Source organism: Gobio gobio (genome assembly GCF_949357685.1).
Source record: "Gobio gobio genome assembly, chromosome: 22".
Classification (NCBI taxonomy): Eukaryota; Metazoa; Chordata; class Actinopteri; order Cypriniformes; family Gobionidae; genus Gobio; species Gobio gobio.
In genome coordinates this window covers 40817453-40961631 of record NC_137118.1, presented here as the reverse complement: position 1 = coordinate 40961631, position 144179 = coordinate 40817453, and the positions used below count along the sequence as shown (strand labels likewise).

At 39.2% G+C, this 144179-nt stretch overlaps 4 protein-coding genes across 7 annotated transcripts; 3 read left to right on the top strand and 1 right to left on the bottom strand.

The window, feature by feature from the left end:
- Positions 1-628: 628 nt before the first annotated feature.
- cldn5b (claudin 5b) lies at positions 629-2070 on the bottom strand. The gene has a single exon (XM_079804236.1). It carries the CDS (start codon positions 1945-1947, stop codon positions 1294-1296), a length of 654 nt encoding a protein of 217 aa, XP_079660362.1. The 5' UTR covers positions 1948-2070; the 3' UTR covers positions 629-1293.
- Positions 2071-27187: 25117 nt separating this feature from the next.
- On the top strand, positions 27188-52806 carry septin5b (septin 5b). 2 transcript variants are annotated; one of them, XM_079805449.1, is made up of 13 exons: positions 27217-27265; positions 27425-27435; positions 29142-29232; positions 35839-35925; positions 36002-36125; positions 36212-36346; positions 39718-39835; positions 39960-40061; positions 42956-43052; positions 43200-43335; positions 43432-43528; positions 45602-46256; positions 52398-52798. In XM_079805449.1, the coding sequence occupies exons 1-12, from the start codon at positions 27223-27225 to the stop codon at positions 45662-45664; spliced, it is 1104 nt and encodes a 367-aa protein (XP_079661575.1). In that variant the 5' UTR covers positions 27217-27222; the 3' UTR covers positions 45665-46256; positions 52398-52798. The 2 variants fall into 2 exon arrangements, with proteins under 2 accessions (XP_079661574.1, XP_079661575.1); XM_079805448.1 differs by lacking the exon at positions 27425-27435 and having other exon boundaries at positions 27188-27272; positions 52398-52806.
- A 2235-nt stretch (positions 52807-55041) lies between these two features.
- Positions 55042-123167, top strand: mctp1b (multiple C2 domains, transmembrane 1b). Of its 3 annotated transcripts, XM_079804805.1 has the most exons (21): positions 55077-55712; positions 69172-69286; positions 69446-69588; positions 71314-71393; positions 71638-71761; positions 78497-78535; positions 79569-79748; positions 82954-83084; positions 83232-83418; positions 84096-84189; positions 92111-92213; positions 97037-97139; positions 97496-97597; positions 97747-97821; positions 102882-103001; positions 104648-104767; positions 111225-111281; positions 116213-116322; positions 116438-116547; positions 122153-122250; positions 122331-123167. In XM_079804805.1, exons 1-21 carry the CDS (start codon positions 55251-55253, stop codon positions 122400-122402), a joined length of 2625 nt encoding a protein of 874 aa, XP_079660931.1. In that variant the 5' UTR covers positions 55077-55250; the 3' UTR covers positions 122403-123167. The 3 variants fall into 3 exon arrangements, with proteins under 3 accessions (XP_079660933.1, XP_079660932.1, XP_079660931.1); XM_079804807.1 differs by lacking the exon at positions 78497-78535 and having other exon boundaries at positions 55042-55712; positions 71638-71758; XM_079804806.1 differs by lacking the exon at positions 78497-78535 and having other exon boundaries at positions 55056-55712.
- A 6588-nt stretch (positions 123168-129755) lies between these two features.
- Positions 129756-138868, top strand: tlr8b (toll-like receptor 8b). The gene is made up of 2 exons (XM_079803899.1): positions 129756-129777; positions 132929-138868. Exon 2 carries the CDS (start codon positions 132951-132953, stop codon positions 135993-135995), a length of 3045 nt encoding a protein of 1014 aa, XP_079660025.1. The 5' UTR covers positions 129756-129777; positions 132929-132950; the 3' UTR covers positions 135996-138868.
- The last annotated feature ends 5311 nt before the right edge of the window (positions 138869-144179 follow it).

Below are 144179 nucleotides of genomic sequence, written 5' to 3'. Positions count from 1 at the left end.
TGCGCTCACTCACAAAATGTTTGCGTTTTGCCGAGAAACTTTGCGCTCACTCACAAAATGTTTGCGTTCCCCCGAGAAACTTTGCTTTCGCTCACAAAATGTTTGCGTTCCGCCGAGAAACTTTGCGTTTACTCGCAAAATGTTTGCGTTCCCCCGAGAAACTTTGCTTTCGCTCACAAAATGTTTGCGTTCCGCCGAGAAACTTTGCGTTTACTCGCAAAATGTTTGCGTTCCGCCGAGAAACTTTGTGTTCACTCACAAAATGTTTGCGTTGGACATGGTGAAGGAAAAAAATATGAGACGGGAGGAAAAAATTATTTGTCAATGTTTTGCAAAAGCATTGAAATAGATTTGATCCTCCCATCTCATATTTTTTCCATCACCATGTCCCTTTAGGCTCTCCAATCTCCATACCTTTTAGTATACTTGATCAATTTAACTGTATATAAACAAAAGCTGGGAATGTTTTTTTTTGTGTTGTTAAACCAATATCAGAAACGAAAAAATCCCAAAACAAATCACATTGCTTTTTCTGCAGTTCTTTTATTAAAGTGTACACTTCAAGAATATGAAGCGTGGATCATTCATGTACCAGCAAAATGATGCAACAAGACACATTATTAACAAAAACTTTTTTATTTATTACTTTGAATATGCACAGATTTACTGAAAAACGGTTTCATACAATTATGTACAATCAAGAGGTTTAGATGATCTAAACATTCTTGTGTAAAAGCTGCAGCCTGGAGTCTATAAGCAGAACAATAGGCATTATTCAGCGTCTTATTGAAGCACAGACCGTGTCTAATTAGTGCAGTATCGTAAAGCAGAACAAAAACAAGAATTACAGACCCCACCCCTCCTCCCTTCTTTAACCCACAGTGATTACAATCAAATGCAAACAAGTGGGCCATTGACCCTAACATCATTAACAAAGACAAAATATACCCGTGTATATCTAATTCATTATTACCATGATACTGTTCACAGAGCAAACGACAGAAAAATATACTCAAACATGTTTATACATTCTGTCATTGTCCTTCTTCAGTGTTTGAAGACCTGTTGCATGTAATGGGACGTTGACGGTGTCCTGCAGTGTGACATGCTTTGTTTCATCTGACTCGGTTTTAAACAACATTTCTTTGTATCATGACATGCAGGAATATTTGTCAAAAAATCATTTCTCGCACTGCATGTTCATTTAAAAGAATGGTTATTGGTGAACTAACCAAAAACAGTTTTACAGCCTTGAAAGTCCCGCAGAGCCACTAGTCCATGGTTAATGGTTGATCACACGTAGTTTCGTTTATCATAGTCCCCATTGACCGATGCGCTTTTCATAGGTGGAGGGACATATTTGAGGGGATACGAGGATTTTTCATCTTGTGGACGGGAGAAACACAGAATTACTCCTCCGACCAGAAGCATGGCAGATGCTGCCCATCCGATGTAGAGCGCAGCTCCGATTTCTCTCTTCTGCGGATGAGGAACTTGAGGGTTGTAGAAGTCTGAGATGATGTTATTGGCCATCCAGCACAGAGGCACCAACACAAACAAGCCTGCGATGATGTATATCACCCCTCCAACGTTGACTACTTTGGCTTTGATGGATTCTTTACTGATGCAGTTGGTGCACTGAGCACCGGCGATGGTTATCATCAGAGCCTGGACACCCAAGACGGCTGAGATGACCGTCAGAGCCCGAGCAGTCTGGAGGTCAGTGGTCAGCGCCAGGACGGAGTCATGCGTTTTGCACTGCATCTGACCCGTGCTCTGAACCACACAGGACATCCACAGCCCGTCCCAGATGGTTTGCGCCACCACAATGTTGCCCTCGATGAAGGCGGACACTTTCCACATGGGCAAGCCGCAAGCCACCATCACCAGAAGTGTCCCGATGACGCTCAAGCCAAGTCCAACAATCTCCAGACATGCAGAAAACATCTTTGCAGAGTTCTTTTGATGCTCCTTCTCTTAGTTTAGAAAGTCTGGTGAAGTCTAGATCCCTCGTGTAAATCTCAAGCAGGTGTTTTGAGCAGAATAATCTCTACATCGCTTGGCAGCGTCGCAGGATGAGAGGCAGTAGGAGTATTCTGCTCTGGTATGCAGGGAGGATGCTGTTATAGTGCACTCACAACAAAGAGGAGCAGCTCCAGCCAATCGGAGCGCAGCGCGTCTCTCAACAGCCAATCAAAAGTGAGAGGCACTGGATAAATCCAGATCTGTTGAAAAACTGGATAAGGTTAAAGTGCAACACAATTCTGACTGAGTTTTCAAAAATCACGGGAGCAGCGATATAGTGGAAGTGTGATTTCCTTGTCTTCCTGGTATTCTTTAGGAAGAAATTACCCTTTACACAAGGGGGACAAGTGCCAAAACAAGTTTTTAGAAGAGTGGTCGAACAGCAGGCTACATCCAAAATATTTAATCATCTCTTAAAGCTCTTAAGACAATAAACGTGTTAATTTATTTCATTTAAGTTTTCTGTTCTGTTTTTCTTTCCTATAAGCTATGTGAAACGTGTCTATATGAATGAATAAATGATGCTTTGCTTTCATTGTCATTTCATTGTATGTAGCCTAACTTTATATTTACTGTTTACTATATACTTGTATTTTTGATAACTTTTTAAAAATAAAAACAACCCCCCACCCCATCCCCCAGAGAATTTCGTCTTCATATCAGGTACGTAAGGAATAATTGTGCTGAATAAGGAGCACCAGGGGTGGTAAAGCAGCCACGACGCCGACGCGAAATAAGTATTTTGTTCAGAAAGAGTCTATAACTCGTTACTATCTCACTCTTAATACGCTATACGCTTTCTATTATTCCATATAGAGCAATAATGTGTGTGAGGGAGAGCGAGCGCGAGCGCTTACCTAAATGCCCTAATTCGCGGTCGCTTCAGCACTAATTTCGATTTTACAGTCATTTTTAAACACCTTTTAAATTATCATTTTCTCTGAGTTCACTGACCAAGATGTTTAGATGTTGTTCATTGAAGCTCTGTTCATTTGAAAACCTCCTGGGACCCAGGAATAGACTTTTGTCCAGTGTAGTGGACGTTATATTTTAGTTAATGTCTCTGACAAAATGTCTGAATTCCCTGTAAAGAACACAATCAAGGCTTTTTAGCGATGCCAAATGTTTGGAAATTTCACAATAAAAACGGCCTCTTCTTGGGCTTAAAAAAAGACTGACATTCATTTAGTAATCACACTAAATTGGAAATAATGATATTTTGTAATTATCATTTAAATCTGACATATTTTTTTATTGTTTGTCATAAATCAACATCTCAGGAAAATGGGTTTCAATATAATTGGGTTTCAAATCAAAATATGACTTTCAGACATCAATTTCATACATGTTCACTGTAGAGGACACCAGGACTTAAAGCATGTTTGTCAGGTATTTCAGGAGACACAACAAGTGAATAGGGAAAGAAAATTATATTTCAATAGCCTATTCCCATGAAATATTAGATATTATTATGAAGATCTAAGCCTACTCCCATTATTACACTTCTTTTTTTCATTACATGTTGCCCCAAGAACACATTAATATGCAAATGACATACAATGTATAGATACATTGTATATAATTGGAAACCCTGCTTATGGCCATTTTACACACATATTGCATAAAGCAAAATGGTATATCAAATCATTCTGTTATATCTTTCATAACAGTTGAGAATCATCATTATACAAAGTTTGGTATAAAACATAAACCTAAAAATGATTGGTGATTTAAAAAAAAAAAAAAAAAAAAAACATTGTTTGTGTCTATTCATGTCATGTCTTTTTCTTATAAAAAAAGTCCTGGCGTCCTAATTTTTTTCAAAAATGTTATTTTTCCATTTTTTTGTTATGCTCTAAATGTAATGACATGAAAAATATTAAATTCACAAAACCTTTTTTTTCTGGAAGTAGTCTGGAACTTATTTATAAGCGTCTGCTTAGAAAACCCCCTAAAACGCAGAGAAACCAGCCAAAACTGCCTAGAAACAGCCGAGTAACCATTCAGAACACTTAGAAAGAAGCTAGAACTTCCTAGCAACCAATTGGACCAACTTAGCTGTTTTTCTCACTCACTTTTAAAATGATTTAAAACATGCAGGCTATTTCAAGGTAAAAGTCTAAGTCAAAGAGTTAAGTAATATGTTTTTTTTAATTATAATTAAGAGGGGGGGGGGTCTAATGCTATTTCATGCATTCTCACTTATTTACACTGTTGAAGAGTTGGATTCTCATGCTAAACATGCACTGTAAAAAAAAATTCAGGTCTCCAATTAAAACATTTTCTAGTGACCGATCACATCTAAATTTTTCAGTTGGCCAAATTGAATTTCTGTGAATTGATGCAATTTAATTCACAGAAATTCAATTTGGCCAACTAAAAAATGTAGATGTGTTCACTGATCAGTCACTAGAACATTTTCAATTGGAGACCTTTTTTTTTTTTTTTTACAGGGTGGCCAAAATAAAAAAAAAATGCGCTGGACGTATGACGGAGTATTTCTGTGCTAAATTCACTCGAATACGTTTTGGAACGTTTTTTTAGAGTATGGCCCTGTATGACGTCATAAAGGGTGGAATTCCTTGTATGGGCACTTCTCCCGGATTAGCGCGTGCGCACATCGACCCGAGCGAGAGCAAGAGTGCATCCATCAACAAGCTTTGTTTGGGTTACAGAAGCTGTCAGCACCACTGTTAGACCACAAAATTAACAATGTCACAGAAGTGTGTTTTTGGTTGAGAAGGAAAGATAACCTTACCAAATAACCCAGCGTTAAGGAAACAGTGCATGCAGTTCTGCAAGGAGTTCTGCAAGTGTGTTTGTGCATATAATGAACGTATAAAGTGAATCAAAAGTTATTCAGGGATAATACCATGATGTATTTTGTGTGTATGTGTGAGTGTGTGTGCTCGTGTCTCATTAGCTCCGCCCACTGCACGCCTTCACGCGTTCGGCTGTTTTCGGAAAGAATCAGTACAGCGTATCTGTCTTTTATAAATATGATAAAACTCTTTGGAGATATGAAGGATGCAATACTACTCTATAGGTCCTCAAGATTAACATGAGACCGGCAGAAACTGTGTGTTATGTTTAAATTTAAATGTGTGTCAACCAATAATAATCGATGTTTCAACAATGCCTGTAGGAATTATGTTGGCTGAAAATAAAAACGCATGAGTGAATCAAAAGCATAAGGAGTCATGTGCTCTTGCTGGACTCGTTATCATACGGCGATCTGTCTCTGCACTGCACCGCTGCAAACAAGCCTTCATCAACAATGCAAACGTTGCGTTACTATTGATTCACATGGCTTTACGATCCTACATCGGCATCAAAACACAACAAAAACACAGCGAATCCAACGCATTCATGCAGTTCGCCGTAATTTGTATAGACAGAGATTACAAACGAGCAGCAGCTGTTAGCTCCATTAGCTGCTATTTCAACAATGGCGGATCTTAAGTTTGTGTTGGTCTTGTTGACCCAGCCCCCAGCGCCTGACGTAATCGGTTCTTACTTCTAGCCCTGTTCTAGCCCAGCAATGTTTTGGTGCTTTTCCTGTCTCGGAGCTGGGGCTTTGAGTGTGGAAACACAAAGAACCGATTTGAAACTAGGCTCTGGCTCCGATCTAGCTCTAGCACTGCCTTGGTGGAAAAGGGGTATCAGTGGTTCTTCAGCAGTTCCTTGGGGTGGTTGAGGTGTTATATAGCACTGCTACCGTATAAAGAACCTGTTAAGCCCAGTGAGGTTCTTCAGTGGTTCTTCAGCAGTTGCTTGGGGTGGTTGAGGTGCTATATAGCACTGCTACCGTATAAAGAACCTGTTAAGCCCAGTGAGGTTCAGTGGTTCTTCAGCGGTTCCTTGGGGTGGTTGAGGTGCTATATAGCACTGCTACCGTATAAAGAGCCAGTTAAGCCCAGTGAAGTTCTTCAGTGGTTCTTCAGCGGTTCCTTGGAGTGGGTGAGGTGTTATATAGCACTGCTAGCATATAAAGAACCTGTTAAGCCCATTGAGGCTCTTCAGTGGTTCTTCAGCAGTTGCTTGGGGTGGTTGAGGTGCTATATAGCACCGCTACCGTATAAAGAGCCAGTTAAGCCCAGTGAAGTTCTTCAGTGGTTCTTCAGCGGTTCCTTGGGGTGGTTGAGGTGCTATATAGCACTGCTACCGTATAAAGAACCTGTTAAGCCCAGTGAGGTTCTTCGAGGTTCTTCAGTGGTTCTTCAGCGGTTCCTTGGTATGGTTGAGGTGTTATATAGCACTGCTACCCTATAAAGAACCTGTTAAGCCCAGTGAGGTTCTTTAGTGGTTCTTCAGCGGTTCCTTGGGGGGGTTGAGGTGCTATATAGCACTGCTACTGTATAAAGAACCTGTTAAGTCCAGTGAGGTTCTTCAGTGGTTCTTCAGCGGTTCCTTGGGGTGGTTGAGGTGTTATATAGCACTGCTACCGTATAAAGAACCTGTTAAGCCCAGTGAGGTTCTTCAGTCGTTCTTTAGCGGTTCCTTGGGGGGGTTGAGGTGCTATATAGCACTGCTACTGTATAAAGAACCTGTTAAGTCCAGTGAGGTTCTTCAGTGGTTCTTCAGCGGTTCCTTGGGGTGGTTGAGGTGTTATATAGCACTGCTACCGTATAAAGAACCTGTTAAGCCCAGTGAGGTTCTTCAGTGGTTCTTCAGCGGTTCCTTGGGGTGGTTGAGGTGTTATATAGCACTGCTACCGTATAAAGAACCTGTTAAGCCCAGTGAGGTTCTTCAGTGGTTCTTCAGCGGTTCCTTGGGGTGGTTGAGGTGCTATATAGCACTGCTACCGTATAAAGAACCTGTTAAGCCCAGTGAGGTTCTTCAGTGGTTCTTCAGCGGTTCCTTGGGGTGGTTGAGGTGTTATATAGCACTGCTACCGTATAAAGAACCTGTTAAGTCCAGTGAGGTTCTTCAGTGGTTCTTCAGCGGTTCCTTGGGGTGGTTGAGGTGTTATATAGCACTGCTACCGTATAAAGAACCTGTTAAGCCCAGTGAGGTTCTTCAGTGGTTCTTCAGCGGTTCCTTGGGGTGGTTGAGGTGTTATATAGCACTGCTACCGTATAAAGAACCTGTTAAGCCCAGTGAGGTTCTTCAGTGGTTCTTCAGCGGTTCCTTGGGGTGGTTGAGGTGCTATATGCACTGCCTTTAAAGGTTCTCTAACTCTCTCTTAGTCTAGTTGGGGAAATGATTAAAACAACATTAAAACACAGTGTATTTCTTAGATAACAAGATAACATGGTTCTCAAACTTTTTGCCCCCAAAGCCACCCTAAGGAATATTGACTTTTTTCCACAAGACTTTTTGACCTCAGAAAAGCATAAAAGTGTTTCAAAACACTTTTTTTATATCTAAAATCTAAGGAGGTCAATGGGGTGGTGGTGGGATGCAACAACACAGTTTGGATACTGAGAGCTGTAGGTTTGCAGTTTAAATTATGTGGAAGGAGGAATACAATTGGAGGATGAGAGAAAGATGGTGATTGGCTGTATTCTTTGAATAACTGTACCTCTTATGGTTCTACATAGCACCATTTGAAAAAGGTTCTGTCCCCTTTAAAGATACGTGCTATTAAAGTGGTTCCCCTATGATTACAAGCCAATGAACCACTTTTAGTGCTATTTAGCACAATTTTTATTTAGAGTGTACACAGTTAACACACTACTCAATTAATTTAAACAGTCCAATTTGTTTATATTTAAATCCATATGGCATGGCAAAAACATTCTATTTTTATCACATCTTTATAGCAATCTGAACAACATGGGGGAAAAACTATACATCCTTTAATGTCTTTCAACTCGCGTGATAAGGTTTCATCTACGTGCAGCCCAGTGTGTCATGTGTACAGTCATAATGTATGCTTAGATTTGTTACTTCCTCTCCTAAAGCATGCTGAGGAGTGGCGCTGGCTGGAAAAACAGGAAGAGGGGTGAACTGTCTCATATTTGTGATTGTGAACATGCAGCTGCAGAGAAAATGACGGAAGACGGCTAACGTACCCCCTTAGATACCAAAAGACTCAAGAGCCAAACAGTTCGTTGATGTTCTGAATCATCAGTGTTGAACTCACAGAACCAGTGACTTCAGAATGAAGAAAGGAAAGCGTAGTGTGAAAGGAAAGACAATTCATACTTTTTATTTTTTTCCATGTATACAAACAAATTATTATCAGCATTAGTATTATTCACACTTTTTCAAATTAAGATTTTTTTTCATTATCATTTATTATTAGATTTCCGTTAAATAGACAGTGCTATCTCACACAAAGCTGCTTTCCAACAAGTGACAATTTCCTATGTCCCCAAGTTTCAATTTACTGGAGTGAACGCCCGCCATAGACGCTTCCATGTAAAGCTATTGCTACCATTTACTGTAATCAGGTTGCTGGGGTCACAAAAGAAAGCACAAAAGAAAAAAAGTGTACTAGCGTACCGGTAAAGCAGCTGCTTTTCCAATGTGCAGTAACATTTCCGAGCAACACAGTCAGTGCCATCTTGACATGAGTGAGACTTAGATGATTTACTTGTAAATATTTCTAAATGTACATTTGTTCAATCATGTAAACTGATATGCAAACGCAGTATTGGTTATTTTGTTTTATCAGTTTTTGTCTTAAACATCCTTGTTGTTTTGGTGTTTATGTCAGATGGTGTAACTGCATTTTGCATAGTTTGATGTTAACAGGATGCCAGTAATTGCCCGATGACAGCGACAGATGCTCTCATTGGTTGATTCAAGTTTTTTGTACTTAATGGGCTTACTTTAAAATAAATGTAGCATGATGATCACAAGATAGACCACACCAAAACGCTAACGTTCACTATTTAAAACTATTTATACTACTCATAACAGTGGGACCCTGCAACCACTGAAGTCTCCCTACTTAGTGTGGCATCTGTGTAAGAACAGCTACTCTCGTGACCTAATTTGATAGGGAGGCGTCTGATAAGAAAATTAACTTACGGAAGGAAAAGTGGGGGTTTTATGATAACACAGAGATGGAAATGTACAATCAGACCAGAATGCATTTAGCAACAAGTGCAAAACCCAGTTTCCATAGGCAAACATCACCATTGCTATTGCTAATACTTAAACTATGTTTTTTTTTTTAAACTTTCAAAACATTGATGGATGGATGGATGGATGGATGGATGGATGGATGGATGGATAGATAGATGGATAGATGGATAGATGGATAGATGGCTAGATGGATAGATAGATAGATAGATAGATAGATAGATAGATAGATAGATAGATAGATAGATAGATAGATAGATAGATAGATAGATAGATAGATAGATAGATAGATAGATAGATAGATAGATAGATAGATAGATAGATAGATAGATGGATGGATAGAACAATAGATGGATGGATAGAACAATAGATAGATGGATGGATGGATGGATGGATGGATGGATGGATGGACAGAATATATAGATAGACAGAATATATAGACAGACAGACAGATAGACAGATAGATAGATGGATGGATGGATGGATAGATAGAACAATAAATGGATAGATGGATGGATAGATAGAACAATAGATGGATGGATGGATAGATAGAACAATAGATAGATAGAACAATAGATAGAACAATAGATAGATAGATGGATAGATAGACAGACAGACAGACAGACAGACAGACAGACAGACAGACAGACAGACAGACAGACAGACAGACAGACAGACAGACAGACAGACAGATAGATAGATAGATAGATAGATAGATAGATAGATAGATAGATAGATAGATAGATAGATAGATAATACTTAAGGTATGTGTTTTTTAAAACTTTTAAAACATTAGATGATAGATGGATGGATGTATAGATAGAACAATAGATGGATGGATGGATAGACAGAATATATAGACAGACAGACGGACGGACGGACGGACGGACGGATAGATGGATGGATAGATAGATAGATAGATAGATAGATAGATAGATAGATAGATAGATAGATAGATAGATAGATAGATAGATAGATAGATAGATAGATAGATAGATAGATAGATAGATAGATAGATAGATAGATAGATGGATGGATAGAACAATAGATGGATGGATAGAACAATAGATAGATGGATGGATGGATGGATGGATGGATGGATGGATGGATGGACAGAATATATAGATAGACAGAATATATAGACAGACAGACAGATAGACAGATAAGATGGATGGATGGATGGATAGATAGAACAATAAATGGATAGATGGATGGATAGATAGAACAATAGATGGATGGATGGATAGATAGAACAATAGATAGATAGAACAATAGATAGAACAATAGATAGATAGATGGATAGATAGACAGACAGACAGACAGACAGACAGACAGACAGACAGATAGATAGATAGATAGATAGACAGACAGACAGACAGACAGACAGACAGACAGACAGACAGACAGACAGACAGACAGATAGATAGATAGATAGATAGATAGATAGATAGATAGATAGATAGATAGATAGATAGATAGATAATACTTAAGGTATGTGTTTTTTAAAACTTTTAAAACATTAGATGATAGATGGATGGATGTATAGATAGAACAATAGATGGATGGATGGATAGACAGAATATATAGACGGACGGACGGACGGACGGACGGACGGACGGACGGACGGACGGACGGACGGACGGACGGACGGACGGACGGACGGACGGACGGACAGACAGACAGACAGACAGACAGACAGACAGACAGACAGACAGACAGACAGACAGACAGACAGACAGACAGACAGACAGACAGATAGATAGATAGATAGATAGATAGATAGATAGATAGATAGATAGATAGATAGATAGATAGATAGATAGATAGATAGGTTTCTATTAAGTTCCTCTTCCTGTCATTCCAGTTCAACTTCCTGTTGATGTTTACATTCTTTTAAATAAGCAGCATGGATGTGCACGTTTAATCAGAACACACATTATAACAGGGTCAGCTAATAACTGCCGGCATTTCCTGAGAACATTCAGCCCCTCATCCACAATGGAAGTATAGTTAAAAAGAACACAAACAACGCTGCGCTAATCAAAGGCTGAGCTCATGCACTAGCCACGGGATGTCCCAGAATTCCAAGGAGGCGATATGTTTTATCACTTTTAGCAAGAATGGTGAGGACTGTCCGGACAGACACCTAGCACCAGAAGTGCACAAAAAAACGCTGATGTGCATGTTTTCTCCAGATGTTTCCTCTAGTCTGAGCTCTGGGCAGAGGCCACGCCAGGTGTTTGGGATTAAACACGCATCAAATTGGCCGTAACATCAGTCAGGACGTGAGCACAGAAACAAAGCATCAAGACCTCCTTTGGCACCGGCCACAGCAGCTGAGAACCTCGACCTGTGGATGACGAACAGTGAGGCTGAGGTGAGCCATGATGTCACGTGGACTGCGGAAGGATGGAGTTGTATAGTGTGGAAATCCTGTCCTGTCTTATTATTTCCCTCAATACTATTGTTCTAGTGTGACAGTGAATCCAACAATCCAACCAACCATTCATTTTTACATTATTAACTTTTCACAAGCTTTCTAAACTGTTGTCAGTGATTGCTTGTGATGGATATTGCTCATACTTAATTACTACAGGCTCTAAGAACTCGACCTTAAAGGAACACGCCACCTTTTTGGTCGGCGTGTTCCTTTAAACTGGAAATTTTATTGAAGGTGTTTTTAAAAGAGGTAAATTATCTTTACAATTTCACATAGGTTTGATTCAGATTCAATTAGATGGTCCGTACACCCAGATATAGCAACTTACCCACTGACTCGGCTCAAATTACCCCTAACCTGGGGTAAATTGAGCCGCAGGAACACTTTTTTTGTAATAAGCCATTTTTTTTAGAACCCCTTTGTCATAGATGTGTTCTCATCATTTCCAACGAAAGGAAACATCCTGAAATTACTTTAGACACTTTCATTGTGCGTCTGCCTTATTTTCTCTATAATCTTGAGGACCACATAAGTAAAAAATGGATCATCTTACCCCACTCTCCCCTAGGCTATTGAATTTTGCGAGTATTAAGCAAATTGTAGGCTATATTGTTAATGAGTAAATGGTTAAAATGCTTGTGAAATATGCAGGCTGGCACTTCAAGGTGATTTATGCCACTGGAAGGTTTGTTTATATTCAAAATTGCACATTGGAATAAACAAATGCCAAACTTCAAGAGTCATGGAGTACTTAAAAAAATCCACCCATCCTTCATGAGTCATTTTAAAGATTTTCTAGTTTATAAACTGGCTATTTTACTAAATGAATTTTCCAATGTGTTCCTCAAGTGCAGTAATGAAGTTTAAATCCAGGTCCAGTTATCACCAGGAAGCAGGTCTGATTGTATCTTGTACAGTAATGTTGTCATTTCTGAAGGAAATTGTGAGTCAAGTACTTTATATAAAGCAATGTTTGCAGTCATTGTACAAGTATGACCATCGTTTTATCTGAAATGTTGCTGGGAATTACTCATTTATGCCCCCGGGGCAAACTGGTTCTTACTGGTCCCCTCACAGTGGTGAAAAGTCACTCATCTGACTCACTGTTTCCTTCAAACTTCCGGAGCCATTTTCCCTATCAATCTTGAGATCAGTCGGCATCTTTTAAGACCAAGGCCTCTTCCTGTACAATCATAAAGGAACTGTATAGCCTCTCACATAACCTTGTTGAGACATTTTCTTTCTTGCAAGAAATGGGGGTTAGATTTCCTGGAAATTGGATAAGCTGACTATTCAATTCCTCAGAGGTGGACAGTAGTGAAATATTTTTTACTTTCTACTCAAGTACATTTGTCAAGTATATGAACTTTTTGCAGTGTTTTTCTTTGGAAAATTTTACTTCACTACATTCCAAAGCATAATGTCGTACTTTTTACTGCACTAAATTTCATAAATAAAAGTTTTAATTACATACAAAAATGTTGTACTTTCTTACTACTACTCAAGTAAAACTTTGAATTACTTTTACTTGAGTAAAAGTAAAAAAAATACTAAATTTTTAATGTAATTAAGTATTCAATTATATTCAATATGAAACGTAGTGCAGTAAAAAGTACAATATTATGCTTTGGAATGTTGTGAAGTAAAATACTAAGTACTACACTGATAAAGTACAGACACTTGAAAAATGTACTTAAGCAGAGTAAAAATACTTTACCACTGTCTGCTTCTGCAATTCGTTTTCTTACACATTTGAAAATTAAATAAAATGTCAAAGCAATTCTTGATTATAAAGACCTACTTTTGATGTTCATTTTGTTATAGAAAATCACAATTGTATTAAATGTATGTATTAACACAATAGTATTAGTTATATTTTCTATACAATTAAACTGAAAATGTATAATAAAAAAAACTTAAAAAATTAATACAAATTAATAAAAATAATTAGATCTGAAAAAAAATTTGATTTAAAAAAAATATTTTTTTGGTAACACTTTAGGGTTTCACTGTAAAATCCAACAGTTATTCTAACTAACACTTTTGAGTTAACAATGTCTTGTCTTAAATGTAAAAATCAAGTAATCGGTACTATTCACATACTAAGCTTTGTTTACTCAGAAAACCCAAGTTAAGATTAATTGATTGGTTTGAGTACCATTTTGTCAAGCCAAAAAAAAAACTCACCATTATGGTGATCAGTGTTCCCTTTGGTTGGGCACTTGCATGGACCAGGCACGTGCAGAGGGGGGGGGGGGGGGCTTTGGGTGCTCGAGCCCCTGCCCTTTTTCAAAATGAATCAAAAGTGCCCCTCTCAGACAAATATCAATGATAATATCGTGGTCAATAAAACGAAATAAATGTAATTATTATAACATGACAATGTATACAATGGTAACGAACGGCTCAAAAGTCGGACAATTTCTGTTGAGGCGTTGCCTTAACGCGTTGCTATGGGTCGCAAGCGTTTTGATTGACAGCTGATTTTCCTCTGTTCGGAAGCGGCTCTCGAGCCAAATATGGTCCTTTCAGAGAGTGTGTGGCCTTACGGGAAAAAAGTAAACCAATATTTTTTTTTCATCCATAATCAGAGCTAATGTGTTGATTTAATTACAAATCTATATATTATATATTTTAAAGTATTACACAATTCACCAATGCCCGTTTGTCATGTATATACACCAACCAATCGTGATCTGGCAAAGCAAGTTCAAATTCCATTGGGCGATGTGAAACGGTAATTTTCTGTTCTTATTCATAAATCGGTTGAAAATTACATGAACAGACGAACTAACATTTGTGGAACAATTTCCTGCGGTTTGTCTCATTTTATAAATTGCATCACTGACAAAATGGATTTTAACAAACAACAAACAAATCCCTGCACAAAACCATTCAGCAGCAAAAGTGGCATTAATGGTAAGTGTTAAATTCACTTGTATTTATGTATATTGATACACCGTTTACTATTTCATTAAACTATCAAAGTTAACAAAACCCAAGTGCCGCCGGCACCTACAGGCCTATTATGTGAAGTGTAGGCAGGCGAAATGGTTACGTGAAAGGACTTTATTATATTACCATTTTTGAATATTATGCAGCATTATGAAAGTCTCTTATGTTCATCAAGCCTGCATTTATTTGATAAAAAACAGCAATATTGTGAAATATTATTAAAATAATGGTTTTCTATTTTAAAATAATTTAAAATATTATTTATTCCTGTGATCACAGCTGTATTTTCAGCATCATTACTCCACTCTTCAGTGTCACATGATCATTCAGAAATCATTCTAATATGAGGATTTAATGTCAATGATGGAAACTGTGATACTATTTTCAAGATTCTTTTATTAATACAAAGTTAAAAAGAACATAATGTAATAAATTTTCACAATATTAGGCTACTGTTTTTTTTCTGTATTTTTGATTAAATAAATGCAGGCTTGATGAGCATAAGTATATATATATATATATATATATATATATATATATATATATATATATATATATATATATATATATATATATATATATATATATATATATATATATATATATATATATATATATATATATATATATATATATATATATATATATATATATATATATATTTACATATTGCCCCTTTTTTACATTTGAGCCCCTGCCCCTGAAGAACTCTCTGCACGGCCCTGGCATGGACGATAAGTAATAAATAGGTTGCTTTTAAAAGTTGACCCACTGTAAAAAAAAAAAAAAAAAGTTGAGAAAACTTAAAAGTTTAAGGCAACCAGCTGCAGGACATTTTTGAGTTTTCTCAACTTAGGGTCAATTAGTTGTACAAACTTTTTTCATATTAAATAGCTGAATAAACTTTAAAAGCTGAATTTGTCATAACACAAGTTGGATTTTTTACAGTGTAGCTTCTGACTGAATAATTAACTTAATGATTTAGTCAGAAATTAAGTCACCTTTTAAAAGCAACCTATGTAAACCTTCCCTTCATGTCATATAATGATCTTTTAAAATTTTATTGCTAATGCTTATGTCATAAAACCCTTGTGAAACTTTTAATTGGGTTGATCTAATCCATCTATATTTGTGACAATATCTTGCAGTTGATCCTGCTTGAGTCACACACAGACTTCAACATTCAGCATCAAAACACAACAATGGTAACAACAATCGTCGCTATACTAAGTCAAGAGTAAATCTAAAGTAAATTATCAAGTACTCTCTACTGTTCTTTTTTAATTACTACAACTCTTGTGTAAGTGAACTATACTAACTAAGCCTTTGTTAGCACAACTTACTATTCCTATTTCACTTTACTTGGTTTTTTTAAGGCAATCGGTTTGCATGCTTTTTTTAAGTACGTCTAACTAATTCGATTTTACAGTTGAAGTTAACATTAGTTAACATGAACTAAGAATGAACAATACTTCTACAGCATTTATTAATCTTAGTTTATGTAAATTTCAGCATTTATTAATACATCATTAAAATCAAAAGTTGTATTTGTTAACATTAGTTAAAGCACTGTGAACTAACATGAACAAACAATGAACAGCTGTAATTTTATTCACTAACATTAACAAAGATTCATAAATACTGTAACAAATGTATTACTCATGTTATTTCATGTTAGGTAATGCATTGAGTGTTAACAAATGAGACCTTATTGTAAAGTGTTACCATTTTTTTTTAAATGATAAAAATATGTATATTATTCTCCGCTTTCCTGCACTTACATTTCTTAGCTAATGTTACTATTTTTCATTCTGTAAAAAAATGTATTGCCAGCTTTCAGTTTGAATTGGGTTTTACGTGAACAGAAAGACACGTTTGCTTTAACCCCCACCCGTCTTGCTTCAATTGTTCGTTGTGAGAAGAGAAACAAAGAAACAGCTTGTACAGAACAATAAACGTTTCCTGCAATGTGCCAGGCATCTTTACCAAGGTGGTGCGAAGCCGCTCGAGCCACCTTTAATGAGCTATTGTATGGATGCGTAACACAAACCCTATGTGTTCCTGAGATGCCAGTTTCCCAAGCAAAGTTATTGTGAGCCTCGGTTGTTGCTGTCCATTGGAGGAAGCGTTCAGAAAGCTTCCATGCCCATCCTGTGGTACGTTTTGTTTCTTGGAGCACTTTGAGACTTTCAAAAACAAATAAGGTGCCTCAGCGTCGCTGCAACTGGCACAAATCCATATGTTTTGTGTGGCGCTTACGTAATCTTCACTGCTACCAGGTTACATAATGTCCTATTCAAGTTGCCAGATCGCAGGTTTTTTTCCTGTAAACTGTTTACACAAATAAATAAGCGTGATCAGTCTTTCACTTGTTAAAGGATTAGTTCACTTCAAATTAAAATGTAATGATATTTTACCCACCCCCATCTCATCCAAGATGTTCATGTCTTTCTTTCTTCAGTCGAAAAGAAATTAAGTTTTTTGAGGAAAACATTCCAGGATTTTTCTCCTCTCCATAGACTTCCATGGCAACCAAAATGTTGAAGGTAAAAAATCAATGGATCTTATCAGGGGTCTTATCTAGCAAAAACATCTGTCATTTTCAAAAAAAAAAAAAAAATGAATATACTTTTAACCTAAATTGCTGCTCTGCGACGTGCCAAGGTTTGCACAATCACGTCGAAAAGGTCACGTAGATGTAGGCGGAAGTACCGCCCCAAGCGAACGTGCAAGGACTAATACAAACGCCCTTTACCAAAAAACACTCCATCTTCAACTTCAAAATCGTCCGACATCGTTGTTTTACCTTTTTTTTTGCATGTGCGCTTTGTAAACATGGGGGCGGTACTTCTGCCTACATCTACGTAACTTTTCCTACGTGATTAGGCAATCACTGTTACGTTGCAGAGCAGCACAAGATGAGTCATTTAGGTTAAAAAGTATATTCTTTTTTTTTTTTTAAATGACCGATCGTTTCGCTAGATAAGACCCTATTCCTCTTCTGGGATCATGCAGAGCCTCTGAAGCCCTTCGAAGCTCTTTGAAACTGCATTGATTTGGACCTTCAACATTTTGGTTGCTATGGAATTCCATTGTGTGGAGAAAAATCCTGGAATGTTTTCCTCAAAAAACTTAATTTCTCTTCTACTGAAGAAAGAAAGGCACGAACATCTTGGATGAGATGAGGATGAGTAAAATATCAGGAAATATTAAATTTGAAGTGAACTAATCCTTAGGTGTGACAAAAAAGAGTCACGCGTTCACTACTGCGCAGACTCGGGTCCCGTGTTCACTACTGCGCAGACTCGGGTCCCGCGTTCACTACTGCGCAGATTCGGGTTCCCCGTTCACTACTGTGCAGTCTCGGGTCCCGCGTTCACTACTGCGCAGATTCGGGTTCCGCGTTCACTACTGTGCAGTCTCGGGTCCCGCATTCACTACTGCGCAGACTCGGGTCCCGCGTTCACTACTGTGCAGTCTCGGGTCCCGCGTTCACTGCTGCGCAGATTCGGGTTCCGCGTTCACTACTGCGCAGATTTGGGTTCCGTGTTCACTACTGCGCAGACTCGGGTCCCGCATTCACTGCTGCACAGATTTGGGTTCCGCGTTCACTACTGCGCAGATTCGGGTTCCGCGTTCACTGCTGTGCAGTCTCGGGTCCCGCGTTCACTGCTGCGCAGACTCGGGTCCCGCATTCACTGCTGCGCAGACTCAGGTCCCGCGTTCACTGCTGCGCAGACTCAGGTCCCGCGTTCACTGCTGCGCAGACTCGGGTCCCGCGTTCACTACTGTGCAGTCTCAGGTCCCGCGTTCACTGCTGCGCAGACTCGGGTCCCGCGTTCACTACTGTGCAGTCTCGGGTCCCGCGTTCACTACTGTGCAGTCTCGGGTCCCGCGTTCACTGCTGCGCAGACTCGGGTCCCGCGTTCACTACTGTGCAGTCTCGGGTCCCGCGTTCACTGCTGCGCAGATTCGGGTTCCGCGTTCACTACTGCGCAGATTTGGGTTCCGTGTTCACTACTGCGCAGACTCGGGTCCCGCATTCACTGCTGCACAGATTTGGGTCCCACGTTCACTACTGCGCAGATTCGGGTTCCGCGTTCACTGCTGCGCAGACTCGGGTCCCGCGTTCACTGCTGCGCAGACTCAGGTCCCGCGTTCACTACTGCGCAGATTCGGGTTCCGCATTCACTACTGCGCAGATTCGGGTTCCGCGTTCACTACTGCGCAGACTCGGACTCCAGGTTCACTACTGCGCAGACTCGGGTCCCGCGTTCACTACTGCACAGACTCAGGTCCCACGTTCACTACTGCGCAGATTCTGACTCCAAGTTCACTACTGTGCAGACTCGAGTCCCGCGTTTACTACTGTGCAGACTTGGCCTCTGAGTTCACTACTGCACAAACTCGGACTCCGCGTTCACTACTGCACAGACTCCGAGTTCACTACTGTGCAGACTCGGACTCCGAGTTCACTACTGCGCAGACTCGGACTCCAAGTTCACCACTGCGCAGACTCGGACTCCAAGTTCACTACTGCGCAGACTCGGACTCCGAGTTCACTACTGCGCAGAATCGGACTCCGAGTTCACTACTGCGCAGACTCGGACTCAGAGTTCACTACTGTGCAGACTTGGGTCCCACGTTCACTACTGTGCAGACACGGACTCCAAGTTCACTATTACTCAGACTAAGAGTCCGAGTTCACTACTGCGCAGACTCGGACTCCGAGTTCACTACGCTAAAGTTATTGTTAGAATTATCTTTATGATAACGTTCTTCGTGTGAACGGTCCTTTACACTGAACTGAAGGACGCACTCAAGCTATATCTAGAGATATATATGTGTGTGTGTATATATATATACAGTGAGGAAAATAAGTATTTGAACCCTGCTATTTTGCAAGTTCTCCCACTTAGAAATCATGGAGGGGTCTGAAATTGTCATCGTAGGTGCATGTCCACTGTGAGAGACAAAATCTTAAAAAAAAATCCAGAAATCACAATGTATGATTTTTTACCTATTTATTTGTATGATACAGCTGCAAATAAGTATTTGAACACCTGAGAAAATCAATGTTAATATTTGGTACAGTAGCCTTTGTTTGCAATTACAGAGGTCAAACGTTTCCTGTAGTTTTTCACCAGGTTTGCACACACTGCAGGAGGATTTTGGCCCACTCCTCCACACAGATCTTCTCTAGATCAGTCAGGTTTCTGGCCTGTCGCTGAGAAACACGGAGTTTGAGCTCCCTCCAAAGATTCTCTATTGGGTTTAGGTCTGGAGACTGGCTAGGCCACGCCAGAACCTTGATATGCTTCTTACAGAGCCACTCCTTGGTTATCCTGGCTGTGTGCTTCGGGTCATTGTCATGTTGGAAGACCCAGCCTCGACCCATCTTCAATGCTCTAACTGAGGGAAGGAGGTTGTTCCCCAAATTCTCGCAATACATGGCCCCGGTCATCCTTTCCTTAATACAGTGCAGTCGCTCTGTCCCATGTGCAGAAAAACACACCTAAAGCATGATGCTACCACCCCCATGCTTCACAGTAGGGATCGCGTTCTTGGGTTCTTGGTACTCATCATTCTTCTTCCTCCAAACACGTTTAGTGGAATTATGACTAAAAAGTTATATTTTGGTCTCATCTGACCACATGACTTTCTCCCATGGCTCCTCTGGATCATCCAAATGGTCATTGGCAAACTTAAGACGGGCCTGGACATGTGCTGGTTTAAGCAGGGGAACCTTCCGTGCCATGCATGATTTCAAACCATGACGTCTTAGTGTATTACCAACAGTAACCTTGGAAACGGTGGTCCCAGCTGTTTTCAGGTCATTGACCAGCTCCTCCCGTGTAGTTCTGGGCTGATTTCTCACCTTTCTTAGGATCATTGAGACCCCACGAGGTGAGATCTTGCATGGAGCCCCAGTCCGAGGGAGATTGACAGTCATGTTTAGCTTCTTCCATTTTCTAATGATTGCTCCAACAGTGGACCTTTTTTCACCAAGCTGCTTGGCAATTTCCCCGTAGCCCTTTCCAGCCTTGTGGAGGTGTACAATTTTGTCTCTAGTGTCTTTGGACAGCTCTTTGGTCTTGGCCATGTTAGTAGTTGGATTCTTACTGATTGTATGGGGTGGACAGGTGTCTTTATGCAGCTAACGACCTCAAACAGGTGCATCTAATTTAGGATAATAAATGGAGTGGAGGTGGACATTTTAAAGGCAGACTAACAGGTCTTTGAGGGTCAGAATTCTAGCTGATAGACAGGTGTTCACATACTTATTTGCAGCTGTATCATACAAATAAATAGTAAAAAAATCATACATTGCGATTTCTGGATTTTTTTTTTTTAGATTATGTCTCTCACAGTGGACATGCACCTACGATGACAATTTCAGACCCCTCCAAGTGGGAGAACTTGCAAAATAGCAGGTTGTTTAAATACTTATTTTCCTCACTGTGTGCATATATATATATATATATATATATATATATATATATATATGGATGTACAAAGCTTGGCAATAATGGACTTTCCAGGGAAAGAGAAACTGTTTGTAAATACTCAGATGAAATAGCGGGAAGGCATGATGACATCAGAGCTATGATTTCAATTAAGAAACCGAATTGCAAATTAGCGAGGCTATTGAAGAATGAAAATACAACAACAATGCTTGTGTGATTGCCAAATAGCTGGGCTGGGATTGTTCAGATCTGGAGTGAACAGAAGCCTATTATAATTGCAGCGTGCAACATTAATTGTTTGGCTGCTGTCTAACCAGCACTGAAGCACAGGAAGGTGAGCAGCTGGATTATTTCACTGTTTACAGGATTTTCCCATCATTGTTTTCCTCCGGTTTGCCAGTGCACTAGTGTGGCCGCATGAGTGATCGTAAGCAGTCCTGCTTCTCTGTTTATGATGTTTTTGTTTTGTTGCACCATTGTTCATAACTATCAGCTTTCGTCAGACTAATAACAACAGAAACTCAGAGGCTGATGAGCTGATTACCGACTGCAGATCGTTTAGATGTGCTTCTCATTGTTCAATGTGCTTTATGGGGCTAACTCTGGCACCACTGAAAATTATATCAGATAAACATGTTTGACTCTTAACTTCAGGTCAAATAAAGCTATATGTAAATGTCTTTCATTGCAACAACACATACAATCCACAATTTGATGGATGTTTTATAATGTAAACCGTTCAAGGTTTTTGTTGGCAATAAATTCATACAGTAAATTAATTTATTCAGCAAGGATGCCTAAAGTTGATAAAAAGTGACAGTAAAGACATTTATACAAAATATTTTTATATGGCAAATGCTGTTCTCTTAACTTCCTATGTTGTACTTAAAAATGTATCACGGTTTCCAGAAAAATATTAAAGAGGTGGTAAAACATTGTTTTGAAGGCTTGATAGTGTTTGTGGGGTGCACTAACATGTGTTCATGCTTCGTTTAATTCATTTAAAAATTCATTATTTTTCATATATTTGACCTTTATTCTACACTGCTCTGTCCCTCCTTGTAAAACGGTCTGATGCTTTCCGGGTTGTATGAAGCCAGTCCCTCAAAAATACGCAGTAGGCTCAGATTGGTTAGCTGGCCCAGTGAGTTGTGATTCGCTAACCGCAGTGCACGTTTGTCGGAAACATCACGCCCCTTACCTTTACCGGTAGACTGTGCTTTGGTCAGTATTAGAAACGATGGCGTCAATAAAACCACACCAATCTGAGCCCGAATCAAACCCAGAACATTTTAGTGAAGATGATCGAGCAGAACCTGTTCAGTCCTCAAGAGTAAAGAATGCGGATCTATAGTGATCGCTACTGAATGGCACTGTTACTTTTGTATTTTTAGAACGATTATAGCCAAATATCTGTCGCAAGAACTATTAACCCAAAACAAACACTAAACATTGGCTTTACTAGTAAGTTAGCCAAATCACACACAGAACCATGTTTAGCAAGCCTGTAGATAAATAATACACAAAAGCTCTAATCAAAGAATCATTTACACTAATGCCAAGTTCGCTGTTGAGATTTTAACGTTAGTGTTTGTAACGATAGGTGTTCGTCGGATAACGCTAAGTATGAATGAGCATTTAACAGACTGGTTTGCAGAACAGCGTTGTCATCTGTTTACTTCCTTGCTACAACCTATTACAGGAAAACACATCGATGAAAAATAAAGCAGACTTACAGGTTGTGGCCCGTAAACAGCTTCTGTTTGTAAATCCAGCTTTCAGGACAAGCCGTTGTGCATATTCTGCATTGAACTCGCGAACATTTTGGAAGTTTTCCTCCGTGAAATGTGCTGCGGGAGGGAGCCCCGCACGCGTCGTGCATTCACACACTGGCCGCGTTTGTCTCACGCAGCTGACGTTGTGCAAATCCGGCATTGAACTCGCGAAGATGGTGGAAGTTTTCCTCCGTGAGATGTGCTGCGGGAGCCCCGCACGCGCCTGTTCCCTTCTGTCTCATACACACGTGCATATAACATGCTGTATGTTAAACGCTCTGCAACGCACCCCTGTCCCTATGAAGGCTGAACAAAGCAAGTACCCCAGACCAATCCGGATGAAAATAACAGCGTTTCCTCTGCATCGTGGCAACAACACTCCAGCCTAACTATACCACAACAGCGCCGCGATACAAAATGGCGCCCCCGACCCCCCCGTATTTAATATTCTCGGAGGAGGGGTTTATGTAAATATTGAGCCTGGTGATGTCACCAACCCTGGAGGAATGTGTGTAGTCGCCTACTGGCCGTTTGCTGTAGTTCTTAGAAATGGATTTCTTTAAAAGCAAATATCTCCCTTTGCTTTAAACTTTGAACGTTGTAACTTTGCAGATGTTGTTTATGCTCAAGCAGCAACATTACACGTTAGCTAAAGTTAGAATAGTGAAATCGTGGTTAACCACCCCTTTAAGCAGCACAACGGTTTCCAACATTGATAATAAATCAGCATATTAGAATGCTGTGACACTGAAGACTGGAGTAATGATGCTGAAAATTCGGCTTTGCCATGTGAAATAATTGCAATAATATTTCCACAATATTACAGTTATTACTGTATTTTTCATCAAATAAACGCAGCCTTGCCAACCGCAAACCTTTCAAGCACAAGATCTCTTTAATATATCAATATATTATTAACGGCTGTATGCATGTCCACGTGAGAGTCGAGTTCCGGCGGAAGGGTGACCTCTGACCCGACTTATGCAGTAGGATGTAGCGCCGGCCATTGCCGGAAGCCAGTGATTATAGTTTATAAAGTTTTAAATATGGACTTACAAAAATACATCACTTCACTTAAGAAGGCCTTTATTAAAGGGTTAGTTCACCCAAAAATGAAAATTCTGTCATTAATTACTCACCCTCATGTCGTTCGACACCCGTAAGACCTCCGTTCATCTTCTTCGGAACACAAATTAAGATATTTTTGTTGAAAGCTGATGGCTGAGAAAGGCTTCAGATAGGCCTCCATTGGCATTCAGTACATTTACACTCCCAAGACCCATAAAAGGCTCTTAAAACGTCGTTACAAAGTCCATCTCACCACAGTGACTCTACAATAATTATACGATGCGACGACAATAGTTTTTGTGCGCAAAAAAAAATCAAAATTGAGAATATGACGTAGCGCCGGGGTTCGGGAATCCATGAAATGCACATTTTAACCCCATTTTGAGAACTACGCCGAGACCTAAAGCACGATCAATGTAGAATTCAACAGCTTAGATACGCGCGTCTCCCTCTGCTTGTAAACAAATCGCTTCTGGGTCATGTGTCCGAACGCCGGATCTGCGTCATATTCTCGCGCATGCGTCGAGGAGGCATACACGGAAGACAAGAACAAGTTGGATAAAGGCGTTATTTAGATTTTTTTTTGCGCACAAAAACTATTGTCGTCGCATCGTAAAATTATTGTAGAGTCACTGTGGTAAGATGGACTTTGTAACAACGTTTTAAGTGCCTTTTATAGGTCTTGGGAGTGTAAATGTACTGAATGCCAATGGAGGCCTATCTGAAGCATTTCAAAGCCATCAGCTTTCAACTAAAATATCTTAATTTGTGTTCCGAAGATGAACGGAGGTCTTACGGGTGTCGAACGACATGAGGGTAAGTAATTAATGACAGAATTTTCATTTTTGGGTGAACTAACCCTTTAACCCATTGGAATCGTTACTTTTAATTACTTTTATGATGGATGGATGCACTTTTTGGAGTTTCAAAAACTCATTTCCATTACAAAGATGGGAAGAGCCAGGATATTATTTAATAGAGGGCCATAACCACCATAGGCAATGAGTTAGACCACCAATAACAATAGTTTACACTTTAGTTTTAGCAGTGAAAGGGTGTGTGGTAAGACGTAAGAAGCAAAACATTTAATATTTGACAATGTTTTACGATAGTAATAGCAGTAATATCCAGTGATGCAAACTACTCAACATTTTTATGAAATTTCACCATTTTGAATCGAAAATATGCTATTATTTACATGATTCATATAATTCATAACCGACTGTGATGAGTCATGAAACATTTTGCATGTTTTCATTTTTATTTTTACATATTAGACATTAGGATTTTTTTTTTAGATTATGTCTCTCACAGTGGACATGCACCTACGATGACCCCTCCATGATTTCTAAGTGGGAGAACTTGCAAAATAGCAGGGTGTTCAAATACTTATTTTCCTCACTTATCTTATCTTCTTCACCGTTATTTTTCCATAAGTAACCGCACCAAATTAACACGTTAAATCAAAAGCCTAATACTAATTTTAACAGTAACAGATGCTATCAAATAGGCTATAGGTAGATTAACATATCCGCAAATGTTTTCAATTCACTGGCCAGCAGTTTCTGAAGATATATCAACATTATTTCCTCAACAAACTTCAAATGTTCAGAGGAAATTCCTCTCAATACAGGCCACATTCATTCATTGGCCTACTTAGTTTTTTTCCCAACAAAGTTACAATGTCAGCATGTTCCTAATTTAAGCGGCCTTTGCTGTGTTTTTAGAATAAATAAACAGCTCTGTTTCTGACACAGAGAGGAACAATTCCCTTTAGTCAGGCCTGGTAACCTGTCACAGGGTTTCCTGGGCAGTATTTACAGAGCAGGGTCTCACTATTGTGTTGCTCTCCGGACATCTTCCTTTCCACGCTGTCCTCTGTGAGGAAATTCACAATGCATGAGAATACATACATGACCTATAATGGAGAATTTGAGCACTCAAATGCTGCCTCACATACACAGATCAGGCATAACATTATGACATATATATCCTAATATTGTGTTGGTCCCCCTTTTGCTGCCAAAACAGCCCTGATCCGTCGAGGCATGGACTCCACTAGACCCCTGAAGGTGTACTGTGGTATCTGACACTAAGATGTTAGCAGCAGATCCTGTAAGTCCTGTAATTTGCGAGGTGGGGCCTCCATGGATCAATCCAATCGAGCACATCCCACAGATGCTCGATTGGATTGAGATCTGGGGAATTTGGAGGCCAAGTCAACACCTCAAACTCGTTGTTGTGCTCTTCAAACCATTCCTGAACCATTTTTGACTGGTCTGCTGCTATGCAGCCCCATACGCAACAAACTGTGATGCACTGTGTATTCTGACACCTTTCTATCAGAACCAGCATTAACTTCTTGAGCAATTTGAGCTACAGAAGCTCGTCTTTTTTATCAGACCACACGGGCCAGCCTTCGCTCCCCACGTGCATCCGTAAGCCTGGCTGCCCATGACGCTGGCGCCGGTTCACCACTGTTCCTGTCTTGGACCACTTTTGATAGATACTGACCACTGCAGACCGGGAAGAGCTGCAGTTTTGAAAATTCTCTGACCCAGTCACAATTTGGCCCTTGTCAAACTCGCTCAAATCCTTACGATTGCCGATTATGATACGATTTTCTAACACATCAACTTTGAGGACAAAATGTTCCCTTGCTGTCTAATATATCCCACCCCTTAACAGGGGCCGTGATGAAGAGATAATCAGTGTTATTCACTTCACCGGTCATAATGTTATGCCTGATCGGTGTACATGCATTCATTCAAACTGCTCAATACGAGACTATGGCGTTATACTGCCATCATGCGTCTCTGTGTTGAAACAACATCATAACTGTATTGTATGGGACAACCACTTTTACTGTATATAAGCTTTACATTTACAGTGTATCAATTGCCTAAATTGAAAGAAAAAGAAATATACAAAATTATTTAAGTATTAAAATAATTGGTAAATCCTAAAAAGTAGGATTAATTGTATTTTTTTTTAAATGTATTACTATTTTATATCTAACTAAAGCATTAAATACAGTATCATGTTGGGTATGTCGAATTATTGGTCGGTTTGAAAGTGCCCTTTTTTATTTGTACATATGGTCTTTATTTTATGTAAATATCGCTTTTTTAATCAGTTTTATATGATCAATAAAAGGAATTCGTAATTGGTTGGCCCTATATGATCAGATGTAGCTACTGTTAGATTGTTCCCCTCCAAATCCGACATAATCATATTTATTCCAGCTGTTCTCAAAACGAAAATATGAATCCTACTATGGCCGAAACCTCTCCTAATGAATATTAATTACGTAAAGCTGCCGTCGCGCGGTTGCCATCCAATAGCAGTGGACTTTGAATAATAATTCGTCCAATAGAGACGGTTGGGCTAATTAATATTAATAAGCAAGCCTTCTCCATAGTACGATTCGAGATTTCGCCTTCCGAAAGCGGTCGGGATGACGAGCAGCGCCAGGTACAAGAGCCGGACGGTGAAATTAGGTAAGAGGTGAAGTATTAACGGTATGTGGCTGAAAAAGCAGCGAGATATAATAACGGAAATGTAATTTGTCTGTTTGCATCAATCGTCGTGGATTTCTCAACGCTTGAATGGGCGTCTGCATCCTTCACCTGCTGCGGGCATCTCACATCACACAGCAGAGGATGGAGAGGTAAGCGCACTTTATTGTCTCAAATCATCAATATAAATAGTGTGATGCATTTCTATGAGTTTAACATCTCGATCCACATCTGTGAGCATGCCTCATATATTTCTGGGACATTGCTATGAATAGAGCCATGTGACGGTCCTGCATCAGCATCACTTGCAGCTTCTATCTACATCTGTTTGGTTAGGAGAGTAACAATGAACACCAAAAATAGCTATCGTATGTATATCATGCATTTAAGGGTTGCAAATATCTCTTCGGTCAAATTCATGGATGCTGTCCGTTTTCAGAGATGCATGAAACTAATCCTCGCTGCCTGCTTTCAGTGTCCCACTTTTCATCTCGGTTAACCTCACTGTAAAGCAGCAGGAGAATTGCATCCGTTGCATCATTTGAGAACAAGGATGCTGATACCATCAGTCACCGTCTTAAAGTTTTCGTTAAATGTCACAGAATCTAATTACGTAATTAATGTGTGAATCTCGAAGAAAGGCCACCTCCAACACTAAAATAGAAAAGTAATAAACTGCATTTTTGCGTCATGGTTTATTGCAAATTAGATTACTTGCATTGTGACACACATTACTAATACACATTACTATCATGAGAATGCGTGTTTGCATGTTAGAGAAATAATATCACAATGCAAACAATCTTAATAGATTTTTGATAATAATCTTTTAAAGTTCGGGGTGAAATTGACCCATGTAGGGATTTTAATTTTAGAGGTGTTGCACTGTTTTGTGGTATTTTTCTGATTTCATATTTTCTATAAATAATGTGAGTTAAGCTGATGTTCATGTGGTCCGCTGTGCACCGGCTTAGCAAATGTCTAAATGTGCACTTGGCTCTCCGTATGTCCACCCGAGGGCGAACTGTCAGTCAATCTGGACGACTGATGAAAATACAGCTAATGCCTCTTTCTGCTCGGATTCATTTCTTGTGTTGTGTCTCTGTGAACGCCCACGAATGCATGCACACGGTTTCCAGTGACTGAGACTGTTGTCAGCTGTGAATGAAAGCCAAATCCAATATCCATGGCCCTAGGTGAGGATAAACCCCTCTCCAGACAGGCCAAACAATCCTGGAGATGAAGCCATGCAGGAGAGTCTATTGCACAAAGACAGATTGCTGACCTCCACTTTCTGATCCAAAATGGCTCATTTATTAAATGCTTTCTCAAAAGCAAATACTAATTAGTCTGATTGTGTTTGGGTTTAAATACAAACACAGATTCAAACTGAGCCATTAGGTCATGCACAGCCATTCCTTTCCGACAGATTTGCATATACTCTGCTGCCATCTAAGTTGAATTGGATCAATAAACAGGGCCAATTTTGCATATTCATGATGCAAGCCAAGCATAATGAATGTATATGACAGCAGAGAGGTTTTATATAATAGGATAAATTATGTCATATTTTAAATACGGACTGCGAGGCCTTCAGGCATGACCGCTCCCGCACAGACTCTCTAAGCACAATGAAACATGGCAGGAATTCTGGGATTGCCCTAGTAATGTAGCGAGTGTGTTATACATCAGGTTGGGGGTGGGGCGCTTGGATTCATTTTGATCCCTTTAGCTATCACATGCTTTGGCTTGCCGATGTCCGTTTTTGGCATACTGTACAGTTGTTTTGATATGGAAATTAATGTGGTAGCATAAGCCCTGTATTCTTAAATTATGACATTATAATTCAATGTTTCAGGAAAAAGAGTATGTTGGCTTCGCCACCCTCCCAAACCAGGTTCACAGGAAGTCGGTCAAAAAAGGCTTTGATTTCACACTCATGGTGGCAGGTGAGTTTCCTTATCACCAGTGTTGTTGTTAATGGTAACTAAAGATACAATTAGAACTAGTAAATATTGCTTTCCTTCATTAAACTAATGCAGAAATAAAACATCAAATATTAGATGAAAAACTTGAAAACCCTCATATACAACACTATGAAATCAAAATGGACAATATTTATATTTTAGGAATATTGCAGTATTTATTATAAATTATTTATCACATCATTATCTTTTTAAAATTCACGTGCCCTTGTAGTCTTTAATCAAAATACTGTAACTTCCCCTCCCTCTTGAAGCGACATCTCTATGGAAGCTTGTTTCCACCACCGAATGAAAAAAAAGTTAATTGCGACTTTTTATCTCACAATTCTGACTTTTCCTTTGCAACCGCATGATATAAAGTCAGAATTGCGAGATATAAAGTCGCAATTGCGAGAAAATTTTTCCGAATTGTGTGATAAAAAGTCATCATCTCTTCGCTCTCTGATGACGTGTTTGATGGCGCGAGGGCGGGACAACCTGTCACTCACATGAGATCCACCAATAGCAAACCACAACCATCCAATCAATTCTTGATAGAAAAAAGTCCCACCCTACATTTTTTCACTTAGAGATACGCCACAGTGGAGAAGAAAATATTATTGCAACTTCCGAAAAAGCAAAAAGCTTGAAAAATGTATTAAATAAGTTTGTTCAATAACTAAAACTGAAATAAATATAAAATAAAGCTAAATAGAAATATAAAAAGTAACAAAATGTCTTAACTGAAAATATAAAAATACTAAATACAAAAATAAATAAATAAATATACCAAAATTTTTATATATATATATATATATATATATATATATATATATATATATATATATATATATATATATATATATATATATATATATATATATATATATATATATATATATATATATACAGGGTTTTTCCTGGGTCAAAAATGGTCTTCGGTGGTGACAGACAGACATGGTCATCCATACACACACACACGCACAGTAAAAAATTACCCTACCCACGTGATCTGGATACATTTTAAATAAATTCAAAGAAAGTTTGTCATTTTTGCTTATCTTATTTTGTTTTTGTTCCTCATTTTTACACTATTTACAGATAATTGTTTTGGTATATAATCATATCAATATTAAAAAGTAGTATTAAAAAATGAACCAATAGCCTAATTTTCTGCCATATAAAATTTCATAAAATTATCAGCTAGCTAATAACAACTTTGTTCTGGTTTCACCTCACTCCAGTCTAAACTAAATGATTTATAGGCTATTTATTTTACTACACATTGTGAACATAAATAAGCTGAAAGACTGTGGATAATTAAAACTAAAAACACCCACTCTTGCTAAATTGGGTAAGCACACTTGTGTTCTCATTTCAGATGTGTTCAGAGTAAATGATTCAACTGATTCGTGAGTTCAGTGTTGGACAGATCAGTTGTTCTAACCAGTCGTTAAAATGACTCGGTTCAAAGGAGTCATATAGGTCGCGAATCGGACATTAGCAGATGTGTTCGTTGTGTGCGAATCCCGTCTGTTAGAACTTTGCAAAAGATTTGTCAACACACAGAAAACACTTCATAACCGGATAGGATTTGTTTCCGGTTTATTGAAAGTATGGTTTATGTCAGCTGGTCAGAGAAGAGTCAACGTTTTTTGAGCGCAACTCACACCCAGCGGTAATTAAAGGAAAACATTGTCTGATAGCACCACGTGCAACATGGATTCGGTCTTCCGACTTTTTGATTTTGATTAACGTAATATGTGAAATATTAGAAAGCTAAGAATGCTTATTTTGAAGACAGAGAGCGTGTGAGCGGGGGAGGAGCTCTCTGATCGTTCTATCTGTCACTCAGTTAACGCAAACGCAGCAGTCATCTACTACATCAATCATAAATCACAATAAATGATCAAATAAGGCTTTGGCGGGACACAAATTTGTTTTGGCGGCCACCAAAAAAATTTAAATGTAGGAAAAACCCTGATATATATATATATATATACAGAACAAAATTATAAACGCAACACTTTTGTTTTTGCCCCATTTGTCATGAGCCGAACTCAAAGATCTAAGACTTTTTCTATGTACACAAAAAAGGCCTATTTCTCTCAAATATTGTTCACAAATCTGTCTAAATCGGTGTTAGTGAGCACTTCTCCTTTGCCGAGATAATCCATCCACCTCACAGGTGTGGCATATCAAGATGCTGATTAGACAGCATGATTATTGCACAGGTGTGCCTTAGGCTGGCCACAATAAAAGGCCACTCTATGTCAACACGGAAACGAGTTTAGCAGTATACGTACAAATTTTGTACCGTATCAGCGTTTCGTCCACATGGATCCGGCATTTTAGGAGCATGAAACCAATATTTTTTATAACCGGGTCCCGGAGTGGATAAATCTGAAAACGACACCCTTGCGTTTTGGTGTGTACAGGCAATCCGTATATTTTGTGAAACGGTGCTGTCATCATCACACCACATCCTGCACAGGAAAGACTAGAAGGGATACAGCTACGGCCACCGGGAATGCACACATCAATATTGCGTCATTCAATTACTGTATTTTTAGAGACGGGGAGCGATAAATAAGTGGGGTGGATAAACCATAGGTGGATGACTGATTCTGTGGTAAATGCAACGTGATTGAAATTTTGGGAATTTTGAAATATCACGTGGGCGAGGAGGCCGTGCTGTGAGCCGGTTAAAAACCACAGAAGCAGACAGCCAATATGGGGAAGTCCCAAAGTTGAGTATTCCCTCCGGTGCGAGGAAGACCCGTTTAGATCTGCTCTGACGGGTAAAACATCTAGAGAACGCCCTCAAGTTTGGCCAAGAAGATTTGTCTGTAAGTGTACTGTCTAAACGCACAGTTACCTGACAAATATTTTTAAAGTAAACCTGACTCTCCATTTTCTTCCACCACTGATATTGGTTTTCATCTTAATTTTTTATTTCTTTTCATTAGGGGCCAAGCACCGAAGGGTTAGTGCCGACAAAGTGCCCACAAAAATGAATGTCAGGCTCTATCTCCGCAACGCTTTAGCATATTCTAACCAAACTTGGTATGTGTTATGCCAACCATGACCTGAGGCTGCCTGCAGCGTTTCGGCGCAGTGCCACCTAGTGGTCCAGAGATACAAAAATTTGATATTTTTGATTATAACTTAAGAACGCTTTAGCCAAATATCACAAAACTGGTCTCTTTAGAGTCAGGGCATCACGCCGAGCCATACCATACCCAATTTTCCCATATCAACCATTTTGGGCATCGGCCATTTTGAATTTTGTCAGAAAGTGCTATGTTTTACAAACGCATTGGCGTATCATTACGAAACTCAGTGTGTGTCTTCGTCCCCAAGCCCTGAAAGTACTCAAAAAGTTTCAAGGCAGCACCACCTTGTGGACAAAAGTTATAATGAATTTTCCAATAATGCTAATAACTTTTGATTAAATTTGACTATTGGCATAAAACTGGTTTTAATAGATTCCTTTGGTCATGCCAAGAACATAGATCCAAATTTTACCATATTTGGCCAAACAATCTGTTCGCCATTTTGATTTCCTTTAGAAACCTTCTTTTTCAAACTCCTCCTTGACCATTTGTCTGATTTTCACAAAAATCAAATCGTAACATCTTCAGACTATTACAGCAAAAAGTTATTAATTTCGTGTCAACAGACAAAACCGTTTTCATATACTGCAGCGACAAAGTTAAGGAATGATGCCAAAATGACTCTTGAGGCTGTATCTCTGCAATGCTTTGACATACTGACACCAAACTTTGCCTTTGTCATTGTCATCTCACTCTGACCACACCACATCAATTTCGTAACTGCGCCACCTATTAGTCAAAAGTGACAAACCATTAAATCATATTATTAGTGACTGTATATATGATTTTTCAGCCATTTTGCCTAAAATTCTCTTAAAATGCCTTTAATTGCTCATTGTTGCAGTTGGTCTAACTCTCCCAGCCATGTTGGCATGTCTTGTCTTCTTCTTTGAGCTTGGCCCCGTTAATGGCTGCTCGCAGCTATATTTCCTATTATAACTGTTTTAATTCACTTACGAATATTTTTTTAAAATTTCTGTGTTAAGCACTTTGAATTGCCACTGTGTATGAAATGTGCTATACAAATAAACTTGCCTTGCCTATTTGCATTATTGTAAGGGTAGGTTTAGGGTTGGGGTAGGTGTATGCGTTAATAAAAAAAATCTGGTAAGTAGCAAATTTATTTATTGTTATTTTATTGTGAGATTTTGCCTCCCTTCCTACCATTGCTGTACCCCTTCTAGCCACAACTCTTCTTCTCCATTTATAGTGTATTTCTGTGGCAGAATTACAGCGCCACATACTGGTCTGGCATGTATACTACATCGTTTTGAGTTGGTTTCAGTGGTTTTGTGTGTTCACAGATATTTCTTGAAACGAGGGGAAAAAAACATTGGATAGGGAAAGCTCTGGCTTCGTGTGGACGAGGCTTAAAATGTGCAGTTTTATCTCACAGCACAATGCCACAGATGTCGCAGGTTTCGAGGGAGAGTACAATTGGCATGCTGACTGCAGGAATGTCCACCGGTGAATTGAATGTGCATTTCTCTACCATAAGCCGTCCCCAAAGGTGTTTCAGAGAATTTGGCAGTACATCCAACCGGCCTCACAACCACAGACCACGTGTTACCACACCAGCCCAGGACCTCCACATCCAGCATCTTAACCTCCAAGAACGTCTGAGACCAGCCATCGGGACAGCTGCTGCAACAATCGGTTTGCATAACCAGAGAATTTCTGCACAAACTGTCAGAAACCGTCTCAGGGAAGCTCATCTGCATGCTCGTCGTCCTCATCGTGGTCTCGACCTGACTGCAGTTCGTCGTCGTAACCGACTTGAGTGGGCAAATGCTCACATTCGATGGTGTCTGGCACTTTGGAGAGGTGTTCTCTTCACGGATGAATCCCGGTTTTCACTGTACAGGGCAGATGGCAGACAGCGTGTATGGCGTTGTGTGGGTGACCGGTTTGCTGATGTCAACGTTGTGGATCGAGTGGACCATGGTGGGGGTGGGGTTATGGTATGGACAGGCGTATATTATGGACAATGAACACAGGTGCATTTTATTGATGGCATTTTGAATGTCCGGAGATACCGTGACGAGATCCTGAGGCCCATTGTTGTGCCATTCATCCAAGAACATCACCTCATGTTGCAGCATGACAGCGTGTTCCTGTTCCGGCCAATATCCAGCAACTTCGCACAGCCATTGAAGAGGAGTGGACCAACATTCCACAGGCCACAATCAACAACCTGATCAACTCTATGCGAAGGAGATGTGTTGCACTGCATGAGGCAAATGGTGGTCACACTAGATACTGACTGGTTTTCGGATGCTGTCTAATCAGCATCTTGATATTGGATATGCCACACCTGTGAGGTGGATGGATTGTCTCGGCAAAGGAGAAGTGCCCACTAACACAGATTTAGACAGATGTGAACAATATTTGAGAGAAATAGGCCATTTGTGTACATAGAAAAAGTCTTTAAAGGGTTAGTTCAGCCAAAAATGAAAATTCTGTCATTAATTACTTACCCTCATGTCGTTCGACACCCGTAAGACCTCCGTTCATCTTCAGAACACAAATGAAGATATTTTAGTTGAAATCTTACAAAAGTCCATCTCACTACAGTGCTTCTACAATAACTTTATGAATCGGCGAGAATAGTTTTTGTGCGCAAAAAAACCCCTAAATAACGACTTATATAGTGATGACGATTTCAAAACACGGCATCATCAAACTTCGAAGCGTTATGAATCAGTGAGTCGAATCATGATTCGGATCGCGTGTCAAACCGCCAAACTGCTGAAATTTGGCGATCCAAACTGCTGATTCGACTCACTGATTCATAACGCTTCGAAGCTTGATGATGCCGTGTTTTGAAATCGTCATCACTATATAAGTCGTTATTTAGGGTTTTCTCTTTACTATTCTCGCTGATTCATAAAGTTATTTTAGAACCACTGTAGTGAGATGGACTTTGTAACGACGTCTTTAGTACCTTTTAAGGGTCTTGAGAGTGAACCGTGCATTGTGCCAATGGAGGCCTTTCAGAGCCTATCAGATTTCAACTAAAATATCTTCATTTGTGTTCCGAAGATCAACGGAGGTCTTACGGGTGTCGAACGACATGAGGGTAAGTAATTAATGACAGAATTTTCATTTTTGGGTGAACTAACCCTTTAAGTTCAGCTCATGAAAAATGGGGCAAAAACAAAAGTGTTGCATTTATAATTTTGTTCAGTGTATATATACATATGTATGTACTTAATATAAATACTTTAGGTATACTAAATTGATATACTTAAAGTCTGCTAAATTAGAGCTAATTTTGTGCTTAATGTACTTTTGTTATCCGGAAATAGTGCTGAGGTCCAAATAAAGATATACTTAAATATATTTGATTGTGGAACTATTGCAGTTTAATTATAATATTTCTATCAGTACGTCTCACTCGACCACATGAGCATGATAGCTCAATGTATCTGGGTCATAAGTGCATTACTGAATGTTTAAACTCCTTGTTTTTCAGGGGAATCTGGTCTTGGAAAGTCCACCCTGATCAACAGTTTGTTCCTCACAGATCTGTACAAGGACAGGAAACTACTGAATGCTGAAGGTATATTTCTGCTTCCGAGCTTGCAGATTTCACTGCAATTTAAGTAATGTCATCAATTGCGTATTTTGTTGATTAGAGCGTATTAATCAGACTGTGGAGATCATGAAACACACCGTCGACATTGAGGAGAAGGGCGTTAAGCTGAAACTGACCATTGTAGACACACCAGGTTTTGGAGACGCTGTCAATAATACGGAGAGGTACATACTTTGAGTTTACCACAGATTTGTTAATTACATTATTGGTAGTTTTTCTGCTAATCAGAATCTTTCGTTTCGATCTTCAGCTGGAAGGCCATTACTGATTATATTGACCAGCAGTTTGAACAGTATTTTCGGGATGAAAGTGGCTTGAACAGGAAGAACATCCAGGATAATCGTGTCCACTGCTGCTTGTACTTCATCCCTCCATTTGGCCATGGGTAATACATCCTAGACTCTCTGCTATTATATATATATATATATATATATACACACACACACACCGATCAGGCATAACATTATGACCAAATTTTTGCTGCCAAAATAGCTCTGACCCGTCGAGGCATGGACTTCACTAGACCCCTGAAGGGGTGCTGTGGTATTTTGCACCAAGATGTTGCGAGGTGGGGCCTCCATGTATCGGACTTGTTTGTTCAGCACATCCCACAGATGCTCGATTGGATTGAGATCTAGGGAATTTGGAGGCCAAGTCAACACCTCAAAGTCGTTGTTGTGCTCCTCAAACCATTCCTGAACCATTTTTGCTTTGTGGTGGGGCGCATTATCTGCTGAAAGAGCCACAGCCACCAGGGGATACCGTTTCCATGAAAGGGTGTACATGGTCTGCAAAAATGCTTAGGTAGGTGGTACATGTCAAAGTAACATCCACATGAATGGCAGGACTCAATATTTCCCAGCAGAACATTGCCCAGAGCATCACACTGCCTCCGCCGGCTTGCATTCTTCCCATAGTGCATCCTGGTGCCATCCACGTGATGTAAAAGAAAACGTGATTCATCAGACCAGGCTTCCTTCTTTCATTGCTCAGTTCTGATGCTCACATGCCCACTGTTGGCACTTTTGGTGGTGGCCAGGGGTCATCATGGGCACCCTGACTGGTCTGCTGCTATGCAGCCCCATACGCAACAAACAGTGATGCACTGTGTATTCTGACACCTTTCTATCAGAACCAGCATTAACTTCTTGAGCAATTTGAGCTACAGTAGCTCATCTGTTTGATCGGACCACACGGGCCAGCCTTTGCTCCCCACGTGCATCAGTAAGCCATGACCCTGTCGCCGGTTCACCACTGTTCCTTCTTTGGATCACTCTTGATAGATACTGACCACTGCAGACCGGGAACACCCCATATGAGCTGCAGTTTTGGAGATGCTCTGACCCAGTCGTCTAGCCATTACAATTTGGCCCTTGTCAAACTCGCTCAAATCCTTATGCTTGCCCATTTTTCCTGCTTCTAACACATCAACTTTGAGGACAAAATGTTCCCTTGCTGCCTAATATATCTCTACCACTACCAGGTGCCACGATGAAGAGATAATCAGTGTTATTCACTTCACCTGTCATAATGTTATGCCTGATCGGTGTACAGTGAATCAGGAAAGTATTCACAGCGCTTCACTTTTTCCACATTTTGTTATGTTACAGCCTTATTCCAAAATGGATTAAATTCATGATTTTTTCCCCTCAATTCTATAAACAATACCCCATAATGACAATGTGAAAGAATTTTGTTTGAAATCTTTTCTAATTTATTGAAAATAAAAAAACAAAAAAAATCACATGTACGTAAGTATTCACAGCCTTTGCCATGACACTCAAAATTGAGCTCAGGTGCATCCTGATTCCACTGATCATCCTTGAGATGTTTCTACAACTTGACTGGAGTCCACCTGTGGTAAATTCAGTTGATTGGACATGATTTGGAAAGGCACACACTTGTCTATATAAGGTCCCACAGTTAACGGTGCATGTCAGAGCACAAACCAAGCCATGCGGTCCAAGGAATTGTCTGTAGACCTCTGAGACAGGATTGTATCGAGGCACAGATCTGGGGAAGGCTACGGAAAAATGTCTGCAGCATTGAAGGTCCCAATGAGCACAGTGGCCTCCATCATCCGTAAATGGACGAAGTTTGGAACCACCAGGACTCTTCCTAGAGCGGGCCGCCCGGGCAAACTGAGCGATCAGGGGAGAAGGGCCTTAGTCAGGGAGGTGACCAAGAATCCGATGGTCACTCTGACAGAGCTCCAGCATTTCTCTGTGGAGAGAGGAGAACCTTCCAGAAGAACAACCATCTCTGCAGCGCTTCACCAATAAGGCCTGTATGGTAGAGTGGCCAGACGGCACATGACAGCCCACCTGGAGTTTGCCAAAAGGCACCTGAAGGACTCTCAGACCTTGAGAAACAAAATTCACTGGTCTGATTAAAACAAAGATTGAACTCTTTGGCCTGAATGGCAAGCGTCATGTCTGGAGGAAACCAGGCACCACTCATCACCTGGCCATCCCTACATAGAAGCATGGAGGTGGCAGCATCATGCTGTGGGGATGTTTTTCAGCGGCAGGAACTGGGAGACTAGTTTGAGAGGTCGTGCAAAGAAGAATTGGAGAAACTGCCCAAATAATAGGTGTACCAAGCTTGTAGCATCAAACTCAAAAAGACTTTAATTGCATCAGACTCAAAAAGGCTGTAATTGGTGGCAAATGTGCTTCAACTAAATATTTAGCAAAGGCTGGGAATTCTTATGTACATGTGATTTTTTTTGTTTTTAATTTTTTAATAAAGTAGCAAAGATTTAAAACAAACTTCTTTCACGTTGTCATTATGGGGTATTGTTTGTAGAATTTAAGAAAAAATAATGAATTTAATCAATTTTGGAATAAGGCTGTAACATAAAATGTGGAAAAAGTGAAGCGCTGTGTACTTTCTGGATTCACTGTATATATATATATATATATATATATATATATATATATATATATATATATATATATATATATATATATATATATATATATATATATATATATATATATATATATATATAAAAATGCAAGTAAAAAAACAACTGTTGAAAAACAACTGAAAAACAACTGTTTCTGGGCAAGTTGTCTTTACAGTTTATTTTTTAATAAATGGTCTGTATAGAATGTGCAGAAACCTTTGCGTTGTGAACATTACAGTAAATCAATCTCTATTATGAAAGAGCAAAAAATCGAAATCTGCTTCTTTTATTGAATTTAAAATATACCATTCAAAAGTTTGTGGTCAGTAAGATAAAAAAAAAGAATACTTTTATTCAGCAAGGATGCATTAAATGGATCAAAATATTAAGCAGCACAACTTTTTTCAACATTGATGATAATCAGAAATGCTTCTTGAGCAGCAAATCATCATATATTAGAATGATTTCTGAAGGGTCATGTGACACTGAAGGCTGGAGTAATGATGCTGAAAATTCAGCTTTGCATCAATAAATTACATTTTAAAATATTGTAATATATATATATATATATATATATATATATATATATATATATATATATATATATATATATATTTTTTTTTTACATTGTAATACATCTCACAATATTACTGTTTTTAATCAAATAAATAAAGTGAGAATAAGAGACTTCTTTCTAAAACATAAATCTTACCGACCCCAAAATTTTGAACAGTAGTGTAAATGTCAAATTTTTGACAGAAAGTAAATAAAGTAAGTAGCCTACTTTAAGTAAATAAAGTATCTCAGACCGGATACGCCCATCACTCTCTCTGCTCTCCTCCTAGGCTGCGGCCTGTGGACGTGGAGTTTATGAAGGCACTGCAGGACAAGGTGAACGTGGTTCCGCTCATTTCCAAGGCTGACTGTCTGACGCCAGCGGAGATGAGGAAGATGAAGGACAGGGTAAATCCACCTCCGCCTGTTTATACATGCACACGCTCTGTTCATGTTCATACGCACACTGTGTCCTTGCTCGATAGTGTCAGGGCTTCTGACGTAACAAATGTTTTTGATCCTTCTATTCAAGGTCAGGGAGGAGATCGAGAAGTTTGGAATCAAAGTGTACCAGTTCCCAGACTGTGATTCCGATGAGGACGAGGAGCTCAAGCAACAGGACAGAGAGCTGAAGGTCCGTATTATAACACATACATTAATGCTTGAGTACTTAATGACTCAACACATGAAAAATTATGTTATCTGTTCCATCCAAGGCTGATGTCTGGTTCAGCCTCACTTCGAAACCAAATGAGGTATCTCCGTCAAGGTGTTTAAAAATGTATCAGGGTTTCCACAAAAATATTACGCAACATTGATAATAATCATGTTTCTTGAGCAGCAAATCATCATATTAGAATGATTTCTGAAGGATCATGTGACATTGAAGACCGGAGTAATACTGCTGAAAATTCCGCTTTGTTCACAGGAATAAATGATCATTTTAAAATATATTCAAATAGAAAACAGTTATTTTAAATTGTAATAATTAGTGAAACCAAGTGAGCTTGCCTCTGTCAAGGTGTTCAAGGTTTGGCTGGTTGGTTAGTTTGATCCAGTTAGACCCTGCTGGTAGAAGCTGTAACTACACCTCTAGCACATGTTGCAGAAAATAATCAGAAAAAAAAAATCTATTTAAAATGTATGGAAGCTTGTTCTATCTCAGAACAATTTAAATAATTTAAAAGATAATTGCGACTTTTTATCTCACAATTCAGATTTTTTTTTCTTGCAATGGTGAGTTTATAAATTGCAATTACAACTTTATATCTCACAATTCTGACTTTATATCTCACAATTCTGACTTTATATCTCGCAATTACAACTTTATATATCGCAATTCTGACTATATCTTGCAATTCTGACCTTATATCTCACAATTACAACTTTATATAACGCAATTCTGACTTTATATCTCGCAATTACAACTTTATATATCACAATTCTGACTTTATAACTCGCAATTACAATTTTATATAACGCAATTCTGACTTTATATCTCACAATTCTGACTTTATAACTCACAATTCTGACTTTATATATCCCAATTACAACTTTATATATCGCAATTCTGACTTTATATCTCGCAATTCTGACTTTATAACTCGCAATCACAACTTTATATCTCGCAATTCTGACTTTATATCTCGCAATTACCACTTTATATCACGTAATTCTTACTTTATATCTCGCAATTACAACTTTATATAACGCAATTCTGACTTTATATCTCGCAATTACAACTTTATATATCGCAATTCTAACTTTATAACTCGCAATTACAACTTTATATATCGCAATTCTAACTTTATAACTCGCAATTACAATTTTATATAACGCAATTCTGACTTTATATCTCGCAATTACAACTATATATAATGCAATTCTGACTTTATATCTCGCAATTACAACTTATATAACGCAATTCTGACTTTATAACTCGCAATTACAATTTTATATCTCACAATTCTGACTTTATATCTCGCAATTCTGACTTTATAACTCGCAATTACAACTTTATATCTCACAATTCTGACTTTATAACTCACAATTCTGACTTTATAACTCGCAATTCTGACTTTATAACTCGCAATCACAACTTTATATCTCGCAATTCTGACTTTATATCTCGCAATTACCACGTTATATCACGCAATTCTTACTTTATATCTCGCAATTACAACTTTATATAACGCAATTCTGACTTTATATCTCGCAATTACAACTTTATATATCGCAATTCTGACTTTATTACTCGCAATTACAATTTTATATAACGCAATTCTGACTTTATATCTCGCAATTACAACTATATATAACGCAATTCTGACTTTATATCTTGCAATTACAACTTATATAACGCAATTCTGACTTTATAACTCGCAATTACAATTTTATATCTCGCAATTCTGACTTTATAACTCGCAATTACAACTTTATGTCTCGCAATTCTGACTTTATAACTCACAATTCTGACTTTATAACTCGCAATTACAACTTTATATCTCACAATTCTGACTTTATAACTCGCAATTCTGACTTTATAACTCGCAATAACAAGTTTATATCACGCAATTCTGACTTTATATCTCGCAATTCTGACTTTATAACTCGCAATTACAAGTTTATATCACGCAATTCTGACTTTATATCTCGCAATTACAACTTAATATATCGCAATTCAGACTTTATATCTCGCAATTCTGACTTTATAACTCGCAATTAGAAGTTTATATCACGCAATTCTGACTTTATATCTCGCAATTACAACTTAATATATCGCAATTCAGACTTTATATCTCGCAATTCTGACTTTATAACTCGCAATTACAACTTTATATTTCACAATTCTGACTTTATAACTCACAATTCTGACTTTATAACTCGCAATTACAACTTTATATATCGCAATTCAGACTTTATATCTCACAATTCTGACTTTATAACTAACAAATCTGACTTTATATCTCGCAATTCTGACTTTATAACTCGCAATTACAACTTTATATCTCACAATTCTGACTTTATAACTCACAATTCTGACTTTATATCTCGCAATTACAAGTTTATATCTCGCAATTCTGACTTTATAACTCGCAATTACAACTTTATATTTCGCAATTCTGACTTTATAACTCACAATTCTGACTTTATATCTCGCAATTACAACTTTATATCACGCAATTCTGACTTTATAACTCACAATTACAAGTTTATATCACTATATATATATATATATATATATATATATATATATATATATATATATATATATATATATATATATATATATATATATATATATATTATTTCATTACAGATAACATTTATTTTATTTCAAGCAACAGAAGTTTGATTTTTTTAAGATTTAATTTTAGTTAACTATAATAACCAATGCCAAAATCTTGAAAAATTACTACAAATTCAACTCTTCCTGGAAAACTGAACTAACTAGCTAACTAATGTAGACTTTAAAAGTATTAAAACTTTAAAGCAATAAATATAAATCTCTATGTTTTGTTCTTTAAGGAGAGCACTCCATTTGCTGTGATTGGAAGCAACACGATAGTGGAGGTCAAAGGTCAGCGGGTGAGAGGGAGACTTTACCCATGGGGCATTGTGGAAGGTCAGTACGAATCTGTGCTTGAATATCTACATTTTGCTCGAGACAAACTCTGTACCGTTAAGCATCCAAAGTAGGACATTTCAGATAATCAACCAACTAGACCAAAAAAAAAAAAAAGATTTGTGTGCATACTTTTTTTTGTAACAGTGGACAATCAGTCCCATTGTGATTTCGTCAAGCTGAGGACTATGTTGATTCGCTCACACATGCATGACCTGAAAGACATCACGTGTGACGCGCACTATGAAAACTACAGGGCGCAGTGCATACAGCAAATGACAAGGTAAGTCACAATAGTTTTCCCAGATATCTTGCTAAACATAATAGCACAAGATACTTTGCCATTGAGTTCACTTATGATATGTTCTGTATTCGCCAGCAAACTGACCCAGGATAATCGCGTGGAGAGTCCCATCCCCATACTGTCCACCCCAGACGTAGAAACAGAAAAGCTGATAAAGATGAAGGATGAAGAGGTCACCTGTCCTGCTTAATCTAGCTATTTCATTTCTTAAAGGGATAGCTCACCCAAAAATGAATATTCTGTCGTCATTTACTCACCCTCAAGTTGTTCCAAACCTGTATGAGTTTCTTTCTTCTGTTGAACACAATAGAAGATCTTTTAAGGGGTGGTTGATTGCCCCTTTTTACAAGATGTAAAATAAGTCTGCATGTCCCCAGAGTGTGTATGTGAAGTTTTAGCTCAAAATACCCCACAGATAATTTTTTATAGCATGTTAAAATTGTCACTTTGTGAGGGGGAGCAAAAACATGCCGTTTTGTGTGTCCCTTTAAATGCAAATGAGCTGCTGCTCATGGGGCGGAGCTTAAAGAACTGCAGTTAGCAGCTCTGATAACCTCATACAGAAGGGCAATGAAACTGTTCAGCCTTTTTTGTTCAAACCTGAGTTGGACAATGATGGAGAGACTCAAGAAGAAGTGACAACATGTAGAAGGCAACAAGATGTTCCGGAATGGTTAGTTGATGAATTTATGTAGTTGATGTGGAGTTAACTATCATCAAGTCATTGATTAGCATTTTCTGTTGATAATCTCACCCCCTTTGTTGTGTGTTCCCGGGGGCAGGGTTTATTTAAAATTCGGGGTTAGTGATGTCACTTCAGCCGTTTGTTGTAGTCCTTAAAAAGCTAATTCTTTAAAAGAAAATATCTCCATTTGCTTTGAACTTTGAGCATTGTAACTTTGCAGATATTGTTTGCTCAAATATTGCTCAAATAGCAACCTTACACACTAACTAAAGTTTACAAAGTGAAATCATAATCAACCACCCCTTTAAAGGAACACGCCGACTTTTTGGGACTTTCGCTTATTCCCCGTATCCCCCAGAGTTAGATAAGTCCATACATATCATTCTCATCTCCGTGCGTGCCATAACTCTGACTGACGCACCCACTGCTAGCCTAGCTTAGCACAAAGACTGGAGGTAAATGGCTCCAGCTAGCCTACTGGAGGATAGCCTACTATCTAACTCTGGGGGATACGGTGAATAAGCTAAAGCCCCAGAAAGTCGGCGTGTTCCTTTAAAGAATGTTGGTAACCAGACAGTTTATGGGCCCCATTGACTTCCATAGCATTTTTTCCCCTACTATGGAATTTAATGGCTATCGTCAACTATTCGATTTAGCCTGACGCCATCATACTCAATTCTAGTCAGAATATGAGTCTGATACTGCTCCGTTGGGCTGTGATTATGGGGCGCGTTTCAACCGAACCAGGAAAGACCTCAATTGGATAGATCTACAACCAATCAGAGCAACGGAGCGACGCATAACGTTAGTTGTCAAATGTCAACAGAACTCAACTTTTTTCCCTGGAAAGCTATTGGGCTTGTTTTTGGCTAGTTTTGAGGAACGTTAGCAATTGGGCGAGTTTTGTTGTAAAAACTTGGCAACCCTGTACCTGCACGCACGCTGGAATAAGTAGCCTAACGTTAGAAGAAAAAGATGAGTGTAAACGATCTTTGCCGGTGTTGTAAAAAAAGAATTTAAGGATACACAGAGTACGTACCAACACGATCATCATTTCTGAGAGAAATAGTAAAGGTGAATGCAAATATACGAACAAGTTCTCCGTTTAGGATTAGAACAAACTCAACCCAAGCGCCTTTGATGACGTGGATGATTACGTTACTGTTGATCATCTGTCCATCATCGTCTAAAGCCCGCCCTGACAATTTCATTGGTCCGAACAGTTTCTCTTCGGGCATAATTACTTCTCTATGGATCAAGTCCAGACCGAACTGCCCGAGTAAAAATGTTGTGGGCGGGGCTAAGTTCGGCTGGCATCCAGGCTATATTCAATTACCAACATTCTTCAAAATACCTTCTTTTGTGTTCAACAGAAGAAAGAAACTCATACAGGTTTGGAACAACTTGAGGGTGAGTAAATGATGACAATTTTCATTTTTGGGTGAACTATCCCTTTAACTCGAACTTTCTAAATGTGGCACTGAGCACAGAACTAGTCAGTAGAATAGTATTTTCGAGACATTTGCAAAGGCTGAATATTGTTCACTTTGTCCCTTACAGTTGCGGAGGATGCAGGAGATGCTTCAAAAAATGCAACAGCAGATGCATGAACAGGACCTGTGAATCTATTCCTGCACAGAAACGGCGGATTTCTACTTCTGCTCGCCTGCAAGCAGACACATAACACTTTAACATCACACTGAAGGATATGCAGTAGTGAAATGTATTTGTATGTTAAAACACCATACACAGATAGGAATGCATGTGTTGAGCACTGCGGTTAACAGGGTCACTTCTGAGCCTGATATTTAAAACCAGGCTCCAAGCTGAAATATTTAGTAACGCTAAAAGATTTAGTGATTCGTTCGTTTTCACACTTTGTACAGTCCATGTGATGATGTATGACTGTTTCCATGGCAAAGACTGCTTTATTCACAGTAGACATGGCAAATGTTCTGTCTCGTTGTGTACTTTTTTTTGTGTGACCTGTTTCTATGCCATTTTTTAAATATTTTTAGTAATTTATGTGTGCGAGTGTGTGCGCCTGTGCCGATTTGGAAAACTAAACATTTGAGTGATTTTCTACTTTTGAATCAGCTATACCAACAAAGTCATTAAATTCTGAACGAGGTTTACGCAGTTACGAAGTATCAACATTTGCAGTTAATAGCAAACCCTTTACCCAGTATTAAACCTTAATTGTTTATTAATGTATGTTCCCTTTCGTTCAGTCACTACGACGTAACGTTAGTGACTAACGAATGGGGGTTTCGCTTAGAAGCCTATCAACTTCGAGTTTTGAGAAAACGCCCAATGGCGTGCCAATGCCATGGGGCATGCGGAATTTGCATACGTAGCTCCGCCTCACTGCGTGAGTATATAAGGAAGTACGAGGCAATATCGCATTATGTTTCTGCTTTCGGAGCCAAGAGTACCTACCTCTTCACTCCTACAGCCTTCTGAGACTCTGTCAGCTTCTTCGAGACGAGCAGCTTTCCAGTCGGTGTTGGTGTGACGGCGCGTTCCAGTGATCGCATACTTCCTGCCTGCTGATCTGTGCAGTGGTCTGCATCCAGCTGGTGTGTGTTTCCCTGGGCGCTTCGGCATCGACTGTGAAGTTTCCTCTCATAAAAGAGCTTGCACGTGACGCGTCCTTTTCAGGATGTTCCGTCCGTGCACTTCTGGGTGCGGTAGATCACTTTTTTCTTTCGACGGGCACGAGCGCTGTGTGACGTGTTTGGGCTTTCAGCACGCTCAGGCAGCGCTCGTGGATGACTCATGTTCTCTCTGCGGGAACCTGGCCATCTCAGTGTTACGATCGAGACTCCGTGAATTCCGTGCTGATGCCGGAACGAGAGTCCCCTCCGTCCCCCCCCAATCTGCGGTCTCCTCTGGAGGCGGCACTTTGGCTGGTGACCAGGGTGATCTGAGGGTGACGGTGTGGAATAAAGCTCCGACGCTAGTTCCTCGGCCCACACCCCCCTCTCAGGCACTTGACCCGGCCCGCGCTCAAGCGTCTACATCGGGGCCGGCTCCTGCTGTCCCGACTGTGGCGTTTGGCGCGGCGGAGGAGGAAGTGATGTCTATCGCCGCATCACAAGGTGGGCTGGAGTCATCTGAGGATGAGGATTCGGCTGTGCTGCCACCTTCGGGTGTCCCAGCATTGCCCGAGTCGGACCCAGAATTGACAGCCATGCTCTCTCGGGCCGCCGCAGCGCTTGGACTGGAGTGGAACCCTCCGCCTCAGCCCGAGCGTTCGCGGTTGGATGATTGGTTTTTGGGGGCGGCGCGTTCGGACACCCGTCCGGCCGCTCCTCCAATACCTTTCTTCCCCGAGGTGCATGAAGAGGTCGCGCGTTCCTGGAAGGCCCCGTTGTCTTCCCGTGAACGTTTGGCGGCCTCTTCCGCCTTCACCTCTCTCGATGGAGCCGCGGCTCATGGGTACACTGGGGTCCCCCCAGTCGAACGTTCTGTTGCGATGCAACTGTGTCCACAGAGCGCTTCGTCCTGGCGTGGTGACCCAAAGCACCCCTCCAAGGCCTGTAGGTTTTCGTCATCTCTGGTGGCGAAGTCCTATAGAGCTGCGGGGCAGGCCGCCGCTTCTTTGCATACCATGGCAACTCTTCAGGCTTACCAAGCCAAGTTGCTGTGCGATATGCACGAGAGAGGGGCTGATCCAGGGCTCAGCAATGAGTTGCGTGCCGCCACCGACCTCGCTCTCCGGGCGACGAAGGTGACCGCGCGCTCCCTGGGTCAGGTGATGTCCACAAATGTGGTCCAGGAGAGACACTTATGGCTCACCCTGTCTGATATGCGCGACGCCGAGCGAACACGTTTCCTCGACGCCCCCATATCACAGGATGGGCTATTCGGCGGAGCGGTCGAGAGCTTCGCCCAACAGTTCTCGGCCGCTCAGAAGCAGACTGAGGCAATAAAATACATCCTGCCCCGGCGGTCAGCTGCTGCCTCCACCCCACCGCCCGCGCAGGTGCCTCAGCCTGCTCGCCGCCGAGGACGTCCTCCCGCGGCTTCCTCCGCCTCTGCGCCACCCAAGCAGCAGCCTCCACCCGGGCCGCGCAGAGGCAGCCGCAGGAAGGCGTCCCAGTCCGCTCCAGCCCCGCAGCCCGCGAAGAAACGCCAGGCTAAGCGGCGCTCCTGATGCGGACGGCTCAGGGATGGGCAGTTCTTTCCAGGAGACGGCGGCAGGGCCGCTCCTTCCCCCGGTGGAGGGCCGGGGGAGAATCTTTTGTTCAGCTGCTGGCCCCCGGGTCAGCAGCACCCTAATGTGGTTAAAGAAAGAACTGACAAACCCATCCCTGAGCCCCCAGAGATCGGTGACGGCAGTGCGCGCCACCCTCGGGTCACGCCACTCTCGTCCCTCTCTGTCGCCAGCCCCCTGGCAGAGCAGACCCCCGTGGAACGCGAGTCCTTCCCTGGTCTCCTCTGTCAGGGCGCAGCCGTTAACCGTGCTCCGACCCGGGGACGCCCAACAGCCTCCCCTGTCCGCGCCGGTAACGCTGCCTCGCTGCCCCACCCGGGGTACGCCTACTGTCCGTATGACCCCGTTGGTGCAGTCTCTGGAAGCCTGGCTTCAGCTTCCGGGGCTGTCCCGCTGGGTTGCCCGGACCGTCAGGCTCGGCTACGCGATTCAGTTCGCGCAGGCTCCTCCCCGTTACAGGGGAGTCCGCTATACCGTGACCGGGGCCCATGCCCCCGTCATGCGTGCGGAGATTGCCACTCTACTGGCGAAGGGTGCGATCGAGCCTGTCCCTCCAGCCGAAATGAGGTCGGGGTTCTACAGCCCCTACTTCATTGTACCCAAGAAAACCGGTGGGTTACGGCCAATCCTGGACCTTCGCATCTTGAACCGATCCCTTCACCGGCTTCCGTTCAAGATGTTGACTGCGAAACGCCTTTTCGAATGCGTTCGTCCGGACGATTGGTTTGCAGCGATCGACCTGAAGGACGCCTACTTCCATGTCTCCATCCTTCCTCGACACAGACCGTTCCTACGGTTTGCTTTCGAGGGGCGGGCATACCAGTACGCAGTTCTCCCATTCGGGTTATCTCTGTCCCCTCGCGTCTTCACGAAGATCGCCGAGGCAGCCCTTGCGCCCCTTTGGCAGCACGGGGTCCGCATCCTGAACTACCTCGACGACTGGCTCATACTAGGCCACTCTCGAGAGCAGGTTTGCGGACACAGAGATCTGGTTCTCCACCACTTAACCCGTCTGGGCCTTCGGGTCAACTGGGAGAAGAGCAAACTCTGCCCAGTGCAGAGGATCTCTTTTCTCGGTATGGAGATCGACTCGGTCGCCATGTACGCGCAGCTTTCGAGCGAGCGCGCGCAGTCTCTGCTGACTTGCCTCCGACAAATCGAGAGCAAGAATGCGGTTCCACTGAAACTTTTTCAGAGGCTCCTGGGGCATATGGCATCTGCAGCCGCGGTAACGCCGCTCGGATTGCTTCATATGAGACCGCTTCAGCACTGGCTTCGCGATCGAGTCCCGAGATGGGCATGGCAGTCTGGCACGCTCCGGATCCAAGTGACTCGGGCCTGCTTACAGACACTCACCCCGTGGTCGAACCTCAGCTTTCTACGGGCCGGTGTGCCCTTAGAACGAGTTTCCAGGCATGTTGTCGTATCGACGGATGCCTCTGCCACGGGCTGGGGTGCCATGTGCAATGGACAAGCAGCCGCGGGCTCCTGGACAGGACCCCAGCGCCTCCTGCATGTCAATTGCCTCGAGTTGCTGGCAGTACGGTTCGCCCTGCACCGCTTCCGAGCGTTGCTGAAGGGTCAACATGTGCTTGTCCGGACAGACAACACGGCCGTAGTAGCGTACATCAACCACCAGGGCGGTCTACGCTCCCGCCGCATGTCTCAACTCGCCCGCCATCTCGTCTTATGGAGTCAGAAGCGCCTGAGGTCCCTTCGTGCTGTCCATATTCCGGGAGTCCTGAACCACGCAGCCGACGAGCTCTCGCGGTTTCAGCCTCTCCCGGGAGAATGGAGACTCCATCCCCGGACGGTTCAGCTGATTTGGGAACAGTTCGGCGACGCACAGGTAGACCTGTTTGCCTCCCACGACTCTTCCCACTGCAGCCTGTATTATTCCCTGACCGAGGGCACGCTCGGCACGGATGCACTGGCGCACAGCTGGCCGCGGGGCCTACGCAAATATGCGTTTCCCCCAGTGAGCCTACTCGCACAGCTTCTGTGCAAGATCAGGGAGGACAAGGAGCAGGTCCTTTTGGTCGCCCCGTACTGGCACGGCCGGACCTGGTTCCCCGAACTCATTCTCCTTGCGACAGCCCCTCCCTGGCCTATTCCTCTGAGACCGGACCTCCTCACTCAGAGACGGGGCACCCATTGGCACCCGCGTCCCGACCTTTGGAACCTCCACGTGTGGCTCCTAGACGGGACCCGGCAGGTTTGAGTGGCCTACCACCTACGGTGGTCGCCACCATCACTTCCGCTAGGGCAGAGTCCACTCGGCATGCCTATGCGTTGAAGTGGAACCTCTTCGTCACCTGGTGCTCTTCCCGCCAAGAAGACCCCTGGAAATGTCCGATCGGGTCCGTGCTTGAGTTTCTCCAAGAGGGGCTGGAGCGAAGGCTGTCTCCCTCCACCCTCAAGGTATATGTGGCCGCAATATCTGCCCACCACGATCTCTTGGAGAACAAAAAGGTAAGTCAGCACGACCTGGTCATCAGGTTCCTGAGGGGAGCTAGGAGACTGAATCCTCCTCGCTCTCCTCTCGTACCCTCTTGGGACCTCGCAGTAGTACTAACTGCTCTGCAGAGACCTCCCTTTGAGCCTTTGCGGTCGGTCGATATTAAGTTTCTGTCTATGAAGACGGCTCTGCTGACCGCATTGGCCTCAGTCAAGAGGGTCGGGGACCTGCAGGCATTTTCGGTTGACGAAGCGTGCCTGGAGTTCGGGCCGGCTAACTCTCACGTGATCCTGAGACCCCGGCCTGGATATGTGCCCAAGGTTCCCACCACTCCGTTCAAGGACCAGGTGGTGAACCTGCAAGCGCTGCCTTTGGAGGAGGCAGACCCAGCCTTGGCATTGCTCTGTCCAGTACGCGCTCTCCGCGCCTACGTAGACATGACGCAGTGTTTCAGGACCTCAGACCAGCTCTTTGTCTGTTATGGTGGAGAGCGGAAGGGAAGTGCTCTCTCAAAGCAAAGGCTGTCTCACTGGATAGTGGACACCATTGCTTTGGCTTACCAGCAGCAAGGCCGACCATGTCCCCTTGGTGTGAGGGCACACTCCACCCGGAGTGTGGCTTCCTCTTGGGCTCTAGCGCATGGCGCCTCGCTAGCAGACATCTGCAGAGCTGCAGGCTGGGCGACACCCAACACATTCGCCAGATTCTACAATCTCCGAGTGGAGCCAGTGTCCGACTATGTACTCGCCCCCCCGAGGGGCCGGTGATGGACCAGGTTCAGGTGTCTTCGCTTGCTCGCCACTCCACTCCACGGACTGGATACGTGCGATATTTTCCTCAGGTGAGCTCCCCGAGAGCCCTGAGCTCCTCCAGCACTGTCGACGCCGACATCAGTTCAGTCTGCCCTCTCGAGCCCAGACCCTCATGTCCGGCCAGGTGCCCCATGTGCATGGTTCCCTCTGGCGACCCCCACATGTGTATTTCACCGTAAGTCTCCGCAGTGAGCGGGTTTCTTCCCTTGGCGTGTCCCCGCCACCCCTAGGGTTAAAAATCCACCTTCGGCTGGTACCCTAGAGATCTTCCATATGCAACCCTCTCCGGGTCATATGTGTCTCTTAAGTCCTCCCCACGGGTAGGCATCTTGGCATTCCCTCACTGGGATATGCTTCCCAGTGTACCTTGGTAATCCTGTGTTAAGTGGGAGTCCTTCGTCCGTACTAGTCTTACGACAGGGAACTCACACTTACGCAGGGCGCTGGAAGACGGCTGAGTGGCGGGATTATATTGGGACCCCCATTCGTTAGTCACTAACGTTACGTCGTAGTGACTGAACGAAAGGGAACGTCTCGGTTACGGATGTAACCCTCGTTCCCTGAGGAGGGAACGGAGACGTAACGTCCCCTTGCCACATCAGCTGTGTTGCCTGGAACGCAGGAGTTCAGTCTTGGCTCCTCAAGCAGGTAACATAATGCGATATTGCCTCGTACTTCCTTATATACTCACGCAGTGAGGCGGAGCTACGTATGCAAATTCCGCATGCCCCATGGCATTGGCACGCCATTGGGCGTTTTCTCAAAACTCGAAGTTGATAGGCTTCTAAGCGAAACCCCCATTCGTTAGTCACTAACGTTACGTCTCCGTTCCCTCCTCAGGGAACGAGGGTTACATCCGTAACCGAGACGTCTCTGAAGGCCTTATCCGAGCACCCTTCAGTTGCAAACTTTGCTGTACGCTTGTTGTATGTTAAAGGGAATTTTCTCAGTTTTCTTTTATCAACTGCACATAAAAATGTGATTCGTTTTGTCAACTTTATGTAATTCAGTTTATAATATGCAACTTAAGACAAATGCTCAAGCCCTAAAATACCAAATTATTCATAATACTTAAAAATGGATATCAGACAATCTTTATCTGTAAAAAGGCTGACATATTTCATATCACCAGTTGTTGGTTTTTTAGATGGATGCATTAAGATATTGATCTGTATGGCCTGTATATGTTTACTCAAGCTCATTAGCATGATAAATGCACCATCTGTCATATCACGATTCCTTTGAAAAATAAACACTTCCTCTGTGGTAGAACCTGTCTGATCTGTACATCTTTTCATCACGGTTCTAAGGCCCGCCCAATCGTCCAAACAACAGTTTCCGATAAGCGGGTGAAGGTTTGTGCGCGTTCGGTCTTTTCAGCAGGTAAAGTCATTTAATTCCAATTTATTTATAACCAGAGGCCATTATCATTACCATAAAACCAAGGAACCAACTTAACTTCCTCTAGTGGTAACTTTGCATAATCATGCCGTGGTTTCCCACGTACACATAGTTAGAAAAATATTACAATAATCAGATGTTGAGGCTACGCTATTTAGATAATAAATACATAACATCAAATGCTCTGAAGTAAAGAGTAAAAGATGGATACTTGACATCTGAAAATTACATAACACTGAGAGCCTGGAAGACACACAGCACAGCGTTACGGGCTGACCTGAGTAAACGATCGCAACCAGAATTTCCTGGAACATCTCCTTAAATACTAGACCAAGACAGAAACCTCTATCAAATGTAAACATGGGTTCACAATGGGAATTTGCATTAATCAAGTCTCCAGACCTGTAGTTTACACCTTTTTGAGGACAGGAGGTAATATGCACGAAAGACCAATTGGAAGAGTATCTGCCCTCCACTGAAAGCAAAATATCTCTAAACTCTTAAAACCTGTATTACCTTTTGGTTTACTTCTGTGGGAATGAGACCTTTGTACCAGTCGCAGTGAGCGTTTCAAATGATGCCAAACATGTATAGTGTTGTATGATTATTGTTCATATTGTTCCCCATATACAATTGGCTTCATCACTCTGTCTCCTCTCCACCAATCAGCTAGTGTGTGGTGGGCGTTCTGGCGCAATATGGCTGCCGTCACATCATCCAGGTGGATGCTGCACATTGGTGGTGGTTGAGGAGATTCCCCCCTTCTATGTAAAGCGCTTTGAGTGCCTAGAAAAGCGCTATATAAATGTAACAAACAAATTATTATTATTATATTAAACCATGTAGATTTTGGGCGAGTTTCAGGTCATCTCAATATGTGGAGAGATGGGGGAAGAGGCAGTGAAGGGGTAGCTTAATGATGCCTTGATTTCTCTGAGCTTTTATTCTGCCACAGTCACCACTTCCGCTTCTTCCGCTCATGTATATGTGTGGTAACGCAGCCCTGTTTTATCAAATTAGATACATTTGAGTGTGTTGAAAGTTATGTTATAATGCTCCTCTGTGCGTTCGCTCGGCGACTAGCCTACTATGAGACACTTTTTGCACACTGCAGTAAGTTAGATCGATATTAGGCATGATAAAACATGGTAGGCTACTCACAGTAAATCAAGAAAACAAGATTTAAACAATAAGACTAACTGTGTTGAACATTTGAGATAATGTAAATACACAAGTCAACAAAAATATATAACATTGTTCTAGTGGCTTTTGGATATTTTAATCCAAAAATCTCATGTAGGCTAGAATCTTTTGAAAGATTTGAGTCACTGTGATGATTCAAAACCCCCACGAATCATCACAGTGATTCGAATCTTTCAAAAGATTTGTTCAGTGAGACAACGATTCGTCGAGTGAAACGAGTGTCTTCAAAGAAACTCCAGAAAGATTTTTATGTTTTCCTCACAATTAGCCTATCATTTTCCCATTTAGTGTGATTTTACTAAATGTTTACAGCAGAAAATCCCAGGTCATATTCGTTCAGTAGCCTAATTCCAACCAATCAAATATTCCTTTCACTGCCCGCATTCGAATCATTATTCCGTACTTTAGTCCACTAATAGGCTACAGTTCACTTGAAGGAGTGAATGAAAACAAGTGAGAAAATTCGGTTACACTCGTTATTTCGGTGCAATGTGGGATAATGAGTGCACTCAACAACGTCCACTATGGTTTCGGACACCACTACAAAAATAGTGCCCTATTTAAAGGCATAGGTGGCGATTTCGGATTCAGCCCATGTTCACCAGAAGGTAATAATTCAAAAACACGAACCACCACCAAGGTGTGCAAGTAAAATGTGGGGAAAATGCGCCAGTCACAGGTTTATCTTGAGGTAAAATTTGCGTACATATTTGCATTTGAAAATTATTCGATCACGTCGTATCAGATTAACATACACCACGACGTGGAGTTTAAAACACTGCATGTAAATAAAAGCTCGGCGGGCAGGAACACCGCTCTGCATGATCATGGATACAGTATTTAGCCTATGTAGTATGGGTTACTGCAACTTTTTTAAATACTGGGCGTGGATGAGGAGTACAGGCTGGGCAGTCTTTTTTTTATAAAACCAGAAAGGTTTGCAGATGCGGTGTGGCAAAACTTGCCTCTCCATCACTCTACTTCCGCATCAAACATGTTTTTAACGCGCAACATGTCCTGCCGAGCACAACACTGAAGTAAATGCCATTTGCATTGGTTTGCATGTTTTTTTTTAACATTTTAAACATCTGACTGGGACGCAGCAGCAGAGATCATATGGAAGGGAAACTGGACATGGATGATGTTTCTCCATCCCATCAGCATCAGCGGGGCTTGTGGAAATCCTTCCACGGCAGAGCCAAAGTCACTGGCAGCCCAAAACTGGGCAAAAAAGACAGAAAGCAAGAAAGTGGGTTTTGGATATTTAAGAAGAAACGACCAAATGGTTTGGACCGAGCGGTGTCTTCGTCACAGCCCAATCTGCACAGCGCAGAAACAGCTCTGGATGGCGGTGAGAGCGGGGGGACGCGCTGCGGCATGCCGGAGCAGAGTGACGGTACGGCGGCCACAGCTGCAGCGTCGCTCGGTGGGGAGATCCAGATGCTGAAAAGAACCGTCAGCTCCAAACCGTCACTCTCACAATTGGTGCAGTCTCAACATAAACCTGCTCCGCAAGGGTCCACATGCATTGATGATTCTGTGATGGATGGCAATGAAGAACAGGTCAATAAAAGTGTGGTAAGATTTGTTTTGTCATTGCACTGCAGTAATAAGTGATGGATGCAGTTTTTCATTGGATCTTATACAACTTGTCTTGACGGCTAATTTATCTACATTCACATTTGCAGATGTTTTAGAACTCACTCAATTGTTTTAAATAGAGTGAGTATCCAAAAGTGGGATAGATTTTTGGTAAATGTATTATGGATAACTGAGCAGGGATTTGTCCGACAGCCCTAAATGTAAATGTATTAAAACAATATTTAATGTAATTTTTATTTGAAATATACTTTGACTTTTTTTTTTAGGTCATTTGTAAAAGTGAAACAATGAATTTAGGTCTATAGGAAATAGGTTTGCTGCAATTGAAATAAAATGGAATATATGAAAAGTGATCAATTACTGCCAGGTTTCGGCTGGAAAAACTGTCATATTAGCTGGTTTTTGTAACCTGATAGCTGATTTGTTACAGGTTCAACTTGATCAAGGTGTACCAGGTTAATCTGGACAACCTCAGCTTGGCCGGCATGGTTCAGCTAGACACCATGTACAAATAGGATAACACATAGGCAGAAATCAGCCTAGAGGTTGAAGCTTGATCACATCCACCAGGATGACGTCAGAGAAACATTTTCAGAAGGACTAACATAGGATTTAAAGGGTATTTATTTGACCATAACGCTTATTTGCCTCACTTTACCTGATATTCCACTTTTGCTGAATCCACCCAAGCAACTACTTTTAATACAATCAAACAAAACAGAAAGATTAACACAAAATTATTTTTTAAAGTCCTAATCTGGTGAACTCCTGGAATGCTCAGTAGACAATCAGTTTGTTGCATGCATGCTTGTGAATATCCTTGCCCTTGTACACATATTCAACATTTGATGTATGCACACCTGAATCAGGTGTTTCTATGCATGGCCATGTTGACATCTGTACATGCAAAGTGATGTGTTTGCATAGTCAAACTCATTTCAGATTCCCATTCACACAAGAACATGTGCCAGAACCAGCTTGTAATTTTTGGGACTGCTAAAGGTCTGCCTTTTCCCCACCCCCCTCTAAAAAAACACACACCTTGCTACGTGTACTGTGCTAAACTAACTTGCACTATTGCTTGTTTGATTGCTTCTATTGTTCTCCTCATTTGTAAATCGCTTTGGACAAAAGCGTAAGCCAAATGATGTTAAATTATGTAAAATTCAATGTAAACGCACAAAGAGATTTTCTTTAAAAACCTGTAAAGTTTGGCCTTGACAGTGAGTTTTTTTTTCTACAAACTGTTAGTTTCAGTTATGTTGGCTCTGTATTTAGTTGCCTGAGGGTGTTTGCCAAGCTGGTTTGCAAGAAGAGGAACTTGCTTTAAAGTAAAGACACATGAACACATTAATAGAGGTTTTCTAGCCAAACAGTGTGGTTCAGTAAGGTTATCAATTCTGATCAGTCTGTAGAACTGAATTACATTGGTCATTTTATTTTTATTGGTGGTCTAATGTGCATCAGATTATAAGATACAGATTTAAAGGGGTAGTTCACCCAAAAATCTAAATTCTGTCATTAATTACTCGCCCTCATGTCGTTCCAAACCCGTAAGACTTTCGTTCATCTTCAGAACACAAAGAAGATCTTTTTGATGAAATCCGAGAGTTTTCTGTCCCTCCTTTGACAGCTAGAGACTTTGTTTGTCTTTCAGGACGTGTTCTTCAAAATATCTGCTTTGTGTACCTTAGAAGAAACCAAGCTCACTTAAGACATTCTACTAACTATAAGTACATTTGCAACTACATGTCAACTAACTCTCATTTGAGTATTAGTAGACTGTGAGGTTAGGGTTAGTAGAATAAGTTGACATGTACTTGCAAAGATACTTAGAGTGTCTGTTGGGGAATCATCAGAATAAAGTGTTAGCAGATAGGCTATTAAAGGGACAGTTCTCTTGGACATGGACATGATTTACTCACTCTCAAGTCATCCTAGGTTTATATGACATTCTTCTTTCAGACGAATAAAATTAGTTAGTTATATTAAAAGTAGTCCTGGCTAATCCAAGCTATATAATAGCATTGACTTGATGGGTCATTTTTGAAGTCCGTAAAAGTGCATCTATCCATCATATAACTGCTCCACACGGCTCCGGGGGGTTAATAAAGGCCTTCTGATGCGAAGCGATGCGTTTGTGTAAGAAAAATATCCATATTTAAATAGACTAAAATAACTAGCTTCCGGCGGTTAGCGGTGCGCAAGTCGACTTGCGCTAAAAAAAGGTCACCCCCGACGCTACGTTTTGTTTTGCTCTATCCTCTGCACTTCTGCGTTTGCCAATACGCATGCGTCAAGGGTTAAAGGGTCAAGGGTTACTCTTTCGTCGTAAATCAATGCATACGGCAATCCACCGAAAGTTAAATTACACAAACGCGCCACTTCACTTCAGAAGGCCTTTATTAACACCCCGGAGCCTTGTGGAGTAGGGCTGCAACAAACGATTATTTTGATAATCGATGAATCTAACGATTATTAGACCGATTAATCGACTAATCATCGATTATTGTTATTGTCATCGCCGACTAATCAGTACATTTTGAACTATTATTCAGCTTTTCCAATTAGTTAAAACATTGAGTTATACATATTCTAACTATAATATATAAAAAAGAAAATCACTTCAACTTTTGAAATGGATGTTTTAATGAACTTTGAGCCAAGTTCTCAGAACTCAAATCACACACAAATGCTCTCTAAGCATTGTTTAAATATTCTGTTCTCTTTCAATTAATTTTTTTTAAAAATAATAATAAACAAAAATTAGCTACATTACAGACAAAAAAATATATATTTTTGAATGTAAACATCTCTTGGCAGCAGTATTAAAGGCATAGTTCACCCAAAAATGAAAATTCTGAAAATGAATAATTTACTCGCCCTCAAGTTGTTCCAAACCTGTATGTGTTCTGCTGAACACAAAGGAAGATATTTTGAAGAATGTTTGTAACCAAGCAGATTACCATAGTAGGGGAAATATACTATGGTACTCAATGGTTGCTCCATCTGCTTTGTTACAAACATTCTTCAAAATATCTTCCTTTGTGTTCAGCTGAACAAAGAAACTCATACAGGTTTGGAACAACTTGAGGGCGAGTAAATTATGACAGAATTTTCATTTTTGGGTGAACTATCCCTTTAAGAGCTTCATTTGTAAAACAATAATAGGCCCATTGCTTTTCTTAGAACTGAAACGGAAAGAGAGGACATTACTTCAGGACAAAAAGAAGGGTAAAATATTAATCTGCAAATAACATTGCAGACAAAATGACATTAATCTCTTACATGACAATTGAGCTTACAGATTCTCATTCACCTTTTAATTAACAGTATGAAAAAGAAACTGACATGATGTTCTTCCTAATATCGCCTCTTGGAGTCAGGACTGTTTTTATTATTATAACACTATAAGGTATTATAGTATGAAGACTTACAAGCTCGATCAAACTTTATTCTATGCTGAATAAATCATCACATTACTGTAATTATATTATTATTGTTAATATTATTACAATTATTATTAGTATTGCGTTCTCTAATAAAGAGATTTACCGCTAGTTAGTTAGTTGTTTCCTCTTTAAGTGCTCCAACATGCACGTTGTGCTCCCATGAAAAGTTTCGCCTTGCACGTCTCAATCAGCTCCTGGTTCAGTAGTCAGGGCACTGATCAGGACAAGAGTCAATGGGCTAACTCCCTGATCAGTGCCCTGACTACTGAACTAGGGAGCTGATTCAGACGCAGCCTTAGTTTGAAGTTTTGTGAAACTTTCCCACATTGCTAGTTGGGATTTGTTTGCACTCCGTCATTCGCGCTGTTTTCTTCTACCGCAACATTTGTAAGGGCTGCATTACACTCTAGTGTTACAGCAGCGTAGCGGTCAAATCGCGATATTGCAGACAATGTCGACTAAGCCCTAGTGTGGAGCAGTTATATGATGGATAGATGCACTTTTATGGACTTCAAAAACGCACCTTTTTTTAACCATTTTATTCGTCTGAAAGAAGAATGTCGTATACACCTAGGATGACTTGAGGGTGAGTAAATCTACTGAACTAACCCTTTAAGCAGACAGTCTACTAATACTCTAATGATTGCTAGTTGACATGTAGTTGCTAAGTTACTTTATAGTTAGTAGAATGTCTGAAGTTGACTATCGCATAAGTGTTACTAGAAAGTCATGTATGTTTGGAATGACATTGTGTAAATGACGGCAGAATTTTCATTTTTGGGTGACCTATCCCTTTAAATAATCATAATTGGAAATCTTGTCCTGAGCTATAAACAGGAAACCTCTGAGAAATACAGTTTGGCTAGTCATTGAAGTTTGGTATACATAAGCTTGTCTGTATGCATGTCCGTCTCAATCCATTACACCACTGGCTTAACAGCCACCAACGGTGCAGCTGAGATTAGAGTCAGACAAACAACAAGGCCCGAAGCCGAGTTCCTCTGAACCATATAGGCTCTCTCTATACTCCATTACATGTCTGGACTTGACCAACAATCTTGGTATGGAGCTGCCTGAGCTTTCTTTGTGGTTAGATTTCTGAGGAAGGGTTCTGGGAGGTTTGAGATTTGAAAGACAGCAGCATGTCTTTTTTAAGAAGTCTGTTTTGTATTAGCGTCACTTTCCCTTCTATCCGTGACTCAAGGTCTGGCAACTGAGGCAAGCAACTCAGATCAATTCGTAGGCGTTGATTTCAGTGAGCATGTTGATAAGTTTCTTTGTGTAAATTCATGGTATTCGGGAATTGCGGTTATGCTGAGCTACAGGGTTTCCAAAGTCATGGAAAACCTGGATATGGTAGAGAATTGCCTTGAAAAAACATGGAAATGAAGTAAATCTGATAAACAAAATAAATTAGCTATTGCTATATATAGCAACAATAAATAAACAATTATAGTTTTTAGTATATTAATGTTTTTTTTTTTATGTCCAGCATATTTTTTTTTACAGCAGAGCATACTTTTTTCCTATATATATATACACATATTATTTTTCCTTTTGTTTTTAAAGGGGTCATGAATTGAGAAATCAACTTTCCCTTGAGCTTTTGATATATAAAAGGTTATGGTAAAATAAGAATATCCTGTAAGTTTCAGAGCTAAAAACTTCCTTTTTAGTCAAAGAAAAGCTTTTATTGACATCAGGCCCAGGAAACGATCGATTTCAGAATATGCCACACCTTGACGTCATCGTATGCTGAAACGCCGCCTCAACAGAAAAAGAACAACGCCTGATTCTGTAGCCCCGCCCACCGTCTCATGCCACTAACATGACATAGGCCTACATTAGGGATGCGCGGTATACCGGTACTGGGAAAATACCGGTATGTATTTTATTTAAAACGGTACGATATCAAGATCTTGCTAATTTCGGTATATACTGCTGTTCCGAAGTTCACCGCTCTGTGGCAGTGCGCTACCCAAACTGACGCGAAACCGGCAAATGTCATGTGGCGCCATAGAGGAAAAAAATGAATACAGCAGTTGAATCTCACTCAACACGCACAAAAGGAGTTAATAAAGAGAGGATTAGACGTCCATCCATCCATCCATCTTCTTCCGCTTATCCGGGGCCGGGTCGCGGGGGCAGCAGTCTAAGCAGAGATGCCCAGACTTCCCTCTCCCTAGACACTTCCTCTAGCTCTTCCGGGGGGACACCGAGGCGTTCCAAGGCCAGCCGGGAGACATAGTCCCTCCAGCGTGTCCTTGGTCTTCCCCGGGGCCTCCTCCCGGTTGGACATGCCCGAAACACCTTCCCGGGAAGGCGTTCAGGAGGCATCCGGAACAGATGCCCGAGCCACCTCAGCTGACCCCTTTCGAGGAGGAGAGGATTAGACGTGAAATTTGGAATTACTTTGCTTATAAAACTGCTGAAGAACCATCAAACCTTGCCAAGCATCTGCCACTTGGCCATCCTGACTTGTACAAGACATGAAGAGATCGACAGGTGAGTGCATAAATCAAACGATCTAATTTATACATTTTTTTTTTTTAACACTGATCAACACACATACATAAGATCGTATCGTTTAAATATAATGAATTCTCCAGCGTTCGTTTCAACCAATGACATTTAGATTTCATAATATTTGCACGCATACTATTGCACTATTTTCGCGTAAGACGTAACCAACTGTGTTTATGTGACTGCTCACTAAAGATGGACATTTGACATAAGTTTGTGTGTATTTGACTAAGGAAAAACAACTTAATTTGGAATGCGCAACGCTCTTTAGGCTTGTCTGTTTGTTGTTGGTATGAGCACAAAGAAAACTCTCTCTTAGCTCCGATCCCATGTATGACGGAATGCTATAAAATCGCTCGCATGTTCAAATTCGCAAGATTTAAAAAGACGTGGGTAGTGATTTCCGTCAGCTGTCCCGAAACGAAAGCATAAGTTTCGAATCAGAGCGCGCAGATTGCTTTTATAGTGCATGTGTGATGTCTTTTGAAGCTAGAAGCAATTTGCTCATTTTGAGAGCTAGAGAAGGGTGTATTGCTGAAATTACTTTGCACAAGAAAGTTTCCAAATGACTGATTTGATAATCTTTGTTGATTCATTTAATAATAAACATTTGCGTTAATTTCCCGCTTTATAAACCTCAAACCTGCGAGAGTGAGTAAAATTATGCGCAATACCCGCGCCAAAATTCAGACCCTGTATGGTATCGATTTAATATCGGTACTTCGGTATTAGATTGTGGTACCGTACCGAAGCCAAAATTGTGGTATCGAGCCATCCCTAGCCTACATAGAGCTAAACCGCATTGCTTTTCTAATCAGTAAACATACCACATAAGCTTCATTCGGATTCCAATATTATGAATGCGTGGATGAACTTTACTTTTAATGAATATCCAGCTCACGTGGGGAAGACATTGCGCGTCTGTTCCTTCATATAACCACGGATTCGTTTGTAAACAAGAGACTGGATTTGCAGACAGGACGAGATTAACCACACTTATGTGAGTAAAAATGTTTTTTATATGTGATAGTATTGCATTGTTACAGATCATATTGATTATGTGTACATTTCTAACTGAACATACCTTAGCACGCTGTCAAAGGCTGAAGAATCTTTTATTTGTGGTGTTGTTGGTTCATTGCGATTCGGGATCAGTGCTCGCAAAGCCCAATGTCCCGGAGCTATGTTTTTTTTCAGACGGGCTACCAAAACGTAAGCCCGGCCTGCGGACGGGCTATCTTAAATAGTAAAATAACATTCCTTTCTTGATGTGCGTTATTCACTCTCTTGACTTGATATTTGAAGGGCGCACGCGGTTAAAGTCACCTATCGGGCGGGCCAAGGAACGTTAATAAAAAAATAACATTCCAATCAATCGCGGGTGGATGAGAGATGAAATCATTGTGTTTGTTTGATAAAGACATTTTGCAAACCCTGTGGGCGATTCATTCGGGTTGCCGTTACCCCACCGGGGAGCTGAAGCTCATTAAATATGCAAAGCTTATCCAAACATAGCCGTGGGCGTTTACTTCCAAGTCTTCTTTTCGGCACGCCCATAAAAATGAGCGTTTCTTGAGAGAGCCTCAAAACCAGGGCAGAAAATAGCCTATGACTTATTCATTAGGATGTTGTTGAATGTAAAAACCACGCAAACGTCATAAGTTTACCTAAAAATTTTAAAAGCCAGTTCATGACCCATGATATAATCACAAATGACTGTAAAAGCTATGAAATCAAGAAAAGGCTCAGATTAAAATGATTGAGATTAAAATGTTTTTTGTTGTTGTTGTTGCTCTGATACAGTTGTTACACCACTTTAAGGTTAGTATGACAGTGACAGTGTGTTGGTTGAGTAGCATAGCCACAACTACAAACAGGTAACGTTCACTGACATTAGCGTCTGACTGCTCAGGGCTTAAATGCTACTTATCAGACACGCATGGAAACAACATAAACAGATCACGTTTCCTGTCTTACATAATTACACCAAAAACAAGTGCATTTTGCACACATCCCCTGAGTCCTCTTTAAAGGACCTCAGACTTTCCATGTTTAAAGGCTGCTTTTCAAACAGGAAGTGGCTCTGTAACTTTTACCACCATGCTGTCAACTGCTTCATCTTCCTGTTAAACCCCTTGCCAAGTTATTTTGAAAAATTTTCTCTTGCATAATATCAATCATCATGACTACAGAGGTTTCTAGTATCCAACTGTATCTGTATCCCATTGCACTAATGCATATTTGCATAAAGGACGGATGCTGTCGCTCATGTTGAATGATTTCTGGTTGCTTTGTTGCTCGAAATCGTTGTACATTAAGTTTCAAAAAGACAGTTTTGTTGTGTCTTAATTATGAAATTAATTATTCAAATAAATTGTATTTGGGCTGTCACGCTCATACCATTTCTACTTTATGGAGAAAAAGGAATCTTACTATGAGATTTTGATTCATAGACACAATCAACATGAGCTAGTACAAACCGCAATAAAGGTTTTCAGTGCAGCGGTTGATGTGTCTCCTTTGGAGACCTGCTCTTGTAATTACCTCACAGTGGATGTGAAACAACAGGTGTCTTTTCTAACAGAGATACTCAGTACAGAACAGAGAAAGGTGATTTAATCTTAGATCTTATAGGGGAGGAACAAGGGCTGAACGATTACTCAAAATGCTCTGAGTTTTGGTCGTTTATAACATGCATTTGGGAACTCAACATGCACCCACCATCTTCCCAAACTTGTAATGAGAAGCGCTTATAAACCAGCTGTTGTCAACAAAATAGCTTTAAAGGGATAGTTCACCCCCCAAAATTGTGTCATTAATTTCTCACCCTCATGTCGTTCCAAACCTTTAAGACTTTTGTTCATCTTCGGAACACAAATGAAGATCTTTTTTAAAGAGCTTTTTGTCCCTCCATTGACAGTTACGCAACTACAGCTTTAATGCTGTTTAGTCAACATTTTCTGAAGAGAAAATATAACATCGCTTTATATGATGAACAGATTGATTTAGGTTTTTATTCACATTTAAACATTCAACTCACACATCAGTTGTGGTAAATGGAAGCTCAAGCATGTTCGCTTGATGTGCAAGAACCAATGAGGTTCATTCTTGTGTTATGCAGGACGTTTGAGCTTCCTCAAGAGCCAATGAGGTTCATTCTTGTGTTATGCAGGACGTTTGTGCTTTCGCCAAGAACCAATGAGGTTAATTCTCGTGTTACGCAGCTCGTTTGAGCTTCCACAAGAGCTAATGAGGTTCATTCTCGTGTTACGCAGCACATTTGAGTTTCTGTAAGAACCAATGAGGTTCATTCTCGTGTTACGCAGCACGTTTGAGCTTCCTCAAGAACCAATGAGGTTCATTCTCGTGTTACGCAGCACGTTTGAGCTTCCTCAAGAACCAATGAGGTTCATTCTTGTGTTATGCAGGACGTTTGAGCTTCCTCAAGAGCCAATGAGGTTCATTCTTGTGTTATGCAGGACGTTTGTGCTTTGGCCAAGAACCAATGAGGTTAATTCTCGTGTTACGCAGCTCGTTTGAGCTTCCACAAGAGCTAATGAGGTTCATTCTCGTGTTACGCAGCACATTTGAGTTTCTGTAAGAACCAATGAGGTTCATTCTCGTGTTACGCAGCACGTTTGAGCTTCCTCAAGAACCAATGAGGTTCATTCTCGTGTTACGCAGCTCGTTTGAGCTTCCTCAAGAACCAATGAGGTTCATTCTCGTGTTACGCAGCTCGTTTGAGCTTCCTCAAGAACCAATGAGGTTCATTCTCGTGTTATGCAGCTCGTTTGAGCTTCCAAAAGAGCTAATTAGGTTTGTTCTCATGCTTCAAGCAGGTTCGGTTGAGCTTTTGTTTAAATTCAATCTGTTCATCATATAAAGCGACGAGTCTCTTCATAAAAAATTGGACTAAACCTCTCAATTCATATGGATTAGTTTTACAATCTCTTTATGAACTTTTTGATGCATCAAAGTGGTAGTTGTGTGTCAATGGAGGGACAGAAAGCTCTCAGATTTAATCAAAAAAGAATGACATGAGGGTAAGTATGACAGAATTTTCATTTTTGGGTGAAATATGCCTGTAGACCTGCAGTTCAAAATCAGTATTTGTATCTAAAAATTACAATACGATTTTCTTTTCTTTTTTTAACCCAAATTGTGCATCTCTAGGTGAAACCAATATAATTTTTTTTAATTTTCAGGTGTGAGCTTGGTACAAGACTGACCAATTGTTTGACCAATCAGTTTGTCTGACTAATAAGCAGATGAGGAGACAAAACCTGTCATTGGAATTCTGTTTGGTGATGCTAGTGGAGCAGTAATATAACTGAGATGTTATCCCAGATATTGTTGTCTTTTGAAATGCAGGAAGATAAATATTGGATTTTCTAAATGTAAATTAGTCATCAGATCATCCTTATCATAACAAACATGGCACCAGGATGTTATTAGGGGAGTCCCCATCTAATAAAAATATTCTATATCCTTATTTTCGGCAATCCTGTTAATAAACAGGATGTTAAATAGGCCCTTAAGGCCCACAATGCAAATCACCAGCTTGGAGATGACACTGCAAACACATTTAGTGTGTGACAGAAATTTGTTTTTGACCTCATCTTTCGCTTAAGGGTGAAAAGGGGAAGTAGAACTTTCACTTTGTGTAGCTTTTGTCAAATATGTGACATAATTAGTGGTGTTTTGTTATTTCAAAGACCTGAAATATTAAACTTTGTTACGTAACTCGTTCCGCAACACATTAGCAACCACATACTGTAGAACACACCCTAGCAACCACATAGAACACCCAGAACACTATGGTTTTCAAATATTATCTTTTTTTCTTCTTCTTTTAAACGGATCCCCTGGTGTTAAGACTTGTATGGCTTAATTTAACATAAATTAGTCTCTTACTGAAATATGTAGTAGAAAACCCACGAAAGATCTACGTTATTTAAAAAATCCATTAAATATTTGGACAATGGGCGGCGCCATTTTGTTTGCGTTCTAGGTCGATGACGTAGAATGGTTGCACTTGGCAATCAACTGGCGCTACCCGTAGCTATTTTTACCACAAAACAACTAGGAAAATGTTTCAGAGTTAAACAAAAACAATCAATTGCTTTGTAATTGCATTTAAAACACACTCAAACACACATGCACACAAACTCACACACCAACAGATCGGCGCGCACACACACACACACACAAACATCCATGCACTGTGCGCACACGCACATACACACACATCCACGCACTGTGCGCACACGCACTGTGCGCACACACCCATCCACGCACCGTGCACGCACACACACACACACATCCACGCACTGTGCACACGCACACATACACACACATCCACGCTCTGTGCGCACACACACATCCACGCACTGTGCACACGCACACATACACACACATCCACGCCCTGTGCGCACACACATCCACGCACTGTACGCACACACATCCACGCACTGTGCACACGCACACATACACACACATCCACGCCCTGTGCGCACACACATCCACGCACTGTGCGCACACACACATCCACGCACTGTGCGCACACACACATCCACGCACTGTGCGCACACACATCCACGCACTGTGCGCACACACACATCCACGCACTGTACGCACACGTTCAATCAGCTGTAATGTTATGAGGGTTGACTTGCCTAACTTGTCAACTGGTTCCGATTCGGCAGGCCAGCACTCTCCCTGGCTGAATCCAAACTCGCCCCCTAAACCCTCATTCACTATTCCCTACTTTAGTAATACAGTTCACTTGAAGGAGGGGATGAAAATAAGTGCGGGAAGAAGTCGGACAGCCGTTGTGTGTTCATCGGCTGTACACTCGTAATTGCGGTGCAATGTGGGATAGAATGAGTGCACTCAATAAATTTCAGACACCACTACAAATGGCTGTCCCCTCAAATAGTGCCCTATTTAAGGGTATAGGGGGGGGATTTCGGATTCGTGGAGACTGACGAGGGCAGCCCATATCACATCTAGATTGAGACAGAGCAGTCTGTCAGATCTGTGTGCGCGTGCCGATCTGTTGGTGTGTGAGTTTGTGTGCACGTGTGTTTGAGTGTGTTTTAAATGCAATTACAAAGCAATTGATGGGTTTTGTTTAACTCTGAAACATTTTTCGAGTTGTGTTGTGGTAAAAATAGCTACGTGTAGCGCCAGTGTCCCTTAGCACTCCCAAAACCTTTGCTATATTGTACAGTTTTGTGGCATTTCATTTTTCTACTTGTAATGGTCAAGGTTTCTTGTTCTATCATGTCCATTTTCCCTGTATCTATTCTTATATATATATATATATATATATATATATATATATATATATATATATATATATATATATATATATATATATATATATATATATATATATATATATATATATATATATATATATATATATATAGTAAATAAAACAATCTTTAAATGATTTGCAGCAGGTTTTGCTGTCTTCAAGGACACAATGATCGTTTATGAATCTACAACTTATCAGACCAAACCCTTAACCACTAGGCTACACCAGAGGAAACAACACATTACTTATTCTGGACTCCAATAGGCTGTTTTAAGCACTGTCAGATGTGTGAAGTTGACATCACACACGCAGTGCTTCACTTCCTAAGCAAATATAAGCCACTGACAGCAAACAGCTAGTTTAGTCTCTTGTGACTCTCGCATGTTAGTTTATTTGCAGCTTAATCTGTTCAAGAACTGCCAACTTAGACAGGATGAGACCATCTTACTGACATATAAAGTGACCAACTACAACTGATAAGATGAAGTTATGAAGCGTGACGCAACAAAGCGGAAGCTCATGCCACTAATGGACATCTCCACAAAAGATTCTACAGCTAATACTGAAGAAAATGAGTGCTGACATTGTCAAAAGAATCCCAAAAGCATACACAAAGTAACTGTATTTTAACCATTGAACGTGTTCTTCTGATTAGCTGTGATTGTGTTACATTGCACAGCATTTTTGCTTTCATTGTGGGCAGATCCTTTGCTTGCTGTAAACTTGTCAACTTGCAACATGCCATTACACAACACTGCTAAGTTCTATATAAGAGGCAAAAATGTGACTTAAACAAGAAAATGTGTTGTTAAATGAATGCAGAGTGCAAATTGCCATTCTAATATAAAACTGTTAGAACAGAATAGAAAGCATTTCACTTGGTCTGTAAAAGAAGACGAGCTCAATCTTGCTGGTTTTATTGCACCAGTTTATCAGGTCTTAGCATCTTGCAACATCCTGTCATATTTTCAATCATAAATTGCCAGTCCAGGCATAACACTTCTATTAGTATAGGACCTTATAATCACTTTTGAGTAAGTAAAACTCTCACATAATATAAGGTTTGGCATTTATGGTGTTTGTGGAGGTCATATGATATGTACTCTAAAGTTTTTGGGACAATGTCTGTTTTCTTCAGGGCATTAATGCAGCTGGTAACGGTGGCACACAGACTCTACTGCCCATTTCAGCAATGTACCAGTTGGACATTGTGCTGAAAAAAGGAAACAACCTTGCAATTCGAGACAGAGGCGGTAAGACCTGCATCTTCTATGCTCATGTTGTTATGTTATTGTGTATATGTGGTCACTGTCAGGAAAATGTGTTTTACTTTGTATTTATATGCTTTTTAGAGCTAATGTTCAATAGTTGTTTAATCAGTATGTTGCACATCAAAATGTTATGTGTTTCAGGAACAAGTGACCCGTATGTGAAGTTCAAAATAGCCGGTAAAGAAGTTTTCCGCAGTAAAATCATACACAAGAACCTGAACCCGGTTTGGGACGAGCGCGTTTGCCTGATAGTGGACAATTTACAAGAGCCTCTATATATTAAGGTAATAATGCAGCTTTTATTGCTTAATGCTGATGGATTAACCATTATGTTGATTTTTTTAGATGCTTGTTTAGAGCATAGTGTATTTCAAATCCTGAAGGAATGACTCTTATAAGCCGGTTTGTTTTAGTGAATTAAAAACATACTGCTTAAACAGTGTTTTCCAAAACCTGAATTAATGAATCTTATGAGACGTTCCGTTTTAATGAATCAAAAACATACTGCATGACTGATGTAGTCTGATTCCCGAATGAATGACTCTTACGAGATGTTTGTTTTACTGAATCAAAACCATACTGCATAACTGATATAGTTTGATGCCCGAATCAATGACTCTTATTAGGTGGTTCATTTGAGTGAATCAAAAACATACTGCATGACTGATGTAGTTTGATTCCCGAATGAATGACTCTTATTAGGCGGTTCATTTTAGTGAATCAAAAACCTACTGTGAGATCGGTCCACTCTGATTCCCTAATGAATGATTCTTATGAGCCGGTTCGTTTTAGTGAATTAAAAACATACTGCTTAAACAGTGTTTTCCAAAACCTGAATTAATTAATCTTATGAGACGTTCCGTTTTAATTTATCAAAAACATACTGCATGACTGATGTAGTCTGATTCCCGAATGAATGACTCTTACGTGGTGGTTCATTTAGTGAATCAAAAACATACTGAGAGATCGGTCCACTCTGATTCCCGAATGAATGACTCTTATGAGGCGAATAATTTTAATGAATCAAAAACATACTGCATGACTGATGTAGTCTGATTCCCAAATGAATGACTCTTACGAGATGTTTGTTTTACTGAATCAAAACCATACTGCATAACTGATGTAGTTTGATTCCCGAATCAATGACTCTTATGAGGTGGTTCATTTTAGTGAATCAAAAACATACTGCATAACTGATGTAGTTTGATTCCCAAATCAATGACTCTTATGAGGTGGTTCATTTAGTGAATCAAAAACATACTGCATGTCTGATGTAGTTTGATTCCCAAATCAACGACTCTTATGAGGTGGTTAATTTTAGTGAATCAAAAATATACTGCATGACTGATGTAGTTTGATTCCAGAATCAATGACTCTTATGAGGTGGTTCATTTTAGTGAATCAAAAACCTACTGCTTGAACAGGGTAGACCAACAGGGTCTACACTGTTGAAGCAGTAGGTTTTTGATTCATTAAAACGAACCGCCTTATAAGAGTCATATGACTCTTATAAGGCAAATTGTTTTAATGAATCAAAAACCTACAGTGCGACCGATCCAGTCCGATTCCCTAATAAATGACTCTTAAGAGGCAATTCATTTTAACAAATCAAAAACATACTACTGGTGTAGTCCAGTTCCCGAACAAATGACTTTCATGAGCCAGTTTGTTTTAGTGAGTCAAAAACACTGTTCACACTCTTGAACATATGACTCTCATGAGCTGGTTCTTTTTAATAAATCAAAAATATTTGTGACTTATTTTTAATCAATTGAAAACAGTTATCAATCAGTCAGAGGAGTTATCAAATTAATCTGACTCACTTATTGAACCGCGAGTTATAAATTGGATTGCATCTATGCTGAAAACTCATTAAAAAGTTGCTAACAGCTTTTGGGAATAATTACATTTATGTCTGATTTGCTGAATGTGTTCTTTTGAAATCTAGAATGATCTCTGATACTCTATTTCTTCCTTTTAAGAATGTTCCCTTTTGCAATCTTTTTTAGGTGTTTGACTATGATTTTGGCCTTCAAGATGATTTCATGGGCTCAGCTCACCTGTACCTCGAGTCTCTGGAGCATCTGAGGTATCATATCTTCATTATTACGGCGTAATTATTGTACGTAATTATAAATTACTGCTTAATTGTCACCCATTATTCATTTACTGCATGACGGAAAAATAGGAATAGAAGTATTAGGCTGGTCATGCCACAACGTGAGTGGCCATCGTCAAACAGATTGATCAAAAGTGCAATGCTTTTCTTGAGGTGTTAATCTCTAAATCTACTTATGTTGGTGCTCATATTGTTGGCCATGTTTTTGTCACAGACCTCTAGATGTTCGGTTGGACCTTCAAGATCCTCACTGCCCTGGTCAGGACCTGGGCTCTCTGGAGCTGGTGGTCACACTGTTCCCAAGAAGTACAGAAGACAGAGAGGCTCTCCGACAGGTGGTAAGACTCATTTGGCAGATTAATGTTGTTTCATACTTGTAAATGTTGGGGAAGATGAAATCTGCCAGCAAACTCTCAACATGCTTCCAGAAAGACTTCTGACACATTTACAAACCTCACATTTGTTTCACACTTTTCACTTTTTTCTCTCTGTAGAAACTATTTCTAGCTGTCAGGAAGTTAAAAAAAAAATATATATATTTTTGGTTTCAATTTTGGAAGCTTCCAACAAGATAAAGTGAGTATTGTGCCATATGCAATTCCTTTCCTTTTCTGTGTGTTTTTCTTTTGCCCCTTCTTAAATATTATCCAGTCTGACTTTCTTACCTACGTAACAATGTAACAAATTTGCATAATGCCAGCCTATGCTGTTCATTGGCTGATCGTGAACAACGTCTACTTTGCCCTGCCCTCAAACACAGTAGTTTTGTAGCTGAGACTGGAAGAGTTTGGTTCATGTTGCCGACATGTCGAGAAGACGCCGTTTTTTGTGCTGTGAAAGCAAATCTGCTTTACACACACTTCCAAAAGAGGAGGACTCAGGCTGGAATTGATATAGAAAAACTGACGGCATTGTTACTGTTCGTATCACTCACTGTGTATCAAGTGCTGAGGAAGATCTGGAGCTGAAATTCAGATATGGTAATGGACGTTTCATTTCCAACACGCACTGTAAGTGTTAGACCAATCACAACAGACTGGGCCGTCTGACCAATCAGAGCAGAGTAGACCAATCACAACAGACTGGACCATCTGACCAATCAGAGCAGAGACGACCAATCACAACAGACTTGATAATATCATGCTTGATATTAAAAAAAGAGTTATTAAAAGTGCATCAAGCTGCAAAAGAGGACGTGTGCTGTTCCTCAAGCCTGGTTTATACTCACTGCATCTGCGAATTCGCTTGGTTGCACGCTATAAAGATGGCGTCAATGCAGATTTGGATTTTGGTCATATCGCCAACTCCTAATTGTGTTAAATAATTACGATTGCAATATAAACCAAAATAATCATGATTATGATTTTTGCCATAATCGAGCAATCCAAGCATCTTGTTTTAGGAAACATGATTTCTTCAACAGAGGCACTCAATCTGTATACTCTATTTTACCATTCAATAGTTTGGGGTCAGTACATTTTTTATACATACTTTTATTCAGCAATGATGCATTAAATAAATCAATAACATTAATGACATTTATAATGCTACAAAAGATTTCTATTTGAAATAAATGTTGTTCTTTTGAACTTTCTATTCATCAAAGTGTTCACACTGTTTTCAACATTTATAATAAATGCTTCTTGAGCTGCAAATCAGCATATTCAGAGTCATGATGCTGAAAATTCAGCTTTGATCACAGGAATAAATTACATTTTAAAATATATTAAAATTGAAAACTGTTATTTAAAATTGTACTAATATTTCACAATATGACTGATTGTACTGTGTTTTTGATCCTATAAATGCAGTCTTGAGAATAAGGGACTTTCAAAAACCAAAAAATCTTACCGACCCCAAACTTTTGAACGGTGGTCTATATACTGCCTACTATTTTGCCAAATACTAGTGTACTACATTCTACTACGCTGCATTTAATTCTCAATATCCAGTCATCCAGTAAAAATTGTTATTTTGTATTTTTTATCCATTTTAAGTCAAGTCAAGCAATGTGGAATACAGTATCAAAAATTGCATACTGTGTACAGTCTGCAAAATTATTTAAAGGGATAGTTCACCCAAAAATGAAAATTAGCCCATGATTTACTCACCCTCAAGTCATCCTTGGTGTATATGACATTCTTCTTTCAGACGAATAAAATCGAAGTTATATTAAAAAAGTCCAGGCTAATCCAAGCTTTATAATAGCATTAACTTGATGGTTCGTGTTTGAAGTCCATAAAAGTGCATCTATCCATCACTTAACTGCTCCACACGGCTCCGGGGTGTTAATAAAGGCCTTCTGAGGTGAACAATAACCTTGACGCAGAGCTTGACATGCGCATTGGGAGGGCATCATCGGTGTTTGGAAAATTGAGCAAGCGTGTCTGGCACAACAAGAACCTCTCATTGCTCCTCAAAGTCCGTGTGTATCATGCATGTGTACTTAGCACCTTGCTATATGCAAGTGAGACATGGACAACTTACAGGAGGCACGAACATCGCCTCAACGCCTTCCATTTTCGCTGCCTCCGCTCCATACTGGGTGTATGCTGGAAGGACCATGTGCCAAACTCTGTCATACTTGGGAGAACTGGTTCCAGTGACCTGTACACCATCCTTCGTGAACGCCACCTCCGTTGGATTGGACATATCTATCGAATGAAGGACACCCGCCTCCCAAAAATCTTGCTGTATGGCGAGCTGGCAAATGCCCCCCGCAAACATGGTCGCCCCCATCTACGTTTTAAAGATGTCATTAAGAGGGATCTTCAGGCCTTCTCCATCAACCTGGACAACTGGGAGGCACTTGCAATTGACAGACCCAACTGGCGTGCAGCAATTGACAACGGCCGCAGGGACTCTCAGGAGTCCTATAAGTCATTTCTGGAAGAGAGAAGCTCAAAACGGGAAGCAGTTCGTCGCACTCGACATGAACGGCCATAGTAGTAGTAGTCTGAGGTGAAGTGGCGCGTTTGTGTAAGAAAAATATCCATATTTAAAACTTTATAGACTAAAATAACTAGCTTCTGGTGGTCAGCGGTACGCAAGTCGACTTGCGCTAAAAGAGTAACCCCTGAAGTGATGTACAGGAGCATCGCAAGCTTTGATGTCTCCAGTGGATAGGGCTAGATAACAAACTCACGCCCCTCCTCTAACTACTTTTTGTTTTGCGATATATCGTCCCAGAAATAATTGTGATAAACTATATTATTGTCATTTTAAGACTATTTTATGCCACTGAATATATAATCCTAATATAACAGCATAATAATGCAAGTAGACCTCCACACTTTCAAATGACAACCTTTTAATTCTTTAGATTATGGAAATTAAGGGGAAAAAATATATTATCCTAAATAAATAAATAAAAAATTTAATAAATAGTAAAGAAACATTTTCCCTTGTGAAGAGGCTTTAACACTTGTCATTCTGCATTGACATTTATACAGTGAGGAAAATAAGTATTTGAACACCCTGCTATTTTGCAAGTTCTCCCACTTAGAAATCATGGAGGGGTCTGAAATTGTCATCATAGGTGCATGTCCACTGTGAGAGACATAATCTAAAAAAAAAATCCAGAAATCACATTGTATGATTTTTTAGCTATTTATTTGTATGATACAACTACAAATAAGTATTTGAACACCTGTCTATCAGCTATAATTCTGACCCTCAAAGACCTGTTAGTCTGCCTTTAAAATGTCCACCTCCACTCCATTTATTATCCTAAATTAGATGCACCTGTTTGAGGTCGTTAGCTGCATAAAGACACCTGTCCACCCCATACAATCAGTAAGAATCCAACTACTAACATGGCCAAGACCAAAGAGCTGTCCAAAGACACTAGAGACAAAATTGTACACCTCCACAAGGCTGGAAAGGGCTACGGGGAAATTGCCAAGCAGCTTGGTGAAAAAAGGTCCACTGTTGGAGCAATCATTAGAAAATGGAAGAAGCTAAACATGACTGTCAATCTCCCTCGGACTGGGGCTCCATGCAAGATCTCACCTCGTGGGGTCTCAATGATCCTAAGAAAGGTGAGAAATCAACCCAGAACTACACGGGAGGAGCTGGTCAATGACCTGAAAAGAGCTGGGACCACCGTTTCCAAGATTACTGTTGGTAATACACTAAGACGTCATGGTTTGAAATCATGCATGGCACGGAAGGTTCCCCTGCTTAAACCAGCACATGTCCAGGCCCGTCTTAAGTTTGCCAATGACCATTTGGATGATCCAGAGGAGTCATGGGAGAAAGTCACGTGGTCAGATGAGACCAAAATAGAACTTTTTGGTCATAATTCCACTAAACGTGTTTGGAGGAAGAAGAATGATGAGTACCATCCCAAGAACACCATCCCTACTGTAAAGCATGGGGGTGGAAGCATCATGCTTTAGGTGTGTTTTTCTGCACATGGGACAGGGCGACTGCACTGTATTAAGGAGAGGATGACCGGGGCCATGTATTGCGAGATTTTGGGGAACAACCTCCTTCCCTCAGTTAGAGCATTGAAGATGGGTCGAGGCTGGGTCTTCCAACATGACAATGACTGAAGCACACAGCCAGGATAACCAAGGAGTGGCTCTGTAAGAAGCATATCAAGGTTCTGGCGTGGCCTAGCCAGTCTCCAGACCTAAACCCAATAGAGAATCTTTGGAGGGAGCTCAAACTCCGTGTTTCTCAGCGACAGCCCAGAAACCTGACTGATCTAGAGAAGATCTGTGTGGAGGAGTGGGCCAAAATCCTCCTGCAGTGTGTGCAAACCTGGTGAAAAACTACAGGAAACGTTTGACCTCTGTAATTGCAAACAAAGGCTACTGTACCAAATATTAACATTGATTTTTTCAGGTGTTCAAATACTTATTTGCAGCTGTATCATACAAATAAATAGTTAAAAAAGCATACATTGTGATTTCTGGATTTTTTTTTTTAGATTATGTCTCTCACAGTGGAGGCAGTGTAACCGTTTAATGATCTACAGCAAAATAGAAAGAGCTTTGGTGAAAAATAAACAAATATTTAATTAATACATTAATTAAATGTATGTAAATTTATGTAAATCTTTTTGCTAGAAATGACATCAGAAGTGGAAAATGTTGGTAAAAAAACGTACATTTACACACAAACTGACCAGCAAACGCAACTTTCGGACGCCATCTTTTTTTCCAGCTCAACTGTCACAGAATGGAAAGCACAGGATTGTGGGATAGCAAAGTCAGCGAAGGATACAAATATGATGCCTTCAAAAATCGATCAGATGAAGGTATCTCAGGAGACAGGAAGTGAAGCTAACATTATATTCGGATTCGCCTTTGTGGCTTCCTGCCTTGAAATGTGTCCTCCGAAGGCAGCATTTTCCAGGTTTCGGATGCAGCCAGTGGGTGTCCTTTTCACGCGAAGTAAGAGGTGTGTGTGGACATATACAGTAAAAGACAGTAAAAGTGGAGTGCTGCAGGTCACGTCACGTGTAGAAATGGCAAGTGGGAGAGATAAGAAAGGAGTTGGAGGATGCGGCAGCGTCGTATAGACGCCGGCTTCACAACGCACGTGCCAGCAGTGTGTATGGAGAGCGGGAGCCGCGCGCGCCCGTTGTGCATTCACACACTGGCAGCGTTTGTCTTGCGAAGCTTAACCGCGGGCTCGTGTATTGCAAATACAGACGAATATCGTCCATTCTGTCACATTTTCTGTTCTCGTCCGACCCCTGTCTGTCTCATGCTTTGATTTTCTGATGGGCAGCATATCTGCTGCAAATGCGACCGTGTTCCACTCTGTCCCTATAACATAAAAATGTTATGCCAATGTCTCGGACTTGGTAGACAGTGTAAGCAGGAAACGGCCAGTTAGGAACCACTTCTACACTTCAATTTTTTAATACTGTATCCTAAATTGTGGATAATTAAGCTATATGTCATATGCTGAAGTACATTTATGGAGTGTTAACAATTAAAAGAAAAAAACAACAACAAGAACCGAAAACCGTGACCCTAAAACCGTGATACGAACCGAACCGTGGGTTTTGTGAACCATGCCACCCCTAGTCGATAACCGCTCTGTGTATGCCCGAGACGCCTCCGTCACGGAAAACATACAAGATGACAGCATAATCGAGTAAAATGTTGGTGACATTCATTATCACGTAAACATAATGGGCGATATATTGCATCACAAAAATGACTGAGGTCATGTACATATATTGTGCGATATATCGATATATTGATTATTGTGGCAGGCCTACCCTCTTCTCTTATATCCAAATCCTCCCCCATTTCTCTTTAAAAAATCTCGTTTTAGACTCCTGACGGTGTTTTGTTTTGCTCTATCCTCTGTGCTTCTGCGTTCGTCAATACGCATGCGTCAAGGGTCAAGGGTTACTCTTTCAGCATAAGTCGACTTGCTTGCCGTTGACCGCCGGAAGTTAGTTATTTTAGTCTATAAAGTTTTAAATATGGATATTTTTCTTACTCAAACGCGCCACTTCGTTTCAGAAGACCTTTATTAACCCCCTGGAGCCGTGTGGAGCAGTTATATGATGGATAGATGCACTTTTATAGACTTCAAACACGAACCAACTAGTCACTGCCATTATAATGCTTTGAAGAGCCAGGACTTTTTAAATATAACTCCGATTTTATTCGTCTGAAAGAAGAATGTCATACACACCTAGGATGACTTGAGGGTGAGGAAATCATGGGCTAATTTTCATTTTTGGGCGAACTATCCCTTTAAGGAGAATGGCATGCTAGTCCAAAATGACTCTGATGTGCTTTTTGAGAGAAGCTGTACTGGGATGATGGGACATTTGTGCTCTCTGCATAATGCATGAAATGACTTGAAATTAGACATTAGGAACCTGCTGCACTGGGCAAGTGGGTGGAGAACGCATCGAAATTCACATGGTGTTCCACCAACAGATGAAACGACAGTCTAATGGCCGGATTTGATCGTTCAAATCATTGATCGGATGTTCAGTACTAAAGTAGGCGTGGCGTTAATCAAAGCGTTCCCACCTTCACCCCAGTCTCCTGTTTATACAGTAACACACATGACCTGCTCTGTTGTTTTTGTAGACCATGCTACAGAGGAGCAGCTGGAAGGGAAGCATTAAGGTAAAAAAAAAAAGCAAGAGTTTGCCCCCATATTCTCTGACTAGCTGCTGTGCAAACCATCCCACGCGCTGTATCTGCTCTATTAGCGATGAAGTTTTTGCAGAATGACTTATGCAATATGGATGGTCCATTCAAAGACAAATTGGTTTGTGTGCAGTGCTGAACAGATACGGGTCCGAATTGCAGCAGTCTGGTCAGAGTGGCCACAGTCATGCATCTCTCAGGGTGATGGGCCATGCCTATTTGTAGACATTTGCATTTCATGCTTTGGTGATCCAGTCATCCATGGCGTGTGTCAAACCATCCCACACACAGTCTTTTCCCCATTGTGAACATTTTGTCTTAAAGGGATAGTTCACCAAAAAAGTGGCAATTCTGTCATCATGTACACTAGCATTCAAAAGTTTGGAATCGGTAAGATTTATTTAATGTTTTTGTCTCTTATGCACACCAAGACTTCATTTATTTGATCAAAAATACAGTAAAAACAGTAATATTATGAAATATTATTATAATTTAAAATAACCATTTCCTATTTGAATATATTTTAAAATGTATTTTATTCCTGTGACCAAAGCTGAATTTTCAGCATCATTACTCCAGTCTTCAGATGACCCTTCAGAAATCATTCTAATATGATGATTTGCTGCTCAAGAAACATTTATGATTATTATCAAATGTTGAAAACAGTTATGTTGCACTTTTGTTGTATATATATTTCACAATATTGTTTTCAGGATTCTGTGTTGAATAATTTTGTAACATAAATGTCACTTTTGATCAGTTAATGCATCCTTACTGAATAAAAAATATTCTTCTTCAAAAAAAAAAAAAAAATCCTACTGACCCCAAACTTTTGAACGGTTGTGTGTACATAGCCTTATGATGCTCAAGTTGTTGTATGGACAAAAGCATCTCATTTTGTATCTAGTAGAAAAGAAGAATCATGTTTTGAGCAACATAAGACAGAATTGTCATTTTTGACTACTTAACCCTTAATGTCCTGTGATGTGTGTGTGTGTGTGGCCCGCAGCAACAGCAGATGCAGCAGCAGAATCTCCGACTGTCGGACCTGTACAGGAAGGCTCAGCTGTGGAGGGGCATTGTGAGCATCAGACTGATAGAGGGTCGCAACCTCATCCCCATGGACCAGAACGGCTTGAGTGACCCATATGTCAAGTTCAAACTAGGCCCTCAGAAGTACAAGAGTAAGGTATGAACGGCTGCTGCATTTCAACATGGCACGTTTAATAAAACATGACACTGAGATCCTGGTCTTGCTGTCCACGATTCAACTGTTATTCCAAAGAAGTTAGTTCACCCAAAAATGCGTCACTAATTACCCTCATGTCGTTACAAAACCAGACCTTTGTTCATCTTCAGAACACAAATGAAGATCTATCTATCTATCTATCTATCTATCTATCTATCTATCTATCTATCTATCTATCTATCTATCTATCTATCTATCTATCTATCTATCTATCTATCTATCTATCTATCTATCTATCTATCTATCTATCTATCTATCTATCTATCTATCTATCTATCTATCTATCTATCTATCTATCTATCTATCTATCTATCTATCTATCTATCTATCTATCTATCTATCTGTCTCCCATCCGTCTATCCATCTATCTTATCTATATATCTATCCGTCCATCCATCCGTCTGTCTGTCGTCCGTCCTCCATCCATCCATCTATCTACCTTTCTATCTATCTGCCATCTGTCTGTCTGTCTGTCTGTCTGTCTGTCTGTCTGTCTGTCTGTCTGTCTGTCTGTCTGTCTGTCTGTCTGTCTGTCTGTCTGTCTGTCTATCTATCTATCTATCTATCTATCTATCTATCTATCTATCTATCTATCTATCTATCTATCTATCTATCTATCTGTCTCCCATCCGTCTATTCATCTATCTTATCTATATATCTATCCGTCCATCCATCCGTCTGTCTGTCGTCCGTCCTCCATCCATCCATCTATCTACCTTTCTATCTATCTGCCATCTGTCTGTCTGTCTGTCTTTCTGTCTGTCTGTCTGTCTGTCTGTCTGTCTGTCTGTCTGTCTGTCTGTCTGTCTGTCTATCTATCTATCTATCTATCTATCTATCTATCTATCTATCTATCTATCTATCGGTCTTGTCTGTCTGTCTGTCTCCCATCCGTCTATCCATCTATCTATCTATCTATCTATCTATCTATCTATCTATCTATCTATCTATCTATCTATCTATCTATCTATATATCTATCCGTCCATCCATCCATCCGTCTGTCTGTCGTCCGTCCTCCATCCATCCATCTATCTACCTTTCTATCTATCTGCCATCTGTCTTTCTGTCTGTCTGTCTGTCTGTCTGTCTGTCTGTCTGTCTGTCTGTCTGTCTGTCTGTCTGTCTGTCTGTCTGTCTGTCTGTCTGTCTGTCTGTCTGTCTGTCTGTCTATCTATCTATCTATCTATCTATCTATCTATCTATCGGTCTTGTCTGTCTGTCTGACTGCCATCCGTCTATCCATCTATCTATCTATCTATATATCTATCCGTCCATCCATCCGTCTGTCTGTCGTCCATCCTCCATCCATCCATCTACCTTTCTATCTATCTGCCATCTGTCTGTCCGTCCATCTGTCTATCTGTCTGTCCGATAGATAGACGGACGGACGATCAATCTATCTATCTATCTATCTATCTATCTATCTATCTATCTATCTATCTATCTATCTATCTATCTATCTATCTATCTATCTATCTATCTATCTATCTATCTATCTATCTATCTATCTATCTATCTATCTATCTATCTATCTATCTATCTATCTATCTATCTATCTATCGGTCTTGTCTGTCTGTCTGTCTGTCTCCCATCCGTCTATCCATCTATCTTATCTATATATCTATCCGTCCATCCATCCGTCTGTCTGTCGTCCGTCCTCCATCCATCCATCCATCTATCTACCTTTCTATCTGTCTGTCGTCTGTCTGTCTGTCTGTCTGTCTATCTATCTATCTATCTATCTATCTATCTATCTATCTATCTATCTATCTATCTATCTATCTATCTATCTATCTATCTATCGGTCTTGTCTGTCTGTCTGACTGCCATCCGTCTATCCATCTATCTATCTATCTATCTATATATCTATCCGTCCATCCATCCGTCTGTCTGTCGTCCATCCTCCATCCATCCATCTACCTTTCTATCTATCTGCCATCTGTCTGTCCGTCCATCTGTCTGTCTGTCCATCTGTCTGTCTGTCCGTCCGTCCGTCTATCTATCGGACAGACAGACAGACAGACAGACAGACAGATAGATAGATAGATAGATCGTCCGTCCGTCTATCTATCGGACAATCTATCTATCTGTCTGTCTGTCTGTCTGTCTGTCTGTCTGTCTGTCTGTCTGTCTGTCTGTCTATCTATCTATCTATCTATCTTGTCTGTCTGACTGCCATCCGTCTATCCATCTATCTATCTATCTATCTATATATCTATCCGTCCATCCATCCGTCTGTCTGTCGTCCATCGTCCATCCATCCATCTACCTTTCTATCTATCTGCCATCTGTCTGTCCGTCCATCTGTCTGTCTGTCTGTCTGTCCGATAGATAGACGGACGGACGATCGATCGATCGATCGATCGATCGATCTATCTATCTATCTATCTATCTATCTATCTATCTATCTATCTATCTATCTATCTATCTATCTATCTATCTATCTATCTATCTATCTATCTATCTATCTATCTATCTATCTATCTATCTATCTATCTATCTATCTATCTATCTATCTATCTATCTATCTATCTATCTATCTATCTATCTATCTATCTATCTATCTATCTATCAGTCTTGTCTGTCTGTCTGTCTGACTGCCATCCGTCTATCCATCTATATATCTATCCGTCCATCCATCCGTCTGTCTGTCGTCCATCCTCCATCCATCCATCTACCTTTCTATCTATCTGCCATCTGTCTGTCCGTCCATCTGTCTGTCTGTCTGTCCGATAGATAGACGGACGATCTATCTATCTATCTATCTATCTATCTATCTATCTATCTATCTATCTATCTATCTATCTATCTATCTATCTATCTATCTATCTATCTATCTATCTATCTATCTATCTATCTATCTATCTGTCTGTCTGTCTGTCTGTCTGTCTGTCTGTCTGTCTGTCTGTCTGTCTGTCTGTCTGTCTGTCTATCTATCTATCTATCTATCGGTCTTGTCTGTCTGCCATCCGACTGTCATCTGTGCATCTGTCTGTCTGTCTGTCCATCCGTCTGAATATCCATCTATCTATCTGATAAACACTTCAAAATACAAATCAGCAGACCGAGAACTCATCTAAGAATTGATTATAAATTCTCTATTATTATTTATCAGTTACTTATTCTTATCTTCTGTGCAAACAGACAATTCCCAAGACCCTCAACCCTCAGTGGAGGGAGCAGTTTGACCTGCATCTGTTTGATGAGGACGGAGGCGTTCTGGAGATCTCAGTTTGGGACAAAGACATTGGAATGAGAGATGACTTCATCGGCCAGTGAGTCCCATTTCAAATGCTGATATTTACTTTCTTACTTACTCTGTTACTTGGGAATCGAACCCATGATTATGTCATTGCCAGCCGTCTCTAACATGTGACCAACAACAAAGTATATGTGTTGAGGATGGTGTTTAATCATTTTAGATGTCATCTGGACTTGTCAAAGTTGAGCCGAGAGAAAACACATAAGCTGGAACTCGAGCTGGAGGAGGAAAAAGGGACGCTGGTACTGCTGGTGACTCTCACCGCCACAGTCGCCGTCTCCATCTCTGACCTGTCTGTCAATCTACTAGAAGACCCACAAGAACGCAAGCAGATCCTTAAAAGATATGTAAGTGTGATGTGACGCAGCCAAACAGTCCACATTTCTGTACAGAAGCTTCTGACATACCCATCAGGGTAGTTGACGCTGCACAGCAAGTGTTTCTGCTAAATGTTTCAAAGTTGTCCTCCAGCAGAGGGTGCTTTGACAGCTCAGAAACTGGTAATGGTTCACCCTGCAGTACACTTCCGTGACCAAAAGGGGGCGTAAGATGACCACAGTCCAGTGCACTACTGGATTAACATAGTCTCGTTCACAACTGGACAACGGTGGAGTACCTCAGATGAAACAAAGACAGATAGAGAGAGACATCTCGCTCCTCTCAGAGTTGTCTGTCCTCTCTATTCACGGTTTGTCTTTGTCCTGCCACTGTCCCCTGGAGGGCCGGTCAGTGAACGGCTTACAGAAACTCACCACCAATGCAGACTGACCTTCTTTCATAACAGCTGCATAATGAAGATGTATTCGTGAGAGCCAGCAGATAATCTGGCGTGGCGGCTCAATGTTTTTGTCTCAATGTCCACGGCCGAGCGGCTTTGACGTGGACACAAAACTGCTCGCGGACTTTGACAGGGGATTAGAGAAAGTTAGGGCCAAAATAGAGCTGTCAGAAACATATGGATGTATTACTGCTCGCTGTGAATGTAGTCCTGGGCCTCTCTGATGTGCTTTTGTTCTTTTTTCAGAGTCCTATGAGGTCCTTCTTTAACCTGAAGGATGTAGGAATCGTGCAGATAAAGATCCTCCGGGCCGAGGGGCTGATGGCTGCTGATGTCACAGGTAAAATCATGTCACTTCCTGTGTTCATTTGTGCCCAGTGGAACAATAACCAGGATTCCTACACTGTCATGAAAAACCTGGAAAGTAGCAGGTGGCCTGGAAAATTTCTGTAGTAAACTCTTAAAAATAAGGGTTCTTTATTGACATTGATGGTTTCATGAAGAACCGTTAACTTCCATGGAACCATTTCACTGCACAAAAGGTTCGTTATAGTGGGAAAAAGTTGAAAAAATGCTTCTTTTAAGAACTGTTCATTGAAAGTTTCTTTGGAGAACCAAAAATCACCACCATGAAAAACTATTGAATTCACTAGATATGATTAATTCTGATGAATTCTACCATTGTATGAAAAAAAAGCTTTTTTTGCGATAAAGTTAAACAAATGAAACAACTTTTAGGCTCTGTTCACACTTGATGTCTGTTTTGACAAGAAAAAGTTGACTAGAGCGCTCTTTTAATCTTTTGTTGCTATAACAACAGCTGCAACAAGAGTGTTGTGTGGTGCAGAGATACAAAATGTCTTTTGAAGTTAACGAGTTGGAGAATGTTGGTTCACAACAACGTTTGTGAATGCACGGCATTATACAGGGAAGAAAACAGTATGGTGCTTACAAGAATTTAGCCCAAGAGCTCCGGTTGGATGATGCACGGTTTACGGCATATTTTAGACTCAACAAAATCAGTTTGAAAATCTGTTTAGTCGATCTACCGGCACCTTCTCCAATTTTTCTTGTTGTTATGGAAACGAGTCAGGTCTCGCTGCTCGCTTGTCATTGGTCAGCTGTCAAAAAGGCGCTTGACGTAGGTAGTTTTTATCAGAAAATTTTTACTTTTTTCAACTTGAAAAGACGTGCTGAGCTGCAGAAAAAGACGTCGGCGTTGATGGTTAAAAAAGCGCTCACAGCTTTTTGACGTAAAGTGTGAATACGCCCTTAGGAGTGTTTTTTCGGAAAAATCTAAAGCAACAACCGCAGCAACATTACACGCTAGCTAAAGTTAGAATAGTGAAATCGTGGTTTACCACCCCTTTAATAGAACCAAACATGACAAGTGTGTTTACGCTCTAAAAAATGCTGGGTTAAAAACAACCTACATTGGGTTGAAAATGGTAAATTGGGTTGTTTTAACCCAGTGAATGGGTCGTTTTAACCCAGAGGTTGGGTTAAATGTTTGCTTAAAACAACCCAATCACTGGGTTAAAACAACCCAATTGCTGGGGTACTCCATTTTCAACCCAACTTGGGTTGTTTTTAACCCAGCATGTTTTAAGAGTGTAAACACACTTGTCATGTTTGGTTCTATTAAAGGGGTGGTAAACCACGATTTCACTATTCTAACTTTAGCTAGCGTGCAATGTTGCTGCTTGAGCATAAACAACATCTGCAAAGTTACAACATTCAAAGTTTAAAGCAAAGGGAGATATTTGCTTTTAAAGAAATCAATTTCTAAGGACTACAGCAAACGGCCGGTAGGGACTACAGACATTCCTTCAGGGTTGCTTACATCACCAGCCCCAATATTTACATAAACCCCTCCTCCGAGAATATTAAATAAGGGGGGGGCGAGGCCATTTTGTATCGCTGCGTTGTTGTGGTTAGTAGGCTGGAGTGGTGTTGCTGCAATGCCAACGAAACGCTGTTATTTTCATCCGGATTGCAGGTCTGGGGTACTTGCTTTGTTCAGCCTTCCTAGGGACGGGTGTGTGTTGCAGAGCGTTTAACATACAGAATGTTATATGCATGTGTGTAGACAGAGGGGAACAGGTCGCATTTGCAGCAGATACTGCTCATCATAAATCAAAGCACAAGACAGACAGGGGTCGGAGGAGAAGACTGGAAAATATGACATAATGGACAATATTCGTCTGTATTTGCAATTCACGAGCCGCAGTTCGGTTGCGCAAGACAAACACTGCCAATGTGTGGATGCACGACGGGCGCGCGCGGCTCCCGCTGCACATTTCACGGAGGAAAGCTTCCATAATCTTCGCGAGTTCAATGCAGGATTTGCACAACGGCTTGTCCTGAAAGATGGATTTAAAAACAGAAGCTGTTTACGGGCCACAACCTGTAAGTCTGATTTATTTTTCTGTAATAGGTTAATTGTACGTTGTAGCAAGGAAGTAAACAGATGACAACGCTGTTCTGCAAACCAGTCTGTTAAATGCTCATTCATACTTAACGTTATCCGACGAACACCTATCGTTACAAACACTAACGTTAAAATCTCAACAGCGAACTTGGCATTAGTGTGAATGATTCTTTGATTAGAGCTTTTATGTATTATTTATCTACAGGCTTGCTAAACATGGTTCTGTGTTTGATTTGGCTACTAGTAAAGCCACTTACTGTTCGTTTTGGGTTAATAGTTCTTGCGACAGATATTTGGCTATAATCGTTCTAAAAATACAAAAGTAACAGTGCCATTCAGTAGCGATCACTATAGATCCGCAGTCTCTACTCTTGAGGATGGAACAGGTTCTGCTCGATCATCTTCACTAAAATGTTCTGGGTTTGATTCGGGCTCAGATTGGTATGGTTTTATTGACGCCATTGTTTCTAATTCTACCCAAAGCACAGTCTACCGGGAAAGGTAAGGGGCGTGATGTTTTCGACAAATGTGCACTAGGCGGTTAGCGAATCACAACACACTGGGCCAGTCTAACCAATCTGAGCCCATTGCATATTTTTGAGGGACTGGCTTCATACAACCCGGAAACCATCAGACTGTTTTTACAAGGAGGGACAGAGCAGTGTAGAATAAAGGTCAAATATATGAAAAATAATGCACTTTTTTAAAAACGAAGCATGAACACATGTTACAGTGCACCCCACAAACACAATCAAGCCTTCAAAAGAATGTGTTTTACCACCTCTTTAAAATGAACCCTGGTGCGATTGCTCTGTTAGTGCGGTGCATTTGAACATGTGTGTCACGCTGCCATCTGAACCCTGGTGTGCACCAAACAAGCTGAAATGTGAACCAAACACGGACCAAAGATATGTAAAAGAACCAAAAACGGGACATGATGCCACAAGATGCGACCCTAAAAAGGAGAATGCTCAAGTACACCAGTTTTTCCTCATCATAGTCGTGATGTTGCCCATCACAGTTCGGTACAGGCGTCAGAACCGCGTCTCTCTTATTTTATAAGCTCTTCACAAGTTCTCAGCTCAAAATACCATCATATGTAGCGCACATACAACGAGCGCATTTAGCCCAGAACACAGCTTTGTTTTGGATTGATAAGTTCTGTCTTGTTAAAATGCCAATCTGAACGTTAAGGACTATATGTTAGTTTGATTTTTTTTTTGCCTTGACCAAACGAACCGAACTACAAGTGTGAACACACCCTTAAATATCTGAAATGTACCTGTGCTGTCAACTGGATATTCCATAAGACTCTTTCCCAAGCATTCTTTCTGTTTTAATGAGGTCGACACCTCAGTCTCTCTTCAGGAGGTGTATGATGGAAAGATGACTCTCTGAAAGAGCGGAGTCTCTTAGGGTATGTTTACATGACACCCTTCGGATGAGACGTTAGACGGAGGTCCTGACTCTCTGTGGTCATTAAAAATTGCAGGATGTCCTTTGGAAAAAGAGTAGGGGTGTAACCCCGGCATCCTGGTCAAATTTGACCATTGGCCTCTGTCCATCATGGCCTCCTAATCATCCCCATATATGATTGGCTTCATCAATCTGTGTGTGGTGGGCGTTCTGGCGCAATATGGCTGCCGTCACATCATCCCGGTGGATGCTGCACATTGGTGGTGGTTGAGGAGATTCCCCCCTTCTATATGTAAAGCGTTTTGAGTACCCAGAAAAGCGCTATATAAATGGAACACATTAATTAAATTATTATTATTATTATCGATGTGCTAAAAACAGAAGTTTTTTATTTGTATTTTCCGCTGGGTCTTAAAAAGTCAACAAAAAAAAGTCTGGAATTTCAAAATCTAAATTTTTAATTCGTGGAATTATTCTGTTCTATGTCTTAAATAATTTTAAACAGGTCTTAATTTTCCTACGTCCATGTAACGCTAGCTCTAATGCTCATTGAAATGCTCCCGCTGCGCTTTAGAATGTTTTGTTTTTTAATTCCGTGGTGTTGTAGTTCTTTCTTTCGCTAGTCCAAATATAATTTGCTGTATTATGACTACAAATGAGACCAATATGTAACTTAAATTGCAGCTAATCAGCTTTTGTGTTATTGGCGCGAGTCTCTTTCGGATTGTACCACAGATACATCAAATGGATTTTATTCTTCAGCTAATAGTCCTCCAATCGCATTTCCGCGATTACTAAATACAATGAAAAATCAACAATGCATTTATTGAGATCCTGCATAATTTGTAATTTCAAAGCAAATAATGGCAAGATACCAAAATAAACAAGATTTATGCATTTGGTTTGTTCCATTGTCATGTGTGACTATTTTGCATCTAATATAATACATAATATAGTAAATGGGGTATCCTAATTATGCAAATATCTGGAAATTACCACCACAAATTCAGTCATTTTGATCTCAAAAATCACAAAAAATACAGCGAAGTCCTGGTGGGATTGAGCTATGGGGAAGTGCAAGTTTATCGATTTGTTCAATTTGAATAAATTAATTTACTTTGCAAGTAATTTCGTGACTGCATTTCCTTTAAATAGGTCTTAAATTGAATTCATAAGGGTCTTTAAAAGGTCTTAAAAAGTCTTATTTGACTTGGTGAAACCTGCAGAAACCCTGTTTGTACAGATCACACCGTAATTAAAACGATTCCCGACTAATAACGCTGTATTATGCATGCCACTTTGTAAAGAAAGACTACGTGCCTGCGCACATACACATTCTTTAAAGGTCCCGTTTTTCGTGTTTTTTTGAAGCTTTGATTGTGTTTACAGTGTGCAATATAACATGTGTTCATGTTTCGCGTGTAAAAAAAAAACAGTATTTTTCACACAATTTACTTATCTGTATACTGCTGTTTTCACTGTCCTCAAAACGGCTTGAAAGATTTCCCTGTTCTATGAAGTCCCTCCTTCAGAAATACGTAACGAGTTCTGATTGTGCCAGCGGTTCCCGTGTTGTGATTGGACAGCAGCTTAGCGCACGCAGAGCGCACGTTACCGGAAAGGTCACGCCTCTTACCATAACGGGGATGCATGCGCTCAATGATCTCTAAGTACAGCGTCCCTGGGAAAGCCAAACAAAGGTGACTTGACTCCGGGATAAAAATAACAGCGTCTTGACGACATGGCGACAAACAAACTATACGAACGCAACCGAACGCAACACTTCCTATTCTCCACGCGGGAGCAACAAGACCACGCCCCCTTTTTCGCGCGTTCTTGTGGGCGGAGGTTAGTCGACATACTGCTCTACTGACGTAATTAAAGCAGGAAATACCAGGATGTAGTCCTAACCGGCCGTTCGCTGTAGGCTTTGAAAGGGAACTTCTGTTAAATAAAATATCTCGCTTGGCATTGAACTTTGAGCTTTATAATTTTACAGGTATTATAAATGCTCTAACAGCAACATTACACACTAACTAAAGTTTGAAAAATGGGATCACGAAGAACAGGACCTTTAACTACAGTGCACTTGAGCCGAGCGCACATGCCTATAGACTCAAATGACAATCTATCATTTGTTAATCTTGATAATACTGTATTATTACTTTGTCTTCTGGGTAAATTTCATCTTCACAAAGCCAGAAACATGCACTATAATCTCAATTTTAGAATATTCTCTTCTGATATAAAGTCCCTTTTTACTTACTTTCTTTAAGACAATGTCAAAACCTTGAACACAAAGGTTTCGAAAACGTATCTTTGAGTCTGTTGTAAATGACCTATATTTTTTCATGATGACAAAATATTAAATTGTGTTGATTTGTGTAATGATTTGAGTAAACCACTTGTGACGATGTCCGTATGCCCCCCCCCATTATTTCTTACTGTTATTATCTGTATCCTTTCATTTGCAAAAAAAGAAAAAAAGCCTATAGACTAAACACGTAATAGTCTACGCATATGCATGACATCACCATTTTCACAGATTCGCACTTTTGTAGTTTATACCGAGATGATATGGGTGTCGTTTTCCAAAAGTTGCACTTTGAATCCCGTTTTCAAAAGTTTGCGTTATCAGGCCATCAAAATGCCATTGTCGTGTCAATGAACAGCCAAAAAGCATAAAAAGTCTTCTTCTTAATTTTTTCTCTCTAACTCATGAGTTCATCTAGTTTTTAGGTTTACTGTTCTCTCAGGAGCGGCCCACCTCATGGGTTCTGATTTCACGGTTCTTCTAATACCACACCATGGTGGACAGACAAAGGCTTTTAAAAAGACTTTTACACACACACACACACACACACACACACACACACACACACACACACACACACACACACACACACACACACACACACACACACACACACACACACACACACACACACACACACACACACACAGTTTTCAGTGCTTTCACCCAGGCTGTGGTTTGAAAAGACTTAAGTTTTCCAATCTGATTTTTTGCTCTTCGCCCACACCCACTCTTTTGTCCCCCTCACATTATTATTGTTGAAAATGTTTTGCTAGCTCTCCAAAATTAGACAAAATATATCACAAAACAACATGCAATTGATGGGAGATGTGTAGAATTACAGCTTCAGCACAGATGTCATAGACGCTTTACTCGTAGACATGTTATGATCACCATATATGAATAAACACGTGTATGAGTAAACGTTGCTTAAGGTCTAATAATTGTTTTCTGATACATTTGATAATTTCAAGCTATTTTCATTTTTGAGTTTGTGCATATGTATATGTACATTGTACAAATACAATATATACACACACATATATACACATATATATATATATATATATATATATATACATATATATACACATATATATATATACATATATATACACATATATATATATATATATATATATATATATATATATATATATATATATATATATATATATATATATATATATATATATATATATATATATATATATATATATATATATATATATATATATATACATATACATATATATATACATATATATATACATACACATATATATATATATATATATATATATATATATATATATATATACACACACACACACATTTTTTCAGATTACTGTTTTCTATTGTAATATATTCTAAAATGTAATGTATTCCTGTGATCAGAAATCATTCTAATTTGCTGCTCAAGAAATATTATATATATATATATATATATATATATATATATATATATATATATATATATATATATATATATATATATATATATATATATATATATATATATATATATATATATATATATATATATATATAAATATAAAATATTATATATATATATATATATATATATATATATATATATATATATATATATATATATATATAAATAAATATATTTCTTATTATTATTATTATTATTGTACATTATTACATTAATGTTGAAAACAGTTGTGCGGTTTCTTATTTCTTTTCTTTTTTTTTCAGAATTCTTAGATTAATAGAATGATCACAGCATTGATTTGAAATAGTAATCTATTTCAAATGAAACATTAAAAATGTCTTTACTATAATTTTTCACTTTAATGACCCCAAGCTTTTGAATGGTTTTTATTAAATTACTGTGTAACATTGTTGGACGGATTCAAACTTGGTCTCAAGACCAATTTCAAAGTGTTTTAAATAAATGCATCATTATTATGAATATCAAGTAAAAAAACTTAAATAGAAATGTATTTTCTTTATATGTTTTATTGCTACAGAGTTCAATATTTAATTTCATGGTTCTCAGTTAATACATATCATATTCATATCTCAGTTGGGAATTTTTAACTAAAACCTTTTGAATGCAACACTGTGTTTCAGGAAAGAGCGACCCGTTCTGCATTGCAGAGTTGTGTAACGACCGTCTGCAGACACACACACTCTACAAGACACTGAACCCTGAGTGGAATAAAGTCTTCACCTTGTGAGTTCATTATGCACATCCACCGCTGCTCCCAACAGAGGACGAATTAAAATATTCACAGCTGATGAAGTTGTTCTGACACCTGGACTCAAACATGCAGATTGGATTGCATTTACAAAACCAGCAATCAGCTGCAATTTGGCTTTGTTGTGTAATATATTACATGAAAATGTAATATAATACATACACGTAATAATACATGAATGTACTTCATTATGAGAGGGAATATGCTTTCGTTATCTTTTATCAAAATGCAATGACTTTCAAAAAGATTGTATAACCACAGGTAGCGAAAATAATATTAATCAAACAAAATGTTTGGTCACACTTTATTTCAATGGTCCACTTTAGGCACTCTACCATCTATTGTAAATTAATTCTTCAAGTTCATCTGTCAATCAAACTGTAGTAAATTATATAAAGCACACATAAATAAATAAAAATGCTGATACACAGAACTGGAACTGAGTAATCAATACAATGCTGTGACAAAAAATGTCTGTATACTATAAGATTTATTATTCAGTGCAAGTCTAAGTTTTTTACCCCGCCCATTTTATTGACCGTCTTTTAAAAACCAGTTGAAAGTCGATCACTTAAAAAAAAAGTTATAGCACATGATTGTGATGATAAATCATGAAACCGCGTGATTTAAAGTATTATTCATCATCCAATCAAATCTTGAAGTCATGGACCGCCTTACATAACTTCAGAAATACGTCACATTATGCCATTTGAATGTGTTGTATAAATCAATGTGTTTCATGTTGACTTAAGTATATTTATAAATGCCATATATCAAGGAATATTATAGTCAATATTAACTCTTTCCCCACCAGTGTTTTTTTAAAAGGTTTCCAGCTTCTGCCAGCATTTATGATAATTTTCACAAAATTATCAAAACAAACATAAACAAACATAAAAACATTTTTATTCCAACTTCATGTATTCTTTTTTATCAACACTTGAATGTGGGTAAATTTCATAAAAAAAGCAACATTTTGAAAAAAAAAATTTGTTTGTCAAAGACTACTTTGTGCATAAGCAATGCTTTTATCACTTGTTTCTGCTTCCGTTTTCGAAATTTATTCGAGTTAAAGCTACACTATGTAACTTTTCCGTTTGCTAGAGGTTGCCAGTTTAAAACAAAGGTGTAGTTTGATGAAGCCACGTTTGAGCCCAGAATCTTGGGTCAAGTGGTCTTCACCTCACAGCCGGTGGGAAGGAATCAGGATAGGACTCGGGCAGAAATCATGTTCATGGATGCTATTATTAACGTTACTGAAGTATGAAGCAGAGCTGGACCGAGTGTTGTGGAGCTGAGCAAGGCCGCTGGAACGATTATTAAAGAGAAGAGCGGAACACACGAGTAGCGGGACTGTTATTATGACACAGTCACCAGCGCCACCGGTGTTCCGGTCATGAGTATGTGGTAACGCAGCTCTGTTTTTCATATTAGACACATCTGAGTGTGTTAATGATGTTAGGGCGTTACTCTGTGCGTTTGCTCTGCGGCTGCTATGACACTTGTTCACACTGCAGTAAGAGTAAAGCGTTTCTGCAAAATTAAACCAAGGGGTAACGCATTTATGACGCAATCGACAGGGGACTCCCTCACACGTCCCGATTCCTTGGTTAAATTAGCAATTTCTCACGATTTATTAATAGTTGGAAACATTTGGGATATTCTAAGTACTCAACTGAACAAAATATATAACACTGGCCTAGTGGTTTTTGGATATTTTACTGCATTTTTTTTTACATAGTGCACCTTTAAAGTAAAAGTACCCACAAAAAAATCTACTCTTAAAAGTAATTATTATAAGTAAATGTATAGAAATAAATGTACTTCACTACCCACCTCTGGATATAAACTCACAGTTGTGAGTTATAAAGTCAGAATTGCATTATATAAAGTTGCGAATGTGATTTATTAAATCAGAATTGCTTGATATAAAGTTGCGATTATGAGTTATAAAGTCAGAATTGCGTGATATAAAGTTACAGTTGTGAGTTATAAAGTCAGAATTGCGTGATATAAAGTTACAGTTGTGAGTTATAAAGTTACAGTTGTGAGTTATAAAGTCAGAATTGCATGATATAAAGTTACAGTTGTGAGTTATAAAGTTACAGTTGTGAGTTATAAAGTCAGAATTGCGTGATATAAAGTTACAGTTGTGAGTTATAAAGTCAGAACTGCGTGATATAAAGTTACAGTTGTGAGTTATAAAGTCAGAATTGCATGATATAAAGTTACAGTTGTGAGTTATAAAGTTGTGATTGTGAGTTAAAAAGTCAGAATTGCGTGATATAAAGTTACAGTTGTGAGTTATAAAGTCAGAATTGCATGATATAAAGTTACAGTTGTGAGTTATAAAGTCAGAATTGCATGATATAAAGTTACAGTTGTGAGTTATAAAGTTACAGTTGTGAGTTATAAAGTCAGAATTGCATGATATAAAGTTACAGTTGTGAGTTATAAAGTCAGAATTGCATGATATAAAGTTACAGTTGTGAGTTATAAAGTTACAGTTGTGAGTTATAAAGTCAGAATTGCATGATATAAAGTTACAGTTGTGAGTTATAAAGTCAGAATTGCGTGATATAAAGTTACAGTTGTGCATTATAAAGTCAGAATTGCGTGATATAAAGTTACAGTTGTGCATTATAAAGTCAGAATTGCATGATATAAAGTTACAGTTGTGAGTTATAAAGTTACAGTTGTGAGTTATAAAGTCAGAATTGCGTGATATAAAGTTACAGTTGTGAGTTATAAAGTCAGAATTGCGTGATATAAAGTTACAGTTGTGCATTATAAAGTCAGAATTGCGTGATATAAAGTTACAGTTGTGCATTATAAAGTCAGAATTGCATGATATAAAGTTACAGTTGTGAGTTATAAAGTTACAGTTGTGAGTTATAAAGTCAGAATTGCGTGATATAAAGTTACAGTTGTGAGTTATAAAGTCAGAATTGCGTGATATAAAGTTACAGTTGTGCATTATAAAGTCAGAATTGCGTGATATAAAGTTACAGTTGTGCATTATAAAGTCAGAATTGCATGATATAAAGTTACAGTTGTGAGTTATAAAGTTACAGTTGTGAGTTATAAAGTCAGAATTGCGTGATATAAAGTTACAGTTGTGAGTTATAAAGTCAGAATTGCGTGATATAAAGTTACAGTTGTGCATTATAAAGTCAGAATTGCGTGATATAAAGTTACAGTTGTGCATTATAAAGTCAGAATTGCATGATATAAAGTTACAGTTGTGAGTTATAAAGTTACAGTTGTGAGTTATAAAGTCAGAATTGCGTGATATAAAGTTACAGTTGTGAGTTATAAAGTCAGAATTGCGTGATATAAAGTTACAGTTGTGCATTATAAAGTCAGAATTGCGTGATATAAAGTTACAGTTGTGCATTATAAAGTCAGAATTGCATGATATAAAGTTACAGTTGTGAGTTATAAAGTTGTGATTGTGAGTTAAAAAGTCAGAATTGTGTGATATAAAGTTACAGTTGTGAGTTATAAAGTCAGAATTGCGTGATATAAAGTTACAGTTGTGAGTTATAAAGTCAGAACTGCGTGATATAAAGTTACAGTTGTGCGTTATAAAGTCAGATTTGCATGATATAAAGTTACAGTTGTGAGTTATAAAGTTATGATTGTAAGTTAAAAAGTCAGAATTGCGAGATATAAAGTTGTGATTGTGAGTTATAAAGTCAGAACTGCGTGATATAAAGTTACAGTTGTGAGTTATAAAGTCAGAATTGTGTGATATAAAGTTACAGTTGTGAGTTATAAAGTTGTGATTGTGAGTTAAAAAGTCAGAATTGCGTGATATAAAGTTACAGTTGTGAGTTATAAAGTCAGAATTGCATGATATAAAGTTACAGTTGTGAGTTATAAAGTCAGAATTGCATGATATAAAGTTACAGTTGTGAGTTATAAAGTCAGAATTGCGTGATATAAAGTTACAGTTGTGAGTTATAAAGTCAGAATTGCGTGATATAAAGTTACAGTTGTGCGTTATAAAGTCAGAATTGTGTGATATAAAGTTACAGTTGTGCGTTATAAAGTCAGAATTGTGTGATATAAAGTTACAGTTGTGAGTTATAAAGTTGTGATTGTGAGTTAAAAAGTCAGAATTGCGTGATATAAAGTTACAGTTGTGAGTTATAAAGTCAGATTTGCATGATATAAAGTTACAGTTGTGCGTTATAAAGTTATGATTGTAAGTTAAAAAGTCAGAATTGCGTGATATAAAGTCAGAATTGCGAGATATAAAGTTGTAATTGTGAGTTATAAAGTCAGAATTGCGAGATATAAAGTTACAGTTGTGAGTTATAAAGTTGTAATTGTGAGTTATAAAGTCAGAATTGCGAGATATAAAGTTACAGTTGTGAGTTATAAAGTCAGAATTGCGAGATATAAAGTTACAGTTGTGAGTTATAAAGTCAGAATTGCGAGATATAAAGTTACAGTTGTGAGTTATAAAGTCAGAATTGCATGATATAAAGTTGTGATTGAGTTATAAAGTCAGAATTGCGTGATATAAAGTCAGAATTGTTACAGATAAAAAGTCCCAATTATCTTTTAAATAGTTTTTTTCCATGGCGGAAACAAGCATCCATAGTTTTGCCTGTGTCTTTATCCCGAGATTCAGTACTCTTTCAGAAGATGCGCAATAGCGCTCCTACTGTATAATAGTCAAACCACGGGGAAAAAAATCTGTCAATGGCAGGGAAAGAGTTAATAGAAATGTTTCTGGGTATTTTGTTTTTCTGTTTGATGGAAAAACTCTCTGTTTTTAACCCCGCAGCAATGTGAAAGACATTCACTCTGTGCTGGAGATCACCGTGTACGACGAGGACCGAGATCGCAGTGCTGATTTCCTGGGCAAAGTGGCCATCCCTTTATTACACGTAAGTTCACCCCATTCAGCTTCTCCAAATTCTTAGATCCACGTGTGTTTTTAAAGGCGCTTTTATAGACACGTTTGAAACAAATAGACTCGCCGGTCGGCGAGATTGATGGTGGCGCGTCTTTAAAAGCGCACACAGCTGGGCCTCCCGGTGCCTGGGTAATGTCTCGATGACAGAGGGATGCTGGTAATGAGCAGGTACTTGTCAGAGTTGGAAGTGCTGGAAGGAGGGGAGGGACGGGGAGGGAATGTGCGGCTGGCTGTTTGATGCTGCCGCTGGGAGATCAGGGGTCAGCCGAGGAGGGGGGTCCGCTGGGGCTCTGCCAGACAGCAGGCTGTCACGTCTTCTTCACACAGATCCGCAACAGCGAACAGAAGGCCTACGTCTTAAAAAACAAGGAGCTGACAGGGCCAACAAAGGGGGTCATCTTTCTCGAAGCAGACGTCATCTTCAACGCCGTAAGTGTGCGCTGCGCCTGGAGCGCTGGATGTTGTCTTTTGTTTCTGCTGTGTTTTTTTTCACACTGTCGAATATGCAATAATTATTGATGCATAGAGAACTCCAGCACTAATTAAAACAAATCATACATGCTTGGTTTCGCTTCAAGGTGAAAGCCAGTTTGCGGACGTTCGTTCCATCAGAACAGAAGTACATCGAAGAGGAGGCCAAAGTCTCTAAACAGGTAATATGACAACAATATAACTATTCTTTAAAAGGAATAGATCACAAATAATGGCACCTCCAAACCCACATTACGTAATATAAATCTATAAAACAAAAAGGGATCATTTTGGAAGAATCACCAAACGGCTTTTTCGATAAAGTGACACTTTAAAGTGCCCGAAACCTCCAAAAAGGACAACCAAAGTAGTTCAGATGACTTGTGTGATATGTTAAAAAACACCAAAATGGCATTTTTGATATGCGGATAAGAATGTGGGCTAATCGGAAGCCTCGTCGTAGGGATTAGGGGTGCTCCGATTCAGTGGCTACCGATCGCTATCAGCCGATAATCGCTTTGGGAAGATTGATCAGCGGTCTCTATAAAGGCCGATCTCATGCTGACAACGCATAAAGACGCCCTGCCCTACGGCATATGACATGCAGCGGCACCTTCTCAATCTCTGTCCGGTGCGGGTAAAATAAATTGCGCGTCACACCCGGATAACAGAAACAAACGGCAGTCCACCTGTCACTCAATGTGGCCACGCCCTTAATTATGCAGAACTTTAAGGCTTTATATAATGTAAATGAATGAGTTATAAAAAAACTCAACCTGGAGCCATTTACCTCCAGTCTTTGTGCTAAGCTAGGCTAGCGGTGGGATTCCTTATTAAATTTCTTTAGTATTTCTTACCTCAATACTACTGTTAGACCTATCTGAATTTTTTTGAAATGTATTTGTATTTTATTCTATTTTATTTATTTGTGCTACTGCTTGTAAATTGTTTATTTGATCTTATTTTATTTCAGACTATTTACTTGTCTTTTTGTGAATTCAGTTCAGAGTTTGAAATGCACTGTATGATTAAAGCCTTTAAAACATGTAGGCAAGATAATTATGTCTAAAAATGGCCCCCTACCCCCTAAAATAAAATAAAAAATCCCCCCACAAGAGGATTCCCCCCATTTTCAAAAATGAAATTCGGGCCCTGAATGAATGACTGTAAAAATCCTGATTGGAGCATCCCTATAAATAATTATATATTATAAAAAGAAGGCTTCAAATAGATGATGATCGCTCATCTATGATTTCATCTATTCGGTGATCACTATCAGCAGATACTGCTTCCTGTGATCGACCATCGGCTCCAAAAATATGATCGGAGCACCCTTAGTAGGGATTATCAGTTTTTATCAGGATTATTAAACCATCATATGGCTTTGGAACAGTTATTTTAGCATCCTAAAAACACGTTGGCACCCATGGCCATTTATCCCACTCCCCCACTTTCAATTCTTTATAAAGAATAAAAAAATATGTATGTATGTGTATATATATCAGTTAAAGGTTGAATAATTTTTTTTGTATATAGTTTTTATATATTTTTAATTAAATGTTCGTTTTTTCAGTAATCAAGTTAAACAAAGAAAGTGAGAATTTTTTTATTTGCGACCAGCTTAAATAAAGTTTAATATTTTTTATATTTAATTTCAATTATCATTTATTTGATTTAAAGTAATAAAAATTGTTAATTTTATTTATTATAATAACCCTGCTTTGGAAGACATATGTCATATATCTTACCACCCAAAGTCATATGGACCACTTTAATGGTGCTTTTATGACTACTTTTTGTATGTGTGTGTGTGTGTGTGTGTGTGTGTGTGTTAGAAATCTCTACATTTGTCTTCCATCAATAAAATAAGAGCATACGGTGTGAAACCACATTAAAGGGTTAGTTCCCACCAAAATTAAAATAACGTAATTTATTCCTCACCCTCATGCCGTTCCACACCCGTATGACCGCCGTTCATCTTCGGAAACACAAATGATAGAGACAATAACACAATAAAATATATTTTTGTTGAAATCCGAGGGCTCAGTGAGGCCTCCATAGCCAGCAATGACATTTCCTCTCTCAAGGTCCATTTATGTACTAAAAACATATTTAAATCAGTCCATGTGAGTACAGTGGTTCAATATTAATATTATAAAGCGACAAGAATATTTTTGGTGCGCCAAACTAAATTAAATAATGACTTATATAGTGACAAACGATTTCAAAACAATGCTTCATGAAGCTTCATGAAGCTTCGAAGTGTCGATTCAGTGGTTCGGAGCACCAAACTCGCGTGACTTCAGCAGTTTGGCGGTTCGACACGCGATCCGAATCATGAATCGACTCACTGATTCGTAACGCTCCGAAGCTTCATGAAGCATTGTTTTGAAATTGGTATTTCGTTTTTTTTGGCACACCATAAATATGCTCGTCGCTTTATAATATTAATATTGAACCACTGTACTCAAATGGACTGATTTAAATATGTTTTTAGTACATTAATGGATCTTGAGAGTGTAAATTGCTTTGCTCCCTATTCAGGCCTTACTGAGCCCTCGGATTTCAACAAAAATATCTTAATTTGTGTTCCAAAGATGAACGGAGGTCTTACAGGTGTGGAACGGCATGAGGGTGAGTAATAAATTACATTATCTTCATTTTTGGGAGAACTAACCCTTTAAGGGCGAGTAAATAATAAAGCAATACTTTTAGGTGAACTATTCCTTTAATCTAACGGCTGCAATCAAATCAAAATCACCCCAATGAGGGCCGGCGGTCCCATGCCCGCCACACAATAGGCCGACGTGTTTGGGACAGGGGGCGCAAGTGCTGAATCGCAGCGTTTTCCCCCTTGCCCTGCCGCTCTAGGTGTTGAATAGAAATGTCAAGCCGGCCCTCATGAGAGGAGAGGGGCCACCCCAGAGGGCCCGGCTGCGGCTCTACGGCTGTGCCTGCTCATTGTCCTCTCTCTCAATGTGCCTGCGTGACAAAAGCGCTGAATTGGAGGGGCTGGGCTGAATCAGACGCTGTCACAAAGCTGCGCATTGAGCAGAACAGACCGATTCTTCAGTCCTTTATGCCCGTCTCAGTGAAGAGTTCAACCGTGGATTCAACCCGTATATCTAACCCCAGCTGTCAGTCACACCATCACTTATGGAGATGATTACATTTGCCTCATTTTTTTTGATATGCCATGAGTTTTGTGCACCTTTAGGGGTGGTTTGTGTTTATCATGCTTACCAGAACAAAGTTGTTTGATTTTCTTTCGTTCGGCCCTTTGATGAAAGAGAATAATATTATTAAAAAAATATTCATAAAGTAACTAAAATCTATTTTTTTTATTAATGCTTTTATTCAGCAAGAACACATTCAATTGATCAAAAGTGACATTAAAGATATTATAATCGTTCAAAAGATTTCTGTCAAATTAATGCTGATCTAAAAAAGTATCAAAATTACACAAAAATATGAAGCAGCACAACTTTTTTTAACATTGATAATCAGCATATTAAATGATTTCTGAATCATGTGACACTGAAGACTGGAGTAATGATGCTGAAAATTCAGCTTTGATCACAAGAATAAATTACATTTTAAAATATATTCATATAGAAAACAGAATTGCAATATTTCACAATATCAAATCAAATAAATACAGCATAAGAGATTTACCAACCCCAAACTTTTTATGCCCATTGTTTTAATGTTTTGGTTGGAATACATATATAATGGAATACTATATAATAATTTTGAAAAAAGGTAAATAATATCAAATATTTTTATGGCATTCAGGAGTGTTCTCAGAGCTAAAACTAGTGAAAATGTACTTATTTATAAAATATATTTAATGATTATATGAATGAACATTCCTTTAGTTTCAATGTCATAAAATTATATTAATACTATATATACAGAATACAGTATATATATTAGTGCTGTCAAAATTAGTGCGTTACTGCATGCAATTCTTTTTTCTTTCAGTTTAATACATACATTTTTTTAACACAATTAGCACAGCATCTGTTTATTCTGTCCTCTGGCTAGTGTTACATTATATGATCACGCTCTTATTCATGCAAATGCTTTGTATTTCAGCCATTTCAGCAGTTTGACACACGATCCAAATCATGAATCGATTCGCTGATTCATAACGCTTCGAAGCTTCATGATGCTGTTTTTTGAAATCGGTCATCACTATATAAGTCGTTATTTAGGTTTTAGCACAAAAACTATTCTCGTCGCTTCATAAAGTTATTATAGAACTTTATAACAACGTCTTTAGTACCTTTTATGGGTCTTGAGAGTGTAAAGTGCATTGTGACAATGGCCTTTCTGAGCCATCGGATTTCAACTAAAATATCTTCATTTGTGTTCCGAAGATGAACGGAGGTCTTACGGGTGTCCAACGACATGAGGGGAAGTCATTAATGACAGAATTTTCATTTTTGGGTGAACTAACCCTTTAAGAGATTGCACTTTGTGCATTGGAAGCACTCAAATGTCTGTTTTGAATAGCTACCTCTGTAAAACAGGAAGTTATTTATTCATTTTTTCAGAAGTTGTAGCATATTCCTTTTGTAAAGCTATAGCTATAACTTGTTTGACTCAATGTTTTGTAAATTTGAGCCATGTGTTTATTTAGGTCTTCAATAAAACAAGATGAGAACTTAAATATTCCCAGCACTTTTTGTGATGTAGTGCTTTTTTTCTCTTTTTCATCAAACCGCAGTTTTTGCAAGTTCCCGCAATTTTATCGCATAAAATTGCATAAATATCCCGCATTTTCCATCGCATTTTTTAAGAAAACGTGCCGCATAATCAAGGATTTTTGCCCGCAACAATCACAAAAAAAAAGCCACATTTTTCTGGAAGGACTGAAAAGATGCCATTACAACATACATTTAAGTCTTTAAGTTGTTTCCACATTTTGAGAGTAACTGTGAAATATTAAAAACTCCATTGTATTTAATTGCGATTAATTACAGGAAAAAAAAGTGATTTATTTGTTAATTTAATATTTTTAGTAATGTTTAGTTCAGTTTGTTTTGTTGGCTCATCAAGATAAACAATGAGAAATGTTTTCTTTGCAACTAGCTGAAATAAAGTTATATATATATATATAATAATTTCTAACTCCTTGGTATTCAGGTGTATTGTCATATAATGATAATTATTTTTGAAGAGGTTGTTTTGTGGTTTATTTGTGGTTGAATTTCTGTCTCATATTCTCTCATGTCAGCTGCTGCAGCAGAATTTTAACCGAGTGAAGCGCTGCATCTTCTCCCTCATTAACGTGGGCTCCTACATCAACAGCTGTTTTCAATGGGAGTCCCCCCGCAGGAGTTTATGCGCTCTCTTGGTAGGTGGCAAAACACTACTGGTATAAACATACAGAAACAAACAGCCAATCACAGACTTACACCACTGACATACAACTCAAAGAAACTCACTTACGAAGGGATGGATGGATGGGTGGGTCAGTGGGTGGATGGATGGATGGATGGTGACTCTTGTGTGTTGAAGAGCTGTGATGTGTGAAGTGTGCTCATAGTTTAGCGCTGAAGAACCCTTCAGCTAAAACGAGTAGATGTGATCTCTTAGACGACGTCCCGCTGTGACCTCGCGCCCGACCTCACCCGCACCCCCGCCTGCCCCTCTCTGAACACCTCAAGAGTCCTTCACACGGTTCCCTCTCGCTTTCACTCACATTCACACACTCTATCCACACACTTCCCTCCTGTACCTGAAGGAGGCGCTGTACACTCTCAGTCTCTCTGACAATAGATTCACATGACTATTTTCATCTGTACCTGTTCTTGAAAATGAGCTTACCGAGATTTGAGTTCAACTCTGGTTTACAGCTATGACATCCATATATACACATACATACAGTCAAACCAAAAATTATTCAGACACCAGATATTTTTTTTTACTAGTGGGTGCAGGACACTCTAGTCCATTTATGTGAGGATGACAAAATAAAGTAAACTGTGACATATTATACCCAAAAATTATTCATACAGTGGACTACCAGTAACATGTATCAAAATTTGGTACCAAAATTATTCAGACACTTTGACCTGACCATGTTTTGCTTAAGTGTTTTTTTCTTGAATTGCTAATGCAACATTTTACACCACACACACTGAACAAAAAGAAGCATTGCTTGGTCATTGGTTGACCTAAATTGGTATTATCCAATTTGTTTACTTAAATTGAACAGCTGACAGCTGATTGGTTGATTGTAATCCATTACATACCGTCCAATCAAAGTTATCTGACATTATCAAGATGAATTTGTGCTGACACAGTTTAAGTTCTTGTCATATTTTATTACCATTTTCTAAACTATAGCGAATAAACTGTGATAATGTGAGAAAATATTGAAGGTGTCCTACCAAAGCTGCATTTATTTGATCAAAAATACTGTAAAAAGTGTAATATTGTGAAATATTATTATATTTGTAAATAACCGTTTTCTATTTTAAAATAATAATTTATTTCCTTTGGTGGTATTCCTCCTTTATTCTTTGATTAATATAAAGTTCAGAACAGTTTTTTAATAGAAGTATTTTGTAACAAATGATTTTCCTGTTCACTTTTGATCAATTCTAAGTGCGAATAAAAATATGAATTTCTTTAAAAAACAACATTTATCACCAGGTTGTCATGTAGCTTGGCAATCATAAACCTACACAGTACAGTAAGGATAACCGCTGTATTAGTATACAACTTAAGAAGTATATTTAGAATATTTTATTGTGATGATTAATAATAATAAATGTTATTATTTATTGAACATTGAGTATATAGTAAGTATAATACTGATAATGGTTTATTGCTTTATTAATTTTAAATGTAAGTGTATTAAAAAGTTATTAAACGTTAGAAGATATCTTAATTGTAGTAACTTATTGTCATGAAGTAATTTGAATCATTTGTACATTCCCTTCTGTTAGTCCATAAAATGCTTCTCTTAATCGTGGCATTGTCCTGATTGTTCAGATCTTTGTGGTGGTGGTTTGGAATTTCGAGATCTATATGGTTCCATTGTCCTTGCTTCTGCTGCTGACCTGGAATTACTTCCTGCTGGCCTCCGGGAAGGAGCCGCGCGAGGGAAGTATGGTGAGTGTTTTTATGAGTCTAATGATTGCTAAATTTGTGACATTTATCTCTAGCTCATTTTAAGCACATGGTGGTTGTAGGCCGTCACAGGAAATTGAAACGTCTCAAAGCGTCTTTGATTATTTGAACCCGCCCTCAACTATTCCAGGTCAATAAACAGTTATGTTATATTGTGCATGTTTATTTTTTTTAAGGTGTGTGCACAGCTGGAATTGAATGTTTTTATTCCAATTACTTGAGGTAATTAAAAGTAGCACAGATATACGAGCTCTTAAACGTGCCATTCCACTTACCTGGTGTATTTACTTATCGCATTTTCCAATTAAATTGTGTCAAACTAATTTCATGCCATCGTGAAATGTTGCCAATCACACTAAGTGTGTAGGCAAAACTCCCTGAAAATTGATTCCATTTTAATTGTTCAAATGGCGTGGAATGAGTGCTGATGACTTTCAATGAGAGGGTGTTCACTTCCCAATTAAGCCATCAACATTTTAATTAAATTTTTATTCAGGAGTATCCGGTCAAAGAGTCAGTAGTGATATGCATCAGATGAATCTCAAAACAATAAAATAATAATTTTCCACTTCTTCACAAATTAAAATGGAATTATCATATTGACCAGCATGAATTTCAACATAAAAAAATGTATTGCTTTTTTTTTTTGTGAGCTGGATTTCAGCTGACGGACACATGACAGACAGAGAGAATCGTTTTCACATTCAGACGGAGATTGACACAAATATACAGTCTGTCACAAATCTGAGTCGTATGCGTATACGTTTTCATATGTGGCCTAACGGCTAATAAGTGGCGGAACAGTTGCCATTAAATTGCCATCAGTCTGCGTGTGATGCAACGTGAGAGTTTAAATGACATTCTAAGGAAAGTGTTATTGCTCAGGAGCCGTATTCACAAAACATCTTAAAGCTAAAAGTAGCTCCTAACTTGCCGATTTAGGAGAAACTCATAAAAATAATGGGTGTGTCAGTCCTAATTTTAGGACTCCTAAAGTTTTGCTCTAAGAGTATTTTACAAAACATTTTAGTGCTAAAACTAGCTCCTAAATCAGTGACATGTTAGTAGTCAAGAGGACTCCTAAAGGGATAGTTCACCCAAAAATGAAAATTCTATCATCATTTACTCACCCTCAAGTTGTTCCAAACCTGTATGAGTTTCTTTCTTCTGCTGAACACAAAAGGAGATATTTTGAAGAATGTTTGTGACCAAGCAGATTGAGCAACCATAAACTACCAAAGTAGGGAAAAAAATACTATGGTAGTCAATGGTTGCTTTATCTGCTTGGTTACAAACATTCTTCAAAATATCTTCTTTTGTGTTCAGCAGAAGAAAGAAACTCATACATGTCTGGAACAACTTGAGGGTGAGTAAATGATGATAGAATTTTCATTTTTGGGTGAACTATCCCTTAAGTCACTAAGACCAAATCACAAACAATCCCAACATTTCTCCCCTTTCAAACTCATTGTCTACTCACTGTCCTATCATAATAAAAAGACAAAATATTTAATAATTATTTATTAAATAAATAAAAAAGGAAATAATTTCTGATTACCTGTGGCAGTTGTTTCATGAGTTCACACTTACAAATGATTGGATAGAGTAAAAGAGTAAAATAAGCCTATTTGGGGAGCTCTTGGGGACGGGTTCGAGGGCTCCGAGCTCTCCCCCGAATCCCCGGCTGGGCTGAGAGTGAGGAGTTGGGGTGGAGGAGGGATGCAGAAAGCTGTCGAGGTAACTAGGGGAGTCGGCTGTGTGTAATGTATATACTCAAGCTGATTAGATAGTGCTCCTCCCGAACTTTGATTATAAAACATAATTTGTCGCTTGGATTCTGCAATCTCTCGCAAATGCAGACATGCAAGAGGCTGACAATTAGCTGAACATACAGTATACTTGTTTAATTAGTGACTACTTTTTAAAATCTTTATTTGAATATGGTAAACATTTTATTTTAAAGTCTTTATTTGAATATGATAAAATGATACCTCATTCTACAATATTTTTATAATTAAATCATTGACAGAGACTCCTCCCCTATCAGCCAATCACAATGGCCCTGTCCCAAATGGCACCCTAAACCCTCACGGTCTTCCTCTGAGTCCGCACTTCCACGACGTAATGCCACTTTGACTGCTGGGAAGAAGGCCACTGCGTAACCAGCATCAGTGCGGACTCTGCAGAAGTGCACATCGAGGGCGCATATCGACCTCAAAGGGGGCTCTCGCGAGCACCCTTCTGAGACCTAAAATGACAAATGGGACACCCTGCGGTCTCGTGGACTTAAAGGGATAGTTCACCCAAAAATGAAAATTAGCCTATAATTTACTCACCCTCAAGTCATCCTAGGTGTATATGACGTTCTTCTTTCAGACGAATAAACTCGGAGTTATATTACAAAAGTCCAGGCTAATCCAAGCATTAGAATTGGATTCATAGTTGCTCTGTTTCTGAAGTCCATAAAAAGTGCATCTATCCATCATATATCTGCTCCACGGTGTTAATAAAGGCCTTCTGAAGCGAATCGATGCATTTGTGTAAGAAAAATATCAATTTTTTTTACTTTATCAAGTAAACTTTCGACCGACCGCCTTCCCTGTTCAATTTATGGAAAAATTGTTGAAAGTTCCCCTGCCGATCGAAAGACTAACAAGACCAGGTCAGCTCGTCATGACGTAACGTACGCATCTTGAGTTTCACTTTCAACATTCAACACTTTTCCACGGAAGACGGTTGTTCGAAAGTTTACTAGATAAAGTTTTAAATATGAATATTTTTCTTACACAAACACATCGATTCGCTTCAGAAGGCCTTTATTAACACCCCGGAGCCGTGTGGAGCATGTTATTTGACGGACAGATGCACTTTTTATGGACTTCAAAAACAGAGCAACTATGAATCAAATTCTAATGCTTGGATTAGCCTGGACTTTTGTAATATAACTCCGATTTTATTCGTCTGAAAGAAGAATGTCATATACACCTAGGATGACTTGGGGGTGAGTAAATCATGGGCTAATTTTCATTTTTTGGTGAACTATCCCGACACGCACACGCAGCGGCCATTGTAAGTCCACAAGACCAAAAGTGCACATGAAGTGTGCCATTTGGTACAGGGCCTATGTACATAGTTAGTAAGCAGGATGACATCATCCATAGCAACGAGGTCAACCCCGCCCTTACTCTTAGCTTCTCTTTATTCGGAGAACTCTTAGTGGTAAGATAAAATGTTTTGTGAATACGGCCCCTGACGTTGATCTTTCATTGCTCAAGTCTTCATTTATGTTTCTTTTAGACATCAACTTCGTATCAGATGTTTCTTTTAAAATTGCTTATGAAGAAATACAAATGAGATGGTTGTTGACAGTATGAATAAAAAACAGGTTTCTCATGAGTGTAAAATTGTGATTTACAGGCTTGGAAAAGTCCAAATATGATGATTTTTTCGAACTATTTTAAATGCTATTATTAGTATTGTATTTTTATCCTTATTAAATAATGTAAATGCATGCCTTGGAAAAATGTAAAGGGTCATGAAACTGCAAAACACATTTTTTGAGATGTGAAATTATATCTACATGCTGCACATCACTGAAAACACTAAAAGCACTGAAAATTGGTTATTTATTGCATTTGTCTGAGCAATTTCGTTCTTACGTAAAAGCAAAGTCGAAGCAACGTCAACGAATCTGAGGTAGAAGCGTGCCTTCGGAGTGTGTGACTGGCTGCAGGCAAGATTCTACGTCAGCGGTCCTCTGCATTTATTCATGAGATGAGCTCTTTTAACCCAATCACTGTGCTGTATTACACATGAGATCGCATTACAGCGGAGAATTTAAACAAGTGGCGCGCACATAAGAACACAGTTTCCGCGATGAGTTCAACAACTCTCATCACGTGGATCATATAGATCAGATACAGACTGGAGTGAGGACGTTTCAAGTTTTTAATGGACACATTTCATATACTCTAGTGCACTAAACATGGACTTGTATGCGCATATATTTAATCACGTCATCTTCAAATGAAATATGTGCAAATAAGGACACTGATACAGCCGTACGTCTGATCATGAACACGATGACATGACACAATGAATTATTCTGATACACGGAAGACAATGATGTAGACCGACATTTCAAAGAACAATGGGCAAAAAAGTAGCCTTTATTCTTTCTGTGTTAAACTGATGTGTACAGAGACTGTAGTGCTCTTAAATGTATTGAAAATATTATTAGACCTTTTAAACGTTCTTTCGCGTTTCTCATTCGTTTTGGCAGTTTGTTCTTATAGGGTTCGATTTTTAAAATACATCAAGGTGCCCTTAACCTTGTTTTTTTTTCTCCGTGGTCATATTTTAATATTCATGGTCTGTATAGTGAGTGTTGTAGGTCTGTGTTTTATTGGTTGTTGTCTCCCCTCTACACTCTCACTTTTCCACAGTTTTACGCGCCCATTTCTTGAGACTTTTTCCGACTCTGAGGTGTGAACGACCAGGCTAAAACAGGGGTTTCATAACACTTTAATGAGAAATGTTTAAGCTAATATCATGATCTCACTTAATGTGATTCAAGTTTATTTTGGTTTTTGCAAAATATATTTGCTCTCCATTTTAACTCTGCCTGTTAGCGTTTAAAAAAAAAAAAAGTTGCCAGCCACTGCCAGCATTTTTTTACATTTTCCCAAAAGTTTCATGGCCACCAGAATATTTTGTTGTATGAATGTCTGAACATGCAGTATTTCAAAAGAAAGAACAGACCCTCTGCTTTAAACAACAACAACAACAACAACAACAACAACAACAACAACAACAACAACAACGATTTATTCTAGCTTAATGCAGTTAAAAAAAGCAACATTTTGAGCAAAAAGCTGAGAAAAATGCATTTTTGTCAGACTATATCCAGGTCGGAGTCAGAACAACGATCAAACACAGATGGAGTAGATCGAGTCCATCAATGCCCGTAATGCTTGCACAGTCCTGTAGCTCACCCTGGGTCGACATTTCATTCAATAATGTTGGGCAGTTTTGATTTATATGCTGCTTAATATTGATGATTGCATTATTTTACATATGCATATGATTACATATGATACATAAAATTTACTTAAAGGATTAGTTGACTTTAAAATGAAAATTAACCCATGATTTACTCCCCCTCAATACATCCTAGGTGTATATGACTTTCTTCTTTCTTATGAATACAATTGGAGTTATATTAATAAATATCTGGATGTTTCCAGGCTTTATAATGCCAGTGACGGGGTCCATTGAGTTTGAAGCTCAAAGAAGTGCATCCATCCATCATAAACGCACTCCCCACGGCTCCAGGGGGTTAATAAAGGCCTTCTGAAGCAAATCGATGGGGTTTTGTAAGAAAAATATCAATATTTTAAAATGTTATAAAGTAAAATATCTAGCTTCCGGTGGACCGCTTTTCGTATTCAACTGATGTATGTACTGTATGTCGTAGTGTAAGCGTTTTGAACTGCGAGAGGCATCACACTTTCTTTGTAAGCTGGATACGGAATGTGGTCTGGTGGAAGTTAGATATTTTACTCCATTAAGTTTTAAATATAGATTTTTTTTTCGCTTCAGAAGGCCTTTATTTACTTCCTGGAGCCCGTATGGAGTACGTTTATAATGGATGGATTCAGTTTTATGAGCTTCAAACTCAATGGACCCCGTCACTGCCATTTTAAAGCTTGGAAACATCAGGATATTTATTAATATAACACCGATATACACCTAGGATGGCTTGAGGGTAAAAAAATCATGGAGTCATTTTCTTTTAAAGTGAACATCCTTTAATTTTTTGGCGAATTTTTTAAAAGTAAATTTCACATATGGAATTAAGTAAACTCTACTTAACTAAGTTAAGTAAAATGAACAAAGAAAAGAAGTCATTTTATCTTGGCCAGTAAAAGGTTGAGTAACCTTTGCAAGTTTCCTTTGCAATACCTTTTACTTAAACAATATAACACTGAATTAAACCACACTTAAACTGTATGCTTTACTTAGAAACATCTAAGTAAATAAAATGGATATAATGTAGACACCATATCTACATAATAGAAGTAACGCGCCACCTGAACACAGAGACCGACCGCAATACTTGGTACACCACAATGACGTAACATTCGATAGATCATTTTTGAGTATGTATGTGTCAATTTGAGTAGAAAATGAACTCCAAATGTCACAAAATGACAAGTTACTAAACCTAACAACAAAACAATCATAAAACGGTGTAAATTCAGTACTATTTCAGAAGATGAGTCATAGCGCCCCCTACCATAACAGTGAAAACATGGAACGCTGGACATCCTATCAATGGCGGGGAAAGAGTTAAACTTATTGCTGTTTTTCCAAGTAGAAACATCCGAGATATCAAAGAGATCGCATTTGTGATTTTTTTCTTATTGTTGCTTTATAGCAAGCGATGGAGGACCTTCTCGAGGATGTGGATGAAGAATATGACAAGGATGACAAGGTAACCATACATTTCTATGTGGAAGCCTAATTATTTCCTGATTAACTCATTAAGTCTCTTCTTTCCTCTGGGTGACGCGCAGTGTGAGAGGATATCTCTTGGCCGAAGGAAATCTAGCCTTGTTTCTCTAGAATAGCACAATCGTTCGTGGTCTCGTGCGTTAGCTGGAGCTCTAGGGGACAGCAGAAAGGTTGGTGCACGGACACTCAGTTTAATATATGTGTCAGTGCTTTAGTTTAATTGCACCTGAGGCTTGCGTTGCCAAATATACTCAACATATCCCAGATGTTTAACTCCAGCCGTTCTTCGCGTTCCCATAACCCTTTGTGCGCCACAAGGCAGCCATTAGCGGCCTAACCTTTGACCCTGGGAGCTAACTTGGGTATTTTGGCACAAATGACCCAGACACCTGTTTTCCATTCATAAGGACCCCTCATAGGCCCGGGCTAAGCCTGGACATATGTTTGCACTTAGCTTACCGCCGGCTGGTCATGAAAATACAGCGAGGGTTGATATCGCTCTCCAAGCTTTCAGAAATTGTTTCTGCTAATTTATGGGGACAATTGATTTGTTGAACTCCGACTCTGTAAGTTGTCGGAGAAAGAATAACACAACTTGCAGCCCGTCCCACTGATTTTCCATCCGACCCGTCGCAGGTGAGGCGTAGGGTTCAGAATAAATGCTGTCCTTATTGCGTATGCGTTTGAGTATAATGGCAAGCTAGCTGAGAAATGTATCTATTAGATCGAACATTAAATACCACATAACATTGTGTAATTAAAAATCATGTGTTGACGTATTTCCTGTTGGGGCGGGAGATATTGAAGGGCGCTTCCTTTTTGAATAGTCGTTTAGTATGAAAACATGTGGGGTTGGTTAGGCTTTTTCATGTTGAATGAAGTCTCTTCTGCTCATTTATTTGATCAAAAATACAGTAATATTGTGAAATACTATTACAAATTAAAAACTATTACAAATTTGAAATTGTATTTTATTCCTGTGATCAAAGCTGAATTTTCAGCATCATTACACCAGAGTCACATGATCCTTCAGAAATCATTCTAATATTCTGATTTGCTGCTCAAGAAACATTTCTGATTATTATCAATGTTGAAAACAGTTGTGCTGTTTAATATTTCGGTGGAAACTGATACATTGTCAGGAAGTTCAAAAGAACAGCATTTATTTGAAATATATATATATTTTTTGTAATATCATAAATGTTCATTTTGATCCATTTTGATCAATTTAATACATCCTAATAAAAGTATTAATTTCTTTAAAACACATTGTACCAAACTTTTGAACGATAGAGTAATGTTTTACAGAATAGGGTACAACAGGGCTAAAGGCCCCACGGGGTTAAAAGGCTCCTTGATTTGATTTTCCTCTAAACCACTAGATGGTACAAAAACTTGCCTCAGCACTTTCCAAAACATCTGCTTTTCAAGAAGCACCTTGAAATTTACTAATCTGACACAATCGGTGGCAGTATAGCACAAAGTTGATTCTGTGCAAATTTGATCTAATATTTGATGATTTAATTTTTTTATATATATATTTAAGCAGCAAATAAGAATCACAAAAATTATTGGATATATTTTGAGACAAAGGTCTTGTTAATGATTTTCATTCAGATTGTAAATATTATATATTAAGTTGGGTGTCCACCCTAGAGATAATCACCATATTTATAATGAAACCATCATATTTAAAAATGTGATATGAATCATATCATATGATAAAATATAATTTATTGTTACTAATGTAAATCTATATTAAATTATTATGGGATCTCCTTCAATGCTTTCAGAATCTTTACTTTTTAAGATTATTTTGGTTCTATATTTTTCTATATATTTCTATATTAACATATTTTAATGACAGTATATTTATTGAACAAAAATGAATTATTTTATTTTTCAAAATAAACAGAAAATAGTGCAAGCTTTGCTAAAGTGATTGTTTTGAACAAGTATTAAATTAGACATTATTAAAAATAATAAATTAAAAATAATATTATTTTAGCGAAAGTATTTGTAAAAATATATTTAAAAAGTAAGTTACCTGGTTGCCTTAAAATTTAGTTCATTGAAATTAAAAATTTGAGTTAATACAATGAACATTTGAGAATTGACATCACCTTTTATTCAAATATTATTAAAAGATTTTGTAAGCATATTTCATGTTTTATTTGTAATAATGCAGTGAAACATGCCAAATTGTGCTATTTTCATGATTTATCACAAAAAATATATATATTTATGTGGTTCAGATACAATAATATTTTGAGTTTCAATTTATTAAACCAATTTCCTTCATTGTATTAACTCAATTTTAATTTCAATGAACTCAAAATTAAGGCAACCAGGTTACTTACTTTTTTAAGTTAAACCAACAATATTTTTTTTACAGTGTATCAATACTTTTGCCCCATGCTGGTGAGCCTTTTACACTATGCGTGCGCCACCTCATACATTAATAAGACTTTTAAACAAAATAAACAACTTTCATGATTTACTTTCACACAAAATCTGTTGCTCTATAAATGTTCAATACAAACATATATATTTTTTTCTGTAATCATACACTATGAGAGTAATGGAAAGCAATTTTTTCTTAAGGTGTGCCTTTAGCCCCGTTGTACCCTATTATATAAAAATCCCTATAATGAACTTCCTCGTGTTGCTTTATTAACTTACAATTAACTGTATTTTTATAAATAAATCTTTAATATAGTAACTTATTGGTAACACTTTACAATAAGGTTGTATTAGTTAACATTAGTTAATGTATTAGTTAACATTAACTAACCACGAACAACACCTCTGTACAGCATTAGTTCATCTTTGTTAACATTAGTTCATAAAAATCCAGCTCTTCGTGGTTTGTTCATGTTAGATCACAGTGCATTAACTAATGTTAACAAGATTTTAATAATGCATTAGTAAATGTTGAAATTAAAGGGTTAGTTCACCCAAAAATGAAAATTCTGTCATTAATTACTTACCCTCATGTCGTTCGACACCCGTAAGACCTCCGTTCATCTTCAGAACAGAAATGAAGATATTTTAGTTGAAATCTGATGGCTCTGAAAGGCCTACATTGACACAATGGCACGGTTCACTCTCAAGACCCTTAAAAGGTACTAAAGACGTCGTTACAAAGTCCATCTCACTACAGTGGTTCTACAATAACTTTATGGAGTGGCGAGAATAGTTTTTGTGCGCAAAAAAACCCTAAATAACGACTTATATAGTGATGACGATTTCAAAACACGGCATCATGAAGCTTCGAAGAGTTATGAATCAGTGAGTCGATTCAGCGGTTTGGATCGCCAAATTTCAGCAGTTTGGCGGTTTGACACGCGATCCGAATCATGATTCGACTCACTGATTCATAAAGGCCCGGGTATACTTCACTTACCGCGCCCGGACGCGTCACGCGCGCAGCCCTGTCTGCGCGTCTTTTAAAGTATACTACACAACGGATGCGCGCGGAGGATCGCGTTCGACACATGCGCAGTAAAAAAGTGTCTATGCTCTACCAGACATCGGAGGGCAGCACTGAGTCCTGTCATCAAAGGGACATTTGCTGGGCATGATCGGAGAAGAACTGTAGTGGATCCACCATTGCAACATAGTTTGGAAGAAACACTGAAGAATCAAAAATTCTCTCTTTTTTTCAAGCGTGTTGTTTTTAAACCGGTCTTTGCACACTCTTCTTCGACGGCTGAACACTGTGCTCAATACTGTGTGTATTGCCACCTAGTGGACTCTTCTGTACTGCTCGCGCATGCGCTGTTGCACGCGGACCGTCCGCGCGGTCTCAAAATTTGGGCTGCGCGCGGACGGGGTGTGCGGCCGGTCGCGAGCCCTCCGAATGACGAAAATTACGTCATGCGGGCGGTGCACGAACGCGGACGGCCGAAGTATACCCGGGCCTTAACGCTTCGAAGCTTCATGAGGCCGTGTTTTGAAATCATCATCACTATACAAGTCGTTATCTAGGGTTTTTTTGCGCACAAAAACTATTCTCGTCACTCCATAAAGTTATTGTAGAACCACTGTAGTGAGATGGACTTTGTAACGACGTCTTTAGTACCTTTTATGGGTCTTGAGAGTGTAAAGTGCATTGTGCCAATGGAGGCCTTTCAGAGCCATCAGATTTCAACTAAAATATCTTCATTTGTGTTCTGAAGATGAACGGAGGTCTTACGGGTGTCGAACGACATGAGGGTAAGTAATTAATGACAGAATTTTCATTTTTGGGTGAACTGACCCTTTAACATTAACAAAGATAAACAAATGCTTTATAAGTGAAGTTCAATATTCGTGCATGTTAACTAATGAACCGTATTGTAAAGTGTTACCAACTTATTTATTGTTCTGAAAGGACTGGGAATTTTTGTCATATGGACATTTATTAGAAAATGGAATTACAGCCTGACTATTTTTTGCTACTCGCTATTCAAAATACATTTATGTTTTTGGTCCACACTCAAACAAACACCAGGATATGGAATGCTCATGATTTAAATTTGATTTGCCAATATTTAAAATGTAGCTTTTGAGATTTTCATTATTAGAATTTGATTGAGATTAATAAAAAATCTAATCTTTAATATTATTCTGTTTGGTTCCAACGAATTGTGTGGTTCAGACTGAGGCCCTCTTTTCCATATTAATGAAGCTGCGGTTGGGATTGGAGACTCGCTGCTTTTGTGTTAAGTTACACCATCTAACCTTTTAGTCTAAAGAGAAGAGACACCAGCTAGCAAACAAAAGCTTCCCCACCCCCACGTCTTTCATTTCTCATAACAACTAAACTCATGTTACCTTACTAGAGGATATCCTACAGACCAAAGCACAACTGTCCAACATTTGCAAAATGAATTCTAACTCACGAGGTGTTGTGCACTCAAACAACAGGACTCGGAAAAAAAGGGCTTCTTGGACAAATTCTACGCAGTTCAAGATGTGATCATCACGGTTCAGAATGCTCTGGATGACGTGGCCTGCTTTGGGGAACGAGTGAAGAAGTGAGAAGTTTGGATATTATTTTATACCTGTGTAGCTTCCTTTTTGTATTGATTTCTTATCATTATTGCATTTTATATTCATTTTCATGCTGTTCCTCTCTTCTTTTTTTTATAGCACGTTTAACTGGTCTGTGCCTTTTCTGAGCTGGTTAGCCATAACAGTGCTATGTGCCGGTGCCACGCTAATATACTTCATCCCACTACGGTACATTGTGCTGGTCTGGGGTGAGAAATCCTATTGCTCTTGTGTATTAAACACTCTCTCAATGGTCAGGTGTCAGTTGATCTAGATGCATTTCTGTGAAGTAGGGATGCACCATATATCGGCCCCCATATCGGTATCGGCCGAAATATGTTCATTTTTAATGTTATCGGCCCAATAAAACAAATTTGCCCCGATATATTAAAGCTGATAAATTATGGATTATTTCCTTCAGCTGAGATACTTCAGATGCGCACTGTTCACCATGATGGTTTAGAATTGCTTGAAATATGATTGAAATTATTAAAATAAGGAAAATATAGTTACGTTAACATGTGCAGCACAAGTCTGTCATATAGTAGGGTGACCAGACGTCCCCGTTTTCCGGGGTCAGTCCCGGTTTTTGGTGTTCTGTCCCCGTTTTACAGCTCGTTCAAAAAAACCTGCAGATACTATGCAAAAAAAAAAAAAAAAAGCGCCCAACCAACATACAGCAGCCTGTGGGTTATAGGAGCAATCGTGTAGTGATTAATTTCACCAGCAGATGGCGCTGTGAGATACGCCGCTACTCCATGAAGATCGTAACCGAGAGCACTCAGAGCAGAGCGCCATTATCGTCAAATATCAAAAGAAACATCGTTATCGCTTTCAAGGTAGTAACATACTAAGTATTCATGTTAAATTAAAGTAATACTGTTTGTATGTGCTTGATAACAGAGCCTCAACAGGATGCGGGATTGTTCTGTCCCCAAAAGTTCTGCAGTCACAAAGCAGTGATACACATCTGAACTATTAAAAACCTAAACAATTAACGTTACAAATACATGTGCAAAGTTCACATACTTTCTTCTTAAAATAAGCCTAAAATGCAAAATAACAAGAGCAATTAAGGATAGTAAGAGTTATTTTCAAGCACAAACGTAACAAAAAATTTAACATTTAAAAAACAAGTAATTTATATAGTATAAACTTGTGAAAATTTAAATATTAAATACAATTATAAAATGTTAAAATATTTGTTAAATTGTTTTATTTATCATATTTATGTTGTTTTATTTTTGTAATGTGTTTTTGTTAAGTCATGTTATAATATTGTTTTGAATTGCTTGTTATTTACAGTGGTTACTATTAACTGTTTTCATTGTGGAATTGTGTTAAATCCAGACCAAAAATCCTAATAATCAAACTAAATCATAATAATTATTAATGTTAATAAAAATAATATAGGGAGCCCACAACAACAACAACAAATTAAAAAATGTATTCTCCCTGTTTTTTAATTTAAAGATAATAACAAATGAGATTTTAGTGATATTTTGACCACTCAAATAGGAAATGTCCCCGGTTTCCATTTGAGAAATCTGGTCACCTTATCATATAGGCAACATCAAATTATAATGAGAACATTATAATTGTGTGCTTGGGACATGGATTTTAATGTTGAGACTTGTTTTTTATAATCAGGCTCTCAAAAATGATATAACTTGGATTATATAATTATATAACTTGGCAATATATTGGTTATCGGTTATTTTAAATCTCTGAAGCGCATGGTGTCCGAATCCACTTTTGCTAGTTTAGCGACAGAAAAAACGGTCGGCGGGTGGTCCAAAAAGGTTGTACCTAGACTCTAATGAGTCTTGGGTGTGTTTTGGGCGTAACGTGTAATAAACCAATGAGAGAGTCTCATCTCCCATTCCCTTTAAAAGCCAGTTGCGCTTGCACCATGGCGGATTCACTATTTACATGGCGGAAAGACTGAAGTCTTCTCCAGAGAGGAATCCTTTTATTTTTAATATTTAAAAAATGTCTGTGTAATGCTGCGCGTCCCTGTGTGTGTGTAATAAGCAGAATGTATGTGCGCTGTGTACTCGCCTATAGGCGCATATTGCGAACCAAGATTCAAGAGTTTTATTTGTCACATACACAGTTATATACACAATATACAACTGGCAGTGAAATGTAAACAGGTCCGCTCCATGGACAGTGCAAATAACAGTTACAAGAAATTAAAATAGAAATAGAATAAAATTAGAATAAAAAGTATTAACATAAGTAGGATTATAAATAAATCAAGTAAAGATAAAAATGGAAATAAGATAAAATAAAAATATAAAAAATATGTGGATATGATAAGTGAGATAAACTGTAGACTTAAAAATAAGTGGTTAACATAAAATATATATATATGTATATATAAAGAAGTATAATGTGCAAGGTTTATTACAGGTTGTTACACAGTAACAATAGGAACGTAAAGTGCAGTGCAATGGCAGTATGTGGATGTTAATGTTTAAACTGGATGTTTATGCGTGTGCGGGGGTGAAGTGAGTCACGTGACTGAGTTCAGGAGTCTGATGGCCTGGGGGAAGAAACTCCTCCTGAGTCTTTCAGTCTTTGCCATCAGGCTACGGAAGCGCTTACCAGATGGCAGCAGGGTGAAGTGAGAGTTTGCAGGGTGATTAATGTCTCTGATGATTTTAGTAGCTCTACCTCTGCAGCGTTTGGTGTAGATGTCCTGCAGAGACGGGAGAGCTGAGCCTGAGATGCGCTCGGATAAGCGCACCACTCTTTGCAGGGCTTTGGAATCGTGACTGGTGCTGTTCCCGTACCACGCTGTGATGCACTGAGTCAGGACACTTTCTATCGCCCCTCGATAGAAAGTTTTCAGGATGGCTGGTGAAACCCTGAATTTCCTCAGCTGGCGCAGGTGGTACAGTCTTTGCCTGGCTTTTTTCACCTGTGTCTGGATGTGTGTAGTCCAGGTCAGATCCTCGGAGATGTTCACACCCAGGTATTTGAAGCTGCTCACTCTCTCTACCGGTGTCCCACTGATCATGAGAGGGGAGTATGACCGATGCTGTCTCTTCCTGAAGTCCACAATCAGTTCTTTGGTCTTGTTAACATTCAGAGAGAGACAGTTTTCCTGGCACCATGATGTCAGTTGCTCCACTTCGTCCAAGTATGCCGTCTCATTGTTGTTGGAGATGAGACCCAGGACAACAGTATCATCAGCAAACTTGATGATAGAGGTGGAGCTGTGTGTGGACAAACAGTCATGGGTGTAGAGAGAGTAGAGCAGGGGACTCAGCACACAGCCCTGTGGAGCTCCAACACTCAGGGTGATGGAGGTGGAGGTGAACTGGCCTACTCTCACCGCCTGGGGTCTGCCAGTGAGGAAATCTTCAATCCAGAGGCAGAGAGAAGAATTCAGGCCTAGATCCAGGAGTTTGTGTGTTAGCTTAATGGGAACTATGGTGTTAAAGGCTGAGCTATAGTCAATAAATAGCAACCTGACATAGTTCCCACTTTTGCTGTCGATGTGAGTGAGGCAGGAGTGAAGGACGTGAGAAATGGCATCTTCAGTCGATCTATTGGGACGATAGGCAAACTGAAGAGGGTCCAAAGTGTCAGGAATGGAGGAGCAAATGTTGTTTTTAATGAGTCTCTCAAAGACCTTCATGACTAAAGATGTGAGAGCCACTGGACGATAGTCATTTAGGCAAGAGGGTTTACTGATCTTAGGTACAGGGATGATGGAGGATCGTTTGAAGGAGGTGGGGACAACAGATGTAGCAAGGGACTCGTTGAATATGGATGTAAAGAGCCCTGCGAGCTGATCAGCACAGGACCGCAGAACACGACCTGAAATACCATCCGGCCCAGCAGCTTTCCTGACATCCACACGTTTGAGTGCCCTCCGAACCTCGTCCTCCGAGACAGAGATCACGTGACCGTTGCTGCTCTGAGGGACTCTCTCTGACGCGTCACTCGCCGGAGTCGCGCTGCCGCGATTACCATCAAAGCGAGCGTAGAAAGAGTTTAACTCGTTCACCAGCAACGGATCAGCTCTCACCTCTGCAGAGGATTTAGTTCCAAAAGCACAGATGGTCCTCAGTCCCTGCCACATCCGCCGGGAGTCGTTGAGTTGGAAATGAGATTCCACTCGGTCTTTATAGCGGAGTTTTGCGGCTTTAACGGCGCGCCGGAGAGCGTAACATGAAGCTTTGTACTCCCTCATATCCCCCGTTAGGAGACCGGCATTGTAAGCGGTGGTGCGCGAGTTTACTGCAGTGCGAATTGAACTGTCCACCCACGGTTTCTGATTAGGGAAGGACGTTATAGTTAATGTTTGTGTGGCTTGCTCTGTCAGTGTGTTAATAAAGCAGAGCGCCACTTCTGTGAACTCGCTGACGTCTTCAGAACTCGCGCGGAACATGTCCCAGTCGACGTCATCAAGAGCTGCCTGTAGCGTGATCTCTGAATGGGATGACCAGCGTTTGACTTCCCTCCTCACCGGGGGCTCTTGAACGAGCCTTTGTTTGTATTCCGGTGTGAGGAAAATGGCGGCATGGTCCGATTTGCCAAAAGCTGGCTGTGAACGAGCTTTGTAGGCGTTCTTAAACGGAGAGTAGCAATGATCCAGTGTGTTTGCTCCTCGTGTGGGACAGGAGACATGCTGGTGAAAGTTTGGCAATACTTTCTTTAGGTTTGCTTTGTTAAAATCACCCGCGACGATGAAAGCAGCGTCGGGGTGTTTGTTTATGAAGCCGCTGGTCACATCATGGAGGGCAGATAAAGCCAGCCCCGTGTCTGCTTGTGGTGGAATATAAACGGCAGTGCAGATGACCGAGGAAAACTCCCTCGGTAGGTAGAAAGGCCGGCACATGAGAGATAAATGTTCCAAGTGAGGCGAGCAGGATCGCGAAAGAATGGAGATGTTCCTAGGATCGCACCATTTCTTGTTTATCATGAAACACACTCCAGCGCCTTTAGATTTCCCGGCCTCGGCTGTTCTGTCCATCCGAAAAACAGAGAAGTTCTCGGACGGCGTCACGGCTGTATCCGGGACCGCTGGCGTGAGCCATGTTTCGGACAGACAATAGATGTTGCAGTCTCTCATGTCCCGTTGAAAACTTATCCTGGCTCTAAGATCGTCCATCTTATTCTCCAAGGATTGGACATTTGCGAGCAAAATGCTCGGGAGAGGAGGACTGAATGCTCTTTTTCTCAGTCTGTTGCGGATCCCAGCGCGTTTCCCGCGGTGTTTTTTGAATCTTCGCCGTCGACTCGAGTGGCCATTGTTCAACTCGGCGTCCCGGCGAATCTCAGATGGAAGATTGGAGAAAGTGTCCTGAAACAGGTCAGTGTAGCGGTAACCAATTTCCAGAAGTGTTTTGCTGTCGTAACAGATCAAAGCAGATGATCCGTTGGAAAAAATAGAGAGTAAAAGAGAGTAGAATAATAAATAAAAGCAAAGTCTTAGCGGAGCGACCTGAACGGCGACCGAGCACGGCGGCGCCATCTTGAGGTTTTCATTGAGGAACCATTGACAGACCAGGTTTTTGTTGGTCAATGGAGCGGTCTATTTCAGTTGCCTCAAAATAGCAACGCGCCAACAATGTGCCTGAACACACCTTGTTTTCAGACCAGCACGCCCATGGGCGAACAACGTGGCGCTGGATGTGAAAATGATAACTGCAGCGGGCTGAAACTAGCAAAAAATGGCGTGTATGATGATCGGTATCGGCCAAAATGTTCATATCGGTGCATCCCGACTCTGAAGGCTTTTACATAAGGCATGTTCTTTTTTTACTAGGATATTAACTATATCCATGTCCCACACAGGTATCAATAAATTCACCAAAAAACTTCGGGACCCCTACAACATTGACAACAATGAGCTGCTGGACTTCCTGTCTAGAGTTCCATCAGACATTCAGATGGTAAGCGATCGATGACAAGTGACGCATTTCATTCTTTTGCACACGATTCACGACTCATTCATGCAAAATCTCCACTTCAGGTTCAGTACAAAGAGCTCAAACCGGAGAACACTCAGAGTCCCAGCAGGAAAAGGAGGAACAATCCCAGATAGATACTTTACATTTCTAATCAACGGTCTCCGAAGAACTGCTCACTGTGCAAAGACTTTAAAAAAGGGGATTGTTTTAAAAAGAAAGAAATATTTATATTGTTTCTATCCTTATTTATGCAAATTGCACAACTATAATAGCACAAAAATTAATTCTTGTTCATAAAATGTACTTTTAATTATTTATATGCCCATTTTTATTCTGAGTCACTGATTCACAATCAGTGTCTTGAACATTTTTATCAAAAGAGAGCACAGGAAATTACGTGGGGAAAAATGTTGCTAGCCCACGCGAGCGCCACAGCTCAAAAAACATGTGCCTACCAGTACCACTTGGTCATATCTCCAACAAATTAGTCTTTTTAAATTTCTTAAATCAGTCGAGTCGATATAATGTGGTTTCTGGTGCAAAAAGAACAGCCTGAGAGTGTTTAGCTTTCGCAAACTTCTGCACAATTGAATGTAGTGTATACAACTGGTTCAACTTCAGCTCTGACCATAGCGGCTTTTCTAGAAAACACCCCCAAAACGTTACAGTGAACTTTGCAGCTTTGAGGTTGCTGTTCATATCATTCACCTTGGATAATTATTTTTATCCACAAGCACATATTTTATGGAGAAACTGCATGCTGTGCATCTGTATCTAAATAGTATATGTGTGCATGGAAAAAAAGTGACTGTAAATATACAATGTGGAAAAATTATTTATGTTTTTCTCGACGTCGTTTACCCATGACAGATATTCTATATGATAAATGATGAAATGGTGTTTTATTGTAATATGTGTACATTATGTTATATGTACATGGTATATGAGCATGTATAACTGTTAACCAGATATACTCGAGGAGAATAATTATTATCAGCTGGAAAACTTTATACAAATTTCCAATTGAGAACATTTTTGCACATTCAAAGAAAAAAAAAAAACCCAGCAGCTTTGAGTTTGCATGTTCATACAGGGCTGGAACCAACCAATGAAAACCTCTCTGTGAACCTATTTTGTTTTGTCAACATGAAATTACATTTGCAACCTATTTTACTTCTGTGAAATTGAAAAAAATATATTTTATCCTTCAGGAATTCTTTTGGAAATCAAGAAAGTGGACTCGCTCAATATGACTATTTAATATGCCTTATTCACAATAAGACCAAGAATGTGTATTAAAAGAGTAAATAGGGACCATTTTGATTTTAGTTGAGTAAGTAACCACACCCCAAACAAGAAAATAAATGCATTAATTAAAAACAAATTAAAACATGGTGCAGAGGGGTTTAAAGTGCATATGGCATTGCATAATCCAGTATTTACTCCTCGTGTAAAATGTAGATTGTTAATCATTTGTCCAAGAGCATCCAATTAACTAATCCAGATTAGAGATACAGTATGTGTGAAGTGATGCATTTTTCGGGGGTGGGGGAGGGACGGTACGAGATAATGAATGAGTCATCAGGTGGAGTTTTGGGTCTGCATTAACATGTTCAAATGGGCAACTGGAGGGTCCATCTCCCAGTTACAAATGAAAGGTTTATAATTAGTTTCTTTAATCTCTGCCTTATTAAATAAATGCTTCTTTGGGAATCAGGACAGACTAATTGAGCTATGAAGGGCATCTTTTTAAAGTAGCAAAAGAGCAGTCTCTCCCATGGCCTGGGCTTTTAAAAGAGATTAATGAGAATTTAAAACGATCTTGGGTTTCCCTTCTAACTTTACTTCAATAAAGACCAATGAAATTCTCCACAGTGTTTCCATTGATGGTGTAAAGATCCAGAAGAACACAGATGGTTGGGTAAACTCAGCTGTACGGCCGTACAATCAGTACACTAAACAAAGGAACACAAATGTCTGTTTTTATCGTACTAAAGTCAAAGATGTAAGTGCCTATCTTTCCTACAATAAATCGCACAATTAATGTCAAGTTCAACAACAGATCTATATTTAAAGACTTGACTGCTATCTATGTCGGTTTTTGCATTTTAGCGATCTCTGGGTGAATCTCATAAAAACATGTTCAGGTCGCAGTTCTTTCCAAATCTAAAGGAAAAATTAGACATTATATTTTGACATCAACAAAATAAAGCCGACATTAGGACCATACATTCTTCATTACTGCGGTATACTATGTTTTCTTGTATTATTTTCTTTTATATATTTTGAGATTTAAATTCAAGGAATATATATATATATATTCAAACCTTTTTTGCATAATATATATATATATATGTGTGTGTGTGTGTGTGTGTGTGTGTGTGTGTGTGTGTGTGTGTGTGTGTGTGTGTGTGTGTGTGTGTGTGTGTGTGTGTGTGTGTGTGTGTGTGTGTGTGTGTGTGTGTGTGTGTGTGTGTGTGTGTGTGTGTGTGTGTGTGTGTGTGTGTGTGTGTGTGTGTGTGTGTGTGTGTGTGTGTGTGTGTGTGTGTGTGTACTGTGCATAATTATTGTGTATATTTAAAAACACACACATTCATTTATATACAGTGCATCTGGAAAGTGTTCACAGCGCTTCACTTTTTCCACATTTTGTTATGTTAACTTACAGCCTTATTCCAAAATGGATTAAATTCATTATTTTCCTCAAAATTGTACAAACAATACCCCATAAAGACAACGTGAAAGAAGTTTGTTTGAAATCTTTGCAAATTTATAAAAAATATTATAATTCACATGTACATAAGTATTCACAGCCTTTGCCATGACACTCAAAATTGAGCTCAGGTACATCCTGATTCCACTGATCATCCTTGAGATGTTTCTACAACTTGACTGGAGTCCACCTGTGGTAAATTCAGTTGATTGGACATGATTTGGAAAGACACACACCTGTCTATATAAGGTCCCACAGTTAACGGTGCATGTCAGAGCACAAACCAAGCCATGCAGTCCAAGGAATTGTCTGTAGACCTCTGAGACAGGATTGTATCGAGGCACAGATCTGGGGAAGGCTACGGAAAAATGTCTGCAGCATTGAAGGTCCCAATGAGCACAGTGGCCTCCATCATCCGTAAATGGACGAAGTTTGGAACCACCAGGACTCTTCCTAGAGCGGGCCGCCTGGCCAAACTGAGCGATCAGGGGAGAAGGGCCTTAGTCAGGGAGGTGACCAAGAATCCGATGGTCACTCTGACAGAGCTCCAGCATTTCTCTGTGGAGAGAGGAGAACCTTCCAGAAGAACAACCATCTCTGCAGCGCTTCACCAATAAGGCCTGTATGGTAGAGTGGCCAGACGGCACATGACAGCCCACCTGGAGTTTGCCAAAAGGCACCTGAAGGACTCTCAGACCTTGAGGAACAAAATTCACTGGTCTGATGAAACAAAGATTGAACTATTTGGCCTGAATGGCAAGCGTCATGTCTGGAGAAACCAGGCAACACTCATCACCTGGCCAATACCATCCCTACAGTGAAGCATGGTGGTGGCAGCATCATGCTGTGGGGATGTTATTCGGCAGCAGGAACTGGGAGACTAGTCAGGATCGAGGGAAAGATGAATGCAGCAATGTACAGAGACATCCTTGATGAAAACCTGCTCCAGTGTGCTGGAGCCTCAGACTGGGGTGAAGGTTCATCTTCCAACAGGACAACAACACTAAGCACACAGCCAAGAAAACAAAGGAGTAGCTACGGGACAACTCTGTGAATGTCCTTGAGTGGTCCAGCCAGAGGCCAGACTTGAACCCGATTGAACATCTCTGGAGAGATCTGAAAATGGCCGTTCAGTGACGTTCCCCATCCAACCTAATGGAGTTTGAGTGGTCCTGCAAAGCAGAATGGGAGAAACTGCCCAAAAATATGTGTAGCCTCATACTCAAAAAGACTGTAATTGGTGCCAAAGGTGCTTCAACAAAGTATTGAGCAAAGGCTGTGAATTATTATTAATATATAATTATTATTTTTAATACATTTACAAAGATTTCAAACAAACTTCTTTCACGTTGTCATTATGGGGTATTGTTTGTAGAATTTTGAGGAAAATTATGAATTTAATACATTTTGGAATAAGGCTGTAACAAAGTGGAAAAAGTGAAGCGCTGTGAATACTTTCTGGATGCACTATTTAAATAATATTTGCATGTATACACACACACACACACACACACACACACACATATATATGCATTTCATATTAAATATAAATATCACAAATTAATCTTAAATACATACATACATGTTTCGGATGTGCCTAATCATTTGACAGCACATATATATATATATATATATATATATTATTATTATTAATTTAAACTGCAGTAATAAGACCTTTTTTGTATTGCATCCATGAAATTGAATGAGGGAGAAAGTGCTTGATTGGTTAAATGGTACTAAAAATGGTTTGCATTTAAATGTGTTGTATCTATGCCACAGTATGTGGGATTTTGCATTTAGCAAAATATAATCTTATAAAATATATAACTTATTTCTTTCTTCTGATTTTGGATTGAAATATGATCCTGACATTTTGTGAGATTCACCTGTCATGTTGACTGAATACAGATATTGAATATTGACTGTATGGAAATCAACATTAATATATAGAAAAGAAACCCCAGATAACAAACTTTCTAATCAGCACCTCAATCTAGTGTCATCACATCATATCTTTGCTTGCTATGGAAATCCAGTCACACACAATACTAAAACATAGCTCGGTGCAAGCAAAATGTTCTCTTCCTGTGCAACTCACCATTACTATTGAACTGCAGTCCATTATTCCTCAAGAGCTTGAAGCTCATCCCCACAACTCAAACATAACGCCCCGGGCAGGATTCAACACCCCCTCAGGCTCAGATTCCCCACAGGATCCTGAAGGGTGGAAAAGGTGAAAAGTGCAGGATGCAACCTGGAAAACATTGTCAAGATGATGTTCAACTCATTGTTTAAGGATTTGCTTATATGCAGAAAGGAGTAATAGCAGCACATCTCATGAGGTTTGTTTGCTCTTCTTATCAGAAAAGAGTTCCCAGAAAACAAAGTCCTAACACTTTAATCCAACTTAAGATGTCACCACTCTGCACATAAAAACGACATGCTAAACACCAGCACTAATACAATGCATGATGCTGAAACATCAAATTACAGAGTGAATACACACCTATATAATGAACCATGCCTTGTTCATCTCCATACCTCATCCCTACTGATCAGAAATACCAAAGACTGTGGCATGGACACAACACATTTAAAATTAATAATGGTCCGATCTGTATGTGGAACACGTAGCAGCGGTTGGAAAGCAATGCATGAAAGCTGCCCCCAGGTGCTGAGCAGAATATGAGCACTGGCACCTCTGCGGGTTCACACAAAGTGCTATGCATCTAATTGCTGGAGTGTCCACTCACAGTCGCCGTGTTTCTCCACGGCATACTAATGCACTCGCGGCTCCGCATGCGATGAGTGCCAGTCTGGCCTTGCATACTCCTGGTGTCTGTAGAGCTGATTAGGGGGGATTTTAGCCGCTGCTGGAGAGCTGTGCAAACAGAAGAAACAGACTGCTGAGTGTTTGCAGATCAGGTTATTGTTTAGATCTGCTGGCAATGGTCACAATCTTACTGTTTCAATCGAGGATAGTATTGAATCAAGTAGGATTAGAAGTTTAAGAAAGGATTGTATTGACAATGAGTTGAGCGTTTACTATTCTTTAGGTTTTGGATCATTTGGTTTGGTCTATGTTAGCAATAATGTTCTGCAAATTGTTGTAAAATATAATATGTTGACGATAATAAACACAAGTTTGGCCCAACGTAAAATGCTTTTAATAGGAACAACTGAGATAAAACATGAGAAAACCCCATCATTTCCATCCAAACTCAACCAAGCCCAAGGTTCAGTTAAAGGTGTCATGAACTGGCTTTTTTTATTTTTATACTGTTGTCTGAGGTCTACTTGTATGAACCACTACACGTGGTTTTTATATTCAAAAACATCATAATGAATAAGTAATAGGCTATTCTCTGCCCAGGTTTTGAGCCTCTCTCAAGACACACTCGGTTTTTATGGGCGTGCCGCACTGAAGACTTGGAAGTAAACGGCCACTGCTATTATTGGATAAGCTTTGCATATTTAATGAGCTTCGGCTCCCCCGTGAGTACACGTGAGGCATTGTTTAGAAAGCGTGTGGGAAAACGGCAACCGGAATGATTCACCCACAGGGCTCGCAAAAGGTCTTTATCTAACAAACACAATGATTTATCTCTCATCCAACCGCAATAAATATGAATGTTATTTTATATTACTTAGCCCACCCGATCGGTGGATATACGCACGTGCCAAGTACGTTGCAGACAGCATGATCAAAACTTCCACGATTGTATTTCTTTAAAATATCAAGTCAAGAGAGTGAACAACGCGCATCAAGAAAGGAATGCTTTGCGAGCACTATAACAGTGGTAAGTTATGTTTAGTTAGACATGTACACAATGTAACATTGTATTTGATCTGTAACAATGCAATACTATCACATATAAAAAAAATTTACTCACATTACTGTGTTGCTTCATTCATTCATGTAATCTCATCCTGTCTGCAAATCCAGTCTCTTGTATACAAACGAATCCGTGGTTAAATGAACATATGTGCAATGTCTTCCCCACGTGAGCTGGATATTCATTAAACATACAACCAAACATTTCCAATATTAGAACCCGAAGGAAGCTTATGCAGCGACTGTGTTCTTCCAAAACAAGGCACAGCTCAATATCTTGCTATCTTCGGCATATTAAATGATCCACAAGTCGGTGGGCGGGGCTACAGAATCAGGTGTACATATTTATCTGTTGAGGCGGCATTTCCGCATACGATGACGTTAAGGGTCGACATATTCTGTGATCGAGCATTTTCTGGGCCTGGTGTCTATAAAAGCTTTTCTTTGACTAACAAGGAAGTTTTCAGCTCTGAGACTTACAGGATATTCTTATGTCACGATTAACTTTTATATATTAAAGGCTCAAGGGAAAGTTGATTTCTCAATTCATCACCCCTTTAAGGTCCAGGAACTACACCTGACAACAAACTGGCTTTTTTTTTTTTTCATTGACAGTCATTCAAAAATAGCCGGGTAAATATTCTATACATTCTGAAAATTCAGAATTTGCTCACCCTCGTGTTATTCCAAACCTATGACTTCTTTCTTTTATGGAACACCAAATAATAGCTATATTTCAAAAAATGGCTTTTTGTCTACAATGAAAGTCTCAAAACAATGACAGCATTTTCTTCTTTAGGTGAACTATAGATCAAACAGATAAACAGATTTAAACTGCATTTTATTGGTTCAGATGAAAAATAAGGAAGCATTCTGAAACTTGAAAAGGGGAAACTACAGTCAGTTTAAAAAGCTTACAGATATGCCTTAACCATGTCGTTCCTTTCTACAGACTGCTCTGGTAAGCACACTTTCTGATCTGTTATACAACTACACTACCGATCGTAATTTTGGGATCAGAAAACAATGTTTTTGAAAGGTGCTTTAAATGGATGAAAAGTGACAATAAAAGACATTTGTAATGTTACAAGATTTCGATTTCAAATAAAAGCTGTTAAAATGTTGAACTTTCTATTAATCAAAGAATCCCGGTTAAAAATGTATCACGGTTTCCACAAAAACTATAAGGCAGGACAATGGTTCTATACTACTTTGGAGACCAGTAGACACTTGAAAGTAGACTACACTGCAAAAACTAATTTGTATCAGTATTTGCCTTGTTTTCCAGATAAAACGTCTGAGGAAGAGTTTTCAGAGAATGTATCTTTTGTCTTATTGCAAATTGTTTATACTTAAAATACAAATGATCTTGTTTTAAGGCTTCAAATATTGATTAATAGTCTACAAGTCAATAAAAACTCATTCCAATTTTTAATTGTATTGCAGTGTATTGGTTCAGTTGTTCTAAACTGATTTTGCTGTAGTACCCAGATTTACAAAAATGGATTACAGAAATGTTGAGTTTTCGCCTCATCTTTTGAATTTTGATGGTTTTATGCTCTCAGTAGCCAATAATTCACACACACACACACACACACACACACACACACACACACACACACACACACACACACACACACACACACGTTTATTCTTCCTGCAGTGCCCCTACATTCAATGTAGTTTGGATTAGGGATGAAACGGTATGGAAATTTAACATCACGATTATAGTGACCCAAATTATCACGGTTATCAATATTATCAAGGTTTTGTTCAAATGAGTGTTCAAAAAGAACAGATGCACACACTTAAAACATTTCAACAAGTTTTATATTTGAAAATCAACAAATAACTAAAGCAGCTCTATGCACTTTTTTAAGCTAGATTCTATTCAGTGTGATTTCCTTCCTTATAATGGCCGTCGTCAATAGCAACGCATAACATAAATAATAATAATTTGTCGTAAATATAATCTCTAATATTATCTCTGTAAATATATTCTCAAGCAATATTCTCATCAGTGTTCAGCAATGATGCATCTAAATCTAGCATATTTTGTGTAAGAGCCCAAACAGTATCCTAGTGAAATAATGCATATCCATATTTCCATATGATTTGACAGTTTATTTTATTAAATATCAAAATGTGCGCATCATACCTGACACCTTAATGAACACTTTACAGTCAGTTTCTGCAGACAGGGTGACCATCTTCGATTAAGTTTCCCTCAGGACTTTTGTTAAAGCCAAAATATGACAACGCCTCAGATTTGGTCCTTTTAGAAGTCTGAAAAATCTCCCGGTGCTGTCACTGCCATCTGCCATTTATTCTCATTCAAAAAACAGCGGTGCGTTGCGCCAGACTGACGCTGACTGGACCGCAAGTTTTCACAATCGTGATAATCACACGCGGTTTTAATGATAATGAAAATTTATACGATATTACTAACCATCACTACATTTTATCGTGGTTTATCGTGAAACCGGTAATCGTTTCATCCCTAGTTTGGAATGTATTTTCTTTTACTTTGCTTAGTTTTGTTCAGGTTTTTTTTTTTTTTGAGGATGAGAGCATGCCATGAATCCTGTCCAGTAGGGGTTTAACGATATTCAAACTGAACCGAAAAAATGCGATACAACCCCACCCACGGTTCGAACAACGATACTCTCATGTAAAACCGAACGCGACCTGCCCCCTGCGCTGCTCCAGCACAGCTCTCACTTCACCTTATGCCACAAAATATTTTTTTTCTTCCTTGACATTAAATAGTAATTAGTACACTTTTAACAACTAATAAGAGCTGTATTTTTACTAAATATTATTATAATAATATTATTTACTAAGTATACACTAACTTTTGTCTTCCAAATGCATGTCACATGACTTGGGTGATCGCTCAAGTTGCATGGTGGAAGGGCAAAGAGAGACAGTTTCCCCATGTATCCAGGTGAGCAGGGAAGGATTTGCATGCAGTTATGATGTAAATTCTGTTTATCAGGAGCAGTTTTCATGTTTCATTAACAGTTCATTAAGTATTGTGTATTGGCCATGGTAACTGTTGTTTCCATAACTACAAAATGCCACTATTTTCACTTTATGTTATTTAGTTTATTTTTAAATTAGTGTGGTGGCTACCCTATAGAATTAACAAACAACTGCTATTTCATATCTTTAACTTATAGGCCTATTTATTCATCAGTATTAGTCATATTCATACAATTTTGGTGTTTGTTAAGTAGGCTAAAGTGGGACATAACTTTTGTGTGTCATCAATTTTTATTAAATAAATACATTTTAGTAAACATTATGGTAAATGGTAGGCTAAAATGAGTAGATTATTTCTGACTAGTCTACAGTGCAGACATTTATTTCATTTATTTAATTTTACTCAGGTATGCTAACTGCTCTAAAGAAAACGTGAAGCCAAGGTATAAAGTTAAATTATTGCTGCTGCTGTTGTTATTATTAAGTTAAAAGTGAATCTAGTGTTATTATTGCTGGTGCCTGCCATGAACCATGACTCCACAGCAAACAGAACGGAACCGAACCAAACCGAACCGTGGCTCCAAAACCGTGACATGAACCGAATCGAACATTGGTGTATCGTTACCAAAAAAAAAAGGTTCGATATGGCACTAAAAGTGGTTCTTCGTCGTAATCATAGAGGAACCACTTTTGGTGCTATATAGCACCATATCTTAACATGTTCTGTATATGGTTGCGGTGCTATATAGAACCTTAGCAAAATAACCGGTGAAGAACCGCTGAAGCACTTAAAAAGGTTCCCCTATGTTTACGAGCCAAGAACCACTTTTAGTGCCATTTAGAACCTTTTTTTTTTTTAGAGTGTACACCCCTACTGTCCAGGCTGGCATATACCCAATTTGACTATATTTTTTTTACCATGTGACAGAAGAATTTGCACCCAAACGTTATAGAGTTTGATTGGATAAAAACCCGTTGACGCCAAACAACAAAAGATGTGTTTAACCTCCAAATTTAGTTTACTATTCACAACTATATGATTAGTTTTGTTGTTCCCTGCTCTTTACGACTGTGCTTCAGAAAGTAACTAGTAATAATAGATTTTCAATATGTTCTCTCATTCACAGGAGTCTCCACAATCTCAAGAAAATGATATTTGTGTTCATTTTGATATGTACGGCCCACTCGTCTCAAGGCCTCATCTGGGCTTGGAGAACGCTTCCATGTAACGTGACACTTGACAACAGCTCTGTTGTCTTGGACTGTTCGGAAAGATCTTTGAAAAGAATCCCGAAAAACCTGATTTGGAATGCAACTGAACTAGACTTTGCAAAAAATGAAATACACTACTTCCCGAAGGATGCCTTCTGGAATCTGACTAACGTTACACAGATAAACCTCAGAAAGAATAAGATTGAACAATGCCTTGAAAAAGACCATGGGATTTTCTCAAGATTGGCTAAGCTACAGACTTTGCTACTTGACGATAATAAGATTTCAGCAATTCCTAGAGACCTCCCTCCCAGATTGCAACAGCTGAGCCTCAATTCCAACCATATCAAGAAAATTGGACCATCAGACTTTGTAGGAACAAAGGAACTCAAAGTTTTGAAATTAAATAAGAACTGCTATAATGATGTCAGTATAGAACTGACAATTCACAATGAAACATTTCAACATTTACAACTAACTGAGCTAGAACTGTCCAGAAATAGAATAAAGACAATACATTTTGCTTTACCCAGATCCCTCCAAAAACTCTCACTTCTCTTAAACAGGATTGAGCAAGTTCATGCCTCTGACCTGAACAGTCTAACAAACCTGACAGTTCTTGATTTATCTGGAAACTGCCCTTTCTGTTTTACCGCTCCTTTCCCATGCACTACCTGTCGGACCAAGAATAACTCTCTACAGATTCATCCGGATGCGTTCAATGAACTATCCCAACTGCAAGACCTACGACTGTCTGGAAATTCTTTAATTTCAATCAACCCATCATGGTTCCGGAATCTTACTATGTTAAAGTACTTGTATCTTTCCTTCAACTCATTGATAAGTGAATTTGAAAGCGGAAAATTCTTCAGTGTCCTACCACAAGTGGAAGTTGTAGATTTCTCATACAATAATCCATTGCAAACATTTTACCCAAGGCTTAACCTCTCAAAAGGTTTTGCGAGTTTGAAATCACTCCAAACACTTCACATGGAAGGCTACATTTTCCACAATCTTTGTGAGGAAGATCTCCGGCCTCTCTTCGGTTTGAGAAACCTATCCGTCCTAAACTTGGGAGTCAACTTTCTCCAACATGTCAATCTCTCTGTGTTCAGGAACTTTCACAACCTGTCTTTGATTTCGTTGATTGACAACAGGCTAACATTCACAAGTCCTATTTGGAGACAAGAGTGTGCCAGTGATGCTCTTTCTGATGACGATGACGGAGACGGCCGTGAAGACCCCTACATTCACACAAATGAAGAGTTCCGCAATTACCCACCGTTTACCAAAGCTGAGTGTCTGGCAACAGGACCAGTTTTGGACCTCAGTAGGAACAACATTTACCGCATCAAACAAATTTTCTTCACGGGAGCAGAGAATATCACTTGCCTCAATCTTTCCTCCAACTTCATTGCTTCATATTTCAATGGTACAGAGTTTACTCACTTTCCCAAGCTGAAGTACCTTGACTTGTCTCAAAACAGAGTCTACATGCGTTCAGATTCAGCACTGAATGAACTGAAAGAATTGGAAGTTTTGGATTTAAGTCACAACAAACATTACTTTGAGGTGGCGGGTGTCAGGAGCACTCTGACATTCCTGGAAAACCTTCAGTTCCTCAAAGTGCTGAATCTCAGTTGGAATGAAATAAATACGCTGACCAATAAGACTCTGCGGAGCGACTCACTGAAAGAGCTACAGTTCCAAGCCAATCGACTGGACATAATGTGGAAGAAGGGCCGTGGATTTAAAGGTCTTTTTACGTCTCTCTCAAACCTAACACACCTCGATATAGCATTAAACAAGCTATCCGAAATACCAGATGATATTTTCAGCTATTTTCCATCTACGCTAAAATATCTTGGCATGAGCAGGAACACGCTTGCTGCTTTTGAGTGGGAACAGCTCAAATATTTACCCCAGTTGGAGACTCTGGATCTAAGTAAGAACAAATTGAGTAAAGTCCCTAGAAAACTATCAGAACATACAAATTCATTGAAGGTCTTAGACTTGAGTCATAATCTGATCGTCAAATTGAGTTACAGCTTTCTCAAAGATGTCAAAAGCCTGATGATCCTTAATCTTGCTTTCAACCACTTAAAACATATCAGTGACACATCCTTCCAGACAGGTAGTGATCACAATCTAAGCATGCTGAACCTGCAGAGAAACCCTATCCACTGCACCTGCAACCTTCTGGACTTCATTCTCTGGTTAGAGAAAAGTGACACAGTCATTCCTCGTCTAGCAACAGACATCTTGTGCGACCTTCCTGAATCCAAAAGGGGACATCCAATGGTCAATCTGGACTTTAAAAATGCCTGCAGCAACGATAGTTTTGCTCAAATCCTATATGTACTCACCTCATCCATCATCATTGCCATGATGTCTACAACTATCGCAATACATGTGTTCTACTGGGACATATCGTACATTTATAATTTCTGGAAAGCCAAAATTAAAAGTTATTACTTGAAGACGACTGACTGCACCTATGATGCCTTTGTTATGTACGACACCAAGGATCCAATGGCGGCAGAGTGGGTACTGAACCACTTGCGTTTTTTGTTGGAAGATAGAGGAAGACGAGTTCATCCGCTCTGTCTGGCGGAAAGAGATTGGACTCCTGGTACACCCATCATGGATAACCTAAACCAGAGCATACATCGGAGTAGGAAGACGATATTTGTGTTGACAGAGGGATTTGTTCACAGTGGGATTTTCAAGATGGCGGCTTTCCTAGCGCAACAAAGGCTTCTGGAAGAGGGCGTGGACGTGATGGTGTTGGTGTTGTTGGAACCGGTTCTTCGGCAGTCGAGAATCTTAAACTTGCGGCGCTGCCTGTGTGGACACAGTGTGCTGGAGTGGCCCAGAAACCCAGCGGCGGAAGGCTGGTTCTGGCAGAGCCTGAGAAACGCAGTTAGGTTTAAGAGTCAAGGTGTGCAAAGCAAAATGTTTTCTAATTACTTCAGCGGATGATGAACTGGTACAAAATTAGACCTTTCTGTTTGAATACATAGATTGTATCTCTTAATCCATTTGTGATTCCACTTAACATTGGGGAGGTTTTTACTAGAAGTGGGAATCTCTTTTGGAATCTCACAAATCGATTTGTATCGATTCTTGGGGTCATTATTACAAAAACTATGTACATCATACATTTTAAAGGAAAGTAATGTTTTAAGTTACTTTTGTGTTATTTTTTCAGTTGCCTGAAACTTTGGGCAAAAATGGGTTGAAAGAAAACTTTACTTCCATCAGTATGAGACACACTCTCTAGAACTACATTACCCATCATGCTTTTAATACAACCAATCTTAAAGGATTAGTTCACTTCAAAATGAAAATTTCCTGATAATTTACTCACCCCATCTCATAAGTTGAAAAGAAATTGTTTTTTGAGGAAAACATTCCAACAATTCCATTTTTCTCCACATAATGGACTTCAATGGCAACCAACGGGTTGAAGGTCCAAATCATAGACCGTAAAAAAATATGGGCGACGCGACTAGTGTAGTGATCTCGGGACTGGAATCTGAGCAGTAGAGAGCAGGAAGTAGAGGCGTGATTATCAAAAGTCCGCCCACACTCTAACAGATGCAGAACAATTCATTGTTGGTGTGAAATAAACAGTTATGGAAATGTAGAAATTAAAGCTAAAGCTCCAATCTCCTCCCAAAAATCCAGAAAAAAGTCAGTTGGTGCCTCAGTAACAACTTTACTCAGAGAAGACGTCAATCTCAGCTGTCAATCATGACGTCACACCCCCGTTTTTATTGCATCAAATAACTAACTAAAACTATTTGAAGAACGAACACTTGAAATTAAATCATTGTGATGAAAACTGCCTAAAATGACAGAAGCCATCTTTAGGAAACAATAATTTGAAGTGTAATTTAATTGTTTACTTTGTCTCGCGTCCATTAGAAAACACGGAGGGGTGGGGCTTATGATACTGGGACCAACCCCCGGGGGGCGATCGAGGCGCGTAGGCTTCAGTTTCTGAGAGGAGTGCTGCAGGCTTGGTCCAAATCAATGCAGTTTCAAAGGGCTTCAAAGGGCTCTGTCATCTAGCGAAATGATTAGTCATTTTCATAAATTAAAAAAATATATACTTTTTAACCACCAATGCTCGACTTCTGTGTTTTGCTTTTGCGCGATGAATGACGCCATCACGTTGGAAAGGTCACGGCCATGACATATGTGGAAGCATAGATATTCATAATAAAAGCTAGATGTCTCGTCCGCGCTGCTGGCCAATGGAGATCGACGTCCGCACCTGGCGGCCATCTTGTCACAGTCAGCTCACTCACTCGTAACATTGTGTTTTAATGGTGCATGTACTTTTTAAATAACCATAACTTACTCAATTTTCTACCGATTTCCAAACTGGTTTGTTATAAACGTCAGAGATGTAGTTATGACACTGCATACTTATGAATAATTATTCATAATTTGTTCAAGCATCCAAAATTATAGCCACGTTAATAACGTTGGTAAGAAACCAAACCATTTGTAAATCCGTCAAGATTTCAGCGAGATGAGAGTATTTGTGTTCATGCAGATCACTCGCCTTACATCAGGTACCACAGAGCCCGCCAGAAAGCTTGCCTGTGACAAGATGGCCGCTGGTGATGACGTTAGAGACTCCGCCATAAGACATCTAGTCTTTATGATGTATATCTATGGGTGGAAGTACCGACCCAGTGTTAAAACTAATGTGCAAAGACTAAATCAAACGCCCTTTAAAGGTAATAAAGGTAAAACAACGATGTTGGACGATTTTAAAGTTGGAGGACAACATGAGATGGAGTTTTTTGGCACTGGGTCAATACTTCCAACTCCGACGTTTCTGCAAAAGCGGAACACCGAAGTCGAGCATTGGTGGTTGAAAAGTATAGGCCTATAATTTTTTTTGGTTTTTAAGAAAATGACTGATCGTTTCGCTAGATAAGACCCTATTCCTCGACTGGGACCATGCAGAGCCTCTGAAGCCCTTCGAAGCTCTTTGAAACTGCATTGATTTGGACCTTCAACCCGTTGGTTGCCATTGAAGTCCATTATGTGGAGAAAACTTCTTTTCGAATAAAGAAAGAAATACATGAACATCTTGGATGAGATGGGGGTGAGTACATTTTCAGGAAATTCTCATTTAGAAGTGAACTTATCCTTATATATATCCATATTTTTCTGTACATTGGTGAAAAAAATGCTCATTAAATAAATTGAAAATAGTTGCAATATTGCATATTTGCAAAAAGTAATTGATATTTTTTTCTAAATCGATCAAGTAATGCTTTGCTTTGCAGATAAATGTAAGAAGTAACACATTACTCAAAACACTCATCACATCTCATGAAACCAAAGTGCAACAGATTTTCGCTTTTCTATTTAAAGAAGACCTTCCCCACCAATCCAGTAACTTCCCTCTTGAACTAATTTTAACAACAACTTCCCTTTAGTCTCAGTAGTGGTGCAATCAGTCACCTTTGTACAGGAAATACTGCGATGTACTTTATCACTCTAGAGAACGATACAGCGCGCTGGTGGTGACAGATTTTATCAGTGCCTTTTGTGAACTCTCATAGTTACGATACACAAACACAAAGCAACTCCAGCTCTCTATGTCCTTCCCTTTTTTATCTTTTATTCATCATGAAACCAGTGATGAAAAATTCATGACTCCAAGCAATGAAATGAATGCAAAATGAAAACTGTGGGCGTATAAAAAAAAAGGGTGAGAAAGAATGTCTCTATCTAGAATGAAGCTGGCACAAGGTGCGGATCACAGCGAGGGCAGTGGGTTCTGGAGAACAACTCTGCTAACTCTCTCTGTGTTAATAAAGTAGATGAACTTCCGATGGACCGGTTTCATTTCCAGCATTACGAGACCCAGGGCTACTACAGTGTGTGCTTGCTGAACAATATTGTAGAGTATGATGAGCTTAACTGAACAAAATTCACACATCTATTTGGGGGGGGATCCGTGAGAAAGAAAGCGAAAACTAAAGTGCATCATATGGATGGAATACTTTCATGAATAAATTAAGTAAAATAAAGGTGCCTTGATGTTAGGCTTAGTACAAAAAGTGATCAAAAAGCAAGGGAAACTGGTGTAGTTCTAATTTAAGACCACACAAACAACCCTTACTGTATATTTGAGATATGAAATCCCACCATATGGTACTAGCCAGAGCCAAAATCACATTTGAATAAACCACATTCAACTTGTACATTAAAATATTCATTTCATGTAGGCTATCTAAAAATATGAGACATTGAAATAATAAATAAAAATTGTTTTTAGGAATAGCATACTACCATACTAATGTTTACTAGTATATGAAGCAAAAAACAAAACAAAAAAAAACAATATAGCAGATTCATGTTTAATATTGTACACATACTGTTCATTCACATAAAAAAAACTGTAGACAGTAGCCTATGCAGTGTACACTATGAAGTGAGCATACGCTAGCATTCCATTCCAAACATGACCCTTATTTGTTGCCTGTTAGTGCTTACCTCCTCTGAATGGAAAGTTTGCCACGAGAACTGAGGATGAAGTAGGAAAGATCCGTTCTGCGCATGCCATGTAACGTTAGAGACGGCTGGTCTTCATGTCAATGCAGGTAAGTGTACCTCGCTGCTCGCATAGGGTTGTTTTTAAAGGGCGTTGTCACTTAAAAGTGTTGGTTTGCACAAGCCTGGATAGTACTCCATTGCTTCAGCCTAAAAATTAAGCGTCCAGTTTTGCCAGTGACTCAGAATTTGATATGCCGCGCGGGCGAACCTGACAGCAGCGTTATCGCAAATACTGTCATTTTGTTTTTAGTAGATGGCCGCGGCTATCAAAAATACTCATCGTTTTAATTTTAACGGTAAATATGAAGAAGTCGATGTCAAACTGCTAAGTTTAAAACGAAATAAATTTCTCTATGTAACATTTTCTGGCGCACCGCTGTACAGGCCATAAACCGAGATACCACGTACGTAAACACGTCACACGATTACGTCACTGTTTCGCCATCTTTTTTTAAATCTTTTTTTTAAACTTTATTTCAGTCATAAAATAACTTTTACAAGTATTATTTTCGGAAGCAACGGAACAAAACAAGTTAAAAGATAATTGTGACACTTTATCCTCACAATTGCGAGTTTACATCTCACAATTCTGACTTCTTTTGCGAATTATAAAGTCAGAATTGCAAAATATAAACTCACTATTGCGAGTTATTAAATATAAAATCAGAATTGTGAGATATAAACTTGCAGTTCTGACCAGTTTTCTCGCAATTGCGCATTTATATCTCGCCAATACTGACTTAATGACTCGCAATTCTGACTTTTTTTTCTCCTCACAATATTGAGTTTAAATCGCACAGTTCTGAAAAAACTAATAATTTAAAAACTCTAAAAATTCTACGTTATAAAGTCCAATTCTGAGTGAATTTTTTTTCTTTCTGAATTTATATCTTTATAACTCAAAATTGAGTTTTGTTGTTTATACTCTGAGAAAAAAAAGTCATAATTGCAAGATGTAAATTCACAATTGCGTGCAAAAAAGCAAGATTTGTGAGATAAAAAGTTGCTATACCTAAAACAAGCTTCCATAATTATTAGATCATTCATAAATACAAATATAAACAAGATAACCTGAACTTTTTTTGTAAAATGTAAATGCCTCAATGGCAAAAATGCTAGTTCATGGCTGCAGCTTAGTCTCTGTCCGTGTATTGTTGCCTGCATATGCAACGGTACAGTATCGAGCTCGGGAGCGCGGACGTCACACACTCCCTGGAGGGCCAGCTGTCAGTACACAGATGCCGGCCCCACAGGAACCTACACTGGCCCCAGTGGTGGATGCACGGAGCCAACCAGCACACAGCTTCTGTGTAATGAGACAGGGCCTTTCCCTGACAGTCCACTCCTGAGTGAATACTGCGCCTGACATACAGCCACAAGCGTGATAGTTGTCGTTTGACAACTCCCTCGTCACAAATTCAGAATATGAGCACAAACAAAGTGCTCTCTCTCTCTCTATTCATTACCATTGTTCTGTAAGTTGCTGGGACTCCTGCTTGAGCTGTTGAGTTTTGGGGCCCACTGGGACTCGAATGAGCGTGAACCCCACTCTAGTGTGAACATGAGTGTGTGTGGTCCTCCTGGCTTTTTAATTCTGCATTATTAAAGAGAACATGCTAGTGGCTAATTAGGCATCGATGCGCCCCCCTCTCTTCTCATCGCCGAGTTAGCATCTCTCTGGTAAACTGATTGCTTGCGTTGAGTTTTGTGCCGTTTCGCTGACATTGACCCTGCCACAACGCTCCAGATGCCATGCTGCGACGTGACTGGAAAGGCAGAGCAGGAGCGTGGAGGCTCTTTTTCATTTCATTGGTTCATCAACAGGCCAATGAAATCAGTAAACAACACAGACACTCAAATGCATGACTAATTTGTTGTGCTTTCACATCTCTGTTTTGTATCATTATTTTAGGTTTTTGATCTTGGTTTCTAGTCACATCTAGAAATAAAAAAAACATCTTTACATATTAATTTAATATGATTTTCTTGCTCGTATGGATTTTTAAATCAGATACATGGGCGAATCACACAAAAAACTGTCAGCACATGCCCAGCTCATAATTCACTAATAAGAAATTATAAAATTAAGCCCGGCTTATCTTCATGTCAATTAATCACCCCAATTTTCTTTACCCAGTTGATAACCTCATTCTTATTACTGTAAAAGATTTATTATTTAAACACATAAGAATTAATACTAAAATATTTTTAAAAAAAGTTTGTATTGCAGTAAAAAATACTGAATATCTGTGATGAGATTAGTCATTTAGAATAATGGGGAAAAGCTGAAAAGAATTAGAGGAAAATATGCTTAATTTTAATAAAATATTGTGTTGCAAATAGGGGTGGGAATCTCTAGGCACCTCACGATCCGATTCGATTGCGATGATAAAACAATTATCGATGCATCTTTTTTTCTTTACAGGATTACATTTTTCTCACTGTGTGTAAAAACCCATAATGTGGCTTAATTTTTATGCAAAATATGTCTTTTTGTCTTTTGATTTTTGGGTGTTTTAATGAGATTTCTCGTTTACAGTACGAGCCGATTTGTTTTGTGCTTTAATCAATTCTAAAAAAAATGTCCATGCTAAACCGTGAGTCGATTTAAACAAAACTCCAGATTCTTTTTCCTATTTAAGGCTGGATTTGTCTATTGGGAGAAAAGTGTTTTCCCATGGATATTGAGGTTCGCAGGAAAATGAGCATGTTTTAGATATAGCCAATGGCAGTCGACTCTATTATAGATTTAATATAGAGGGCATTCCTGAGAGACACACAAGATTTCTCTCCTTTTCTCGCTCTCTTTCTTTCTCTTTGAGTGTTTTGAATATCCTAAGGTGCCATGACCTGAGAAAGTATTAATGGCATCAGTGCCACTTTAAGTGGGTCATTTGGAGGTTCAGACATTTGAAATGCTGTCGCATTCTGGGGCAAATCATTGCTGCATCTGCGCATCTTTATGATATGAAATTCATTATGAGTGAACCAGACCATGTAACAAAACTGTTTTATGTTAACGCTTGCTATTATTTTGATAGTTCTTAAGTTAATAGGGTATTGTTGCAAAGTATGCAACCATTTCAAGTGTATAATTAATGGTGTTTGTTAAGGGTAAACATTTTTTTTTTTATTATTATTATAATTTTGATACAGACATGAATGACACATCAAATTATACCATGTAAAATAATCCCATAGATTTACATTGAAGGATCTTATTTCCAGTGTTACGCTAAAAATATTGGGTTATTTATTTTTATAAATAGGGGGGAGGGGGGTTATTTTTCTGTATTTTGTTAATTTTTGTGTTACCCAGCTCCTGGGTCAGATGTAACCCAGAGGTTGAGTTATTTATCTCACGCTTTTTGCGACCTCTTCAGGAGAGAGCAGTTCAGCTCCATCAAATACACAGGTTTGTGTACATTTTATTTTATCTATAGATTCATTATTGTGCTGTATTGTTTCATTTTATACAAAGTGTGAGTCACCAACACCAACACGTCTGTCTTTTCGCGTGACGAGAACTGCCTTGCATTAAATGTTATGCTTTTAATCAAAAATATACATACGTATGATGTTAAAATATGTTCATATAACTGTTCACTGATTGTTTATGGACAGGTTATGGAGCCAGTCACCGCGTATTTTGGAAATAAACGCAGGGTGGTGGTCTAAAGTTTGAAGTTTCCCCGTTGAACATGATACAAGCTCCGGCACGAGATCCAGCGTCGTTATGGTAGAAACAAGACAACAGAGACAGGTCGATTACAATTAAATTACTTCTATGTTTAATTTTTAGTTCTAATATTTATTAAACGAGCTTAAATGTTGGCAATATGTTTTCAAAACTATATAAAATATACTATACTGTAAAATATGATCTAAAATAAAGGAATTATCATGCAAGTCAGTGGTTTTCGAGTATTTAAAAAAAAGTTTGATTTAAAGGCACAATATGTAAGATTTTTTGATAAAAAATATCCAAAAACCACTAGAACAATGTTATATATTTTGTTGACTTGTGTACATTTTCTCAAATGTTTCCAAGAATGTTTAAATCCAGAGAAATAAGCCATTTTAACCAGGACACGGACCATGTCTGTGTGTTGCCTATCAATGACATCATACCTGCGTTACCCTCGATTTCTGGTTTTACTTTGTAGAAACCATGGAAACAAGACGCTTTAATATATTATATTTTTTTTAGACAAGGGAACAACTGTTTGGATACATTTATAGATATAAATCTAATCATTGTTATATAGCTCAATACCTTTAATCTTCGGTTTAGTCCACACGTACACGGGTATTTTTATAAACGTTTTCCTCAGTTTAAAAAAAAAAATCGTGTCCACATAAAAAAAACGCAAAACACGCTAACTATGAAGCGCTGTCAAGAGCATGCCAAACCAACAGGTGGCAGTATAACCCTAACCATAAAGCCATGTTGGCCAATCAGAAGCCTGGAAAAATGTTATTGCCGGTTCTGGTTTTGACGCAACAAGCCAAAATCTCCGGTTTCACTGTCCACACGACACCACTGCAACCGGAGTTTCTAAAAAGGTTCACCCTGGC

What these genes read in the sequence shown, in the direction of transcription:
- cldn5b (XM_079804236.1), bottom strand. Translation starts at nt 1,947, where the DNA reads ATGTTTTCTGCATGTCTGGAGATTGTTGGACTTGGCTTGAGCGTCATC.
- septin5b (XM_079805449.1), top strand. Translation starts at nt 27,223, where the DNA reads ATGACGAGCAGCGCCAGGTACAAGAGCCGGACGGTGAAATTAG. An exon ending in TTTCACACTCATGGTGGCAG is followed by an intron (nt 29,233 to 35,838) that starts GTGAGTTTCCTT and finishes CTTGTTTTTCAG; the next exon opens with GGGAATCTGGTCTTGGAAAG. An exon ending in TGCATACAGCAAATGACAAG is followed by an intron (nt 43,336 to 43,431) that starts GTAAGTCACAAT and finishes TGTATTCGCCAG; the next exon opens with CAAACTGACCCAGGATAATC.
- mctp1b (XM_079804805.1), top strand. Translation starts at nt 55,251, where the DNA reads ATGGAAGGGAAACTGGACATGGATGATGTTTCTCCATCCCATCAGCAT. An exon ending in GAGTCTCTGGAGCATCTGAG is followed by an intron (nt 71,394 to 71,637) that starts GTATCATATCTT and finishes TTTTTGTCACAG; the next exon opens with ACCTCTAGATGTTCGGTTGG. An exon ending in AGGCCAAAGTCTCTAAACAG is followed by an intron (nt 97,822 to 102,881) that starts GTAATATGACAA and finishes CTCTCATGTCAG; the next exon opens with CTGCTGCAGCAGAATTTTAA.
- tlr8b (XM_079803899.1), top strand. Translation starts at nt 132,951, where the DNA reads ATGATATTTGTGTTCATTTTGATATGTACGGCCCACTCGTCTCAAGGC.